Genomic DNA, 126564 nt, shown 5'->3' with positions numbered 1-126564 from the left:
TGTTCTGACCGAAGGCAACCCACATTCTGTGCCTCCTGAGGAGATAGAGAAGTTGTACGGTGAGAATTACCTTGAATAGATCTTCAACTACCAGTAGCACTTTAATATCTTCACTTCTTGTATGGTAGTGTGTTAGACACAAGAATGTCCAGCCTTGAATAAATGCGTTTGTCCAGTATATGTGCCCAGAGTTGACTTAGCAGGAGGAACCTTGATTTGGTCATAAAGGACCAGAACAAGATGAATCTCCCGGCTTTGGAGGTCAAGCAGCCATAGACTGCGGTCAACAATAAAGTCCGCAATCCCTATTTCACACAAGTGGGAAACATTGAGAGTGTACAATACCCAACCAAGTCTTGGATTTGATCGTAGTTGACTTCTTTTGAAGGTCAAAGTTACATTATACTGTCTGAGATGATGCAAAACTTCAATTAAGAATTTTAAAATTCAATGAATCACACGCACAAATGAAAATGATTTAGACTGATCAAACAGAGCATGAGACATTGTGTCAAATGGATTTCCATTTAGGGTCAATCTGTCCCATCAAATTTCTCACTGCGCAATGTACATGGATGGGTCCGCATGAATCGTCTGCAGTGAAAAGAAATATTGTGTGAAGCATAAAACTGCCAACTCCCATTATAACAAAATCCTCGAGACTGACAGTGTTCTTTCATTATATCCATATTTTGTTATAGCTGAACTGTAAAGTATATAAGATATATAAATGATAATTTTTGGACCCGCAGTTTCCTACATTGTAATGAGAATTTCATTAAAGCAATATTTATTATATCGGGAGTGCAGTGGTACATGACATTCAAGTGTGCCATTCCAATATTCAATTTCTGACTGGACTTCTTGTGTCTTTCCCCCCTCTCTCTCAGTTGCTCTCTCTCAGTTGCTCTCTCTCTCTCTCTTCTTTCTTTCCTTTTTTTTTTAATTCAATTTATACTAAGGGCGAGACAATTTAATTGATATGATCATTTATGCTTAAAAGCATTGTCTTTCAAGACTTACCAACTTTCCTTTGTACAATATCAACTCCATAACAGGTGAAAAGTTCAAGATAGAGTTGCTGCGAGACGCTGAATATCTCGAAGATAACCCACGTTTCAGGGAACGCGGTCTGACGTGGATGCGACAACACATACGCCTCCTCACGCTTAAGTGACCAATTGCCTTTGTGATCCAGTGGATGTGAGCCACTTTCATAACATCATGTGAAAATTTGCTAAATTGTGATTTTTGAATGAAGAAGAAAAGGTTTACTGATCAAATATGTTTTAAGTGCAGAACATTTTGAGTCGTTGAAATGTTCACAGAAACTTTGTGCTCCACTGAAGAAAAACAACTTGCAAATACATTTTCTTAGAAATGTAAAAATAATCCTGGCCATGAAATACACAAACAAGTGAAATTCACTTAATTCAGCCCATTATGACAAATTAATATGGTAAAAGTTTCCACTTCTGCAGTGATTCAGGAAAATTAAAAATCAAAGAAAGTATGTTAAGATTTTTTGTTGAGCATTTCCGTCATGGAACTGTCCTACTATGAACAACAATTGAAAAAAGAATACAGATGCAGAGAAAGAACAACATGAGATATGATGAATTCTGAAACATTTGCCACAACCTGATAATCTTTCTCATTTGGTTGGTGATACAGGCCAAAAAAGAAATTATGATGCCATTTTGAAGTATGTGGTAAATGGTTTACCTAGACCCTGTTGCATAAAAAGATGCACTTTTTAAACATAAGTCAGAAAATCAAACATAACTCAGCCATCAGCCAATCCAAGTTGAGTATTCGGAGGCGTATGTTTGATGTTCTGACTTTTGATCTCAACTATTATGCAATGGGAATGGGGCCCGGTTTACATTTGTTCTCAAAGAATAGCATTGCTTGTCAGTTTTGATATTCAGTGCAAAGCGTTACCTCGTTTATCAGTTGCACGAATACATGTATACATGTAGTAGTGTGTTTAGTTGTACAAATAAAGTGTCTTTATCGTGTGTATCTACAGCAATTCATGCCAAATCAACGTGGCATTGTTGATAACTGGTAAGTCCTCAAATTTGAAAGACATTCTGTTTGCTATACTGTATTAAGTGCAAAAGAAGAGATATTAATAAGCATTCAGCTTGTCTTGATTAGCATTTTGTATAGGTATTTTGTTAGATAAAGTTTGATGATTCAATTAAAGATCAGACTATCCACAAATCACATATATTTTTAGTTTTATTGATTACTGGCATTGACCATACATAGATTCATAATTTATTTCATGGATATTGAGAATCATTCCCAGTATACCAAGTAATATGTACACACCTAAGCTGGTCCATGAACTACAATACCCATGATCTGACTTTTGTAGATCATGATTTAGATTGAGATCATTACATTTTCAAAATGTTTCACCACGTGCTGATCTGAACATTTCAGTCCATCTAGCATAGTAAGATATGTAGAGTAGGGCATTTTAATTTTCTGACCACATCAGTGACTTTAGAATCCACATTGAGAATACAAGTTGGTGCAGTTGGATGTATCTAACCGGACCCCTGCTTTATGTCTCCACAAACTGGTACTGAATTTTACATAATTTTAGGCGTGGTAATTAACGGTGTGTGTGTGCGTGTGTGTGTGCGCGTTTGTGTGTCTGTGTGTGTGTGGGCATGGGAGATATGTACATTACAGTACATGTATGACAGATATAATACATGTGAAAAGGTCAATTTTATCGGTAAACGGTCCATAATAGCCTTCTCGTGCCTGTAAAGGACTCTTTCCAAATTTTTCTGGAGTGGTCGTTATGAGCAGGTTTGATTTTTCTCTTGACATCGGATCAATACCTGTGTAAAATTAGGGGCCAAAGACTTTAGCATATGAGGAAAAGACAATAAAAGAGAGAAAAAATAGTCATTAACGCATTTGTTGTCTTTTTTTATGTGGAACATGCTATTACTTTATCATAGTTCTCGTTAAATCAAATTTAGATACACACAGAAATGAATACATTGTATCATGATATGACAGCAGGATGTGTTCATAAATGTGATTATACTGTGTATCATATACATGTATGTGTAATACATGTATAACATGAGCATGCAAACCCCTGTCATAACGAATACCAATACAGCAAGAAGGTTATCCTCGCACGGATCTTTGAAATTGTTTATGGCGCAACGCACCCTTGAAAGTCAAGTTTCGCAAACGATTATCAGCCGCATTATGCGTCATACTCGGTTGGGTATATCAAAAAAATTTATGTAAAAAAAAATAAGAATAAAAAGATTAATGAAAATGTGACTGCAGCCGTTCACACCTTAAGCTAAACCAGTGATAATACCTGTATGCTGATTGTAGCAAGCTTGCATCTCAGATCGTACGCACGTTACTAACTAGTGCATGAAATGAGGCAGACGATGATATTATCAGCCGCCCGCAGTTAATGCACTTAGGCTAAACGATTTAACGCGAAATACACGTACTGTACAAGAAAAATGGGAGGGTTGTACAGTGTATGTGTTATACGTGTAGCTCGAGTGTATTCCATATCAGTATATGTATAGCAAAGATATAGGGGAGAAAGCAAAAGCATTGCACATCTCATGCAATCCTTACCTTCCTTGATAGGGTTTCAAAAGCGATAGACACATTTCACCATACTATTGGAGTCTTCCTGGACCTCTCCAAGGCCTTTGACACCATAGACCACAACATACTACTTCACAAATTATCACATTATGGTATCAGAGGAAAGGCCTTGGAGTGGTTCAGGAGTTACCTTACTAATCGAAAACAGTTTGTATTTATCAACGGACATGCATCGACTAGGCCTACACAAAATGTTAACTGTGGTGTTCCTCAAGGAAGCTTACTAGGTCCCCTTTTATTTATTCTCTATGTGAATGATATGTCAAATTCTTCAAACATCCTCTCTTTCTTATTATTTGCGGATGATACACTGTAAAAACATCGGTGTTAGATTTAACACCACGGGTGTTAAATCTAACACCGATCAAACTTCAATAGAGGACCACACCCACAGGTGTTAAAAATGCACTGTGATGGTGTTGAAAAGTGTTCACCTGACACTTCGTGGTGTTAATTTGACACTGTACCTGGTGTTATTTTGACACTGTACTGGTGTTAATTAAAAAATGACACCACATGGTGTTGATTTGATATTTGTTGGTGTTAATATCAATGGTTTAACACCCGTCCAGCTTCAATAAGAGACCACACCAGCTGGTGTTACTTTGGTGTAAATTTATTTTCACATTTTTTCAAAAATCTAGTATTTTAATTCTTGATCGTCTTGTTTGAATTAAAAATCAACAAGAAGTGCAGTTATTAAAAAACTCTTCAAAAACAGTTTGAAATTTGGAAATGACACCCGGAGGTGTTAATTTAAAACCGTAAATGAGCACCGAACATTTAACACCAGCTCGGTGTTCACTATTTAACACCGGACTTTTTGCAGTGTACCAATGTGTTTTTATCTGATTCTGATTCTGATCGATTAATTGATATTTTAAATAGTGAATTAATGAAGTTACTTCAGTGGATAAGAGCGAACAAATTATCAATAAATTTGCAAAAAACTAAGTGCATGTTGTTCAGTAATTCGCTGGAAAATTTACCGAGAAATATTTTCCTGGAAGACACGGTCATAGAAGAAGTTTCCTCCATCAAATTCTTAGGTTTGTTCCTGGACAATAAACTTACCTGGGGTCATATTGATACTGTATGTCGTGTTATTTCAAGGAATATAGGTGTTATAAACAAAGTTAAATTTTATCTTCCCCAAAATGTACTTTTTATGTTATATTCTACTTTGATACTACCTTACTTAAATTATGGGATACTCGCATGGGGAAACACTTTTTCTACTTATACAGAAAGAATATTATTATCACAGAAAAAAGCTCTTCGTATCATTTGTCACGAATCGTGGAGAAGTCATACTAATAATTTATTCCACGAAAATAATGTTTTGAAAATTCATGATCTTTATCGTTTGCAATTAGGACAATTCATGTATAAACTCACCAACCATTCTCTCCCCCTTGTGTTTGATTCCATGTTTTTTAAAGAATGAAACTGTTCATGCATATCCAACCCGTCAATCCCATGAATATCATTTGCCTTTGACTAGAACGGTTTTTGCAAAATCTTTATTCTCCTTTTCTCGACCAAAATTCTGGAATTCTCTGGATAATAATATAAAAGAAGCTTTAAGTTTTCATACATTTTCTTTAAAGTTAAAGAATTATCTAAAAACTTCGTACGCAGCATAATTCATTTTTCTTTTTTTACTTTTGATTTTCAAAGTTGTTGTTGCTTCGTTATTCTCACTACTCTTTCTTCATCAGCGAGCCCGTGCTTCTGTGCCTCCAGTGCCCTGGATATGACCCACCATTATCCTCTCCTCTCCCCTCCTCCCCCCCCCCCCCCCCCCTGTCCACCTCGGACTTACTACCTTCTTCACTACTATATCTTTCTATCCTCCTCAATTTTTTCCTTACAAGAGAGCCGCCATGTGTTTGTTAATGTGCGTCCGTAAGTGTGCTTTATCTGTGTATTACTCTTGTCTGTTTTTTTGTTTTTGTTTTTGTTTGTTTTTTGTTTGTTTTTTTTTGCTACCGCTTAGGGAAATTTGTTGTTGTTTTTTTGTGTGTTTTTTTTTTTGCATTTTTTTCTTTATGAGGGGACTGCATTCTACAAGCTCTGCTTTTTAGCAGTCCCCTCCATTTCCAGCAATATCGTTTATGCATTTACCACAGTGACGTAACAGATATCTGTATCTCTGTTGATGATTTACCTATATTTTTCTTACAGTGTTATTCTGTTCATCGCATTGTGGTACTGATTTCATGACGTCTGTGTATATGAGTGTTTCTTTGTATTTCTTATTTGTTTGTTGGAAGTGAAATAAAATCAACTTGAAAGATTCACCTTAACGGCTTTTTTAATCAATTCGCGGTTTATTATTATGTACCATCTATATTACGTGACACAATATATGTACTCTGTTCTATAGCGCCTTGAGTATCTTTATTAGGTAGAAATGAGCGCTTTATAAGAGTCTCACCATTGTTATTACCATCTCTGCTTTGTGTCACAGTGCATTAACCCTGCTCGATGTAAACCTACTCTCCGTATTCTTACAACCGTACAAACCTTCCTCTCCGCCCTCAGTTACATTTGACATCTAGTTTAACACCTCGCCATGAAGACAATTTTGGCATAAAATGTACACTATACGCTTGATGCACTGACTTGACAGATTTTGCCGCACTAAATCGCAGCGATTTCTTGTATGTAACCTGTATGCATACAACCTGCGTTTCACTCAGCCATTCAGTGTAACTTTATAAAAATTTGTTTTAACCTGTCTGGACAACTTGCCCAGCCTTATACTCTGTACTATAATAATGGATTTGATTATTGATGTCAGTTCGCTATATAATTAATGTTTAGTGTTTGATAAAGTTTATCAAACACGTAACACGCTCTCGTTTCTGGTAAATTAGAGAGAACAGCGCCCCACAGCTGAGCGTTCTGTTCAGTTTTACCCTAACTTTCCTGTATTTATTATCTTCTGTCATTTAAGTCATACTACTATTGAATACCCGCTATCTCTTTTCAGCTACGCGACTACATTGTATTTACTTACTGCAATGCTATTAAAGGCCAACCCAACACCGTACTTATAGGTTACTAGATTATAAGAAGAAGAAAATCATATAAACATATCAGAGAACGTTTCATTCATATCTGACAAAATACATAAAAGAAAATAGCGGATTTCTTACTAGCAGCATATTGGAAAGGGATGGTATAGTATTGGTTGAGGTGAGGATTCAGCTTTCAACAATTTGCGAGATATTTAGAAACCACTCTGTTATTGTGAAAGAGCACACAATTCTAAGTGGAATTTAAGTGGAGTTTTTTTTCTGGATATTTCAGCCATTTCAAGACCAATTCTCATCAAAAACACTCTGAATTCCTGTAAGAATTACATATTCTTTCATTATTGCATAAGAGGTTTCTCATTATCTCTCAAGCACACACACACACACACACACACACACACACACACACACACACACACACACACATACATGGACTCCACTAGCTATGATCAGACAAAAACTTTCCAAACCGCGCAAGGATCTGTCCGGTCCTTTAACGACTATGAGACAATCACTCCTCAACCAATCAGTTGGAAAGCTGCCAAAGACATTAGCATATGATGAAAAGACAATAAAAAAGAGAGAAAATAGTCGTTGACGCATTTGTTGTCTTTTTTTATGTGGAACGTGCTATTACTTTATCGTAGTTCTCGTTAAATCAAATTTAGATACACACAGAACTGAATACATAGTATCATGACATGACAGCAGGATGTGTTCATAAAATGTGATTATACTGTGTATCATATGTGTATAATATGAACATGTAAACCCCTGTCATTACAAATGCCAGTACAGCGAGGTTTTCCTGGCACGGATTTTTGAAATAGTCTACTGTGGAACACACCCTTGAGAGTCAAGTTTTGCAAACGATTATCAGGCGTATTATGCGTCATACTCGGGGTTTTTTTGTTGTTGGTGGTGGTGGTGGTGGGGTTTTTCAGTAAAAAAAAAAAAAGAAAGAAAAGATTGATGAAAATTTGACAGCAGCCGTCACACTTAATTCGGAATCAGCACGAATCAAGCAGAACCAGCCGGAATTAAACAACATGTAAAGATTTTCCAAATTCGTGCCACATTCGGGAGAAAAATTCAAATTCTAACAGTTTGGTAGGGAATGCAGTTCGAATACTTGGAATGGACTTCGAATTTTCCTCGAATCATTCTTGCACATTCCGAATGAATTAACTCTCGAATGCTGCTCGAATGTACTTGGAACGCTGTAGGAATATTGAGAATGCTAGGGTCAGAATATTAAGAAAGCACTTCGAATGCCGCACGAGCGCCGTTCGATTGCTGCCCGAAGTGTGATGGTCGGAAAGCGTCTCGCATGCAGTACAAACTCATTTCGAATGCGATCAGAACGTTGCAGGAATGGCTACCAAATATACTTTGAATGTTCACGAATTCAAAGAGAATGCAGCCCGAAAATTTGGAATACACTTAGAATGTACCTAGAATGCAAAACGAATGTCCCGTGTGTGTCAAGAATTCCGCCTTGATGCTCTCCGATAGCGTATAAATGATCTTGTGATCTTTGGAGGGACCCGTGGCGGTTACTATGTGCAGTCAGACCGCAACGCTCAAATCAAAACTTTCTCATACGCGCAGGTTTTTGCGCATGTCCGAGTCTCAGCACTCGAGATTTTGCGAGATAATTCAGAGACAAAGTGCATGGTCTACGAGATTCACTTATTGACGACATGAAGATCTACTAATCCGTGACTAATTGACATGGTTTGTGAATATTTGAAATAAATCACACCTTTTAATGCTTACATTATGTAAAATGAGCTTATGATACCATTATTCATATCTCTTCATTATATCGATATTTTCCAAACAACTCTGAGACAAATTATAACAAGGCTTTCTATTTATTGCCAACCCGACCCGTTCATAGGTTGAATCACCACATGAATGATAGTCAACGTTTTAGATAATTATACTTGTTATAATAGCACAGTAAGAACTGAATTGGTCCCTCGCTTAGAAAACAATAAGAATTGAAAGTCTCGTTGAGTAAAAATCATAGTGTGGCAATTTGAGATACATGAATGATCATGCGCTCCCAGGATATCATTAGATAAATTACTCAGCGATGTATACAGTGGATTAATAAGGAATAATTATCCTAATACCAAATAGAGAGCCTCAAAGAACTCATGTGCGCACACTTTATAGTGCTAGATCTTTTATTATTGATTTGTATGATATACAAATTTATTAATGCACGCTACTCTATCTAGTTGTGCAAACAAAGTTCAAGCCAAAGTTGAGCTGTCGATCAGAGTGGAGTGTTGTTCTTGTTGTTTACGTGGAGATCTTAGCTGCAGTTGCCTGAAACTGAGCGCGTATACATACATTGTGTGCGCGCACACACACACGCCATAGGGTCCTACACTGTCATCTACACACAGTGTATTACTGTTATGTAGAGTACACGTTTACTGTCATTCGCGAGGTTCGTTCCACTCTCCACTCAGAGGGAATTAACCAATCAGAAACGCGTATTCGCGGCAAATCTCGTCAAGTACTAGTATATCAGTATATCTTATATGTCATAACCTTTTAAGTGGTCGAATTTCATCAAAGTACAACTCTTCAGCTTTTTATCGATGTATAAATCATGAAGATGCGAATGTCGTTTAGATTTACAGACACTCTAGAAAATGTGGTCTCCCAGCTCATTACGTATTCATGTCCGCGAGGTCCATGCATACGCGTACGATAAATGCGAAGGCTTTTCAGGACGTTGCGGTCTGACTGTATGCGAGGAAAAGCCGAGCGACCGAACCCGAGCGAGCGGAGGGAAGGGGGGGGGGGTGTGAGAGGGGGATGTTCCCCCTCCCACGGGGAGAACTTTTTGCATTTTGATGTTGTAAATGGTGCAGTTTGATGCATGTTTTTCCGTCTTTTATCGACTTGAAACGGCCCCACTTGTTTAAGGTAGCAGGATATTTTGATGTGGATTTTTATTGAACAATTTGTCTATAAAGTGGTAGCATTTAAATAAACTTCTTGTATTAATCTATTGTTACAATTAATTTCATGAACGTTGTCTGTTAAGCAATCAAACAGAAAAGGCATGCTCACGAGGGTGTATATACAAAAGGGGTATTTCTCCTCCCACACGAAGGTGATTTTACATTTTCAGACCTGAAATTCAGCGATCTGGTGCAAACTTTTGGTGCAATACTTGTATTTTTTTCTAGCTCCCCCTCCCCCCCCCCAAAAAAAAAGTAAAAAAAATCAAGAAATAATTTGGACCTTTTTTCAGGAAAGTGTTGATAGCAAAATCACGGCATTTAGCTCTTATTACGCGTGTGCATCATCTATGTGTATGTACAAAGTCTAATGAGGTAGAGGGGGAGGGTGTGGGAGGGGGATGCCCCCTCCCACTCGACGGAGCTTTTGCGTTTTTAAAATCAAGATAAAGCGATCTGAAGAACACTTTTTGTGAGAAATTCGGGTAGTGTGATTTTTCCCCCGATTTTTTCCCTTTCTTTCTTTCTTTCTTTTTTTTTTCTTTTTTTTTCACGATCCAATGGTGATTTTTACTAGTATCAACCCGATCATCCTTGGACCATATTGCTTTGCTACAGATTGCTGTCCTCCAGCAAGACCTTCTTGAACGAGAGTGTCTAGGCCAATTACCCCCTGGGCAATTACCCCAGACCCTTCCCGTGACCCTAACCATGTACTCCTAATTTTGAACTAACCCAAACTCTAACCCTATTGAAAGCTAACCCTAATCGTAATCTTTACTCTAACCTTTTCACTCACTATCCAGTATTCAACTGGGGATACACTGTATTGTATGAGCATTTGAGCATTTGAGATATTTTGGCAGAATTTGAGATGCAGCGTTCCGATTCTCCCTCAAAATGAGATCAGATTGTTTCAAATGCTGTTCGAATCCCGTCAGAATATTTAGAATATCGTAGGAATTACAATTTAGAATGCAATCAGAGTCCAGTTAGAATACGTTTCGAATAAAAATCGATATTTCTCCACTTCGAATGCTCCTCGAATGTTTTAAGCATGCTTAAAACATTCGGGCTGGCCACAAGAATGGGCCCGAATGTTTGGAACGCACTCAGAATGTCGTTAGAATTGTTAGAATGCACTTCGAATATGCTGGAAGGCAGGAAGAATTTTCATTCCAACGGCATTCCGGCTCATTCTGCCTCTAGTGTGACGGGGGTTGATGAAACGGTGATAATACCTGTATGCTGATTGTAGCAAGCTTGCATCTCAGATCGTACGCATGTTACTAACTAGTGCATGAAATGAGGCAAGCGATGATAATACGAACAGCCGCTCAGTGTTAATGCACTTTACACGATTAAACGTGAAATACACGTGCAAGAAAGAATGGGAGGGTTGTACGTGTTAGTACGTGTTGAGTGTATTCCATCAGTAGCAAAGACAGGTGAGAAAGATTCACCTTAGCGGGTTTTTAAGCAATTAATTAGCGGTTAATATTATGTACAGTCTCTGCTGTGTGTCACAGTGCCTTAACCCTGGTCGAAATTCGTACAACTGCACAAACATTCCTTTCTGCCCTCAGTTTGGTTAGACAATCTGGTTTAACACCTCGCCATGAAGACAATTTTGGCATAAGATGTACACTGCGCTTCATGCATTGAGTTGACAGATTTTGCCGCACTAAATCGCAGCGATTTCTTTCGTGTAACCTGCATACATACAACCTGTATTTCACTTAGCCATTCAGTGTACACACTTCATGAAATTTGTTTTAACCTGGACAACTTGCCTTAACCTTATAATCTGTACTATAATAATGGATTTGATTATTGATGTCAGTTCACTGTATAATGAATGGTTAGTGTTTGATAAAGTTTATCAAACACCACGCTCTTGTTTCTTATAAGAGAACAGCGTACCCACAGCTGGGCGTTTTGTTCAGTTTTACCCTAACTTTCCTATGTAAAATCTTCTGTCATTTAAATCATACTACAATACCCGTTATCTCTTTTCAACTGCATTGTATCAACTTTACTGCAATGCAGTTTAAGAACAACCCAACACCGTACTTACAGGTTACTTGATTACAAGAAGAAGAAAATCATATCAACATCAGAGAACGTTTCATTCATATCTGACAAAATAACTAAAAGAAGATAGTGGAATTTTTACTAGCAGCATATGGAAAGGGATGGTAAAGTATTGGTTGAGTTGAGGATTCAGCTTTCAGCGATTTGCCAGATATTTAGAAACTACTCTGATATGAATTGTTAAAGAGCATACAATTTTTTAATAAAAATCGGTTTCGAAATGACTGAGATATCCAAGCACAAGATAAAACAAAGAGATCCTAATAAAAGTCGTGGCCTGTCACATGATTTGTATTATAGTAACGCCTTTTTGGATATCGCACTAGTATTCTCAGCCCATTTTTCATCAAATACTTGTAACCTGTGAGTTTATATAAGAATTAATGTTCTTTCATAATTCATGAGAGGTTTCTCGTTATCTCTCAAGCACACACACACACACACACACACACACACAAGTTGGAAACCTGCAGCATCATCTAAACTGTATCCTGTATAACACCGAAGTGACAGATCTGTATGCAATCACAATCAAATATAAGGGAGTTTACTGTGGCATTAGCACAATGCAGCTCACCCATTGCCTTATACATAAGACATCATATTGATATTATGATATTGATATTAATGATAATAGAGTGTACACATTCACAATTTTGGTTACGTGATGAAGATGTTATCCCCCAAATTCAACGGGTAGATTTATGTATTCTTCACAAAAGCAATGACAATAGAATTCGAATTTATACTGCTGCAATATGATTACACACACACAGCACACACATACACTAATACACATTATAGGATATTGGAATTTTCCACGTGTTGAACTTCAAATGTTATTATTAAAAGAAGGAGTCTCGAATACGCCATCTGTATATCCAACAACAAGGCTTTTATTCACAAAATTTTCATCAGTGTAGCGTATACTAGTACGATGATAAGTCTTTGCAAACATGAATCATAAACATATATGCATATATACGTGTGTGTGTGTGTGTGTGTGTGTGTGCGCGCGTGCGTTTAATCATGTTTGATCATTACACCAATCATTCAGTTAAAGATTTCACGTTGAATTTCACCTACGCTGGCCACTAGTGTTAATTTTCAGCGGTATTTATCTGCTCTAATTACCTCTGACTATAAGTAGAAATTCATCCTTTCAAAAGAATTGTCCATAATGAGAAAAAAACATGAATTAGGCAGACGATTGCTTGAGACGATTTTTTTTTTCTGTCTTATCGGACATCAGACCAGATTGGATATGATACCCGAATTTAGTCATTGTTGAGATCCGTTCGTCCTTGATTGATTGTTTACATTGTTCATACGGCAGATTGCTTATTTCTCGGTTTGTTCTCTAATCGTTTGTGGCTATAAGACTCTATAGAGCGCTGTGACTTAAGCGCGATTGTGAAAGCGTTGACAACGCATGGACTGTATTCGGCTTTTACCTTGTTCGCTTGCTCTGCGCAAGATCGAACATTCAAGTTAATTTCACTTGACAGCATACCGACGCTTCTCGCGTCTGCTCAAGTCGACGCTCCGCTCAAAACCTATCCTCGCTTTGACTCTGTTGTCAACGTAATAAAATGTCTGTTTAATCCATTTTTTGTTTGTATGTTATGCTGACAAATGAGGTTCCTTCACAATAGAGAATTTCTGGGCCAATTTCACCGAGCGCCACTTATTGACTTCGTTGAGTTTCCGAAGGTGACAGGCGTCAACCAAGTCATACGCGCCATGACGGTGAGTAATAGGCTCGTGTGGTATCAGATATATATAGTTCTCAATAGCAATTTTAAGGAGTGTTTGTGTGTTGCTGTTTGTTTGTTTTTTTTTCTGATTGTACTGCATGCATGCAGCTAGTTTAGGTGTTGCCGTGACTGCTAACTTCAGTGGACATTTTTTATTAGTCTATGAAATGAAATGTTGAAGCGAGAAAAAATGGTCTTCTTTTGTTCACCAAGACAATAACGTTAGATATTATGCTCAGAATGTTATCAGCTTTATCTTCCCGGTTTTCAGGAGGAACATAATCTGATATGCCTAATCATTAGATCCAACAATTTGCTTACTATGCACAAGCTTGTAATTTTCTATTATCAAAGTAATTTATGTACAAAACTGTTCAATAATATTCATGATTGATTAAGTTATCGTTTTTGTGGATTTTGTCATGTCATACCTGATGCAATTCACATTGTTGAGTGAAATTTTTATCTAGTTTTATAGCTTACGAAAACGGCAATGGGTTTTTGCGAATTCAAACCATCGGTCACTTATAAATCAATGGAAGTCCTCATCAATCGTTATTCCGTAGAAACTTGGAAGGATCAGTTATAAGAATGAGAATTTTAAGTTATATGACAGAACGTATTATATTATACAACAATGATTTCTAATTTCGAAGCAATTTCCATATAGTGTTTCACGCCCATGTGGAAGACGCAACGTATACTTACAAATCATATCTGCAGATATGATTACATCTGTTCTTTTTTATCGCATGGACGTGGAAAACAATGATATTTCGTGATACCTCCCTTTCTATGTGCGTGCTAACACAATGTCATGTCAGGAAGTTCGAAGAATATTACGGAAGAGGAGAGGACAAGGAACAGAAAGATAGATTATGAAATACATGTATGTGAGGAACTGAGAATGAAATGCGAAGGAAGGAAGAAGGGGATAAGAAAGAGAAAAAAGAATGATGGGAAATAATGGTCCTATTCCACAAAAACACGCTGAAAATACCACTTTGCTTATAAAAGGTAGGATTCTTATTTCAGGTTTGTTGCCTATTTTTTTATGGTTATTTGCCATTATTCTGAAACCATAATAAGCTTATACTTTCCATATTGCTCTATATATTTCAGGGTAAATCCCGAGCGAAATGCATACAGGCGTTCATGATCACGATGTATATGGTACTGTCGTTCTACCATGCAGGTAAGCCCGTTAAATATAGTGTTACACTATAACCACTGCAAACTAAAAATTGCATTATGTATATAATATCGCAACATCCGACTCACAACAATATACTTTTTTTTTTTTACGTCAGAGATACGCAGCAATATTACGAGAGATATTAGAACAAGCCTAAATTTTCGTACGGATCAAAGAACGGCAGTGCGTAGACTTGCCAGTAGGCGGTCTTTCATGTTTTTGTGCATGCTGTGTGTGGCGTCTTTTCAAGTCAATTTTGAATGGATTCTGTATGAGGACATTATACAATTGTATCATGATTAAGGATGTGATATCTTTGCGATCGGTGTATCTTTGAGCTGCATCATTAAAGGTTTAATCTTTATAGCACCAAAAAAAAAGAGCAATATGAACAATCCAAGAGAAAGCAAGAACTTTGAAAAGAAATATTTGTTATGTAGCACTGAGTATTTTCAAAGATAATACTATACTCACTGCTCATTATCATCCCTGTTAACTTGAACGCTGCAACAACAAATTTAGTAATTAAAAGAAAAACTAATGGATGAAGAATTGGTCGTGGAATCTTGCATATGTATATATAGTGGAGCCACTGCAAGACACACTGATGAGTTTATTAGATAATCTACTACGTTCTTAACAGTATCCGCAGCGAACATCGTGCCACACACGACATGCAGAGGCAGAGGCGTTCTCAATTACACGCTGCCAATGTGGAAGCGATGCCTTAAGGAAGTGGACGAAATGGGGAACCTGGTCCAGACCATCCCTAAACTGGTCCCAGACGACGCCATAAGTCCGTTTGTGTTGCTGCCCAGGTGCGCCAGGAGGTCGAGCGGGCTTGGGATTCCGGCTGGGGATCGCGTGTGCAGAATTCCAGGTTCGCGGTCTTATTTTCTTCTCCGGTTTTCATCGACGAGCGGCTTTTGTTTATTGTAATCATTGTCATTTTCCTTGTATTTAGTATTGTGGGGTTTTGTTTTGTTATGTTTTGTTTTGTCTTTTGGGAGTGTGTGTTGTTGTGGGTTTTTTTTTTTTTTGGGGGGGGGTGGAGGAATGTAATCTGCATTTTGTACCTGAAGGTGTTTACTTTGCTCACAATATTATATGTCACATTTTATGAATTAGATCTTTCAGGACTGTATATAGTTGATAAATAAATCTTATACAATAAACCCCATTACCCCTGAAAAACAAGTTAGCAAAAAGAAAGGAAATGCAAATGCGGTAGATTTTTTTTTTCAAAAGGGGGACATGATAATAGATTTAATAGCAACAGTGAAAATTTGGTTCAACATGACCATCGCAGATGTTAAAGGGACACTCAACGCCATATAGATAATACCTTATAGGTATATTTGCCTTTTATTCCAATGACTCGTGATCGGGCTCGAATTCGAGCCCAAAATGATTGTTGCCAGCTATGTAGGTGCAGTTGAATATGGTTTATCCAGCCATCTTGTCGGATGAAATCAATGAAAACTAACAAACGAACAAACAAAACATAATTTCGGTCCTTCTGTTGCTTTCACGAAACAGTATGGGTCGAATTTACCTGCGAATTAATAAATTTTAGATAATTATCGTTAAATCTTTACACTTTTGAAGTTTCCTTTCTGCATTCATAGATGCTTGTGGGGGTTAAAGATATACATAGATGATAGGACTATGAAAATGTCACCATCATCGCTAATCTTAATTTTGTTTAATTTTGATTTGATATTACCGTTTCGAAAAGGTACTTAGACTTTAAAGATTCCATGACTTTTTTTTTCATTTTTGTATTTGACCCGAACGAACATAATATTTTTTTTTGTTGGTAATTATCTTGTGTGCTTAATTTGAAATGGCTATGCATTCATGGAGCCAAGTGTCAATTCAAATCAGTGAGTACAAGATTTTCAAATCTATAAGACTGGCAACATCTACTCAGGCATGTTCTGCTCCTGTCTGTACATTTTGGCGTGAAAAGACAATGAGGGTTGATAGTACACCATTGAGCTCACAAAACGTGCAGAAGGCACGCATCAGACATGCGCAGAGGCTAACATGTAGTGAATTTTGAAGGCATTTCTTTAATAGACTTAAAAAAACAAACCAACAAAAAGTTTCCCTGATGACGACGTATGATTTCATATAGTGCTCATGACAACTTTTCGTAATGACTTTTTACACTTCCCTTCCCTATACATATAGATAACATCTGTATAATCATACATATTATGTATGTACTATAGATCCATTATCCTTGTGTAGAAGAATGGGTTATGTTGAATAAAATATGAAGGTTGACCGTACTAAAGATTTATGTACAATGCAATGAATGATAAATGCCTAGAAATTAAATAACCTCCGTACGATCTTCGCAACAAAACACACACACACACACACACACACACACACACACACATACACACTCATTTTACGCTAATCAGCGATATTATTGTGTATTTCATACTCTATCTTCTCTTCACCTCGATTTGTTTCTTTTTTGTCTATCTTCATTCGCTTTCCCTCTCTTTTCTCCCTCTCTTTCTCTCTCTTTCTTTCCCTCCTCCTATCAGTTGTCATTGTCATCATGGTTATTGTTTAGTGCTGGCTTGTTTTTCTTATTTCAAGGGCAATTTGTCTGAGGAAACCTTGAATATTATAGTGTATATGTGCGCACAATAGAAACAATTAAGTTGGAAGGATTTTAAGACTCTACTTCTGCTATGACTTAATTAGATTTGACCAATTTACTAACCTTTTGTGAGCCTCGTTACCTGTCCATACACAATAGATTTGTGTGCAAAAGTTGAGCACGTCTGACTCATTGGTAAAAAAGAGTTCATAGTGCTTTTTTTCCTTTCTCTTCGTTTTTGCTATTACACGTATAGCTCTCTTTGTCAGGGTTCCGTCAAAACGACTTTGATGTTTTAAGATATTTACAAGCAATGTTGTTTTTTTCCCTTTTTTGCGATCTGTCCCTTCATAAAGAACTAAGAATTCAAGTGTTATACTGTCATTCGTGTCCCCTATCTTCATATAACTGCAATAGCCCTTCATGAAATGGTTTTTACAAGTTAATGAATATCAAATAAGAACTTTAAATAAGTATAATGCGTTATGGTGCATTTTTAGCGTGCTTTTGTTGAATAAGACCATCATTTCTCATCATTCTTCCTATTTTTCTTATCCCCTACTTCCTTCCTTTTTGCACATTTATGACAAACATGTCTTGTCATTCTTTTTTTGCTAATTACTAGTATGTGAAACTGTCGTCTCACATTGTAAAGACGTACTCCAGTCCAATTGGGAGAATCATGCGAATATGCGATACGGTGGAGGCAGTCGCCATAGCGACGTTTCTATAGTCTTAAGTAGAACTGACACGACGATCATTGAAATGATATTGATTCAACCACGAATAAAGATTGTTTCGCATATTACGTTAATTCGACATGAAGTGATGAATGCATCCCCGAAATTATTAACCATCTATACGTCGTTGTTGTTGACGATGTTGTGTTTTCTTCATTCGATTTAACTGAAATGAGAGAGAAAAAAATCCCATGGACTTATTACAACGTAAAAAAAAAAAGGTAAGAGGGACGCCACCCAGAATAGTGGTGTGCGATAAGACGATACCATATCCTACTGTTCTAGAATCGTAATATTTCATTCATGTTGGAACCTTCTTCTTGAGATAAAATTATTGCATTAAAAACCACGTGGTTTCTCCACGTGTCCATGTCATATGTTAATTTCTTGACTAAACTTATTGTCCAGTACGGAGTTCCACTTCGCGCATGATAAAAAAAAAGTCGTTTGTACCAACAGGCATCTTAATTTTTAAAACCACTGAGATAAGCATCTGGGTATATAACGGGTATTCAAGTAATCCCTATAAATAGTGCTCGCCAGCACATCAACCTAACAGCAAGCCTGGTATACAAACTGATCATTCTGGTCACCATGGTCCACGCAAGTTCATCTCTTGTTCGAAAAGTTTATGAATTGTTAAGTTCATGCAAGTTGATGCATTAAGTCGGTTTGAAAACGAGTGAAGTGCCTAACCAACTGAGAAAAAAATGGGTGTGTACATGAGCCAACTCCAAACTTGCTAATTTTTTTTGTCTGCACACGCGCGCACACACACACACACATTCACACACATGCGCACATACAAACTTAACGCTTGACAATATGGGCAGTAATGGGCAGAATCCTTTCCATGCTTGCGATGCTATATACTTAGTACTCGTTACTCAAACTTCACTGGCCTTCAAGTACAAGGGGACTGATTTTTTGCCTTGAAGGTCGCATTAGAAAATCAGTAAACATCAGATACCAATGTGAAACGATAAGCGTAATCAAAGTTTGTGTCGTTATTTTTTTTTCGCTGATTAAAGTAATTTTTTCCCTACGGCATCCAAGCATGAATGTAATTACCGTAATTGGAATGTGACGAAGTGGTCGCCGACAGGGCTCATCTACCGTCCTTGTGGGGACTCGTATCCCTGTACCGCAGCGGCATTCTTGAATCACGACGATGGGGGCATATTTGTGAATACTCTACATTTTCAAGGTCTCGTTGCTCTGTTCATGTATCTTATTTCATCATTTTAAAAGATGGTAACCATTCACTTCTCAGCTCACCTGTATGTGAGCTACTGCAATTACTTTTCGTCGTCGTCAGCCATCCGTAAAAAAAGAAAGAAATGATGATAAATAAATAAATCGACCTGTACGCATCAGTACCATCACATTGTCGTATCACGACAATGGGGCACACTTTTTGATACTCTTCATTTTCACGTTCTCGTCGCTCTGTATCTTATTTCATGGTTTTATGGGTAATAATAATGTTCTTCACGTCCAGAAGGCGTACATCCAGGTCGGGGCAGCACTTATTGACGCTCTTTTAATAATCATGTGTAAAAGTTTGTTTTTATTGCTTTCTTCACAAGTTTCTTGGGAGGGGAGGGCTGGGGCAGGATCACGATCGTATAAAAAGGTTAAAACATAAAGTTCTATTGTATCTCCCTCTCTGTATATGTCTTTCTCTCTCTCTCTCTCTCTCTCTCTCTCTCTCTTTTCAGTCGAGCAATCAAAAAGTGGTGTGTGAATTATTTGATATGCCCTTGAAAAAGTAGTAGTGATACAAAATGTGTGTTACTGAGACAATTTCAGACCCTCAAAGGACACCATAGAATAGTTAAATTCAGGTTGGCTTTGTCTTCAAGGTTCGGGTGAGCACACAGCCCTCCAGGTATGTGTATCCTGAAACTTGTGACTATGTGACATTATTATTTTGTATATACAGGATCTGTGTCAGGATGAATATCATGATTTGGAAGATTTAAACGAAACGCGGGGAGTCCTTGATTCACATCATGTATTGACCCGAGTTGCATCGATTTTCCATCGTTCAGCACAATCAAAAACCATGACCAAAATAAAAACAATATAGAAAATATTCTGTCACACTACAACAATCAGTTCACAAATAACGCAAGCCAATTTCAGTTTGAACGAAAGACCATGCATGAAGATGAACATTTTATGGCTTCATGTTGATGTGACGTGACTGTAGTCATGGTAACTGAAGTGACCTGATGATAATATGAATCCCTCCTATCAGTATGAATAATATAATCCCGCTGTTTTTGTGTGGTTTTCGACACGCAATTAACATAAATTATTTGCAGCATTGTGACCACGAGTTTAGATAAAATGACAGCCACGTGAAATGTGCTTTTCTATAGCACTGTGGTGTATAGTAATAAATCTTTCGGGGGAAAAAACAATGTTGGTCTAAAAAGTAAATGCATTATCATACTTGTTCATTGTAGGAGACAACCCCATCGTTCTTTTTGGATAACACACACACACACACACACACACACACCAAACAAAAACAAGCAAACGAGCACGCCCTCCCCCATGATGGCATTTTTACTGTGTTATCACGTGTTATGTGTGTTACTGTGTTATGATGGCATAATTACTGTGTTATCACCATGTATATTGTTGTGTTTTGCACATTGTTTACAAGGTGAAAGAACTTGTTTGATTTCTGTTATAATGTCCACAAATGAGAAGTATGGAAATAAAATGAATTGAAAAAAAAAAATTGAAAAATTTATCCACAGGGCATGACCCTCTGTAACATATCTTTATACTCTCTTACCGAGAGTTCCATCCCATCCCACCCCCTAAAAAACATAAACAAGCAAATCAACCATAAAAAACAAAACGAACAATGGAAAGAGTGCTTCACAAAGGAGACAGGAGAAGGAATCGAAATGGAAGCATTTCCATGTCCCTCCCGCCCTCCTCTCACATTCTGTTTATCCCATCTGCCGTTGCCATGGCTATACAGATTGTCACGACCGCCCCTGCATCAACGGCTGGTGTGAAGAGACCATGGAGGCCTTCATCTGCCATTGTCCGCCAGACTTCACGGGAGAGCGGTGTGAAACGAGCCGTAAGTCCTCCCCTCTTTCCTGTACAGCGCAAGTGACACAAAATGATGGGTTCCATTAAGCTAATTTAAAGGATCTTTGCAAGATGTCATTAGTTTTATACGCGCGTGTGTGGGATAGCGTGGCAAGCTTTCTCCGGCTTTGTCCATGACACATCTCCTGGCAGGAACATGCAATGTAAACTTATTCAAACGAACAAATACACAAGACAAATTAAGCAACCACCAAAACACACGCATTTACTAAACGTCTGTTGGTCAATCCACAAGAGTTGCCGAAACATTCTTCATCTGTGATGAGCCAGAAGTCGTTTTTAAGGGGTCATCCCACGAGCCCGACACCCACGAGTCATACTGACCACAATCTCTACAGTGGAAAAAAAAATGTCCACGAGTCATAGAGCCTACGCGTCATGCAGCCTTTGATATGAGCTCGACATTTAGACAGATAAGGTCATTGAGTCCGACAGGAGGTAGACAAGGCCCACATGTACGACACTACAGGCAATGAGGCCCATGAATCCGACGCTAGGCAAAAAAAAAAGGCCCACGAGATCAACACTGCGTACTTTTAGCTCATGTTTAATGAGTGTCGCACTCATTAGCCTTGTTTGCCATTTGCCAATTAGTGTGGGACTCGTGGGCCTTTTTGCCAAGAGTCGGACTCGTGGGCCTTTTGCCAAGAGTCGGACTAGCGGGCCTTTTTGCCCAGTGTCGAGCTCGTGTGCTATATAACTTGTTGGATGTATGTCCCATGGGTTGTATGACTCATGGGTGTCGCATTTGTGACGTGCATCCGTCACTCGCATGTTGCCCATTATTGAAGTAGTGGTAATATTTTAGCGCACTCTGCGACCAAACATAAGTCCTGGAATGTTTATTTCTTTCGTTTGTTTTTATTGTAATCATTAGATGGTTGCTTAATTCCATCTGATGTAAGGTTAAAATCAGACGCATGTTCAAGTATGACATTTAGATTAATACAAGCAGTATAAGAATAGCATTTTCCAGTTTACATAATAGAATCAGTACTGTGCCACGCCGAGAGACAGGATAAATAAGGTTATAATCATTATCTCTATCTTTCTCCATTTCTCGTTCTGTATCTCTGATGCATTAATGTATCACGATATTGTCTTCTTCTGTAAACACCTGTCCAGTATCCTGCAGGGGGCACTGCTGGGACCCCTTCAACGCCTCTCTGCCTTGCCAGTGTAGTCCCGGATGCATCGCGACCGAGTCCTGTTGTGATGACTTCATCGCCCTCTGCACTGGAGGTTTGCCACTATTCTACAGCTGTACCATCGCTAATGATAATATGCATCCTTTGTGATGTAGCGTCGAATGTTGATAGCTACACAGTGGTTGTACATTAAGGAGTGCCATGTGTGTGGATTCCTAGTTGTTTAAAGACTCTCGATGTTTCGCACAATATTCTGTTTCGATTTAACTACAGAATTCCTTTTTTTTTTCTTTCTTTCTTTCAATTCATTTCGAGACCTCGTTATTACGAAGACATGACAGGCCTACTTCTGTGACGGTTCAGCAGTTAAATGTAGTTTTCAAACATTCTGGACGCGCAAATTGAAAGCATCTGATTATTTCCAGTGCATAATACCATCGCGTTGGCTACATGACGAGTGTATAACTAGTGCCGCCATGTCGGCATGCGTGGAAACCTATAAAATCAGCATTAGAAGCATTTTGCATCGCGGTGTCCTCACAGATCCCATGAAAAGCAATTTTGCTTTCGTTTTTCGTAAAATATAAGCGAGCTCGTGAATAAATCTCTCCAATCATACAACAGTTTATGGCATTGTCTATTTGCCGGTAGCGTATCCGGGTAATTACCCCCCGAGGTCAATTACCCCCCTGCTAAATACTGGTTAATGGTAAGGTTAGAGTAAAGATTAGGCTTAGGTTTAGGGTTAGGGGTTTGGGTTTGGGTTACGATTAGGTTCAGGATTAGGATTAGGATCAGGGCCACGGGGAGGGTCCGGGGTAATTGCCCAGGAGTAACTGCCCTAGACCCGCCGGTAGACTTTTCCGATGTTTTCATTCAGTCTCTGTTATCGGCAGCATTGAAGCTGTGGTGAATTCCGGTTTTCGTTTTGCCAGTTTGCATGTGAAACAACAGTTAATGTTTCCGAGCACCGAGCACCGTGCAGGGGAACGGCAACGGTCCGTTTTGGTTTGTTTTGAATTGTTTTGATTTAGGTGTTTTTTTTTCCTATGGTGCACCAAAATGACTCATGTCTGGTTCTATTACAGTATCACCTTTCCGCTAATAATTTTGTTTCAAATTATGTCTTCAACTGATGATTTGGTTGCTCTTGATTTTGACGTAAAAATAAAATTTTGGATGGTTTTGCACCAAATTATTAATTTTTTTGAAACAGAACCCGACGTGGTTCCTGTCGGCGCACCATAGCAAAAAAAAAAAAAAAAAAAAAAAAAAAAAAAAAAAAAAACCGGAACGTTGCCGTTACCGTGCACGATGTGCCGAGACCTTTACACACCGTCATGTAGAACGGAAAGTTTCCGTCGATTCTTGGCACCTGGAGGAGCCAATAGCAACGTTATACCATCGCTTGCTAATTTTATTTCCACAGTAGGGCCTACTACTGGGATATCATGAAGCCCTATACGTCTGCAACCAAGACGATTATGATGATGAATATACGTTTCACTACTTTTTGATCAAACCCCCTTTCCCCTCTACTGCTTGGTCATAATGTTGGTCAGGAATTTCAACGATGCTGGTGACGGAGTCGACGATGAGCCGGATCTCCCTGGTCGATTTCGTGAACTACAACGTCACAGAATACCTCATATCCAATGCAAGGGGCGTCGCGTTTGACAATATCGAGCGGAAGGTCTACTGGGCGAGTTTCGACGACAATCGTGCTTTTCGAGCCGCCGCCGATGGCTCCTCACCCGAGGCAATTACAAGTCCACGTCAGTCGCCTTTTCGTGAGTTTGAATTCTTCCAAGAATTTGGTCCATAGATTGACCATAATACCTACTTTAAAAAAAAAGAAAACAATCTTTGATGTGCTGCTGCAAAAAGACGCACACAGGCACCGCTGTCAAGTTTTGAGATGATCTCATACTTCAACAGATTCACGTTTACTCAGATGAAAAGGGTAGAATTCAATCATGCTAAAGTCACACACGGCCGGGTCACAAAACGGATTTGATCCGAGTGAAAATGAGCCGGATTAGTCCCGGAATGGAGGGTAATTTGTACTACAGTCACACACGGCCGGATTTCGAACCGGGTCCATAATGAATTAAAACCGTACCGTACCGTACCGTACCAATTTAAAAAAAAAATGAAAATAATGTATAATGCGCAACTGCTGGTCTAATTATTCTCTCTCTCTCCCCCTCTATTCTCTCCCTCCCCCCCCCCTCTCCCTCTCTCTCTCCCCATCCCTCTCTCCCTCTCTCTCTCCCTCTCTCTCTCTCTCTCTCTCTGATCATGCCAACTTCCAGAACTGATTCAAGTTGCAGTTGCCGTATCTTTGAAGAAGGTTTTCTGCGTCTACACCAGTAACAAAGGGTACATCACAGTTTTAGATACCAGTGTACCGTTTGAGGAAATCTTCATAGCTTCATCACTGGACTACCCTAGGGCGATTGCAATCGATGAAAGGGACGGGTGAGACATAGGGGCCTATTTGCAATATCAAAGGAAAGAATGTTTTGATTAAATGATCTTTAGTTGTTTGAATAGAGATATATGTTTTTTGTTTTGTTTATATATATATATATATATATATATATATATATATATATATATATATATATATATATATAATGCACTGGTGTGCGCGATCACATGAATCCGAGCCTTCGGGCGTGCGCTAACACGTGAATCCGAGCAGTCAGAATGCACGGGCGTGCGCTATCACATGAATATGAGCCTTGACGCAATTCTGCTATTACTCTGCTGTTGTTCTGGGTTGGACAAAAGTGCACTTTGGCCAATAATGCATTTATTTTGTCATACATATTGATCTAATATAGTGCATTTGAGATTATGAAAATACCTCTTCATTATACCGTGTTGTGTATTATGAAAACGTAGGCAGCAAATTACGATATAATTCATGAAACGATAATGCTTTTTGCAAAATCACACTATAAAATTTTAGGTCTATTATCATTAGGGCCTATTATTACATCATAATTCCATATCATAATATCATATAATTTCATGTTATGTCATATTCAATTTGATTTGATTTTATTATATTATAATGTAACTGTATTCATGAAAGAGCACGGTGTTAATTTATTTTGTTGTCCTCATCTCCGATAGCTTCTTCTATGTGGCTCGCCGATTCGGCATTGACCGGATGCCGCTAGGCGACTTGACACAAACTGTCTCTAAGACAGAGGTCTACCAAAACGAAGAACTCAAAAGACTGACGGGATTGAGCATTGATTTAACTGGTGAGTTAGGGGAATTGCCGTGGTAGGATTTAATTAGACTTTTGACAAGCGGTAGCCCCACATTTCGACTCCTGCACCCTCAGAAAGGAATGGGTAATATCTATGGCAGGACCCTGTGGGATATTAGTGCTTGCATTGCACTGAGAAAGTTACTCTGGCTAAATGCTACAAAAAATTGACGATCGTGTCCTATGCTAAAATTCACTGGTCTAAATAATTATGTTGTAAAGAAAACAATAGATTATTTCTGAACAATAAATTACTTGAAATGCTTTGATTTCGTAGTTGATCATTTTGTGTGCCTCTGCGTTTGTGTGTGTGCGTGCTTCTGTATGATTCAATTAATTTACTATTTTTCCGTTGTGCTTCCAACATCTCTATAAGATTGTCTTTTGCTTGAACCCTTCTTCACAAACAAAAGGTCACAATGATTTTGTTCACACAGTTTGATATGGATCAGGCATGTATTTGCTTATTTTTGCCTTACCGTTTTCAAGTGTGTGATAATTTCTTTTGAATTACATTGATTCCTTGTGAAGTTGTATTTGAACAAACAGAAAAAAAAACCAATTATGATTATGATATTGAAACTAAAACTTGATTCTGTTTTTAAAGAATAAACTACTCTAAAACATGACAGGAGGTGGGACTCGCGGTTGTCGGATTAATAACGATCCACTCATTGTACATACACAGTACATATGCCGTCATTTTAATGTCTGATTAAAAAGTTTGATTGCGAAATGAGCTAATTTTTTTTTATTGAGATATTTGCGATTAAAACTGCTCAATAACAAATAAAATACATGTAGTAAAAAAATATGGGACATCTGGGCCCTATTTCATAAAAAGGTGATATGACAGCAACTCTTGCTAGAATGGCAATTGTCATGGTAACATCAAGAATCCAGCTTCCTGATTGGCTGTTGCCATTGGAAATTGTCATTCCAGCAAGAGTTGCCATCCTAACATCTTTTATGAATAGGGGCCCTGAAATCATGAATCTAAGAATAGTCCTTGTTGTTTACATATGAGTTGTCTCTGAACATTTTTAATTTCACTCTACTTGACAATGAACTTATTCCAACATGTTTAGAAATGGCACTTACTTCCTTCTGCGGTCGAATTCTTCAGTTACCCTCAGTTCCTTCTGCCTCGTTGGTTTTGGCTCCTTCCCTTTTTATCTCTCTTTTTTTTTTCCGTTAGCTTCCCCCCCCCCCTACCCGTCTCTCTCTCCCTCGATAGGTCACTTTTCTATGATCTCATTCGTTTCATTATGCTTTTTGCCTTCGGGGGGATTTGTAGCTACACCAAGACGACTATTCTTCTGTAATTACAATGACGGCCGGACGTTCTACAAGGATGTTGTCTGGGGACCGAACGGCACGACCAGTGAAGCGGTAGAGATAACCGCGATGTTTCCTCCCGTGGCGCGTCAGGTGAACGTCGTCTTCTACAATGGTACCCTCTTCACTCTCCAGAAGAACGGGAGCGTCACAGGAGTGGGTATACTGCATGATTACCAGGGTCCGAGCCCGTTCTACACCCTCTTTTGGATCTCCAATTTCACGTCGCCGTGGGGAATGCACATCATGGACGTTATACCCTGAAGATTTGTTCTAGGGGATCTTCTTTTTTCTCCTTTTTATGTTCTATTTCTTCTAATTCTCAATTGGTAGGCCTAAATAGACAGGCAGTAGGCTCAATACACGGGCAGATGATCAGACTTGATGCCCTCTGTAATTATATCCATATTTGTTGATTTCTTTATTGATTCATGGAATAGCTGATAATTTGAAATTGAGCAAGGAGTCCAACACTTTCTTCTTTTATCAATCTTTTTTGATAAGTAAATTGTATCATTGTTCATCATTAAAATGCTTAAGTTAACTGGTCTGTGTTAAACAAACTTAGTAAGGATATGCGTTTAAATTCATTTTGGCTAATAGCCAGACTTTTTCCCCATTTCATACTTTTTTCCAAGTAAAATACTGCTCTAGTTTAGATATACATTAAAGGGATAGTACAGTATTGGTGGAGGTGAGAATCGGCCTTCTAACTTTTTGCGAGATACCAAGAAAACACTTATGATACAGTACAGAGCATACCATTTTAAGAGGGATTCAAAGTTTATTTGATGAAAATCGGGTTTGGAATGACTGAAACATCAAAAAACAAAGTAAAACAAAGCGATCGTAATAAAGTGTGGGTCCCATACTTTATTAGAATCGCTCTTTTTTGGATATCTCAGCCATTTCAAAACCAATTTTCATCAAATAAACGTTGAATTCCTCATAGAGTTACATGTTCTTTCATGTTTCATAAGAGGTTTCTCATTATCTCACCAAAAAATGTTAGAAACCTGAAATTAGGTATCAACCAAATCTATATGATCCCTTTAATCATTATTCTTTCTTTTGCCTAAAAGACCAGTGATATACCATACGTTTGTTGTGATGCATTATGGACCAAATATCTTTTCTCTTTATTTTCCGGTGGTTGGCTTTTAGGTTAGCCTGTACTCATTTGTTGTAGGTGTATATGTAAGAGCTAAAGACAAGAAAAAAATAAATGAAATAAAACCTCGTTCTCATGCTTACCTAGGCTCTTGATTAATCAGTGGATTACGTGGAGAAAAAACATACTTTCAGGTAAATTTCTCCTAAAATATTTGTTATGTGTATATAGGAAGAGAATAAGACGTCGTATCTTATTCGATTACATGCAGGCTCTGTCTTGTAGGTTAGGATAGCAAAATAATCATGTTGTTTGAGTAATGAATTAAATGCATGTAGTATAAAGGACCCTCCATGCAATAAGGATAATGTATTTCCCTGGTGCACACGGTCCAGTGAATAATGTCTGTGCCGTAACATCAACATTGTAGTGTTATCTTGATTTCGTATGTTGTTGTCCTACTATAACTAACGACATGTTTTTATGTCATTAGTATCATGGTGATAAATCTTAACAAGCCCCAATGGCATGCAGACAGTAGATTGATTTGGTGTACATAAGTTCCATTAGTATATAAGTTGTGTGTGCGTTTGTTTGTTTGTTTGTTTGTTTGTTTGTTTTTTGTTTGTTTGTTTATTTTGTCCTTTTCGAGTGATCCACGTCATACGAGCTCTGCTTTTCAGTGGATCACTCTTTTCCATTCCCATATTAACTCGTTTGCTGCAAAGTGTGCATTGTCCGGGTTTTTTTCTTTTCGTTATCATTCGTACATATTTACATCATGCTTAATCATTTTCCGTCTTTCAAATTGTTCTTAACAGCTGTATTGATATAATGTATCACCTTGTTTTATGTATTTCTTTTTATTGATGAAAATAAAGTGCCAATGGATTAAGTTAGTATGACAAAAAAATACGTACTGTGTTTTGTGCTGTGTTGATGAAATTTGAAGAAAAAAAGTTTATACTTTGCGAATCGTCTGTGAACAGGATGCTTTAATCACGAAATAATGTATCATTAACATGAAGATAATGGGTTTTTAGCTGGAAGTAAACACGACACACTTCGTTTTCACATCCGAAAATTAATAAACTTGCAGGTGCTTTTGGTGAAATATTTAACACACACACACAGACAGAGATGTGTGTGTGCATGTATGTGTGTGTGTGTATATATATACTCCTCAAAACAAGTTCTGCAATTAAAGTTTCATAATTCATATTCCTTTTATACCGACATCGTCTTCATTATAAGATGACATAATAGTATAGTAATAATAATAGTGATAATAATGATAATGATAATATCTTGTTTATCAGGGTAGCATCTTCAGTGTTGCCACTGCTCTGTCAGAGGGCCCTGCCATTATTATTACCCCAGCGTTGCCAGGTACCCATTTATACACCTGGGTCGAGAGGGACATTGTGGGTAAAAACATCTTGTCCAAGGACGTAAGCACTGGGCGGGAATCGAACTCGGGTCTTCCGATTGATGGGAGGCGGGAGTCTTATCTACTATGCCACAGCGCCCCCATGATAAAAAAAGCCTGATTAATCATTTTAAAATGACATACTACTTGCTATGATTGTGTGTTCCTGGAATGTGCAAATGAGCTAAATATAGGGGAGTCCCAACGATTGTGCTATTCTGAATATACTGTTTTAATGAAAAGGGGCCTCTTGAATAAGCAATGCTGAAATGTGAGCACTTTCAACAACTCCCATTTCCTACACGTTAGATGATTGTTTGGTCAACCTTTTGTTTCATTGCAGTCTGCAGATTATACCGCAGATAATAATCTATGGATTGAGCCTGGTGATAATCTCACAATGCATTCTGTTAAAGCAAATGCCTTCCCTGAACAAATGGGGATTTTACTGTTTGACAAAACACTTATGCTCCTTTTTACTACATTTCACATTTTGACTTTTCATCATTATTATTCAGTCATACTATGCATTCTATATCGAGGGATGCACAATGTGAACAAGTGAGTTGTCATTGTAAAGAAATTAATCAACCTTTTATGATGTCACATTTGAATGAAATGAAGTTTATTGTTATTGTATATACGTAGTTTAAATGAGCTTAATGAAAGTTTATTAGAGAAATATAATACATGAAATTCGAATCGCAGGACTTTTTTGAGGGTTTATTGATATATCCTGCCGAAGGGAATTTGATCCCATAACCAAGCGGTAGACGAAGTAATGTCATGCAAAAGAACTGATATTTCACTTCACATTAGCCATGGGACTGCTTCCGAAGGTTCGTGTGCGTTGAGCTTGAATTACTTTGCGCATAGCATAATCATCGAAATACACCGTACCAAAATAGCACAGAATAGGGCCTATAGTCCGTGGTAGTTAATCTTATAATTGACAGCGGTTATTCACGGCTCCAAGGCCAAACACCCAGGGTGTTAACCTAATTGTGGCCAATATCATGATCATCAAAACCAGTGATCCTGAAACTAGAGATTTTGATTACCTACGTATCGCTGTTGCAACTAATCGGGGATACAAAGTGTGCTGAGAGAGAAAAAAAAATAGAAGAAAAAAAAAAGAAGAAGAAGAAGAAGAAGGGAAGGAGGGGATAAATCCCACTGGGGAGAAATTTGACAGGGTCCTGTTAACAGCGCAGATTTTATCAGATTTTATCATTAAAAAAAAGTTTTTGCTTTATGTTTCACTGTTGCTGCAAGTGAGGGCTAGATTGTTGTGTTATATGTTTTCGTGAATCTGATTGCATTAGTAATAAGAATAATAACACATTACATTTGTAGTGCACTTAATACAATGTTTCTAAGTGCAAAGGGAAAAGACGAAAGGGAAAATGAAAAAGGAGAGATAACAGACAAGTCAAAATTAAATACAAGTAAGAATACTATGACATACATCAGTGTGTACCAATAAATAAACACATACAATAATTGGGTTATCAATATGGGAAAAGGTGAGTTTTAAGAAGTGCCTTGGATTCTACTAATGGGACTTGTCGTATATGAATGGGTAGATCGTCCAAAAGCTTGGGTGCAATAACCGCGAATGAGCGTTCTCCGTAGCGTGTCACACCTTTCCGGGTAGGCCTTGCGTGCGACTTGCGAAGAACAGTTTTTGCTACATGGAGGTACCCGCAGATGACCCGCACACAGGGGCGGATCCAGGAATTCTGTAAAGGGGGGGGGGGGCGTGACTATTATTTCTGGTGCCACTTCCGGGTTTCATTTCATTTTATTTCTTTTGTTTTTAACGAAAAGAAAGGGGGGCGTGCGCCGGTTGCGCCCCCCTCTGGATCCGCCACTGGCACATGACAGTACCTAGCACGTATCTTAAACGTATAGCGAAGTACCTGCGTTACAGCTGCGAAGTATACCTGCGTGGGAGTTGCCTGCGAGGTGCTGCCTCTAAAGGCCCCCTACTGGCGTTTTGCGTGGACCTCAGCATGCAATCCCGACGACTCATCCGGGAAAATTTTTGGTCATGCTCAAAACGTGGCTGCGGGTAAATCGGACTTGCGTGCGCACCTCCGGGCAAGTACGGGCGAGATTCGCGCAAGTATTGTCAGGTGCGGACCAACTGTGGGAGGTCCGGGCAGCAAAAAATTTCCCCCGCAAGTCAACCCCCAAGGCTTCCCAGGACACGGTGTGACAAGGCCTTGAGCATGCTCAAAACTCGTTCCGGGTGAGTCGCGGGGATTTGCCCGCAGAGGCACACGCAGAACACCAGTAGGAGGCCCTTAGCGGCAGCACCTCGCAGGCAACTCCCACGCAGGTACTTCGCAGCTGTAACGCAGATACTTCGCAGTCCCCGTACATCGCTCGTAGCTGAAAATGGATCAGTTTCAAAGCTCCCACGCAGGTCACACTGAATACACGCAAGTAGCAGGTAGATAGCACGCCTCTAACAGGTAAGACGCAAGTACGGAACTCGCCAACATCCTTGTCCGCCCGCAGAAAATTTCCCTAGGTGCTGGAAAATCCCTACTCGCAACAAGTCCGCGTAAAGGCCGTGTCACATCAGCCTTGCGTGCGACTTGCAAAGAACAATTTTGACCACCCGGAGGTCCCCGTAGATATCCGCACATGACAGTACCTAGCATGTATCTCAAAAGTAGTCGCCCGGAGGTGCGCACGCACATTTTTTTACCCGCAACCGTGTTTAGGTCCTGTCACACCTTTCCGGGCAAGCTACTCGGGCTTGTTACGTGTAGGGATTTTCTAGCATACCGGACATCCTGAGGGCGGAAAAGGATTTGTGCGAGTCAGCGCATGTGTCTTACTTGCTGGACGCGTTATACTTGCGAGTATACTGTGTGACCTTTGTACCAATCGCTTGGGGGCTGACAACTTAGTGAAGGAATTTCTCTAACGGAATGGCTGAAATCTCACAGAATTTTATTATCTTGGCTGCATACGGGACTGCGAAGTACCTGCGTGGGAATTGCCTGGGAAGTACTGCCGCTAAGGGTCTCCAATTATACTGGCGTTCTGCGTGGACCTCTACGGGCATTCCCGCGACTCACCCGGAAAAAAATTTGGTCATGCTCAAAACTTGGCTGCGGTTAAATCGGACTTGCGTGAGCACCTCCGGGCAACTACGCGCTAGATACTGTCAGGTGCGGACCAACTGCGGAGAGCTCCTTGGAGTAAATTTGTTTCCCCGCAAGTCAAGCCGCAGAAGTTCCCCCGTACGGTATGACAAGGCATGAATGAAAATTGCAAACATTCTTGTTCGCCCGCTGAAAATCTTCTACGTGCTGGAAACTACCTCCTCGCCACAAGCCCGCGTTATGGTGTGACACGGCCTTTACTGACAATGGGAAAGGTGCGACATGGCCTTTAGTGCGAGGTCCGGGTAACAGTTGAAGATAGGCAGTATAGCGTGGGAGCGCAGACGTCGAGATGCAGAAGAAGTTGATGCGGATCGGAGGAACATTATGATGACATAATGCACTCGTCCTCACTCCCCCACTCCCGCGCTCCCCCTCCCCCTCCCCCCCCCCCTCCACGAGCTTTACAAATCATTATGACAAAAACCTGAGATTGACGGAATGAACGGACAAAGGGAGTGATAATGCTGCATACTATGTGTCTTCTAAATTTAAGGCCCTTTGACGAAATCTGTGAAGCATTCGTATTTAGGTGACTATCCAAAATGATTGATACACTTAGTTTTGTTTCGTTGTTATTGCTTTGTTGTTGTTGTTTTTCTCGGGGAAATAGAACTTTTTTGTTATTAAAATGCGCTTCGAGGTTTACCCGACATTGCTTACGTTTTGAATCAATAGGGGTCTCTTATTAGGGCATACCCGAGACTTTCCATGCAAGCATGGTAGGCCCAAATGGGACCATCTCCAGATTCCTACTAGCATAAGGGGTTCTGCAATATTTTCAGTTCTGTTGACAAAGCATCGCTAGTGCAAGGTATGCTGCTTTTTTATCTATCACGACTTGTTTACAAATGGCACGATTTTGCTATCACCAATTTTACTGCTAAATATATTGTACAATGATAATATATTCATTTCCTTGCTTATTGCATAAACTGCAACTTCAACTTCAACTTGATGATACATGTGCTAGCAATTTATGTATAGACCCTCTATATGAAACCTAGCAAAGATCGCTCAGCAGCTCTATGATATAGCGCCACCTACTGACCCAATGCTTCCCTCCCCCACCCCCACCCCCCCCCCCCCTCCGTCTTCAGGAAATTCATAATGCAGATCCAAGGACTCCCTCAGCTGTGCAGGGAGGTGAGCCCCTGCTCTGTTGTCAGTGGTAAAATGTTTGAATCATATTTCAAATAAATGTGGTACACTGTACTACACATCATCCATGCATGCTCTATGCATGTGTGTATGCGATATGTGTACATACATGTGTGTTGGGGAATATGAGCATGTAGGCCTTTGTGTATATGGCATGTATGATCGGGGGAGGGGGCGCACCGGGCGCGCGCCCCCTTTATTTTTTCTTAAATAACAGAAATAAAAAGTAAAAAAAAAACCAACCGTTGATGGGGGGGGGGGGGACAGAAAAAAAACAGAAAGTTACGCTGAAGCCTTTTTTTTTTTTTTTGGCTTGTCAGCTGATTAAACCCGGAAGCGGCACCAGAAACATTTTTTGCGCCCCCCCCCCCTTACGGAATTCTTGGATCCGCCAGCGTATGTATAAGGCCAATGTGTGTATGTTTGTACGCACGTCTTACGGTCGTTTGTGCCTATGTGTAATCCGTTCTATATAGTAAAGATTATTGAAAAGTACAATCAACATTACACTTTATCTAATTACAGTAGGACCTCGATTATCTGGTCATCGATTATCCGGATTCTCTGTTATCCGGACGTCGACTGGCTGAGATCTATGTATTCTCAGTGCCAAATCTCGCTCAAAACAAACACACGTTAAACCATTATATGCGAATACACTACAGGCCATATTTCAATCAAAGCAGCGAACTGTAAATTCATGAGAAGATGTCAATGACTGGTGCCGTGCTTTACACTGGCACTGAGTGCACAGCAGTGGTTACCGCACAAAGCAGTATCCAACGAGTCGCAATGTCGGTCAGTATCAAGCAAACAAACAATACATAAAGGGATATATTTTACCAATATTTCGTTTCATTTCCGTAAGTATGAAATATGACAATGCCGTGCAGATATTCATAATATTAGTAAATTGGTAATAGAAAGTGTATAGGCCTACCTCTGCCATGATATGCTAGAAAGCGCTGTATTTGAGCATATCTCTCCGTATCCGGCCAAATCGATTATTCGGACGTCCGTCGGTCCCGACGTGGCCGGATATTCGAGGTCCTTATGATACTGTGCATTGATTATTGATTGATTGATTGATTGATTGATAGATAGATAGATAGATAGATAGATAGATTGATTGATTGATTGATTGAGTGAGTGAGTGAGTGAGTGAGTGAGTGAGTGATTGAGTGAGTGATTGATTGATTGATCGATCGATTGATTGATTGATTGATTGATTGATTATAGTGATAGGTTGATTGATTTATCGATTTTATTACATTGAGCAGAAGCTTTTTTAATCCATTTTTATCCATTTTAAATCCATTCTTATTAATACTATCAACTTTTTCCTCATATTATCTTTCAACACCACCGCTTTTTTCAAATACAATGGAATTAACACTGTTCAATTTTAGAATGTAGAAAATCTTATTTGATGCAAGTGAAATTCGCGCTTCCCGAAGAAGGCCCTATATCTATCTGGTTAATGATAAAAGAACCATTGCGTTCCAACGAGTTCCCCTTGCCCTCCAATCCCTCACCACCCTAATTGGACCTGACTTTCATCCTCTACCACTTCTCTTAAATATTGACAAACTTCTCGAAGAGTGCTTTTCTCTTCTTTTTTATTTATTTCATTTTTTTGAAGGCCACACCACTCACATCACATATCGCGAGACATAAACCAATATTTATCTTGCAGAGTGCGCGAGCGAGGGGGGTATTTGCAGAGTGTGGCAGGGGAAGATGAACGGTCGAGGCTGATGCGAGGCGAAAGGCACTCGTTTGTTTTACGACGCTCGGAGAGAACCGGTGAAACAGCTCTGAGCGCTTGATCCCTCGCCAGTCTCGCACTTTCCCCCGCGCAGTTCGGTCATCATCATCATCATCCCACAGGGCTAAGCAGACGACAGACTTCGCGCGAACGGGGCACAACCGAACACGGCGCGCTTTGTATTTTTGTTAAACTACCTCTCAACATTATACAAAAAAAGAACAGAAATCAACGCCCATAATGCGAGGAACAGCGTAGTGGAAATCATCTTGTAGTCCTTTGGAAGTAGTACACCTTCACACTAAATCCGATCTTTTGTCCGTCACAATACCTGTGAGTGTTATTGCTGTTTTTGAAGCACTAAGGAGAAAAATAAAATAAAACAAAAAGCAAGGTAAAAACAAACGGAGAAAGTCACGGCAGCTGCTTCAATGGTTCTCATGGTTCGTCTTTTGTGACTCAGCTCGTTTGCTGCTTTTTTTTTTCCTCTGGGATTTTTCAGTTATCCAACTTTTTACCCCAGAATTTCGTGTGGATTTTCCCGAGCTACGAGGGGACAAAATGCTGCCTGGTAATTCCTGCAGTCATAAGTACAGCAGAGCTGGGGGCTCTCAAGGGGCGTCCCTTACCCGGAGAAGCTTGGGAATACAGCTTGCATGGATGCTATTTCTGCTGCAAGTCGTGCTCGTTACCGGCCAGGTGTCGTATACTGCAGGTTACACAAGAAGCAGGACGAGGTAAGATCCGAGGCGGGTGACAAAATAATGTTATCATAGAGAGAATGTCTGATGTGTTTGCAAACAATATGTGTGAGCAATGGTCTTCTCATTTTGTTGCATTAGTACGTGCCAACTCAAGACAAGCCTGTAACGTTGGCTACACACTGATTAACAGCTATGGGCATGTGCCTCACTTTAGATCCTTGTAGTCATGACAACGAGGTATTGCTACATCATGATCACGGTATGATGTAGATGTCAATCATTCGTTGTGATGTAATTCAGACCATTGCCCCGTCAGATTGGCATCTGTTTATTGTCTCATTTTTTAATGATCGAAGATGTGATTATGTCGGACGTTGAGAAGCAATCATCTTTTTAAAGAAAAAAAAAAGAGAAAAACTGAAAAGCTCCGTCAAGTCTGTGACTTTAATCTCTTTGAGGAGAGTATGGGATTTAGGAAGATATTCATCTGATCCATACTGTCACAAGATTTTTTGCAAAAGAAACAATTTTTAGACTTTATTCATGAAACAAAAATAAACAAAAAACAAAAAGAACAAAACAAAGCAAAATGCAAATTAAACAAAATACGTATCGCAGGTACATGGAAGAATAAAAAGACGTGTCGCTGATAATGGATCAAGAGGAATCGCACTAACACGAGGAGAGGAAAGATATGGTCTCCTCGTTTCTATATCTTCTTTCTGTAATCTATACGGTTTTTTTTATTTTTTTTCTCCTTTTTTTTATTTCGTATAGGGCCTAGCTATTAAAGTGAAAAGTGAAGCAACATCATATTTTGACATTTTGACAACATATTTGTACCTTTTATTTTACATTTCTCACGTGGAACTATTCTTTCAGGGCCATCAGACTCACAATAATTACTATAACTATGCAGTATATGAGGTGCGGTAGTTCTATGATAGTTTTTGGCCAAAGAAGGTATAGAGCACATGCTATCACTCTTGTCATTCTTGCATTTTCTTTTTTTTTCTTTTTTTTTATAGTTTTGAAAACAACGTAGAATTGAAAAAGACGCTAAAGAAAAAAAACCCACAGCCGAGCACTTCCTTCCTTATGTTTGGGAGGTTGATCTTAATCTTAACACTTTTTAAAGGTTTTAAAAAGTGACCGAGGATGTTCGCTGGTCAGCAATAGGAATCTGAACTCTCGCAACTTTTCTGTAGCTATGTGTTGGCAGTTGCTTTTTAGTACATTACATAATATCCGTCGCTTTTGCACACTTTCTCCTTTGGCTGGCCTTCTCTTTTTAGGTCGACACGATGGTCATGTCTCGTTTTTAGAGATTCCAAAGAGAAAATTATCCAAGTGACAAGTGCCCTTGCGTATTGTATTTGGCGGAAAGCAAAATATCACATATTTTGACGGCGGTGCGTAATATCACGTATACGATGGAATCGACTCACAGACTGTACTCCTAAGTTGCTAGTTTTATAGTTTTATGGTTTACTGCGGATATAAAGAGTACATATTTAGAGGAATCGATGTTCCTCAAAAAAGTTACACGTAGGTTTTCTCCGATGTGTTTAATTGTGTAAATTCTCATTACAAGTTTATTTTCATTTGGATATCATGCATGATTTGGATATATCATTTGGATATGTTTCAAACTTTCAATATGTACTTATATGATCTGTTTTATATTATTTCGTTAAGATTCAGTGATCATTTATTGTGAGATAGCAAGGCAAAATGACGAGAAGGGAGAAAGGAGGGAGAAAAAAATCTCGGAATTATTTCTACACTTTAAAAAGTATCATTTTTACACTTATACACGTCACAACGCTGTTTCCCAGAGAGCAAGTCGCGTTGTTCTGTAGCTTTCTTAAAATGACAGGCCACACCAAAGTCATACCAAGAATTGACAAATTATTGAGAAAACAACTTGGATCTCCAGGATTCTGAACTCTTCGACTCCACTTCAACAAAGTCAGAAGTTCAGACATACGGACTTAACCATGAACTCTGTGTGAACTCTGGTTATTATTGCAGTCGCATGCATGTTATGTACGCAGTCTATTATATTTTGACATTTTACAGTCTGTTCACGTGCAAGTCTGTTCTTCTTGAGAGTGTATATAGCAAAGGACGGGCTTTCATTTATTTACCAGGCCTACACGGGGGGAGACTCGGAGCAGTTAGGAATGTCGGGTAAATCCCGGTGTTTTGATTGAAGAAGAGAAAGTATTCATACACACAGCTAGGAGGAAAATATGTTCGAGATATGTTCTCCGCTCAGAGGAGAGGTTTTCTGTCCAAGGAGGTACGATATAGGCCTATAACGTGTAGGCTCACCTATATAGTACCCCCTCGGAGCCTCCTTGATATTATGACCAGAGAATGAAAGAGATAATTTCTCTACCACTCCGGTTTGACCAAGGAGGTACTAGTGACTAGCTGGGCGACTCCTTGGTTAGACGAACCATGGAGCTATAGTTATCTACCTTTGAGGTGCGATATCTCCCTGAATGGAGGCGACCGTAGTGAAGGAGGTGCACTCAATCCTAAAATTAGTTTAAAGGGATGTTCACCCCTCAACAGTATAATCTGTAGATTCATTGAATGAAAAGAAAGAGATATATCAATCTGCATATTTGTATGTCATTGTAAAACTCAAATCTTGTCCGATGTGTTCATCCTTGGACAAGATTTTTTTTTTTTTTTTTGAGCTCACGTTGTCCCCCTTGATCCAAGTGTAAAAATTTGTACCTGGCAGTGTCGGGGTAGTGATAAAGGTATATGACCCTCTAGGAGAGCAGTGTTAGCATTGAAGAGGTTTTCATAGGTTAGTGATTAGACCTATTATCAGTTAGATTTGGACAATGTGTTAAAGGGTGATGAATACATGCAGTTTTTGCTGAATGTGCCGTCATCGCTAGTTAAAGAGAATAGAACAATTTATATTACAATATCGCAACGATACAAAAGGAAATGGAAAGAACATTCAAAACAATTTCATTTCTTAATGAAAAGTAACCATTCATTCGAGTTGGAATTGGACTAATAAGGTTGATTTTTTTTCCCTCTGGCATCCAAAGGGGGTAAATCAAAGTGGTCTTTTGATTTGCCAGAGGAAAAAAAAAAATATGTGGAACTTACCATTCGTTTTTATTGTTGTAGTATCATGACTTCACGAACTGTTGTAGCCTTTCGATCCAATGATAACGGCACATTGATGTAGCGAAAAGTCTAATAATATTCACATCTTTCGAATGAATCGATCGATTTTACTCAAACTTCACAACATTTCATCTTCTTGTTGTTGTTGTTGTTCTTCTTCTTTTGCAGTATTTTTTGCATTTACTGAATGTACATGATATCTGACGATAAAAAGATTTCCCCTTAATAGATTGTGCGCACATCAAATGGCATACATTTATATCCCAGATTTTTAACTTCCCTTTAACGAGCCGTACGTGTTTATTTTTTTTCAACTGATTTATAGGGTTGGTTCATATACCTACGAGTCGGTCACAGAAAACGGTGTCTTCACAGTAGGAAGAGGGTGGAAGATGATTACTTATGTATTTCCTGTACTGTCAATATGATTTACACGTCAACATTTCTTCCCGATTATCCGAGAGGATTTCCTCCCATATCAATTATTAGTATATCTAGCTCGTAAACCTTGGGTGTGACCTCTCATTCAGTGGTTTCTACCTGTGACCATATAGGCCCCTACATTACATTCCCGCCTCCTTAAAAACCTAAATGTTTTGATTGTATACAATACGGGCAAATTTCCTGAAGTTTATGATACAGATAGCATCATGCTAACCTCATGTAGGCCTATAGATAATGTGAACGTAATTTGACCGACAGACTAACTCTTTGTCTCGTGAAATTTGGTTAGAGTTCAGTCACGCAATGTGGGCACATTCATTCTATCATAAATCTCAGATTCCAATAATTTATAGATATGACTTTTTTCAGAGAGAACAGATGCATGATTATAGAACGCTTCGGGGTACCGTAAACGACGGGATGTATTCGGATCGAGGTTCTGTGTGATAAAATAACCTGAAAATGTCGTTTAAGTGGAATTCTTACCTTCACGTGCAATAACGAGAGGAAGCCAATGGCGCAGCGTGGGACGAGTGGACATAATTTTCATTTCCGTTGACATTGATGGACCCCGAGATAATCGGTCGATAGTTTTGATGGGTTAAGATAATTATATATTAACGTGTGGGATGTCATATTTCTCGCAATGAGCAGAATTGTGACGGAGACTGGTATGGGAACAGTGAAAGGACGAGAAATGGCGATCTATTTGGGGCAGTCATTTGAACACAAAATAGCCTACCTTTAATCATTCAGACATCAAATTCAAAATACTCTGTGTTTATTGAGGAAATAATTAGGTTTTGAAGTAAACACAAATGAAAACGTATAAAAAGAGAAGTTCAGGACCAAACTCCGGGGTTTCCTTTCAGTCGGTTAGAAGCTATTATCACCAAGGTAACGAGTTATTATAGGCGCTATAACACAACAATAATAGTTCCTCAACTAACTAATGGCAGTTTGACTATGAAGTCATGCAACCAGGGCCCCGTTTTATCAAAAGATAAAATCGATTTTAAATGTCCTTACCACACAGGCTGCCATAGACTTACAGTTGAAATCAACTATATAATCAATTTTAACTCTTCATAAAACAGGGCCCAGGCCTAGGTTTCCCGCTTGTCATAAAGTTTGGCATCAATCAATAGATAGAGAGACCCGGATGTTCTTTTAAAGTGCAAAGTGTGTCTGGCAAATGTTGCATGTTCTTACTTTTAAAATTTGATAGCAGTATCGATTGATGACATCATACCTTATGACAATATGCGTGACAAGCGTAGGAAGACGAGGCTTAGGTTCCGTTGTGTGATTGGATTTATTGAAATTAACCAACTATGATGCATGATTCTTTGCCATTCGTGAATGAATCATGGGAGATCACCTTTGGACCTACGGCCGCATTCCTAGCTGATGAAGAGTGTGGAATTTGCAATGTAATTGGATTGAGTGGCAAGAGCTGATCTGTAATGATGGGGAACAAACAATTTTCCCTCTTTCATGGCTCTTTGAAGAACTACAGTAGAGTATCATCAGGCGAGGATCCTTGCACGAGGTTGTTCACTGGGAACGATCGTATATGTTGTGAAATGTTGGGGGTACAGTATAAATTCGCCTACGTGTACGTGCAAACACCTACCTTCCAGGTCAGCAGACATTCGCATTAGTCATTTATCGGTTTCCCGCTCCAAATATAGAGGTTTCGTAAGAGTCGTGGCATGTGTACCTGACAGCCTTGGACTAATTAAGTGCCAGTGTGATACCCGGAAGACCCCGTGTAGCATCTGCAATAAACTCCTAATTTCTGTGCTCGCACGTTGTTGGTAGTGGCCTAATTCTGCGAGTTGTCCCAATTCCCGCCCAAGTTCAGCTGAAGAAGTCTAAGTGGAACTGTCTATATACCTAAGACGCCAAGTAGGACCTATAGCGCTATAGCCTATATTTGGTTCAAGTAGACTCCTAGGGTGAAAGTTTAATCAGAAATCAGTGTTTGGTTTTTATTTTCCAAATTAAATCCTTGGGGCGTCTACCAGTCGCCAATATGATGATTTTTCTTTCATTTGTTCTAGAATAAAGTCTGACATCATTGTGCCCACAATTCCGGAAGGTGAGGAAAAGTTTACCAATGTCCATATCCCACTTACTTTATTTGTCTTTTTCACACGAGTATTGTTAAAATGTTCAAATTCTTGTCATTGAAGCGAGTCGGGACGGAGGAACTGTTGATGATAGGAAAACGTGCACCCTCTCTCTGATATCATGGAGCTAACGTAGCTCCATGCCGATATACAGCACTTACACCACGTCTACTAGCCATTTTTCTTTACTGTTTCATTGAGCAGTATATTATCATCACATCAGGTGCCACTTTATAGGCCTACCCCAAATTGACAATGCACATGCAATACCGTATAATGCAATGATGCTACAAAAGGTCAACAGAATTAAGCATTTCCGTAATTCAGGTCGCAGTCCGTGTCGGCATTGATGATGCCCAAGATATGACCTTAGCAATAAAAGAACGGAGTTTTATTGTGAAACTTTACAGACGTATACTTTCCTATCTAACGACAATGGTGTATACCTTGATCTACTATACATTTGCCCTTTTTTTTTCGTTCGATCTCACGAATCTGAATCAAAGATCGTTCAGATATGTGGTTGATCAAAAGTTGAGCTATAACTATGCCAGTTTCTCAGTGTCGTACTGCGACCGATTGCGTTTCATTTAGTCGATATGGGTCCAACAAGGCTAATGTGTGAAACTAACTTTCGCACGGAGGGGCCCGTAGAGCTTGCAAACACCATCCGGGTCTTTAATTAAGCATTCCCGGATGTTGAAGTGCATACATCAATCAAGCTGATCATACCAACCTGAGCGCTTGAGTAACTCCAGCACGAATTTTTTTTTTTAATCATTTTGTATTTCCTAATTATCATTTCTCGCGCTTGATTTCTCCAGAGTTTTCTCTCTGATAAATAAGACGAAGTGAAATGAAATACGAAGGGGGTAGTGCAGGAGACCAGAAAGTCATATATAGCAAATTCATAATGATTTTCTCCCGCAGTGTTCAAAAGAAGTTCAACGAAAATGTGCGGTGTTGGCTTCCGTTTGATTGTCTGCCGTCTCACTCGAAGCCAGTATCGACTTTATCTGCACTATCTATCGGTGGGGGGTCTCTCTCCCCTTCTCTCAATACACACTTTTTTCACTACTCACTACACACTTTTTTTTCTCTTTTCTTTTTTTTTTTTGGATATGCTTGTTATTGTACAATGTATATAATGATGTATCCTATGTGATTTTATCAGGCACGGACCAGCTGAAGAACAGCCATTGGCTGAAGCAGGTTCCGTGCTAAAATAAAATAAACTGAACTGAACTGAACACACACACACACACACACACACACACACACACACACACGCACACACGCACACGCGCACACACGCACACGCGCACACACACACAGACACACACGCGCGCGCGCACACACACACACTCATTGTATCGCTTTATTTTGTCTCCTGCAATTTCAATACCTCACAGTTCACTGAATAATATTGTCCGTAATAGGTCTCCCTTTAAAAGTACCACTAGTTTTCAGTCCCACGTGTTCAGTGGAACTTTAAGTTGAACTTGACTGTTTGCTATCCTCGGCGTCTATTGAACCTTTGGCTCATCATGCACTCCATTACAGTTATAGATTTATCTCGAGTAGATCATTCGATTAGAATCGATTTTTGGAATTCCCCGCAGGCGACAGCGGGCAATTGCGGTCTCACCCAGTCAATCCGTCTGACACATTACCACCATGTCAAGGGCAAAACTGTCCGCAGTGATGACTTTGTTAGGAGTTCTGTTACCCTACAAACAATTAAAACAAAGAAAGAAGAGAGAGGGAGAAAAAAAGTTTTCTTCTGCCGTTTGTTAATTTTTGTTTTTGTTTTTTTCCCCCTCGATGATCGCCTTGCGGTTTAAGGCGAGTCCAGTGAATCACAATTCCCGCTCCCAAACCGTGTCATTCGGTAAATTGGCCAGGCCATCAGTGCATCTTCAGTAGACTGTTTTTAAAGCAAACATCTATCCAGACACGCGCACACACATACCACACACTCTCACCTTCACAAAATGACCACATGCACACACTGACACAGTCACACATCATCTCAAACCACACCTTCACAAGAATTTAATGAGTAATCTGTTGCACTGTTTTCGAGCCTTTGGGGAAATACTTGTTTGATTTTAAAACCTTTTGAAATAAATAATTGTACAGATAGATATCATATTCTAATTATTGTCTACGTTTTCATCTTTAGGGTGTCTTCCGCGTCAAGCATTACTAGTCTTGTGTCAAAACTGTCCCGCAGTTGTCCCTCATATCAATATCCTATTAAAAACAATACGTTTTGCCGTCTTGCTATATCATCTTGATTTGTATGTGTGAATGAACACAATGGTACGAAATTGACTTTTCCTTATTATCATAATAAAATGACTCACAAATCATATACGAAGCTTTCAAAGCGATTACTCATGCTATGCCTTATTTCGTTCTGTTATAGGCCTGTTGGGTCAGCTTGAACTGAAATTCGATAAACTCTGCTTTCTTGACGGGAACCCTGGGTAGGGGAGAAGATTTTCTGTATTTATAGACGTTTATGTGTACATTCTACTTCCATTTTGCCCTTATACTGAGTATTCCCTTCCCCACCCCACCCCCTCTCTCTCTCTCTCTCTGTGACACACACACACACACACACACACACGCACACACACACACACACGCACACACACACACACACACACGCACACACACACACACACACACGCACACACACACACACACACACACACACACACACACACGCACACACACACACATACATACATGTACCCCACTAGCTTATACAAAACCTTTCCAAACTGCGCAGTGATCCGTCCGGTCCTTTAAAGATTATGAGACAATCACTCCTCAACCAATCAGATTAACCCCCTTTCCAGCACTGCGTAATCGTTTTTGGCGGGAAAGGAGATGACTTCATAATAATGTTAAAGTGAGCAGAACTAAAGTCATCGTTGCCGAAATTCGCAGCCAGGGAATACGAATTCGTGAGCCATAATAATGATGGCAGTCAGAAAAGGGAAGATGGTTTCTTGTTAACTTTACCATCGCACGAAGATGAACGCTTTTGACATGCAATTGTTATTACTTTTATTGTTTGTGTTTGTTTGTTTGTTTGCTTGCCTGCTTGCTTGCTTGTTTCTTAAAAGTCCAATATTGTGAATTTCGAAGACTCGGCGGTAGTGAATTACAAATGACGGGTCGAAGCGAGGTGGCGAATCGATTTTGAATGGATGTTTGTTTCCATTTTCCAGCGATGGAATTGCAATGACATCAAAGTAATGGGAGTGGTCATGAGATGATAAACCTTTCAAGATGATGAACTTTATGATGAATAGGTCATGAACCCCAAACTACTTCGTTGACGATACCGCCACAGCTGATGTTAACGTCCATTCCTTTGAATGCAAATTAGCAGTCTCCGGTGGTGTCAAACCAGCAACCAAGAATCATTTTCCCCTCCTGAACATGGCGTTCACTCTGCAATTAAAACTCTGATAGTAGCAGTTTTGAACGAATGTAACCGGTCACTTCAAGATTCAAATATCCTCTAAGGCTCTGTACAGGGCCCCGTCTGGTGGATAACAACTTTTCTTTTTATCGGGATTTTGCCTTTTTGCGTTTGGTTCCGAGCCAACTACAGTGTATTTACACTATTACTGTTGGAAGACCTCAAAGTCGATCTTCATCTTAATTCATTTTCTGTAACATCTGTTTCTTTTCAAGGCTGGAGGAAAACATACATACATAACACTCATAATTATGCACGCACACACACACACATACAGAGAGAGAGAGAGAGAGAGAGAGAGAGAGAGAGACGCACGCACGCACAAGCATGTTAGAACACATGCATGCACTCATCATTATGCATTGTTGTAATCATTATGCATACTATATACACACGTCAGAACACACGAGTAACCATGGTAACAGTGAGTAATTGTGTAGGCTCACCTATCCAGTAACCACTGCCCTCCCATGAAAATGACGCCTTCAGCTTTTGGGTGTTTTGACAGCTCCCGTCATTGGGAGGAAAGCGTCCATGGAAAGTTGGCAATCGTCTGTTGACACTTTCTCCGTCATAATGATTTAAAGGATGAGGTAACGTAATTCAGAGGAAAATTGGAATCAAATCGCTTTTATCGCGTAGCTTGATATACGTCCGCTGAAAAATATCAAATTCAAATTAAAACAAAAACGACAAACACTCAAGCAAACAACCATAAAACAACAAAACAGAGAACACGTCTTCGAGTCTTCAATTATAACTTTGATAACACTTGAAAGAAAAATAAGATCGAAGTCTTTCTGTGAACTTTGATTCTCATAAATGTTTAGGTCTATATAAATGGTTTGTTAGTATGCGAAATCTCTTGATTTCATAACCCGTAACTTTCGGAAGTAGATGGCAGATTCCGCCAGGATAGCTTTCTTAAGAAAATTGTGAATATCCGTTGTTTCGTATGATACTCAAAGCTCATGGCGTCCTCCAAGCAATATGCTTTGGAGACGGTAGTTATCACATGTAAAATGTGTAATGATCTATGAAAACGGTTATAGTTCATTATTCCGAAGTTTGTTAATCAGAAAACGAAACAAGTTTGTAACTCCGAAGGTTCGTAAGTAGCTACGCACCTTCTTCTTCTTCGTTTTTTGTCATTTTCGGATTAACGAACCTTCGGGATAACGCAACATATTATGTTCGGATTAACGAACCCGATTTCATTTTTTTTTTTTTTTTTGCGATGAACGAACATCTAGTTAAAGCGAATTCCTAAGTATTGAAATAAGGAACCTTCGGAATAACTAACTTCATTTCATTTCAACGTCATGTATAAAGGTGTACAGTTTAAAGAGGCATATACAACGTACGCTTTCGCTCTTACAGAGGTAAACCTTAACAGCTCTTTATAGACTCTGGATTATCTAGTACATTCTAAACAATAATCATGTGTGTGCAGCATACTACGTTGACCAAAAAAAAAAGGAAAAAGAAAGAAATGTTCATGGGGCAGATATAAATGGAATTGCTAAATTCCGTTGGGTTGTTGACAACTGCCAAGTATATATTGTAAATGCGATATTATTGCTAAAATTGGAAGAGCTTTAAATATCGATGGTTGATTGTTGATACGTGTAAACACCTTTAACCGTTCGATTTAGTGAGCAAGGGAAGCTGGATATTATTAGGTTTTTGTCATTCATCTTTCGATGTTGTATTGCACCGTTTCGTGTGTCATTAATTATCTTTTGTAAGGAAGTGGGAGGCGATGTTTCCATATATATACGTTGCCGCAGGAATTAGGCGCATGGCATTAGTTCAAATTATTTCCAAACGGGAAGAGGTAGATATTTCCACAATTTGTCGCAGATCCCTGGCTTAAATGATATGGCAATATCTAACGGGGAGGGTGTCCGTCCTTTCTTGGAAGAACATAAAGAAAAGAAAAGACAAAGGAACGTACTTAGATTAGTGGAGTGCGAGAGGATTTTCACCTAATAATAAACAAACTTTCAAGAAGTCATCTGTTGAAAATCCACTTACTCTTCTGAGATTAAAAGATCTTTGCCCCCCCCCCCCTTCCGTAGCTTTTCACAAGTCGCATGTCTATGATCAATCAATGCAGCGAGTATGAAATAAAGGAAAAGGGGATAAACAAAGAGGATGCAAATCATGTTGTGTTAAACATGGTTTATTGATTTCCAGACATATACAGTTCGGTTGAAAACTGGCTTTTGTAGTCCGAAACATTAATTTTTTAACCGAGTTTTTAGGTCCTGCTCACTAGGGCCCCGCGACCAGGATGTCAGGAATGGAAATGGTGAATCATCTTTAGTCTTCAAGCCAAGGCAGTGTCAATACGGAGTGACCCAATTAATTTGAAGCCTATTATCGTCTCTTTATCGACGTCAATCAGCGAGGCAATGACGGCTCGTTCATTAGCCGAGGAGAGGAAAGTCAAAAAATGGCGGGATGAAAACAGGAAGTCAGTTACTGCCTTTCCTTCAACACCTCTCCCCGACAGATCACAGAATAGGATGACGAGCTATTGTAAACCGTGCTGGGTTGTTCGTGAATGTGATTGTGGAGGGAAATGTAATTTTCCATGTCGGTGTAACTTAATTCCAGCACACATTGTGTATACCTGGACACTTTTTTTCATGTCCACGAACGAGCTAACTGACTCTGGGAGGCAGAAGTTATTAAAAGTGGGGAGGGGTGTGGGGAAAGAAAGTGAAAATTACTTCGTTGACGCATCGCAATGTTCTTTTCAATTTCCATCTGTCTCAGCGTAGATGGAAATGAAATCTGACAAGTCCCTAACTCCTGGAAATTTGAATCAAATAAGATATTGTCCTAGACGTTACCAGGGGAACAACGATGACTTATTCGAAGCATCAATTTTGCCCGATGAATAACATCTGACCTGGTGGGCAATGACATGCTTTAAAGGCATAACCTGTGGCTAAGAATTGGTATTTGTTCATTGCGTCAGCGTGATCTCATTAAATAAAATAATGTAAGCGGGGGGCGAACGATCAGGAAACTCCTTGCTTAACCCTTTCGGTGTCAGGGACTTTGGATTGTCTGCATAAGGTTAGCTGTGGGGCTTTCTGCACTCAAAGTATAAGCGATGCCATGGCACAAGACATCCTGGGTTCGACTTATGCTGGGGCGCGTACACCTCTGGACGAGATGCATCAACCAGCCTTCCGTATCTCTATCCACATGGGTGTACGAACATATACGAATTTTAAGTGTATAACTGAGCATTGGTAATGGTGATAATGACAGTTCTCATCAGGACATCAGTGCAGAGGTTACTCGCGACGAATCAACGTAGCATCGTATCATCTCAATTATCTTCGTCATTTTTATGATAATAATGATAATCATCATCATCATCGTTATCATCCATGTGTTGAATCGTTGGTTGGCGTTGTTTATTTTAAGCTCTATAATGGGACATTAGAGATTATAAAATCAGTTTTATCACCGGCTTGGCAGCAATCCATTACATGTCAGTAATCTCTGATCAGTGGTAGGATGCAAAGCGCCAATCACGGAGAATCAAGGACTACTAGTTTAAAGTCGACATTGCCTATCATTCTGCCATAGGTCAAAGTCCTTGACATGATTATGAACTTCACCCCTCCTCTTTCTCGAGCCTTAAATGCTGGCAGCGTATGCCCTCTGCCTTTCTTTTTCTTTTCTTTTTTTTTTTACAACTCCTCTTTCTTTCCATCTTTACATATCTTTCCATCTATCCATCTATTCATCAGCCTCACCTGAGCCAAAGGCTCAAGTGAGCTATTGCGATCGCCCTTCGTCCGGCGTCCGACGTGCGTCGTGCGTCGTGCGTCGTCCGTCGTGCGTCGTGCGTCGTGCGTCGTGCGTAAACTTTTTACATTTTCATCTTCTTCTTGAAAACCCCAAGACCGATTTTCATCAAACTTGGCAGGTAGCATCCCTAGGGGGTTAGGAACTCAATTTGTTAAAATGGGTACCATGCCCCACCCAGGGGGCCCAACCCCCCCCCCCCCCCCAAATTAAGGAATCTGTAAAAATCTTCTTCTCTAGAACCAGAAGTGATAGAACTAAGTTAATACTATGAGTTAGTACATTGATGACTGTAGTTTCAAGTTTGTTCATGGCAGAATCAGGGGTGCCCCCCTTGGGACCCAGGGGAGGGGTTCTAATGGGGCCTAAATTGTCCATTTTCATCTTCTTCTTGAGAACCCCATGACCCATTTTCACCAAACTTGGCAGGTAGCATCCCTAGGGGGTTAGGAACTCAATTTGTTAAAATGGGCACCATACCCCACCCAGGGGGCCCCCAGGGGGCCCAAACCCCCCAAAATTAAGGAATCTGTAAAATCTTCTTCTCTAGAACCAGAAGTGATGGAGCTAAGTTAATATTATGAGTTCGTACATTAATGACTGGAGTTTCGAGTTTGTTCATAGGAGATCCAGAGGTGCCCCTCTTGGGGGCAGGGGTGGGGGGGGGGTGGTTGGGAAGGTCCAAATTGGGGCCTGAATTGTACAATTTCATCTTCTTCCTGAAAACCTCATGATAGATTTTCGTCAAACTTGGCAGGTAGCATCCCTAGGGGGTCAGGATCTCAATTTATCATAATGGGCTCCATGCCCCACCCAGACGGCCCCAGGGGGCCCCAATCCCCCCAAATTAAGGAATCTGTAAAAATTTGGGCCCTTATTGTACATTTTCATCTTCTACTTGAGAATGCCTGGTCAAATTTTGGTAGAGCTGTGAATAATTTAGATAAGTGACTGCGTGAAAGGTGAACTTGCGATACTCAGGTGAGCGCTAGACCCGCGGGTCTCTTGTTGTAGATGGATCCATCCATCTATCTTTAATCTTTCTTTCCATATATTCAGCTTTTATATGGCTACCTAGTCGGGGGGGGGGGGGTGCTGCTGAATCCTGCTTATTGAGTACTCAGTAAAGGGAGCCAGTGCCGTAAAATGGAGTCTAAATAAGGGGCTTTTTTTTTTTCAAATCATCCGCAATATATTTATGTCTGTTTTTAACTTTCTTTTCCTAATTAAGGATGTATCTATCCGACTATCGATTCATTTATCCATTTAAATGTTTACTTTTCTGTCTCTTTCCTGATACATCTACCCATCTTTTCATCCATCCATGCATTCATCTTTTGGTACCATCCATCCATCTATATCAGTCTAGATTATAATAATTCCTATCGTCATTTCTGCCCATTCCCAATTTTGTATAGGGATATCTGTCCATGTCGTTCAAGGATATCTATACATCTATCTCTCAATCGATTCTTGGGTCTCTTAACACAAGCTTGTCTTCTTCGATATCATTCTCTTTTTTATCTTTCGTGACGAAGAAACAACTGGACGGGGGTCAGTCATCATAATTAAATCAGTAGCTCTGTGAATCACTGACTGGACTAGACTAGTCTAACCAGTCGTTATTTCTCATGAGGGTGAGACTGACTAACACAAAATGAAGACATTTTTTCACTAATAGACTGGAATAAATCTTTACTTATACGCCGAGGAAGCACCGTTCATGAAGGAGAATTGCTCACTGGAAATATACTAAAAGCAGGTGGACTTAGGTGCATGAAAAGTTCAGTCCGTAGCTTAATGCCAGTGAATAACCTCAACATGCTTTCACGATCAGTTTCATGCGAGCGAAACTTAAGTCATCATCATCAACTCGAGTGACATTAAAGGGACTCATGTGATCAATGGTGAAGGGTATGTTTATTATATAGAGTATAGAAAAGTATATACAGTTCACCCATTAAAGGGAACGTAAACCCAAAGAGCAATGTGGGTTGAGTGAAAGCAGTAACATTAATAAAACACATCAGTGAAAGTTTGAGGAAAATCGGGCAATCGATGCAAAAGTTATGAATTTTTAAAGTTTTGGTGTAGGAACTGCTAAGAAGACTACTAGAGGTTATGATGTATGAGTGGACTACAATATAAAGAAAATATAAAGGGAATTTGGAAAAAATTCATTTTTCATTAAAATTACACATTCCATCAACTTGATACTGACATATATGTTAGGGGTAGCAATTATTTTCCCTGCTTTCTGGAAGCGGTTTGTCTAGTACTCTTTTATTTTGCTAGAAAAGTTAATTTTTGTGGAATTCCCTTTATATTTTCTTTATATTGTTGTCCACTCATACGTCATAGCCTCTAGTAGTTAAGTCTCCTCATCCAGCGGTTCCAACACCAAAATTTAAAAAATTAATAACTTTTGCATCGATCGTCCGATTTTTCTCAAACTTTCACTGATGTGTTCTACTAATGTTAATGCTTTTACTCAATCCCCATTGCTCTTTGGGTTTGCATTCCCTTTAATAGATAGAGTTAGATGTAGATGGATAGATTGGGTAAGAAAAACGGATGGGGGGGGGGGAGAGAATATAAATTAGTTACAGTCTTATAGGTTGTTCTCTTTTTTCCTATTTTGCATAATAGTTCAATGCTCGACCCACATGTGCCCATGGGTGGAGTGCGAGCGCAATTAGGGGAAACTCAAACCGCGTGAGGCACACTATGATTTTAACCACATCTCAGTGGGTTTGGTTTATAATTAGCCCTCGCAGCAAAAACTGCAGAGTTCAAATGGAAAGCACCCAAAACAGAGCTACAATGTATTTTTGGTTAAGAAAACTATGAATTGGTTATAATTATTGTTCGTCATCTCATGCAGCACGAAATAACCGCATGCCCCAAACACTCTGATCTGCTTAGAGATAGCGTTCATGCTGGCACAAAAATCGACATTGTATAGGGGGCGTTAGTACCTTAGGCTATCTGTGCGAGTTATAGGCTGTGAGAATGTGTGTGCATGCGTGACTTTTTTTATCCTTCCTTTATTTTCCGTCAAGATGAGAATAATACCCCATTTGTTCGAAATCATTTCAACATGTTTCATCTTGCACTATCCATTAAAGAAGAAAAAAAAAGTGTTATTGCATGTGAATCTCATTCTGTTGTCGCAAAATCCTGATGAATTCATCGAACACCGATTTTCTGATCCGGTATCGTCATTTTCCAGACTCTGAGCTTTGCAGGGAGATATAAGTTATCCCACTGTATTTCCTAAACCTATATCACAGAAACGAAGAAAAAAAAAATGAAGGCGACCATTAAAGGTCGGATCCAACGAGGTGTAGATAACATCATTCGTTGTCATGATATCCAAGTTAAACATGATTTGTAATGATGTAACAATGAAGGTTGGTAAAGGTGTGATGTCATAGTGGGAGCTTTGGCAAATGTTGTTCTTATATGAAAACAAATGCCAATTTGCGTAAAGGTTATTCCTTACGTATAGAAACATGCGAAATCTATATTACACAAATGTTATTTTCAAACGCAAACAGAGGAAAACTGACCAGAACTGAATATAATTTAGTATTGGAAAATTGAGCAAAGAAAATAGGATTCCATCGGGATTCGAATGCGAGACCGCCGGATTGCCAGCCCGGTGCTCTACCGACTGAGCTATGGAAAGCCCTAGTTGAGTGTTTGTCCCAGAAACCCCAAATTCTCAATGCTCGGATGGTCAGAAGCTATAGCAGTGTTTGTGTGTGACACACACGCACACACTTAAACCTGGCATAAGCCCGAAGGATAATTCAACTTCGGGATAAATGCGAGGGATCACTGAAGTGATGCAGCTTTTTGAGTATGTAACAAATGCAAACAGAGGAAAACTAACCAGAAATGAATATGATTTATTATTGGAAAAATGAGCATAGAAAATGGAATCCCATTTTCTTTGCTCATTTTTCCAATGATAAATTTTATTTTCGTCATTTTAGTGTAAAACTCTCAAAGTTTATTTGATAAAAAAGATACTGTCACACGTAGGCTACTGCAGTACAATAAAGCTCGAGCTTGGAATCGTTATTTTTATTTTTTTTATTTTTTTTATGCCGAGATCTATCCAGTGCAGGATTGGCAATTTTCCCTCATGTGGAGACTGCGAGGATGGTTTCTTCACTTTGACAACCACGAGGATCTCTCTCTTATTTCAAAACAATGATACTGACCTTCCTTCCGACGCCATGCACTTTCTCGTCTCGATGTTGACATACGTCCTTGTAGGAAGTGGGGTAGATATATATATATATATATATATATATATATATATATATATCATGCATACATATATTCGCATGCAGCAAAATCGCTTAGTGTTACAGCATGACCCATTTTGGGGTAGCATATGATATGTTCGGTATTACATCCGTACAGGAGATCCCTATAATTCGGAGCTAACGGTTTGACCGATATTTTGCAGTCGAGTCCATATTTTCCAGTACATGTTATTTTAAAAGAAAAAAAAAAAGAGGGGGAAGAAAGACCGTGACATAAACTTTCATCTCACACGGCACTGTGGGGGGGGGGGGGGGGAGGCTGGAACAAAATGCAAATTGAACATACTCGGGGGAGAACGTAGTCTCCTATTACTCTAGTATCAAACCAACACTTTATTTCAAAGTAATAACTTTTACATAGGTCATTCTAGTAATAGGGAGGTTACTAAGTGTGACCATGCATTAGACAGCCAAAAAAAAAAAAATAAGGCTCCAGATTTTAAATGTAGGTCACATGTTGGAAGACGAGATTCTCGTCTTTAAAATGAATGTTTCTAACCAACTGAAATAAGTGGTAAAATATCTATGTGTTATCTTATGCACACTGTCATGTGTTTTGTGGGTTCGAAAAATTGTTTCGAGAGTAAACCATCTACAGTTATAGATCACTGAGAAAAATAGGGATATGTCTTTTATATATTTTAGGCTTTATTGCGAAATTTTTATACGGTGATCCTTTGTGATACAACTGACCTATATTATATGCATCACATGTGATAACTTGGAACATTTTTAATCACTGCTCCCAATGTTAAACAGTACCTTTAAAGTATGTAGTATATGTATGACAGGGAGAGCGAGAGACAGACAGACCGACAGACAAACAGAGCAAAAAGAAGATGAAGAGGCAGACGAAGAAGAAGGAGAAATAGAGAAGAAAATACGACCTTCTTCTTTATCGTTTTTTGCTGTCCTTTGTCGCGAAGATAGAAAGGTGATGATAATTAATTTTGACGCCTGTTGTCAGTCAGTGATTGGATTACCCCCTTCCACTCGGAAGCCCCGGAGATAGAGCCTGTAGTAGAGGGAAGGGGGAGATCAAAGTACTTCTTCTCCTTCTTGAAACGCATTGTAAATAGGGCGGGATGTGCTGCAGCCAGGAAGGGGATAGGGTTATATAGGGAAACTGTTGGCCCCTCCCTCAATAGCAATAACATGGTGTTTCGAAGTGAGATTTCACCCTACGTTAAACTTTTCTTTGACAGAGAGAATAAATCAAACAACGGAATTGCTAAAGGCTTTTATTAAAATCTATAAGTCTAAAATCTAAAGGGACTTCTAACGTGAGTTCTGCTGTAGATCTTATAGTCCATTCCAACATGGTTTGAAAATGCATTTTGCTCATGCAAGACTTCCATAGTATGCTGTAAAAATGATGAACTTGAATTGACTTCCAACATGGAGTGGTTAAATTTTGCGTCCTCAGTGGTCCTTCTCGGGCAAGTCTGGAATCCACAGTGCACGCGATGAGGGATTCACAAAGATTTATGCGACTTTTTACAGATAATTTGAGGTGCGCAGAAATCTCCCTAAGATGATAACATCCTTTTGGGTCCAAAGGTGTTTATGATCAATATCCATTTCCTTCCGTTGTTTGCAGTGACTTGACAGGCCCTGGTCCAAACTGCTTCGCGTATACTTTCCGTTGACATCATGCCAGTTTGTTCATTGCTTTTCTGGCGTCGGCAGATTGTCTAGTGGTTAAAAACATGATAAACATATTCAGATCTGCTTGCAGTTAAGATCCACCGTCTCATCTATTCCCGTTTCCGCAACCTTTGCCCAATTGTCCCTCTGATCAGTGATTGAATGTTCACCATGAATCGTCCTCCTTATCGGGGATTTTCAACAGGTCTTTTCCGGTGACATGGTGAGGCACGGCGACGCCGGAGACTGTTCAACATTTCCCTATTCCATCAGATACTGCTCGACTCGCTTCCCCCGGCCATCTCCCCTCGGGAGAGGGTTCCGGGTTGACGAGTGTTCAAGGCTACGCCTCCCTCCTTCGCCAGTCACATTCACGAAGTAAAGCTTGTCTCCTTCTCCCCCTCCCCTCCCCCCCCCCCAGTTCCTTCCCCCCCCCCCATCACACACTAAACCTTGAGGGGGGAACAGGAGCTTGAAGTTCATGTTGAAACGTCATGATGAACACTCCTTTTGAGGTGCCTACACAACCCTAATTCAGACATTCGACCGACTTGAATGCCAAGGCGTTCAATACTCCTGGAACAGGCCATTCAACACTCGTTGATTCAAACGGAGCGACAGCTTGGCAATGAACATTGATGAAAATCAACGCTGACCAAGCAGCAACCAAAGCGAAGTCCATTTGCCTGGATGTCAGCCACGCCTAACGTCTCCCAGGACCTGATAGTGATAATGAAGTCTTTGGAACCCTGGATACACATACGCCTGTGGCGATGAACCTCATATGAACTTTGACGTTACAATTTGATTGCACAACTGCACAACTGCATTTCGTTGTAGAGAGGTCTTTGGCCTGAAAGTAACATATTTTGAAGATGTCGTCAGTGGAAGTGTTATTTGCAAGACGGGGGCAGCTGGACAAGATTATGTTGCATTGACCCGGAAACGTGTCCGAGAGAAACACCGTCTTCAAACTCCTTCCATCTGCACACGATAATGGTACGAGGTAACATCATACTTTTGTGAAAGTGTTGATGTGTATCAGTTTGACAAGGCAGCATTGAAGAGGCTCTTCCGACTCCTCTTGGGACTTCTTTCTGATTCAGTCAGACTTGTCACGCAAACCATGACCGCTGATCTTAACACAAAACAAAACAGACAAAACAAAATTAAACTTTTTAGCTAAAACTAAATAACATGGATCCTGGACGAATTCTTTAGATTATATTATCTACCTTCTGTTCTGTTCCTCCTTCTCGTCCCTTGGAATCGCCGCGTTCCTGCAACGTCCTGAGCTAGACCGCAGAAACCAAACAATTTACTGATCTCTTTAACCTGCTCAATCCCGTTCAGTTCAATGACATTTATTTCCAGCAGACTAGATACATAAAAGTACAAAATATAATCCGATCAATTTGAACATGCTAAGGTCAAAATCTCCTTTGCTGGAAGATGGCTGAAGTCTTTCGTTGCAAAATGCCGCACATTCCTTGGTCAAGACGTCTGAATGTGGATTTCTCTTTTCCTGTCTAATGAAGGTGACAAAGAAGTCGTTTCATCAGATACCTTATGAGATGACCTATCGCCAATAGGGGAACCCCCACTCGGTCCATTTCTCTCTCTTTCTTGGGTCTTGATACGAACTATAAGCTTCTCTTAGGCCAACTGGCTCTGGTAGGATGACTTCGGCACGGCAGAGAGTTGTGTATAGGCCTACACGTACCATCTTCCTGTTTATATGAAGTTGTTTTTATCAAGTAGGCCTACACATTTATACCATCACATCACTAATGTGAAAGCTTTAAAGCACACATACACCCACACGCACACACACCCCGGCACGTATAATTCATAAATGTATTATGTAAATCGGCATGGATAAAGTTTTTCGAGAAGCAAGGTGTATGGGATTTTTTATTTTATTTATATGATTTATTGATTTCAGCTATTGACATACAAAAATAAATCATTTCTAATTATGGTATACGAATTCTTCAAAGAGTGGGCCTTTTCTCACGGCTTTTCCCGCACTTGCCCAACCAATCCTCCAAACCAATCAACATACAAAACAAAACAGAACAAAGCACAACATAGAAACTCACGTGACTTTATGAGATTTTATGCTAGAGCTTCATTCGCGCGAGTTTCCCTTTAAATCATTATTTATATGGCCTACTGCACGACATTACACCTCCAACCCTCACTGCTTACAGGTCAACAATTATTTTACTATCATTGACTGTTTGTGGTTTTGATTTGTCTTGTTTCGTGTTAATGTGGCTATATTAATTTATGTTGTCATTAGTGATTGATCAGTGTTGTCATTGAAACAGACGCCTTCTAAGGCGAAGATAATGAGTGATAAAGTGGAGATGGAGTAGCTGTGTAATACTTTCTAAAAATGTCTGGTCTTCCCCATTATTGAGGGCTTGATCTGTTAAAGTTATCATGAGAAGATTCTCCGATGAGGAACACAACTGTACAGCGTTTATTTATAGCGAAGATTTGCTAGTTTCATGTAAGTAAATTACCGTCGTTTACTGGCCGTGATTGTACAGTGCCCCCTTGCCTGTCCGCTTGCCTCGCCAGCCATATCCGCAGAGGAAACCCAACGCGCCTGCAGGGCGGGCCGCTCTGTGACCCTAGAGTCATGAGTGTTTACATCTCACCACCGTCAATAAGAGGGTTCATGCATCGATCAGAGAAGAGATAAATCGTTTCTTTCCTTTTTTTTTTAATTTATGTTTTATTGAAAAATTATACAGAATCACACTATTTACAACAATTAACTTGATTAGAATAACACAATCACTGAACAATGTAGAGAAATAGTAAAAAAGAACAAAAAAGGCAGAACATTAAGTTACCATATACAAATCAGATCTTGTTCAAGAGCTTTACTTTGTTAAACTCACTTTGTTAAACTCACTTTGTTTGTTCTTTTATATGATTCTTGTCACTGAAGAAAGAGTGATGTATGCCATGTTATTTTTTATTGTCTAAAAACGGAATAAATTTGAATTTGAATTTGAATTTGAAGAGCTTCATGAAGGCAAGCCATCGAGGATTGAACTATTATGTGAATCGATTAAAGCGTCTTCAACAGTTTATATTACACTGTATATAATGCAATGACTCTTATATTTTTTTTTTCTGTCCTCAGCCATGACAGGAATGATGTTACGTCACAGACATAGAAATCATCAGACACTACAATCGGGGTATTTTAGAGTATTTTAGAGGTGTTTTTTTTTAAAATAATACTTTGGAAAAAAATAAACAGTACATTACGTGCTGCGAAATTTGTAAGTGACACCAGATTTTTTTCAAAAAATGTCAAAAATTTTTGTCGTCTTAAGTGCTTCTTTCATCTAAAAAGTATCACATCTTATAGTCTATAGAGTTTGGCGATTATTCTTCTGTAAGATTGAACCAGCATGATATTTGACCGTATTCTCTAAGATTGATCAAGCATGATATCGACCGTCTCTTCAAGTCACCAGCATTGTTGGCCAGAAATATGATTCTTAATGGTTAAGCATGGTTCTAATAAAATTCCTCGCTTTAAGCTGAGTCCAAACTGTCAAAACGTATTACTGTCTACGAAGTTCAAGACCTGGAAATTACAATTATTTTTTTTTTGTGCAAACAAGGTGGCATCAGTCTAGAGGAGGTGTAAGGAGTTGATTCGCACCCTGAAGAGCTACTATTCATAGAACCACTATCATCATTATCATCCAGAGGATTTCCTACAAGACTGTAAGGAGCGATGCCCCGAAATAGAGGTGGTTACTGAGTATATGAGAACGATTAGTCCCTGCCCCCATGGCACTTTCCTAAATCATTTCAGGAAGAAATTTGATTGAATCAAATTCAATCAATCACGACAGTTTGTCTCCGAACAACTTGTGAAAGTAATTTTGCCAGGAATATGCGAATCGCGAGCTTACGTTAACCCCCCCCCCCTTTTTTTTTTTTTTTTGTTTAGGGGTGGGGTGATAAGGGAAATAATGAGGAGGGAGAGGAGGGGTAAACCTCCTAGAGCAATGGTGATTCAGTGTATGCCTTGGCTTGCTCACTGCTTGGCTCTGAGCCCATTGTGCTTGGTGGTTTAAGGATTCTTTTTAATGATTTATCCTTTACAGTCGTTTGTGAGCATCATGGCAAATTAGAGTCCCTTTCTAAATTTATTTAGGAATAATTTTACCAAACACATACTTTAATTGTATCATCCTCAAGATTATCTAGTTTTGTCTGGTTTATTTGTCTTGTGCCTACAGTAAATTGCAATTCATGCCAGCGTCGGTGCGCTTTCTAAAATCACAGTGATCATGGACAGGTATAGGTGACCATGTCATTGGAGTAACCGGTGTACGTGTCCTCGTCTTGCGGTATTTTTTCCGCAAAGCCGTTAATGATAAAACTTACCAGGGCTCGGGTGAAGGAAATGAGAACGTCTGCCAAAGTAATTCATTACAACATAGCAGAAATACAGAATGGTCGTCTGTTGACTTCTTTTTCGTTGATAAAAATATTCAGCTTTTGATCAATGAGCGAAACAAGTCATTGATGTCTGGCTAGCTCAGAGACTGCAAGGATGCACAGAACAACAAACAATCTTCAGTAGCTTTAAACGTCGTTTAGATTACAACTCCTTTTCAATCACAGATAATAAATTTCTCTTAATTTGTCCTGGAAGGTATAAGCACATTAGGATGAAAGGTATCGAAGTCGTCGGTACGATAGGACTAATGATAATATGATAAGAAGACGGATATAGCCAAGACTACACATCGTAAAAGATGAAGTGTATGAAAGCATGAAGGAATGCATCAGTTATCATACTTTTATCAACGGAGTCTAATTGCACGTTTCACGCCGATGGCGCCCATTCAAGGCATTCATATTGGCACGGAATTTACGCCGGCCATTTGATGCAATATCTGGGTTAGTAGTGACTCCATGCTTGTGTATATGTTTTGGTTCTAGGTTACCCAAACGCTATAATAATCGTTTACGTCACTTCTTGTTTACTAGTGTGTTTTCATACGTTTCTCAGTTTTCCCCGTCACGTCTAATTTTGTACCCTCAATTAGAACCCTTAAGATTTCAAAGCAAGTTCTAGTACTCGGACAACAGGCTCCTGTCATTGTCTCCTTTTCTGTTCCACATAAGATGATTCATATACTTTGAATGGAATGGAATTAAATTAAGTATTAAAGGTGTCTGACTTGAACGTCTCGTACGTCTCACTAAAAAGAAAAAAGAATAGACCGATAGACTATTCATTTTTTTTTCCGATGAGATGCATGACACGTTTACGTTTTTTGAGAAACATAATTAACTAAAACATGAAGTCTGGCTTGAGGCTCTGCATTTCTGGCTTAGCAATAATATGCGTCTGCATGGCATTCTATTGGGTGAAGCGATGGTGCATTGGCAGCTCAATCTGGCAAACTGGTAAATAGAAATGTAGCGAGAATTATGGTGTTAGATTCAAGAAAACACTGTATTCGTCAAGCTATACAGCTTACAGGTAGGTAATCTTCTTTACACCTCCATTGCTCAGACACTATCGTAAGCTTTTGTTGGCTATTAGGTCCCCCACCGGCTCGCTCGTAATGTACGGACTCGGCAGAGAGACACGGTGATTGTTAATGTTTTTATTTTCTTTCATTTTCGGTTAAACGGGAAGAGCATGGAACACTCTAGGCACCTAAACTTCCTTTCACAGTCAGTTTGTGTTTGAGTGTCTGGATGGTTTTGACATTTTGATTAAGGTCTTCAAGATTTGTTTATTTACAAACACTGTTGGCTTAATGCATTCTCGTCAGGCCCCCATGTTTTGATCGAAGCACCAACTGACTTTGACAAAGAAGTAAACGCGGATGATACTGGAGTATGTCAAATCGCCATCAGCTTTATCCCAGTGTGTACATTCTTTTTCTTTTCCACGTCACGATTAACTTCCCGAGTCCATTAGTCTCAGCAGCCTCAAAAAGTAGGTCAAATACAAAAGTGACCCTTGGGTTGGAGTTCGCCGACGTTTGACAGATTTAAAACGTGATTCAAATGTTATTGTCGCAGTTATGTTGATGAAAGATATGAAAAGTGTTTACTTTCAGCTAATACGCAATTACACAGGCCACAGCTAAATGCACAGCTACATACTGTAGATTTGGCGTAAAGATCTATGAATAGAATAGACATCGCGTCATTTATATCTGTTGCATACAATCTAATTATGCAAATCTCGTATGGACCCGTAAATTTTTATAGAACAGCGTCATCCTTCTCTATCTTTACTGTAGATTATTTTGAAAGTTTGATAGTTGAAATTTCATACTTTCTAAGATAGATCATGTTTTTACCATGTTACTTGCGCTATAGTTTTAGGATAGCTTTTATAGTAGAAGACAGATTTGTGAGATATCTGCTGTAGATATTAAGTGGATTTGAATCGCAAAGAAAAACTGAATTGGGCCGCCGTTTGATGCCATAATATCTGCATAGACCTTGATTACATTTCGTGCAAATGCACAATGTCAGACTTGGGTTATAATTGACTTTGCTTCATTTCAAACGTTATTGTCTAGTATTCTAGAGGGCCCTGATGTTTAAATAGCCCAGAGGAAAACAAACGACTTTTTCTTTGTCCATGTCTGTGTGTGTGTGTGTGTGTGTGTGTGTGTGTGTGTGTGTGTACGTTTATGTTAATGTTTGTGTTTATGACATTTTTTTTAACATAGAAAAATAGATTGACAAGTAGTGACCTCTACCGTCAAGCTTGAAAAAGCATTCTGCAAACTTTTTAACGTTCTTAACAGAAAAAAAAAATGGGGAAAATAGGAAAAAAAGAGAGAGAGGAAAAGGAGAGGCATATTATTTATAACCACAGGAGACGGGACGATGACGAATGTTGATTTATCGTCACATCGCCATTATCTGACCGCTCTTGTCACGTGATTGCGGCCCATAGCGCCTGACCTGAAATTGACCTTTAACCCCGCGGTGTTTGTCAGCACAATCGAGTATACCCCTGGCAGCTCTTATAGCTGAGATACAGTGCCCGCATCAGCTGACCTGTTTCAAGCTGTTATCTCCAAAAACGTGGTGCGTCGCATAATTGGTTTGATTTATGTGACAGATCCCAACTTTCTCTTTCTTCCTTTCATATAGAAGTTATCTGAAAATGAATGGCTTTGAGGAATGAAGTCAAGTGAAACAAACGTCAAATCCGAGACACGCGTTGATACAGGATGATATCAACTTTCCACTTCATTTCGACACACTTTCTTGGATTGTAACTTTCTTCTCCTCCCTGCCCCCCCCCCCCCCCCCCCGATCTCTCTCTCTCTCTCTCTCTCTCTCTCTCGATCTCTTTCGTACCATCCCCTGATAATATAAGCACATCATGAAGATATTGAGTTTATTATAACCACGATATGTTAAACTGACCGCAGACCCAACTTGGTGGTAATTTTACAGACATGGACACAAGTCAGTGCCACAGGTCACCCGTCCTGGCAGATGATATGGGCCAGGGGGAGATAATTGTAACATGGAACTACTAAACAGTAGCTCCTTAATTGTAAATCGACCAAATCCAAAATACTCGAAAGTAATTGATTGATCATTTCCAGTGCTTGGAAAACCTTGCACTGCTCATCTTCTGTTTCTATTTGAAATATCTTAATAGATGCATGAATACATACACACAAAAATTAGAAAGAAGAGTGATTCACTAAAAAAAAAACTAGATACATCTTTATTTATTGTAGCCTATTTCAAAATACAATGATTTTCCTCTCTTTTGCTCTTTTTCACTTTTCTAAAGTAGTTTACTTTTAAAAAGTATTAGTCATTTTAATAATACAGTGTGAAAGATTGCTTCTCTTTCTTATAATGATTTCTGTACAGGGCCTTGAATTTCGAGATCTCAACTGGGATGAAAAACAGTTTAGATAGCTGTCATCATTAATCATCATGTTCATAATCGCTGTCATCAATACAAATACTATCATGAAGATCAACATTATCATTCTTGTCGATTTCTGTTCTTGAACGTTTTTTTTTTTCCATTCAGATTTGTTCTTATACCTCTCTCTCATTTTATTCAGGTTATATACTTATTCCTATATGTTTGTTGCGTTTTCGAGCTCACCCACTTTCTCTTTCCGCGTTTTTGTTTGTCCAAGTTTTGGTATGGATTGCTGATGATTTTTTTTTTTTCTGTTTTGCCATTCTGAAATATTCCTCCCAGAAGCTTTTACTGCCAAAGTACGGCCATTAATACGTCATCAATGCATGGACTGGTTACTGTTGAAGCGGACTCATTGGAGCGCGAAAGATGGGTGTCGTTTTGCACAGACAGGAATACGACTCGTCAGGGACTAGACTCATGGGTCGCGCACTGTTCATTCTTAATCTAATAACGATACGGGGATTTTTCGGGTCCATAGAGACTTATTGACATTGACTGTACACGATATCTAATCATCTTGAAGCAAACTTGATCGGGCCATAAAGTCTCAAAATGAGGGCGTCATGGGAACGAGGAAAGAAAAAGGGAAAAAACAGTTCTATGAATATTTGGAGTGGGCTTATTCTGTATACCCCGAAGAAGTGTCAGCTTTTAATGTATATGTCATTGGTAAATCTGTTTCGTTGGTTCCGACTCCCTGATTCTGATGTTCTGATTTAGGTCCGGGTACTCAAGAGTAAATCAAGATTAACTTAAAGAGAACGTTTGCAAGACGGAGCATGACTATTGTTACGAACATTGATATTACTAAATATTTCTCTGAGAAGTAATTCGTTGTGAAAGTTTTTCTTTCGCGGATGCACATTGATGTCAATCCGCTTTAGGCGAGAAATATGCAAGGTTTGTTGTTTTTTTTTACAAGATGAAGGGACTACCTAAAGTGATTTTCCCGCCACATGGAATTCTCCCGCTTTCTTAGGTGTTTCGAGTTGCTAACCGTTCTCCAGTGTGCAGATGTGGCAGCTTATATACGATGCAACGGCTTAGCACTGTTATGGCTCAATTTAAGGATTGTCGAGCTATGCTGACTCGAAGTACTAATGCTATTTTTTACAGATCAAGAGACACGCAGGCATGTAAAAGAATAGGAAAAAAAAGCTCTGTCAGATGTTTCCAAGTTTCCTAAATGGTTTACTCTAACACAATAACACTATCATTGGTTAAAACACTTTCTTCACTTTTCGAAGCGATAAACAATCGTTTTCAACAGCAGCTTCTTTTCATGCACTTTCACTTGATATTACATAAGCCTACACTGGAAGCATGTCGAACCATGGAGCTACTATTAGTAGCTCCATGGTCGAACCACGCAGCTCACATTGCGTTCTTTTGAATGGAAATACTGTTAAACAATGCCTAGGGGGAGCTATTGTGCATATTCGTAATACAACACACATTTTAAAACAATAAGTTGTCCCAGGCAGTCAGTGGACTTTCAAGGTAAGGTTCATTTCAAGGAAATAACAGAAAGATCGTCTGCGGCTTGAGCTAGCGACAATGTGTCTGTGCTTGTCAGGAACTATCTCGTAGTAAACAAACTAATTTTTCCCCTCGTAATCATCAAACGTTAATAACATTAACAGATCACGCATACGTATACTGATGCAAGCCCGCCGTTTTATGGCGTAATAAACCATGCGTGCAAAACAAAAGGTAATGAGAGTCCAGTGTCACGCAAAACCAACAAAAACATACTTGAAACCACGGTCTGTATTTTCTTACTGAAAGTGATGTGGGGAAACAGGGAGAAGAGGGGCATCACTCCAGAATAAAATCCCAAAAGCCCAGGGATCGAAAGTACCCTGACACTGACATTGCCAAACACGTTTTTAGTTATTTTCTTTATAAATAAGTTAAGTGTGCCGGCGTGCTGTCTCCTTAACGTGGGATTCGGAATCCTTCATAACATTTCTTTTTCTCTTTTTCTTTCTTTCTTTCTTTCTTTCTTTTTTTTTTTTGGGGGGGGGGGGGGTAAGAGATGGGGTAGTTTCAGCATTCCTACTTCGAAGTGGTAATGCACACGTTCCTCATGAGTCATGTCCTGCACATTGTCACAAACTTTCTCCATGCTATTCTCAGTGAGTTCACGTGAAGAAAATATCGTCATGGGATTCTGATGGGGGAAAGAAAATGTTCACTGCTCACTTATTATCAGAGGATATTGCGGGTGCCCTATTATTGCTTTCAAAAAAAAAATGTCTTACAGCACTCTTTCTCCTGTGGTACACTTTCACCCATGGTTCCGAGCACTTCGAAGAGGTCAGATCATGGCATTTGTACATTCTTTTGCCTGCTTCTTTTGTTTTTGTTTTTGTTTTTGTTTTTTGTTCTATTCTTTTTGGGGGGGATTGGTGGGGATTGTCGGCTCACGATGAAGCTCTTTTCTCGGCTTTCTAGTTTTTTTTACACATCGAGCGAGTCCTGTTCGAACGCCTCGTCAACTTTCCTTCAACTCCACCTCAAAGAGGTCCTCGCTAGGCGGCGACGTCGTTTGAGGAGCGGGGAGAGGCATTCCCCAGGTACCGTGCTGCGCGCGGGCGATTCATTCATGTTTTCATCAACCCATTAAAGCACGCTTTCTAAGCCGGGCTCGCATATTTAAAGGTGCAGTGTCAAACCATTTTTTCTCTTTTTTTCGTAAGGATTAAAAAATTAATACATAAAAAACTAGAAACAAACATCTGTATGATGCTGCTTGGAATAATTCATTCAGGTTAAAGGCTTTGACGAGCCTTCAATAGTACCGTAAATGATCTAAATATATACTTTGCAAGAAAACACAATAGCAATGTTTCAATAAACACATAGAGAGTACAGAGTAGTCAGAGAGGTTGTCTGAAGAGAATTTAAAACATGCGCAAATATAAAAAGGAAAATAAAGAACGGTCAAGAGTCATATGAATTACAGGAAATCATAGAGAAATGAGCAAATAGGTAAACTATCAGATGAACATTTATAGATAATTATCGTATGAATATTTAAAAAAAATCGAGTACAAAGTGCAAACAAATTCAAGGAGTTTTGATCTTGCGTATTTATCGAAAATAGAACCTTCAATCACACCTCATAGAAAGACCAGATTAAATGATCATTGAAAATGCTAAGAGGCATGTGAGGAACACTTAACGCGGGGCGCACTAATTCATGTTGGCTAATATCTGGCTTCTTCTTGGTAACGGGGAAAATGAGAACCGTTTGGATAAGATTGTAGACGATTAGTTTGATTACATTCAATGAATTGCCGATGTTTTTTCAATTTCATCGCTGTTGAGACCAACACCATCGACCTTTGAACATTTTTTTATCTTAACAAAAGGCTCACGGGTAATGTGCAGATTTTTCATTTCGGCAACATTTTAGAGATTATAATCGCCAACCTGCAGGCAATCCATTCTGTAACCATCTGCATGGTTATAATCCAGTCAAAATTATAATAGTTGAAAACGTGTAACTTAGCACGAGATTCTTAGATGATTCGAGACTCGAGATTGAGTTGTGATATTCATGTGACTCACTGACCATATAACAGAGTGTATAACTTTTGATACGTTTTTATGTTTTCATTGTTGTAGGCCAGAAAGCCCATACTCTTCAAGTCGAAATTTATATCAAATCTGTAATTGCTGTAAACACATAGGATTCGTGGGCAGATATGGCGAAATAAGTTCTTCATTCCTTTCATTTCATTTCATTTCATTTTCGACGAAAGTAAACAATATGGTATTTGCATAAAAACGAAGTAAAGTACAACGTGACTTCTGCATATGCAAATGAGTTTCAAATCCCTTTAAACTAGAAGTGAAAAAAAAATAACAATGTTATAAGCAACCAAAATTCACAGATAAGCTGAGTTCGCTAGTACTTGTGATGCTCTGAAGGTAATATCGGAATCTATGCACTAGTAATTGTTTGTTTGTTGAATATTTACTTGTTTATTTCTGTATCAAGTAACTTAATGCGACTGGAGGGGGGGGGGGAGTATGATTTATCTTGCAAGTAGCCACGTCTGCAACTGTGCTATTTCAGTTTCGAATATTGATATTTCTTTTGGTGAGTGTTCATGAGCGTCCTCATAATCATTTCACATAGATCTTATCTTTAATCCGTTTTTTCCTCAAGTCAGTCCCATAGGATATTTAATGCATAAAGCCACAAGTTGCTCTTTAACACATCAGGGAAGAGTTTTGGAGTGACGGAGAGTGATGCCATCTCCCAGTAGAATCACTGTGTGAATAGCGCACAATGGCCATTTTTCATCCCTTTTCCCCGGAATCATTCCGTCATACTATCCATATTTATGCCCCACCCAAGAAGTCTCATAGGAGAATGTAGTTCTGAAGATTTGTTTAGGTTTTGTGTTTTTTTTTTTTCATTAGTGTTTCTTCACGAAAGATATTCTTAGTTGACTATAGGGAACAGTCAGATACAAAAGACAGAACTAAATAGTTCGTTTTTTCAGCATTGCAATTGCGTTTCTCGGCCGGTGTGAAGACAGTATCAGACTTCGATTTAGCATACTACACCCGCGCATCATGAGGACCAATTAACATCAACACTCATTGCCAACATATTTTGTTCGTCGAAAGTTCTGTTTTTGTTCTTCCAATCTTCATACCCCCCCCCCCCCCCCCCACCCCACCACCCAACTTGCTCGTGTTTTGTTTCGACGCCCACCTACATTGGGCTAGATTTTTCCGCCAACGTTTCCGGCACAGCTTATGAGTCTGTATAAGGTTTTAAAAAAGTCGAGATGCAGACTCAGATAACTTGTTTCCAGCCGGGACTATCATGAAAAAAAAAATAGAAAAAAACAAAAACCTTTCGATATTTAGTCATCGATATGCTTAATCTGGTTAGCGGGCAAATCTTCAGTCCGCGCTCGTTCCCTAAGCTGGCTGGCTGGCTGAAAGCGAAGTTTTGAAATCGGCGCGATTTATCCCCGAGGATCCCGCCTCCTCCCCGCTCTTTTTTTTTTTTTTTTTTATTCCTGTCTCGTCTGGTATTGGATGCAATGTCATTGCCGGTCTGCCGCAAAGTCTTTTGAGTGGATGATCTCCGATAGGGAGCGATGATCAATGTTTGCTATTAGGGGACACAACAGCCCCAAACCCTGGAAGAACTCACTCTCTAACTGCTGTCTGAGAAGGCTGGGTTGACATTTTGGCTTTTCCCTAGAGTGGGGACTGACTTCCGATGCCTTGCCTGACGTCACACGACACCGTGTATGAATTCATAGTATACACTGTTTACCTTTGTCGTTGCCTGGACGAGCGGAACCTTAAAGTACAATGCCACTACAGGGTCAAAATAATTATAAAATGAGTAGAATTGTAGAATTTTCATTCAAATCACGCATACGTAAGAAAGTTTGCAAGTATTATACTTGTTTTCACTGTTGTTTTGATGTATCTGTTATGATATGTCTGTATCCTTAGTATGGACCCTATGGAGCTTTGTCAGTCTGGCAGCAGCGTCATGTCTACACTTCATTTCATTTTCGTCTTGTTATGATGACGCAATTATTGTCGAATTTTTAGCACTCAGCAGGGACTGTACGTGAATGTGGGCACTGAACATCTTTGTAAATGCGAAATATGAAATATATAGGCCTCGAGATACAAGTTGCGTTTATCATGTATCTTTCATCGTAATAGACTTTCCTACAATCCTTAAGGTGATAGAGCGCCCCCATGATAACAAATAATGATAGATACAAGAATTTACTCTGAATGTGAAAAGACTCGTGTCAAGCGATCCGGCACCAGATTGTTATCGATTGAGTTTGATATCAGCTCTTGCGCATTACCTTATGGCACGGGGAGGTTGGACATTTGCAAACAAATTTACCAAGTGCGTAAATTACATGTAGTTGATGTTATGTACGAGAGCATACTCTATATTATGAAAGAATGCCGCTGTCCTGATTATCACGTATAAATCGAGGACGCGCTAAGCTAATTGGACGAAATTATGCCAAATTTGTTGATAAGGTCCACTGAAAATGTCTGTATCACGATTGCATGTCCATGGCAACAGATTAATATCAAAGCAACAAACCAAACAAGAATAGCCCCAGCTTCACTTACATTTTTCAGTTTTCGTAGAGTGTCTTATTTGATTATTTTTGACATTTAATAAAAGCGATAATAAAGTCTATAGCCCACATTCGCTCGAAGTTACACAGATTTCCAGCTTAAACTTCGTGGCACCGATGAAAATAACTTGCATTCTCGAGAGACATCTCTTCCTCTTGTGAGCGTCCTGTTTCGCAGACAACCGTTTTCTGCTCTCAGTTGCGGGATTCAAAAGGTCATGCATAATATAAAAGCGCCAGACTGCTCTCTGTGTACCTGACAAAATTTATGCAGATTTCTGGGACCCTTGATGAACGAATCTTGCAAGGGAATTGAGTTCTTGAAACAGCGTTTTTCTCCACCTCAAAAACCTCGCCTACGCAAGGCGTAGCGTAGCCTCTTCCCCGTGCCGTTCTGCTCGTGTGGAGCCCCAAATGGCATCAGCTTGCCTGATTTCCCTCTTCGGCGGTCATGTGGTTCCAAAAATGAATGACTCAAGGATCGCTGTCAAACTAAGCTTATATAACACTATGAGCTTGAAGTGTTCAAAGACTATTCCCAGCAGATCTGGGGCCTATATACCGAAGGAAACGAAAAATGTTCAGAGGGTCTGTTTAGATGAGACGCCGAACTTTTGACGCCCTAGATAGTTCGCCCTATTAAGTACTGCAGCTTATTAAACTGCAGTGCATTTTCGTCTTCAATTTGACTCTGATGAATATAAATGAAGTAAAAAAAATGAAATAGCTGAAGCTTCATCAAATCAGTACACACTGTAAAATCACGGAACTTTACTACACGCGTTTGTCATTTCAATGTCCGTATAGAACAGCAATGTTTGTCGCACAAAAAGAATGGAAATTTGATGAGATGATAATGGAACCAATATCACTGTTTTGTAAGAATATTTGTATAAATCCTTTTACTTTTCTCCGGCATATTTCCGTCTATCATTATGGATCTTTTCCCCATTTTGTTTATTTGATTGCTCTTTCCATCAAAGGCAGATTATAACATATAGTGGAATTGAACGATGCTAAAAGATGAACTACGTCTCATGAAGCATATCGTGATTATGTCCAGTAGGGCAGTACTTTACGTCACTTATTTTACCGATACGAAGTCACGGGCAATTTAGCTCGCCGGTTTGAAGAAAGGCGCCATAATCGTGTATAGATAATTGACAGTATAGGCCCTTATATCACATGGCACTCTCTGTCTATTTGTTCAGGCATTCAATCAATATCTCACAGATGTATTGCGTAACCATTATCTTCAAAAAAAATCTTATCTCTAGAGTAAGATGGATCTCGACAGTTGTCGCAACCCGGACAGGAAGAGAGAAAAGGATACTAATGAGGCTACGAAGATGATTTCATGTTATGCCATCTTGCCACACAGTAGCAATTACTCCTCACAGACATCTGTCTGTGGAGAGACATCCGCTCATCTTGAGATTTAGCGGTGAAGATGACTGTTGAATACGGTATAAATGTTCTGCCAAAGATCAATTAATATTCCTTCTTCCGAAGTAAATTGTGACTATGTGTTAATACCTGAAGTTACGACAAAATTGTTTAGTATTTTTAACTGTGTATTCATTCATTTCCCGCAATAAGGTGGATAGCTCTTTCAGCAAAAGTGATTTTCCAAGGGGTCCACTAGACATACATATCAAAATCCACATAAAACAACAGCTATAAATGTACAATAAGTCCTACAAGAGCAAACCATTGTAACGGATATTTGCAACATAATGCATCTAGACATATGCAAGTCTTTTGAAATCTTTAAATCAATGGAGGGAATATCGTGAATATTTTGAATTATTTTCTGCCAGTTTGTTTCTTATTTGAACCTATACTTGCGCTTTGGTAACTCGATAGGTTGAGGACATTCTAAACGTTCTGCCCCTCGATTTAAATGTCTGTCTTCTCTGTCATGTATTTCGGTCAATAAGGTTTGAAAAACTGAAAAATTGTATGAAATGTTTTTACTGAGCATTGGTATCAACGTGAATGGATTCTTGGAATTCGATGCATCAATCGGCGCTGCAAAACGAGAAACAATCCTTCTTTTCTTCGTCACAAATTTAGGATTTTGTTTTCTTTCTTTCCCCTTTTCTGATGAAATAGCTGTTGTCATTGAAGTTGCTCTATTTGTATTCTTTTTTCGACGCTGAACATCAAATGTACAGAGTGATCGCTCTACGAGCGTTGTTTGACCCTGAGAATGAAGTCGAGTTTCCAAAACACCTTTCTCGAGATGACCAAGAGCCAGATGCCGGAAGTCTCCATCTCCCTTGACCATCGTGGAGGAGGAGGACAGCATCACTAGTGTCTCCTCCCCGCCTGATAATTGTTTTCAAACATGCCCCTCTGGATCGTCCGGAATTCGAGCAATGGTGAAGGCGTGAGTAACTAGTGTACACATCAGCTCTCGGAGACTGAAGACCCGAGATACCACATCAGTGAGATGATGCGACGCAGATCTCTACGGTCCTGCGCTGAAGTTGTTACTTTCAAGTGGCTCTCTGGCCCGTAGGCATTTTTATGCGAGCTCGATTGAAGACGACGCGCTATTAACGACGCCACAGAGCTGAAAGTCGTCAAAGATAGCAACATTTTCTTCTTTTGTTTTTGTGTGTTCTTACACATGTATCTGTCTTTTCTCATTTCTAAAAGCGCTTAGAGACTTGAATTTAATTTGCGCTCTATAAAAATGGTTTATTATTATCATTATTATTATCATTAAGCCCCTATATTTTTTTCCTTCATTGTTGGTCATGTTTGTGCTAGCGTCATTAGTAATGTGTGTTCCCGATTAAGAATTCTTCTTTATCATGGGGGAGGGGGGTTACACCAAGATAAAGCTTTCTTTTAAAAGGAATCCAGTGACGTTCACCTGGATGACAGCACTTTACTTTGTGATGAAAGTGTTTCGTGCACTGGTGATGCTAGCCTCAGATACATCCGTGTTAAAAGGTATAATGACCTCCCTGATATACGTTACCATATTTTCCTCTTGATAACTTCTCTATGGTTCCACTTCCTTTCCGTCACTCTCTCCGCTACTCTCCCCATCCTGACTTTCTCCCTCAATCCCTCACTCCCCTTCCCCTGGCCTACACATCCTTTATCTTATCTCTCAACTTTTGGAAGTTCATCTCATATCATATTTTGTCCAAAATAAATCTCCTTCTCTCGTTCTCCTTATAGTGAGTAAGCCTTTCCATGTGCTTCTTCTCTCCCGGAATCTTCGTTCCATTAGATCGCTTGAGGTGCAGGACGACCATCCCGAGTTGAGATTCTGACCCAGATTGCCCGCCGCCTCCCAATGAATGACAGCCGCCCAAATGGGATGCGAAAGCACGGCGTTAAAATTCCATCGATACAAACCTCAAGATGTACCAATCTCTCCCGAGACGAGTGATCAAGCAGTCATAATAGTCGGGGTGGTTGTAACCTTTTAGGGATTAAGAAGATTTCACTTCAGACTCCCGTTGGGTTTCTGCCGTCTGGAAGTATTTCGGATGGGCGATATTTTGGTCCCTACACATTTATTTACATAGCATCTGACGAGTTATCTTCAGAATACTCAAATCCTGATTGAAAAATTATTGCACTTTCCGTTTTCAGGGGTTTGCATGATCTCGATGATGACAAACAGGACTCAAGATTGTGTGGGTGTAGATCTCATATGTATTGACTAAAGAAACGTGTCAACCGTTCAACTGTTGTTTGAGGTATTTTAGAGATTACTCATAGCGGCAACTAATCAACATGCTGACCTCATGACATCGTATGCAAATGAGTTATAAGTGCTGCTGAGAACTACGGTAGATTGAGAAGAATTGGCCTCAATGTTCCGTTGTGCAGCAAGCATGTCGAGTTCATATCAGGGAGGCCACTCAATGAACACATCACGCGTTATTAGATGAAGCGTGAGGAAGTCGCGATTATTGGATTCATTACGTCTGTGGAGACCGGTATTTAGAGCAATGCGATTTACAATGATTATCGTTCCGTAGCAGGTGTAGGCTACGCGATATACCGATGCGTGAGATTCTGCAGGCAGCAAATCGCACTCTTCGTCTTTTCGCTGCTCCTTTCACTCTGTCATTCAATTTAACTGAAATGCTGTATCAGAGCAGCCACATCACGTCCGACAGGAGGGAGCAGGAGGACGAGGAGTGCAGCTCAATTAACGTCTTTCCTGAAAACGGTTTACTCGAACTCTTGGTTTCCAACTCTTTGGCAAAATTCTATCAACAAGAAAAGAAGAGGGGAAAAAAGATTCATTTAAAGGCTGATCACTCTCTCTGCTTCTTGTCAGCACCTAATTACAAATCTCGCGAAAATGACGTTAAGTACTGTAGCTTTGTTGCTATTGTCAGACACTTCGGCAAGAGTAGTCGATATCGAACCATGAATGTTGCACTTATTCATTTAAATGTACACATCTGCACATTTAGCACTGAATAAAATGCCTGCACAATGCCACAAATTTAGAGATAGGACAGATAGAGAGTCGAGAACAGCACAATGCAGTACTATAAGTAGGCCTAGTCTTGTTATTATGGTGTTCTAGTGCCAGATGAAGTGGTCACAGAATCATATTCTAAATGTATATTATGCACTCTTCGTACAATGTATTATTTTTCCATTGTTGACATATGCTCAGAATTGCTACATTGCTTTGCAATGGCAATGACAGTTGCAATGACAATAAGTGTTTACATTGTTATGTCACTCTTGTTGAAGGGTAACAAAATGGAACCTTTACCAATCAAGAAAGTACTCAGAGAAATGTGCATTTATCAAATCATTTACAATACTTCAGTGTGTTAATAATTCCTTTGTTTCTTTTCATCCCATAAGCACTGTCGACATGTGGCAAGAGTTCACCCTTTGCAAGTGCATGTATGGGATTTGACAAATCTATAGCCCAGTCTGAGCTGAAGCAACTTTCGTTATGACTGTATGGAAGGTAGTTTATACCAAAATGATGATGATAATTGTACATGTGTTATGGCCTCATCAGCCGTCCATAATTTTGTGCTCTTTGTTGCTGGAGTCCTTTAAGCCCCCGTCCACTTCCGACACGTGAAATAATATAGATTTCACGGTCTCGCCGGTCAGCCGCAGCAAGTTCAAAGGGGAGATCTATCGTCCTACCGAGGATTACAAATAATTGACCAATCATTGGATGGACTTTGTCGGAACAGGTCTGTAAATCCTCATCGGGTCAGAGAGATGATTAGATTTTGAGAGATTTCGCTACTTGATAGGGGCCAAGTTTCGTAGGTTTAAGCGGGGAGGAAAGATTGGGGATTTTAACATTCATAAGGCATGCGACCGATATGGGAGAACGAAATTAAATTTGGTTCCGTTTCTCTCAGCTTTCAATGCTCTAACACGTGTAAGATTAGTCCTTGGGGTCATTATCAGCGTTTCATGCTGAGTATCTACCGACTGTGTCAAGGAACTCCCATTGGAAGCAAATTGGACGAGACTGTTCCTGCCGGTGTTAATCATACATCCTCTCAAAAAATTACTGCGAGCATGAATGAATGTTTCTATTTAATGTTCGGGAAACCCTGGCGTAAGAGGGAGAGCACACTCAACTTCAATTTCGTCCTTAACTATACAACAACTGAAACATGTTACCGTCATCTGTCTATTCCGTATCATTGGCCCTCTAGAGCCGAATATGATTTATATTTGCTTTTGTTTACATTACCATCAATTCTTACACAAAATTCCTCTAACTTCCAGGTATAAAGATTACTCTTGACATGAACACAGGGAACAAACAAAAGCATGAGATCAGTGAAAGCTTTAGAGCAATAAGACACATTTTCTTTCCCTTTTTTTCCAAGGGAGAAGTGATCTTCGTATAGTATAACATTGTAATGATGCCCACTATGTTTTGAATGCAAAGGGAGTATGAAGTTGATGGCGATGAGGCCCTGGTTTGTCATCCTCTCGAAATGTCTTTCTTCACTATTCTGCGCAAGGGATATCAGTAGCTACTTCGACTTCCTGTACTGCTGGCATTCAAATCGTCGCAGAGGTCTTAAGACCCTGCCTGTTATCCAACTTTGGTCAAATTTTCGTTTTGTGTTGCTTGACCTCACCAACAGGTCGCTTGAAACAAATCTCTCCCTCCCTTTCTAGATTTTGCATAGATAGTACTAGCCATCATTTTCAAGGCTTCTCGATCTTCCTTTATATGTTGATGTACTAATCCAGCCTATAATCGCCGCTCAAACCACTCACACGGGAATCACCGAAAATTACAGTGTTCCTTTAGAGTCGCTTTGATCTTGTGATCCAGTTGCCCTATCATTATGATCAAATGTTTTCGTCATGATGATAACGACATGAATGAAATTGTGGCCTGTCTACTTCGTTGAGAGAGGTATAAGAGGTCCTGTCACATTGAATTTATCTATTGCCGACGGGCTCATGAGGCCATAATTATTTGGTCACAGGAACAGAGATCAGAGTCTGTCCTGTCGCTACGAAGTATCACATCTGGGCAGCATTTCACCAAACTTGTCAGGCACTGACAACAGTTAGCTGCTGAAAAACTACTGAAATTCTGGCATCTGATTGGCTGAAAGCAAAGTTTTCAGTGAAATTACTTACAAAAAAAAAATGTGATGAAATCCCCCCTGGAGCAGAACGCATCGCTGATTCTATCCATGTACTAGTTCAAGTATACTTATGAACTCTTTTTAAGTCTATGCATGGGTTGTAGCTCCATGGGCTATGTAAGGGATCGCCGGTGATCCAGAGATACACGTGGGCAGATTATTAGAGCTCACAGTTGCCCAATGAGTCAATGAACCTGTGTCAGGAAAGAGTACGTTTCCTGCATCACCATGTGACTGCGACTAAATCCAGGCTAGCAAAAATGCGCTCCCGAGGTATTATGATAGTCGTATTTCCCAGCAGCCGCCTGTACCCTTTTCAATTTCAGCGTCAGATGGCACTTCTGTTCATTTTTTTTAAGTTTGTTTATTGAAGGCAGGCGTTAGTGTTGTCAACATTCTCGTACACGATGACAGAGGTATTAAAGATGATGGAGTTGGAAGGGTTAGATCAACCAGATACACCAAAGTTCATTTGCATTACTGCGATTCAATGATGATTGCCCAACATAAATAATCAGCAACTAATGTATGCAGCCACGATTACAACAACTGCAATCGAATACAATAGGGAGCAAACATTGATTGAATTTCTCATTGCAAATTAGGTTCTCAATTCGAGAAAATCCTTAGAATGGAACACTTTGCATTTACGAACAAGCGCACAGGCAGATATTTCGATATTTCTTGGATGAACGTTACATGTTAACAAGAAGCATAACAATAGATGTTCTCATAGCCGTCTCTGCATGCTCAACACCCAATAGAATCAACACGTCTTTAGAATGGACTCTTGCGTGATTTCGTCTCACCTCCCTGTTTGAAAGTAGAGAAATGGTGTTCAAATCGTCTTGACGGTGTAAACAAGGAGTGAGAAAGGGCATGAAGGGTGCTTATAGCGCTCATTCCCTGTAGTTATTACTTGAATTAGGTCATTATAGATTCATAAAACACGTGTAAAAGGTGAAACCTATTAGAGCTAACCTTGTACACGTCGAAACGACGCACAGAGCACGTAAAGGTGTTCCTTCAAAACATCTACGAGAACCTTCAAAAGGAAGCAATCCTTCCTGTCCTCTTCATTTAGTTTAGGCAAGAAGTAATTATCACACAAGATTTAATCGCAGTACAACCTGTTTGATGTACTGTACACAAACCATGAGAGAATGAACTTCAGGTACCTGTTTCATAAAGAGTTGTGATTGATCTTACGATCGATTTATTGAGCGTATAAGCTCAATCTTGAGCGTAAGTCCTGCTTCATAAAGACATTTACGCTTGATTTCAAGAAAATTAAGCGTAAGTTTTAGCAGATTGAGCGTTACTTGCGATCACTCGCAAAGTTGTTTACGAAACGCAATTTGCGATTGATTGTAACTTGCTCTCAATCTTCATTGTAACAGGCCCCTGATCTTTAATATATACCAAAGATGACGAAGTTACAGCAAAAGCCACACGAATGGAGACGCAGCTGTCGACTTCCCATACAATGTAGGCCTTATACGCAATCTCTGTGTCATCCCATTTAATGATTGATTACTACCAAAATATGGATTTTACGTGATCACACGTTTGTGCAACAGTATCCTTATTGCATGAGGTTTATGCTTTTTAGGGTAATTGTGGAATAAACAACAATTTTTTTACTCCTTTCGGGAGGTTTTATTCTATGATCTAATAAAAACAATCAATACGCAGAGTAAAAGGTATCGACTTCGGGAGTATAAAGACATCACAGCCAGGATTGTTATGATTGTGGGACAGGTATAGGGATAGAGAGAGAGAGGGAACGTTGGCTTCACATGTTTGTTGACGTGCCTTCTCCTTATGATATAGAGTGTCAAAAGTTAAAGAAGACAGCGATATTTGACCTATTTCAATGCATCTTGCATTACATGAAGGGAAAGTAGTACAGGTGCCTTTGTGCCTCTAAATCGGGATATCAATGACAGAGGATTATCTCAGGGTATTTGTGTTTTTCAAAACAGACGACAAATTTGTGTAATCTTCAGTTCGGTGGAATTTGTTTTCAAGTATGCGTTAGGATGGGTGGCCAATGAAATATGATTTGCATCGTGCGTCGGCCCCTTTCGTCCCCGGGTCTTATTTGCGCCTCCTATCAAAGAAAATAACTGAGGGGTTTGGGACGATGGCGACGGGAAGTACAGCGAAACGAAAGACCAGCATAATAAACTTGGAACTTGGTCCTTCCAGGTATGGACATACTTCGTATGCTTTTCAAGTTTTTATCCTCCAAAGGTAGTGAAGGAAGAGTTGGAGACTGAAATGGAAACACGCTTGAATAAATAAATGTTTGGTAGCAGTGGGGCTATTGGCTGCCCCTTGTTCTGCTTCTGGTTGTAATTGGAGGCGGTCAGTGATAATATTATTCGAAGCGGGGTGACCTCCGCGTCGGTTCTTCCTACAAACCCCGCGAGCGATGGAACGTCAAAATGTTTGTCAAACTTCAATCTCTACAGAGGGCAACAAAGCACGATTCCGCCATAAAGAGGATGACATGTTTCGGAACATGTTGATGGTGGTTCTCTGTAAATGGCTACTCAGCAATTACCACAACAGAATCTAAACATATGCCTATATCAATAAAGTTGTGCTATCGATAGAGGGTTCCGGAATTTGTTTATAGACATTTGAGTAAGTAATAAATTTACATAAGCCTATAAATCTGCTGTGAATTATGGTGGATTTGATGGTTAACCCACAATTCAGCAAAAACTCGTTGAATACAGTAATATGTACACGCTGGAGGCTACAGACACGGATTTTGGTATGTGGGACAGTCTAATATGAATGGGGGTTTGTTTACATTTCGTGTTGACGAAATATGAGAAATTTCTGAAAGAGAAGACTCGAAGCAAGTTTTCCAGATGTTTCTTGTCCGCTTCTACGGCATGACGTCTGTACTTGCACACTGAAAGATGGATTTTTTAATAGTATTGAAGAGCTGTCATACAAGTGGCTCAGGCGCCATCAGGCTTAAACCAGAAGACCACAAAAAATATCAATCCTTAGCTCCCCGGTTCGAGCTCCCTGGCAGCTGCAATTTTGCGTTGGGCCAGACACCCTGTTGCCTGGACTTCAAACCATTTTCTCCTAAACAATGTGAAAAATCGTTTTGCGATAAGAACACAATGTAGGCTATTACTATCAACACGTTTATCAATAGCCATCTGCACGGTTTTCATAATCACTATCATTATTCATGCATACACGTCAATCGAAGAGCTCAAGGATAAAAGTCATCTGTATTTGTTACAATGTCTAACGCCATGTAATCATTTTCAGCAAAGTACGTGGAATTTCAGAAAGGTATTTTGAATGTAAACAGATTGACATGAGCAATAATGATCAGAATATGAGATGGAAACAAATTAGGATGCACAATTTCATGAACGCTTCTTAGTTTTATATCAAAAGCTGATAAGCAAGTGTTGTTGTCTTTGGCTCTTTCTAGAGATGGCATGCATCACTTTGAATTGAATTGAAATTGAAATCAAGGATAAAACGTGCTTCAATCTGTTGTAGCTCCATGCTCCCATGTTACCGATATTTCCATGGCGCACAACATGTGTGTGCATTTATTATACAGGGCTGTGTAGGCCCTAATGTTGACAAATCTTTGAAACTTCTCGTCTATTGAAACTTCATAAACAGCATTTCCTTGCCTCGTGTTAAGGCACTGACCTGCCTCAATACTTGAGTGCCCTAATAGTGCTTACACAGAACTTTACCATGTCGTCTGCCGAAGTATACGCATTGCATGATGGGTCAGGAGTAAATCTAAGCTCTCTATCGAGGTGTTGACTGGAGCTTCCGTGCATCGATCGCCTAGAGAGGGTTTTGAGATCACCTGTTGCCTTGCTGATTACCCATCCTTCAACCCTGTGACCATTTAGGATCTTGTCGACTTGCTGCTGCGTTCCCGCGCTTTTACTCCAGAAGTATGTTGCTGAGGTTTGCGCATGAGTGTAGGAATGCCATTCTCCATCAAATCTCAAGAATCAGCAATCACTTAGCGTGTAATATACGGCATTTCTGTTATGTCACATGAGCTCATACATTTTCCAGAATAGCCTGTAGAAGGCATTCGTCGTAGAAAGTTATCAAGAGATTGAAACTCAAATCCATATAGCTTTTATTTTTATTTCTACACATATTCTTTTATGGTTGGGCATTGACTGCCAGCAGTATTATATATCTTGTATATTAACTTGGAATAGCGATGAAATATGAGTCTATCTGGCCTCAAGAAACTGGGATTTAGCGAGCTTATTTCTGTACAAAGAGCCGTTTGTCCGTGAAAATTACTCTGCATACCGTCTATGAGATGAGGATTTGCTTTGTATATTTTGCAAGCACTAAAAGCGAAAGTCGTGTACAGCGTTCTGTTTGGGTAGACACGATCAGTTATTTCACCCCATACATTGAATTCATCGCGCGAGTTATGAATCATATCATGCAGCAGTCTGCACAAAAGCTGCACTGCAAAGTCACTCGATGTATACGTCTGTTAGCAATGAGGAAAATCCACCTGCCGCCACGATGTAGGTAAAGACTATGAAGGACTCTGGCATTTATTTGATCCGCACTTTTTCCAGATCAGTGCATGGGATTATGGGGATTTGGCCGGACGAACGTGGTTTGTATTACAAGTACTATCCAGATCATAACCAGATGTTAAAAAAAACCTATATTTGTATCCCCTATACATATAAATGGCTGAGATGATATCTCGTGGGACTGCTAAAAAAATGACGAGTGTCTGTAAACAGCGTTATCAAAGCATGGTGCCTTTACGAGTAAAACTGGAAATGAAAGATCATGTCCGTGTCATATACCTTCAGAAATGAAACGCTTTAATTATGGTTGTGGTCAAGGTACGGTAAAATATTGTAACGCTAATTATACTGTCCTATCTAACAAAACTAGTCATCTTTCCTGTGAGTAACCATCCTTGTAGTTTTCATCTAACCTAAATCAATGACTGTGGTCGTGTTTTGTGTACAATACAAATGAAACAGTGTAACTGCACAGTATGCGCCCTTACCTCTTCATGAAAGTTTTTCTGTCGTCGTGACTTTTTAATCATGATGTCTAATTTGATGAAACTTAAAGAACTTGTTGTTTCCATTCCACTCTCCTGGCTTTCTACAAATCTATTTTAATTCTGTAACTCATACGTCGACATGACTATGTTATCTAAACTCGTTATATGATGTCATGATCAGGCACAGGAAAAATGAAATTGATATTTCAGCTAAGTTGAGAGAATTTCAGGTATACCTCCATCTAGTTCAATGGGAAAGTTTCAAACACTTTGTACTTTTTTATATTCATGCCAAAATGTCAGCATTGGCCTTTATGTTGAAACTCACTCAGTATCTAAGGTAATTTCATTTAAAGAGAGTAAAATCGAGGAGAATAGAAAGCAAACGTGTTGTTGAAATAAGACAGGAATGAGAAAGTAATGTAATAATGTGATGTTCAGAAAGTTTTGCCGAGATCGTTGATATCGGTCACTTAAAGAAATTGGACGATGTGATGATATCATCATCTAAGGTCGCCTAAATTTTTTATATAGCAATAGAGAGTCGTGAGGTGACCATTCGAAATCATAATAAACAGGCGACTTCCGTGATAAAGAAGTCCCCGAGACCGACTTTTATTGTCTGTTTAGTTGTTGTTGTTGTTGTTGTTGTTGTCATCGTTTTTTGTCGTTGTTGTTTTTTTATCGTTTTTATCGAAATTCCGTTGTAGCCGAACGAAAAAGTGTATAAACATTATAAAGATGATAATTTTGGGACCTGTATTTTTACTTCGTTGTATCCGTAATTTCCCTATAACCATATAATCCGTAGAATATACTGTAATGCTTCTCAGGTGGGCTCTATGCTGCTTATCAAGTTTTCCCTTTAAATTGGTAAAGAAGTCGAAGGGTCAGTGAAAGAGATGAACCGCCTCTAAAGAGGGATTGGTTTCTCCTGGCCTTATCATGAGACGAGGTCTTGATCACTTGATGCCTGGAATAATGACTTCCGGCTAGAGGCAAGGGGCAACACGGGAATGCGCTGTCCGAAGGTCGGGATTGGTTGATAGAGAGAAACAGGTGTATGGAGAGAAAAGAGAAATATATAAACATAAATGGATACGGAAAGATAGATTGATAAAGGGAGAGAAACATTGGAGAAAGAGAGAGATATGGAGTGCAACTATGTTTTGTTATGTCTTTGCTTTCACATTTTTCAAGGGGAAAGGGAGGGGAGGATAATCACAGTCATAACTCCAGATATGAACATGATTTTTTTCATACTCTATAAACATTTGGGAAGGGCGTTTCTGATAATTGGTACTTTGAAGGACGCTGGATGGGGAGAAAAATGAGTGTATTGTCGAGAAGGAAAAAGAACGTGCTGGAACACCGTCCCAAATCAAGCTAGGGACTAATGATGATTAGACCTATATTCTTGAGAAAAGCGAAATGAAGTACTGTATATGTAATTGTAGTGTAATGTGAATCGGCACATTTCGCATTCACAAATCGTCATGACACAAATATCAAATCTTGATATTTCTGGGGGGGGGGGGGTTTCTAGCCATTTTGTCGCTAGAATGAGAAGGAAAAAATTGTTACTTGCCGCACAGTATTTAGTCATTGTTGAACAAAAATGTTTTCTCCTGTTTCTTATGATAATCATATTTTGCCTGTTTTTGTTTTTCCGCCTCTCTGCTGTTATTGTTTACCAGTTATGGATAGACCTATTCACCACCATGCATATGTACTTTTTACACTTCAATTAAAAAAAGAAAGAAGTTTGCTTATTTTATCTTCCTGTATATGGTACTTATACATACGTTTGTCAATTCAGATCTACCTTGCACATATCTAATCATGTTGGTTTCTTTGCTTTTCATTGCAGAACTGGGAATTGGTGCGAATTTAAGCGAACGAAACAGGTCACGTGTAACGTTCGCAATGGAACAGAAATGTATATACAACGTTCAATATCTCCATGGTGTAATTATCAACTTCGTACTCTTTATGGCCAAATTCAGCAAAAGGACTGTACTAAATCTTCATATCGGTAAGTTCAAACTCAGTTGTATTAATTATTGTAAACAAATCAAAGTTTTTCTTCATGGATGTCTGGAAAGTGCAACTTCTGTATTCGTTTAGTCATGGTCTATCTGCTTGGACCAATAGTGGCACCTCTATATCTTTCACGCCAAAGTATCCCTACCTCCAGGCTCTGTGGGTTGCCACCGCTTTCTATGAATGAGTGTCTGTTCATTTGCAGACATGATATCCTAAAACCATACGTGAAATACATAAACTATTACTTATGGAGCTCGGTGGAATCATTTCTGGCGTTCTAGACTGTAATAGTATCTGAGATTGAGAGGCCCTGCATGCATGGGTTCTTGAACAACAAAGATATTCGGAGTTCGAACCCTGTCCCAGGAATACATGCTTTGACATGATGATCCACCTGACACTGCCTGACGTCCCTCTTTACTCAGGTAGGCTTATATCTTGACATAGAAAACGGCAATGCTGGGAAAATCATAATGGCTGCACCTTATGAGAGTGATAGCGCTGAACAGGGCTACTCTGTGTACGATAAAAAATAAGTAATTCCCTGTCAGCTCTGCCTGTAATGGAATGGAAAAAAAGTAATTCCCTGTAATGGAATGGAAAAAAAGAAATTCTCTGTAATGGAATGAAAAAAAAAGGTAATTCCCTGTAATGTAATGGAAACAAAAGTAATTCCCTGTAATGGAATGGGAATGTATCTGTCTCGACCATGATCATCACCCGGGAGCCTATTTGCTGCAAGCCATGAAACAAGAGGCGCTCCAAGTTCACTCCTGACCCGCTGAGACTCCACACCGATGCTAACGGTTCAGTCTGAAGGCTCGCTATTCCTATAAGGTTCGTTAATCTGAATATGGAATAAAACTCGTTATTCCAAAGATTTGTTGATACGAAAACGAAATAGGGTTCGTGATTCCGAAGGTCTGTTAATACGCACTGTCTTTACATTGCCGGATTAACGAAGCTTCGGAGCAACAACCCTATTGTTGAAAAAAAAAATGGAATTGAATCGAAATTTCATGATTGGATTAACGAACTTTCGGATTAACAAACCTTATTTCATTATCGGATTAACGAACCATTAGACTAACGAACTTTATTTCATTTTCAGAATTACGAACCTTGGGAATAACGAGCCTTCGGGATAACGAGACGAATGTTCGGATAAACGAACCCTTTTTCGTTTTCGGATTTACGAACCTCTGGTTATAGTGAATTTGTGTGTTTCGGAATAACGAACATCAGCCCTCGCATAGTCCTGACTGCATGACAAGCTACAGTATGTGAAGGCAAAAAAACCCAACCAAACAAACAAACAAACCAATAATAAAGGAACACTCGGAACAAAGTCGACCCCCCCCCCTTTTTTTTTTTAAAGAGCAACTCCTTCATTACTGAACTGCTTTATATGGGCATATGAAAGTTCCCTCGAACAAATGGGATATTTGAAGCAGGTGTTCCCGCCAATCTTCTCATATGCTATCATACAGCAGACGGCGCGCGACCTGCAAGTCAGCGTTGCCAGGTCCCAACAGAGCAAAATCACCAAAAGGCTTGTAAAAAATCACCAAAAGCCATCAAAAATCACCAAATTTGGAAAAGCGTAGGTAAAGCTTCAATTTCAAGACAAAATTATATCAATAAACCTTTATCAAACACTGCGCCAGTCTCGGTGCAATTTTCGGTGCACCGTAGTCACACACACTAAGTGCAAAATGTGTACGATGTGTATGGATATTTGACTATGAGTGTTTGTGTGTGTCGCTGTGACCAAAAAAAAAGGGGGGGGGCACATGTTATGTTTCTGCAGGAAATAAGGGGAAAACTTTGGGCAAAATGCATTTTCGTTTTCAATTAGTGTGATTATTTTTCATGGGTCTAAAAATCACCAAAAAGTTACCAAAAATCACCAAATTTTGATTTGGTTACCAGGCTAAAATTTTGTCACCAAACAACTTCAAAAATCACCAAATTTCACCCTTTTTGGTTCCCGAAATCACCATCTGGCAACACTGCTGCAAGTGTCAGACGACAAGGTAACATAAATCTGTCCCACACCTTACCTGAATCGATAGGTCGATCAGGTGATCGACGGCCTAACCTTTCTGAGTGACCCCTTTATCGCGGGGCGTAGAGCGAGGACGCCTTCCAAGCAACAGGTGCACCAGGGGATGGCGGCTTTTCCTCCTGGCTCAAATCTCTCCCCTGTTGTCTGCAACCTCATACCTTGAATGAGATAATTGACAGTCTGTATTTTGAGACAGATTTGTGTTCCTTATTTGATATTATACAATTATTAAAATTGATCGAGTCATAATTTCACGAGTATCATCCAGTTTGTTTTAGTCATGTTTGTCGTGAAAAAAAAAAGACATGTTGTGATGAAAAGATGACAACGGAATGAACTTTTAAATAGGCTGCAAGATTAAAGAAACAGGTACATTGAAATTAAACTAAAACATTCCATTTAAAGTTCAAGAAAAAGGTTTTAACCGATTTTCTCAAAGTTTTCTCTGCATTTGAATAAGCCCCATTAATGCTGCTGCACATTGGTTTTTTAATTTTGGTGACTAAAAACACAGTTGACCTAATTCAGGCAAGATGAGTGTTGACAAGTTGTCTCCCCGGTCGCCAAGCAGGCATTTACACCCTAAGCCTGTTATTTGTTTTGTTTCGCCGCCCTCTGCTTTTATTATGCTGCCATAATCACAAAATGTCGTATGGTTAAGAATGATTCATATGTTTTTCGCTGACGCCTCAAATGATTCGTCAATCGTCATCCTAACAGCGCGGAAGGAACATGCTGAAGAGGGGTGCTGCAAGACGAAGGCAGCGAAATGTCAACAACGCACACGGGTGTCACAGCGCGCGCGCAGCATCAGCCTAGCAGGTTTTCCGTGGAGACAAATTAATCGGATATTCCCGCCGTATGATGCATCTATGAAAGAGTACAGGAGACTGGATTGAGTGGAGAACGGGATTTTTATTGTGATTGACGCTTGCCGGATCGAATACTAAACAAAAGCGGAGATGGTCAATGAAAGAAAATATTTTAATGTTTGTTTTCGGGCCGACGTTTTAAGCTTACACCTTCGACCTTACCTGAATCGGGTCTGCCATAATTAAGAATGATAGTTCCTTGATGGAAAACGTGAGAAGAGAATTTTGCGGGTGTGATTTTTGGCACTATGCCAAGTGTTTTAAAAGTAGGAGGCTTCATGTGTGCCTGTGCATACCAATTACATATCGACGGGTGTCATAATGCAAACAGCTTCCGGAATTGAGCAACGAGATTTGTCTAAAATGATGGGCATCCCTGCGTCGGAGGCGTTAGGTAGAAAAAGACGTCATTGACGTCCAATGTGAGGAGCCGAAAATCTCGGCCTGCTTTTCGTGGGTCCTTGCACTTCCTGAACATATTTCACACTTAGTCATCCTTTATTGTGACAGTTATGTACGCAAGTACGATGCTGTCATTTTTTTCAATGCGTCTTATTCTCAAACCGAGTTGTCCATGTATTTCGTCATTATTAACATTAGCATTAAGCATTGATATCCCCAATTGTTGACTAAATTGCTGTGAAATGCATGACAATTTGATTTTCCACTAAATGACTGGGGTGGGGGTTTAGGGATGAACTTGCCTTTATAACAGTGTCATTGCAAGCTCTTTGCTAGACCTCAAACGTGGCGCAGGTTTTCCCAAATGAAGGCTACAACTGGTAAACCGAACAGCGCCAGGTTGACATACTTTTGGCTGCACCACTAATTGTCGTCATTTTGTCCAATTTGCAATTCATAACTTAAATAACCGGAATATTGTAACCAAAATAACAAAGAGACTTAGGTATCACAAGAATGCCTAACTTCTCTTCCCATTGGTACTATGAACTTTTATGGTTTTTATGTAATTATCACAAAGCAAAGTGTAATCATCAGGTCGTCATTTTAAGCGGTCAAACGGTGAAAACAACTTTGACCCAGAAAACCAAGGCTGAGCGGTCGGCGGAGAAGGCGATGGTGTCCTGAAGTGACCCATCGCTGGTGGAAAAAAAAAAATCAAGACAACTTGCACCGGTCGTCTCTCACGACGCAGCCAAAGTGGACGCGGTTTGTTTACTTTTCGCAAAACGTGCGGGAAATACCGTTTATTTATTCGTAATTTCACAGCGTCTGGTGATCCCTCTTACGGACAGCGAATAGTTCCTACGTCATTCTTCCCCGCCCCGACCCCTTTCTTTGTCGCCAGTAATATTTTCATCCTATTGTGTTGATCTGTTTTCCTTCAGCTCAATGATATGGTATTCGTTCTCTAGAAGGAGCTGTTCCTCAATCAGAAAAAAAAATCCTTGTTAATTTCTGTTTTGCTTAATAAAAAGATAAGAGAGAGATTATAGTAATATTAAAGTTTCAGGAAGGGCAGCAGTCAGTGGGGAATGGATCCCATGCAACCCAACAAACTTCACCTTGCTCAACTTCGACACCCTCTTCGTTTGTCCATCCCACCCTCCCGATCACCAGTCTGATTATTTTGACACCGAATACGGCTGGATTGACCACCGCCTAGTGAGCTGTGAACTGACATAGATACGACGTAAAAACACGGGAGCCTGTCCGCTTCGCCCATTCATTCATCTGCAAAAATATTCGCGGTTTACTCATTTGCCGAAGAAAAACAAAAAAGCCCTTTCTCACACGCCATAGAATGTTCTGTAAGTCATCAAAAATGGGCTAGATAATAACCGCGGATATCAAGAGCACTGATATGGAATACAAAATCCACAAATGTTAGCAAGAAAATTGGCCCTATGAAAAATCAATTTGGATATCTTGAACGCAGTCAAAACTATTTATAAGTAAACATGTGACTATAACTGGACAGCTGTAAAAGAAAAAAAAAAGTATAGCTGCTTAGCAGGCGTCTTAAAACGCCCTCACACAGCTTCTCGATCTTTAGTAGATATCTGGACATGAAATTGTGACGTCACCTACAAAGTAAACTTCATTCAAGTCAAGCCAAGTTTGTCAATCAAACCACTTGTTTGTTTCTTCGCTTGTTTTTGTTAGATCTTTTTTTGATATTTCTATATTTATTTCTTAGTTATATCTGCTCAAGATAATGTATTATATCAGTGATATGCCGATCTTCATCTACAAAGTGAAAATGAATCTTAATTTTGTAAATTTGAGCTCTTTGCATAATTATGACATCACAGTCATGTGAGGTATATATGCGCCTTGATTCTGGTCCCAAGAATATTAAGTTTTATGACATACTATCCAACATTCATGTAGCTATTGATCTCACTACACCGTATATATACGAAATTTTCTCTCTAATAGAACTTCCTGAACAGACGATGCGCGATTGTTTTTTTACAATCATATCTGCTCCTTGTGACTCAGATGTATAAACAGCTATTATGCACATGTAAACAGCAAAAACTTTCCTAAATAGAGTTTTCACTAGTTACTTGGAAAATTTTGATAATAGTCTGGCGAGTTGTTCAGTACACATATTCAAGTGCTAAACAATATGAACCAACCTTTGCTTTGATGATATTAGTTCAGAATATACCCCTGTTTTGTCTCATACTCATTGCACTTGATCTCTTCTTCTTTTTTTTTCATTTTTATGAAGTCCGACGTGCGGTATCAAGACCATCATAAAAGACACCATGTGCCTTGACATCGGCTCCTGAACTTTCTGCCTCAAAACATTCCGACACCTGTTGAGAAATCATGTTTTCGAAATCGAATTATGGAAAACTGTTCAGCCTTGAAATTTTCTACGTAAGGAGACGTTTACGGATAAGCCTCATTTTTTTTTTCCTCTTGTAGGGGCGTGAACTTTTTTCCTTCTTTCTCCAGGCCTCTTTGCGTATAAGCTACCAGGCGTTTGAAAGGAAAGAAAATATAAAGAGAAAAGTGCAGAGGCTCGTCGGAGGAAAAAAAATAGAATGATGATAATACACCCTGGATTATAGGTTGTCATGCCTCACGTGACTGGATTATGTTGATTGCAATGTCCTGCCGGGTTACAATAGGCTTTAAAGTCTGGCTTCTTTCTCTCGAGAACATGGAGTTTAACCAACTTTAAATATAGAAAATTGGATCCAGTTTTGTCCTCAAACGTTTCTTTTTTGTATCAGCGGATAAATGAAAATATGATGATATAAATTATTTTCCCATTGCAATACTGAGCAACAATAATATAGATGAATAAAACTTAATGGCTGTAAAATGGCATAGTGAATAGAATTGTAGAGGGTTACCCTGACACTGCGCAAGTTGTTCATGCCACCGACCGCAGCTGCTTATTCTTGCCCAGCAACACATGTTGAAACAAAAATGTATGACTTAAAACAGTGATATCCAACCACCAAAATGCAAATCTGATTTGAGAGCATTGTCCCCATGACTACATTCTAAACCTCGAAACAGTTGTTTCGAAAAGTATCAAGAGGTACTGATAGCTTATGAACCGAACTATTCGTATCGGAGGACGTTAAAAGGCCGACTCGCCTAAAACTTGCTATAAGTTGTGATTTAACACACGATCATAACACACGAATCAACCTTAAAGCCTGCATAACCATTTGTTTTATTCACAGGAAGATGTTGCTGGGCTTTTTTTTTTCTTTCCTTCAAAAGGTTTTATACCCCTGACATATGTTGTTGTAGACTATATGCAGACATTGACACAAATGGCTTGCCTGTAGGACAAAAAAGGGGGCAAAAATATTTCTTACAGAGATAAAGAAAGGATCGTGTGTGTGCTTTTTTTTTTCAAGTGACACGCCCCTCCGTTTCGACCAGTCAGTAGTTAGTATGCTCGTAATATGAGAGACTCAAGCTGTGTGCCTAGAATGAAATGTGTATTTTTGTGATTACCGACAAATCGTCGTCCCGCGGCGACGTGTCAGCCCGGTAGCTATCCTGTTACTGGACCCTATCGACTCGGGTGGCGAGCCGTCAACGCCTTGAACTGAAGGGACCATTAAAGGAAGAGATGCAGACAATTGTATTCGAAAAAAGACAAGTGCACACATAAAGGGAGTGTGCATGATGACTCTTTGCATGAAAATAATTTAATTTAACCATATAGCTATAGACGCATTATCAAACCCTAAAACAAACAAACATACAGACAGACAAAAAGTACTATACTGTATATATGGGTACATTTTGGCGTTGCTGTGGCCCCACGTTTGCTCTGTTTATACTTGAAATGGTCTAGCATCTGTTGATGAACTTTCACCCTTTTTGCTGTTTAGGCATTTCCCTATATTTTCGATGACGACTGGCATAGTTACGGTATTAGGGCGGAAAGAGCATAAACGAATTCAAATAGGGAATTCGCTCCCACACGTTTCAGCTACATTATAGCCATATTAAGCTGGGGAGGAGAGGATGGGAACTGTAGTTACTTGGAGAGGTAGATTTGAGCGAAATCCTCACTTCCAGCAAAGAGAATAATCTGCAGTTTATTTCCACTGCATACCCAAAACGTGTGCACTGCACCCAATTCTACTTTTTAAAGAAGTACTAAGGAATCGTACAGAGGTTTCCGGGTTTTGCAAATAGACTGTAGGATTTATAGGTTCGTGTTGTACCGACAACAAAAACAGTAGCACCACAACCGTAATTGAGTGATTATATATTTTTCTCCGATGCATGCATTTCTTTGACTTTTTCTTTTTAATTCTTTGTATGGACAAAAGTGAATCTTAAACTATTGCATGCCTTGATTTGTGAACGCATGATTTATTTCATGCAGGTGTTTGCTTTTAATCGTGACCGTGTCAAAGTGATGGAAAAGAGTGAAGGGAATCTTGGACAATGAGATGTGGGACGGCTTATTTACAGGAGTTAGATTAGAACTCTGCATGTTTGTATCAGAGAAGTCTCCCCGACCATTACTCCAGAAGGTATAGGTATTGTATTTATCAGAATACCTTCGTCTGTTATATCCAAAAGTGGATTTGGGCATAAAGCTAAGAAATTGTTCAAAGTTCACCGTCACTATTCGTCATACAAACACATCAAGTGGACATGTCAAATCGAGTGTATGGAGGGGAGACAGAGATGTATTTTCGTAGGAAGCCCTATACTTTCACACTACAGCCCCTTCTTATTCTGTTTCTGCAGTTTTGGCAGATGGCGGATCAGGGTTGGAGAAACATGATAGGCCTAAGTCTTGTAATTTGAATCTTTTATTGAGGAATGCAATTATGTCATCTCTAAACTAATATAAGGATTTGTAGTGATATATCAATCTTTTTTATATGTATATATATATATTTTTTTATTGTTGTTCCATATTCCACATTTCAACAAATACATAAAACATAAACATCACAATACAAAAGCCTGGATGAATTGTCAATAAAAATAAATAAATAAAAAAAAGACAATAAAACATGTGAAATATGAGGAATCTACATAGAAGCATCGCTTGTAGGGTGTAGATTCCCAGATGCGGATGTGAGATTATTTCTTACTTGGTATATGTAATTAAAGGAATGACAATTTGTGAATTGGAGAAATATAAACGCCGAAAAGTAAAAAGAAAAAGAAAAAACAAAGAAAACAATGTCCACGGCACAAGACTTCTTGAGAGTTGCGTGATCACCCGAGCGAGGTACAAGTCAGATGCAGTGTACAATAGCAGAGATACCAAATGCGTACAAAGGAAGTTCAGGAGATAATACAGAAATCACGAACGTGGCACATGTTACATAATCGATAATGTCAGTAATGTGAAGTATGAACAGAGAATGTCGAGGAGGATTGAAGAATAGCTGTAGATATAAATTCAGAAAAACTATAGTTTATGCTTAAATGAATAAAGAGACTGAGATTGGATTATTTCTCTATCCAACTCATTCCAAAATTTAGGTCCTGTAGTGGATATTGTTTTTAAAGCAGATACGGTCCGTACAGGAGAAAGATGAAAAGAATCTTTTTGTCTAGTAGGGTAAAAATGAACTTCAGTATTTTTGACAAACATCGAAGAAATGGTGGACCGACTCGGCGGTGAGAGGGTGAATTTGAGACAAGCAACAACTACAAAACTATGGTGTTCGATTTTTTGTTTCAAGATTGCCTTACCATCTACCTACAAAACTATAATGAATTAAACATGTAAGTATCTCAAAATTACTACTATGAGCCCTATCATCGTGCTCACAATTCTGAATTTTGTTGATTATCGATTGAACTTTTTATTTCTCAACATATACAACTCGATGGTGGTTATAGGCCTTACTGTTTGTACTTGCTGGTACTCTTCCTTAAAATCAGGGTGTTTTTTTTTAAATCAATATTTTCTTCCAAAATCATTGTAAACGTAGCAAAAGTCATTCAGGCTCAACCACCTCGAAGACTTTACGACAGCTCTGAGAATTCTTGACGTAGCACTCGTGCGCTATTTTTTCTTCATCTCGGGTCACGGCAATGCCACTCAAGTAACCCCGCCAACTGATGCGAAATGACACGCGTGGGACCATAGGTGATCTCCGACTATTAGTTGGGCATATATATGTAATGTCGTGCCATGTCATTGGCAATTAATGTGCTTCTGTCTCGGTAAAAGGACACCGAAATGTATTTCAAAGAGTCCCCCTGGGTCTCTTCATACTACATATAGATAATGTATACATTGACTACAGACAGATAGAGGTCATTCGGTTCATTTATAAGGCCCATTCTCGAGGGTAATTTGATGTGTGTTAGTATAATAATGGAACTTCAAACACGTACGAAGCCCCTTGGTATAATAGCTTAAGTCGGTTTTGTTTTCAAGCGCGAGGGGTTGGGTGGACTTACTGACGATATCAATCTAAACATCAACAAAACAACTAACAAAGAAAAAAATGGTGAAACTGCATCTGCCCACCCATTATGAAGGACAGTTATAAAACTGAAACATAAAAAATCAATAATGTAATTCAACCCGTCACCCCAACCCCCCCCCCCCCATCCTGACACAGAGTATAACGCTGCACGAGATTCGCTCTATTCAGTGAAATTTCCTTTAACCTACTCTTCTTCCCTGACAATTGAATGAAAGCTGAAATTGTAGACAATTATATCCATGCATGCCATAGATTTATTCATATCCCCATGTTGTTTGTTTCACAATAACGTGTTAATCAGGGATGTAACGGGAAACGGAGTCTCATTTGTGTGTGTGTGTGTGTGTGTGTGTGTGTGTGTGTGTGTGTGTGTATGATTAATTCCCGGGATTAATTGAACCTGATTCTTGGAGCAGCTGGCGAATTCTCGAGAGATCTCGCATCATCGTGTGTATGAAATAGAAGTACTCCATAGTTTAATCTCACGTTTTATGCTCGAAAGGTCGACAAAAATGTTGCCTAATTTTGATAAACCATCGGTACAAGATATTGGCGACAAAGTTGTCACCTGGCTGTACAATCTGCAGTAATGATAAGGGCAAACCTATGCTGATGTACCTGTATTACAAGGCCTCCTGGCTTTAAGTGATGTTTATAATGAAATATCATACCCTTTCCGTCTTTAGAATAACGTGTATTTGGCTCCGAATAAGAATCAAAGTTATGAATGAGACCTTCCTCAATTATGCTATATTCTCCATGGAACAGTGGAATCCTTCGAACAAAGTTTAAGCAAATTTTGAATGAGCTTGCTCTAAAATGTACTGTTACATACGTATGTGTTATGAAGCAGACTTTGATATTCATAGTACGTTTACATCTACCGTAGATTACTATAGTGTGTAGAACGGATAATTATTATTCTTTTTATAGTTTAATGTGAGCTAATGCACTCAATCACACAACTGTGGTGATAACATTGCCAGTTTTCTCTCACAGAAATACACCCTGCATTCTGTTTCTTTTTCTCTATATATTAATAAATAATTACATATATATATATATATATATATATATATATACATGTATATACATATATGCATATATCCCCCCCCCCCTCTCTCTCTCTCTCTCTCTCCCCTCTTCTCTAGGGTTGTGGGAATAGACTTTATAGGCCTCAAGCCGATACTGTGCTATCTGTAAATGAAAATAACGGCAGAAACAGAAGAGAGTGTCTGTCCCAAGATTTGGGATGACTGATACGAAACATTTTTGCAAGGTGGCTCTGCACTGTCTAGGTCGTTGGGGATTGGAAGCGACAAATCCCACCCATGCACCCTTGATGAATATTATACTATAAAACAAAAATTGTAGTAAATCCTCTGGGAATCTTTTCTGTCGGATATTCCGTTTTGATGTGGTTCATGAAAGGAATATGGATGTCTTCTAAGGACAAATACAGATAGAACCTAACCCCACTTCTTCCAGCTTACAAGTTGAATGAAGGAAACGTCAGATAATACCTGACTGAAAGAAATAGGAAGCGGAGATAGAAAACAAATCAATCTCAGACATTGAGAGCATTGCTAGATGAAAAAAAACAACAACTAAAACTGACATAAAAGCAACCCATTAACTGTTAAGGCATTGATTGATCGATAGTTGTTCCTTTTCCTCCGATAGCGATCGTCGAGTCAGGCGGATCAGTAGCAGCGCCTAGGGAGTTGGAATCACGAACACAAAATCCCGCGAAACGCATCGAATTGGCTATCACCGATGACACTTCACGACTTGTAGGAATGTTTGAATCACATGGGAATATGGCGGCATATAGAAGAGGGGGAGTGGTTGAGGGTAGAAAACAGGGAATGAGGGAGGGTGGGTTTTTAGGAGTAACCTTGATGAGTTTGTGGTTTGAGCTTGACCTTCAAATGACTTTCTCGAAGGGAGGGATTTCCTCATATGCTGTCGCACCCGTGTATGAAATCATCTTTGCATGCCTTGAGGGCGAATGATGCGCAGAACACTTCGCCAGATGACGTTTTACACCGCAAGGATTAGAGCCATTGGCATACACACATACATACACGTGCGTAGGTCTCAGTAGACACGGGTACAGAGACACACACACACACACACACACACACACACACACACACAAACCACGGGTGATTATGTCGGTGTCTGTTGAGTCAATTTCTTGTAACTCACACCCTACTGTATAAAAAACACATTCACGATCGCTCTTGTCCACATCATAACCAAAATAACAATGCTGAAAGTCAATACGCGATTCTCTGTCTCGTCATTTTTCTGTTTTGTATGTTAATGTGTAATGTTGCGGCTGTTTCAATGTTTTTACTGATTTCAAACTTTTCTATAATTCCACACACTATCTGCCGTCACACTGGCAAAACTTCGCGATCTTAAAGATCGCGATTTTAACTTCGAGATCTTTTGTCAGTGTGTCCGCGGCTGATGTCTCACTGTGATTCGAGAATATAATGATACAGAAAATTAATGAAATCAGTACCAAATATTGAAAATAGATAAAAAGTGGCCAAGTTTTAAAAAAGTAGATGGTTAAAAAAGCAGCCTCTCTTCTAGCGCCATCCATGAATACATTAAGTCTTCGATGTCATTCACCTGAGGGAAAAAAATATATATATAAGGAAAGAAAGTGATGCCTGTAAAAACGTGCAGGTAAGAAGACCAATACACGAGTTTGCCTTGAATTACATATACATTTGTATTGTATATCATATAATAATTATATATTATATATTATCACGTCATGTATTTGATATAATTCATCTGTATCAAAATAATGACGTGTATGTTGGAATGATGTAGCTCTTCCTCCCTTCCTAACGACCCAGTGAGGGCGCTATCATATTGATAACGATTGCGCACAAGTCTATCTGCACGGATGGGTTTCTAATGGGCGTCGGCTGTTGAGCAATGATGAGCGTATCGAGACCAATTGGGTGCGCCGCAAAGATGGCAGTTGCCACATCATGGATGTGTGTCATAACAATATGAGTCGTGACTTTTCCCAGGCTACTACATGGGACTTCGCACTTGAGAGCGTTGTGTGCTTACTTTTGAGGCAAAACTGTTTTAAACAAGGTACTAGTAACTTCTTATCACCTATCAAATTCAATTATCTGAAGTTTAATGAAGATGATTATGACCTTTCTTTTTTTCGTTTCATCTAAGTTACACCTGAGTCAACGAATAAGGTGCTAGTCAAGGCTACATGTATTATTAAAATCAGTTGCTCGTTGTGGCAAACACTAAGACTTTCTTGTTTAAAAGATAGAAAGAGAGAGAAGAAAGAAAGAAGGAAAAAGAAGAAAGAATGCAGCGAACCGTTTGTCAACGGAATCACGGATATTCACTGGTTAGATCCTCCTCTTGGAGGGTAGTATGAATTGAAGTGAGCATGTTATCCGGAATGCATCTCAAAACAGTGAAAGGGAGATGGTATCCTCCTTTAACGGTGATGATGGCATGTGAAGTAACCAGCCTCTCTCCCTCCATAGATAATAGATGACGGACGAGAAGTCAACACGGGCCAGCGGCAGTCACACCCCATGCGAGAGCGAATAAATCACGGCTTGACGGGACGGAGTGGTATTCCATTCCGCTCGTGTGTTACTGCCTCCTTCTCAGACGCACCCTCCTTTATACACTTCCACGCTTAGTTTGCTCATGGAGCTACTAATGATGTTTAGTAGCACCGTGGTTTGCTGTTGGCCTTTACCTTCTCCCATAGAAGTATGCAGAGCGAAATTCAGAGTGCAAATGCTCCCCATTGTTAAAGTTGACGGCACCGAACAGAGCATATGAAATCAAGCAAAGAGAACGATAAATTGTCGTGAAAAGAAACTTATGGTCTTTTCGTTTCCACGCCCGTGATTAATTCTTCGTAAAGAGACTTCTTTCATTTATTTATTTATTTATTTATCTATTTATTTATTCATTGCAATTCTTTATCCAGAGTAGCCTGATCAGCATGAAATATATAAACAGTATAGAATATTACATTTCAAAACAATATAAAGTAATCACACACATCAAGTATTTAAATAAAATAATATCATACAATCATACAGATTTAAAATAGACTAGCTGCCGGTCTTCCTCAGGGCTCTGTTTTCGTGAAAATCCATGAAACATGAACAACAACATCAACAACGGTAACAACACCAACAATAAGAAAACAATTTGTTTAAAAATAGATAATTGTGGCAGATTAGCAACGGGAGACATAATACAGTCAGATATAAAAATGAAGTGAACGCACATGTACAAATATCTGGAAATACGATAAAACAAAATAACATCTAGAAAGAGTACACATTACTCATATCCATTTCATGAGGATGAAAGGAGAGGATGAAGCAAAAGGGAACAATATAAAAAGAATTGAATGATAAATTGTATCAAATTACGCGTTAAAAAGCGCTAATACACGTACAATGTTTTCTCCCTCTCTCACTCCATATATCACGAATAATATATCCTGTATATAAAAATTGTATACAATAAAGATAGGCTCCCACAGGTTTCGAGTATGAGTAGTGTGTACTATATGACTTATCTTCAGATGATAAATTTCTATGATTAATTCGGTCCATTTTCTCACTCGATCTTCATCACCATGTCACCTCCTTTCTCTTGATTTTCCCAATCAGCCTTTTTATATTCCCCTTTCTCGCCTTCGTCTCCTTCTGCTCCTTCTGCTTTTTCTTCTCCTCCTCCTTCTCATTTTCCCTTCTTTTCTTCGTCTTCCTCGACATCGTCTTCTCTGTTTTCTCAATCATAGTCATCAACCTTCTCATCCGATATATCAAACAATGTGTGATCATTCAAATAGTTCGTTTAACTTTTGTGTTCTGTTTGTGTATCTTACAGGGTAATGTTCCGACCAAAGTACACAGTAGCCTACAGAACAATAGAAACAACAGAAAGGAGATGTTGTCCCGGCTTTTTCGGTGATGACTGCAGTAAAGGTAAGTTCTTTCTTTCATTTGATACTTATTCTCTTACATGTTAATGCTGTTATTATAAAGAAACAAATGTCTAAGTCTGTTAATTTCTTTACAAGGAAAAATGGAAGAGAAGTGACATTATTGTGTGGCACTTCATTTACTTTGAAAAATGAATAGTGTGTGTATACCGCATTAGTGACGTCATAATCACATGACTAATTCTTGCAAGTGTTTCTATCTTTAAAACCGCTGCTTGCTTTCACAATAAAAGCCTCTTAAGTTAATAGCTCTTGTAGAGTAAGTTTTTAAAGTCATTCTCCCTCCTCACCCCCTCACCCTCATTTCTCTTGAAGAAATACTAAAAAAAACATGAAGAAGTCTAGCTTTTTATCCCGACGGCAAAACGTGACTAAACTACTGTCAAACTTTATCATATCTAATCACTCCGCCCCCCTTTTTTTATCAAAGTGTCCTTGGCACCTACCAGTCGTGAATTACCGATCTCTTTTGTTTCCTATTATTTCTATTCATTTGTTCATTTGTCTTGTGTTTCCCCTTTCGTTCTGCCACATCACCATGCCCATCACTATCTATTTCATCTGTCGAGCGTGCCCCTATTCTCAGTCTTTCATTGTCATGCCAACATGACACATCACGCCTTCCCTACACTCCTAAATTCCCGAACATACAAGTGTGATAACGTTTGGTATTTAACACTTTTTTCGTCATTTTCCCTCTATTGATGAAGTGTCCTTTTCTGTGCGCTCATCAGAACATTTTGGATTGTTCCCTTATATCCTGTATAAAATGAGTATGGTGTAATCAGACACACGCACCAAATTTGTAGATAGGATATGATTACCCTGCCCGAATGTTTTTCCGCAATGATTAATGATTTAAAAAATGGTATATAAGTTGATGGTGGATAGATAGATAGATAGATAGATAGATAGATAGATAGATAGATAGATAGATAGATAGATAGATAGATAGATAACTTGGTAGATTGATGGTGAAAATACACCACATTGATGGAAAAACGGATGGTTGAATTGATGGATGACATACATTTCTCAGGAGAGCTATCACTAAAGCTGCGAAGAAATGGAGGAGAAGTATTCTGTTCAGTGAAAGAGCATGGATCTCACGCAGTCATGCTGGAACACTTTTATAAATGTTTTCTCTCGTTCATTTGAGGATACCGGCCGCCGTCTTACCCGGGTGACAAGTGCCGCTTGATGCAAGGCAGGAGTACTCGTATCAAAATACCTCACCCTAAGGAAAAGAGACAGATAATGCAGCTATCAAAACAGATTCCCTTCTTTAAAAATGGAGCATCATAAGATGATGAGCATTTACGCTGTTTTCGTTGCCTCTTGAGTATTTAACGAGGTGTCAAAATTGGCACCCCATTTGGTGAGACTTTGTCTCCACCAACCAAATCCAACGATGGCGCGAAATGTAGCTTGAAGGGGGAAACGCCATTCTTTTAAAGGTCTTTGACCGTCATGTATGTCACTTGATATCAATTACAATACATCTGCGTTCATCTGAAATAATAAATAACAGAGCCAAACATATCCTAGATTTCAGTTTGAGGAGAAATAATATGTCATGTAGGAAAAGTGACAACCTCGTCATCCATCGGTCAATGTGCGGGTTTTTTTTCTTATGTTAATGGGGACACTCGCTGAGACCTTTCGTCTCTGATGATACTGTAGTGGGCCGGACTCTAGACTTTTCTTGAGTTCGATTCCCGGCCGATTCCAATGTTCTTTCACAGAACATTTTACCCAAGATATCCCACTGAACAAACACACGATTACACAGTGTGGTTTCTGTCAAAATGTCCCAATTTCACATAATTGATAGGCCCTTTATGAAACTGAGACATTTTCACATAAAGAACACTATATAATCGTTTGTTTGTTCCATCTAGCTAACCCAGATGAAAAAATCTGCAAATGGTACTGAGTAATGGTGGGTTTGAAAAAACGGGCAGGCCCAATAACGCTGGAGAGGCAATCTTGGGTAAATCAGACCATTATAGTGATAATTATAATCACTTTTAATGCGATAGTGATATAAATGAGACTTTTAAGATATTAAAGATACTGAAGATGTTTAAGTCAATCAATCGATTTACACAAACACCCAAGTACCAAGTTTGCGTACTTCTCCCTCGGGCTGTTTGTGCTCAATATTGGAAACCAGAATGTCGGTCAAGCAATACTCTGTAGATTGGAAAGAATGTCACTACAGTCAGCTGAGTCTGAAAGGTCAAAACACTGGGGTGTTTTTTGGCACTACATTTTGAAGCCTTGTTCATTCGTCAATATCTTTTAACACAAACCCAACGAGAATTGGCAAGCCTGAGTCACGACCTCATTAAGCGGCTTCCTCGCCAGGGACGAGCTAAAGCCGATGTCTTTAAACAGGTGACGGCACGTTACGTCTCTATATCAAGTTTTGTTTTCCATCACCTCGAGAGTACACGCCGGTCAAATGAACAATGAGGCAACATGTATTGTTTGTTATACGGTTCTGAATTGATAAACACTTTATCATTGTCATTTGTAAATGTGTCTTTTTAGGCTCTTTTCCTGATCACTATGATGAGCTTGCTTCCAAAAGGCGCTAAATCCATCATTTTTTCACTGGATTTAGCGCCTTTTGGAAGCAAGCTCTTCATATTATACTTACCCATGTGCGCATCCCCTTTATACTGTTTCAAGAGAAGTGAGAATGATATGAAATACAGGAAAGAATGATTTTTAGTCACGTTGATACTCGTCCCTGACAGGCGTTTATCGTTGTGGCGGCGATATTCCTGAAGCAAAAGCCTACTAGTAGGCCATATGGTATGATCAGACTCTATGATCAGACTCACACACATGGACATCCCTGATCCTCTCTAAATACAACAAGGCACTGATGTACAAACCGAGCTTTCTCGTGCACTCGTATAAGCTGAGACGGACGAAAGTAAAATGCTGAACAGCCATAATCATCATGACTTCATGTGCCGCAAATTGCCGTTCTGCGCGTGGATCGAATGACGAATGTTAGTATGGCATTTACGTAGTATACGATCACCTTAAAACACTGGCTTTTATCCACATTTTGATACCATACAACGATTAATGTACACGTCGATCATTTATCTTTCTCCCCTTCTCTTGTTTTTGCATTTCAGCTTGTATGAACTGCTCAACGTTAAACGATTTACAACAAAAAGTAAACGCGTTGGTGAGTAAACATTTTCATTCTCCATTCATTCCATCACTAATCTGGTCTTTATTGAATCATTTCAAATCGAATGCACATTGTTCCACCAAGCAGGCGGATGCTGCTGGTGTCCTTTCCAGGAGTTTATAATCTCAAAAGAGCCCCTGTAGAGAAGCCATCATCATTGGACGGTCATTTTATTACCAGTCAGTGCAGTTACTCTCATAAATACAAAGTTTAATGATGCGGGTGTTTTGCAATGACCTCATGAGTAGCATGCTGACGTCATAAACAGTTTTTTTTTTAATGACATGCAATGTTAAAGGCTTATCGTGACTTACAGCGAGATACAATTTGCCCTGGATATTGGAATGTCCAGAAGCTCCAGCAAAACTCATGAAATAATGCATTGAGATGATTTTCTGTAGGCCCTATAAGAATAGCTTGTATTGTGGTTTAACTCAGGCGAGATTCCCTTAACTGATTTGATGTTATAGAGACATTATTGAAATAGGTGTGAAATGATGTAGCTATATACCTATCATTGAGAGAGCGTGTCTTTTCGAGACTTTTTTTAATATCATGTATAGTGATCGATTTGGAGTAATTACTACAAACGTAATTAAAAAAAAATGCACTGACATGGGTAGATGATAATCATTGTGTATAGTCCGCAAAGTGACCCTGCAGTTTCCCGTTTAAAGTGGTATCTTTGTTTTCGCATGGATGGATTCGCAAAATACGTCAGCCGCCTAAAGACTTTGCTGGCAGGCAACTAAGGCCATTGCCATTTGAGACGAAAACATAGGGATTCCACCTGCAGAGCTAAGTAGATATTATTTAGCCCCTGAAGACCAGGGAGGATTTGGCTGTCGAAGTCATCATCCTGTCATCATCAAATTGGCAACTCTGAATCTCACTTAGATGGGACTGGCTAAAGTCATTGACTCCACACAAAATCAGAAAGAACACACACACATACACACAAACGCGCGCAAAACGTGTTGCCAATTTCAGACTCAGTTATAAATTTCGGAATCAACTTGGGCTTTTTTTTTATTCTGCGTGCGGAGCAAGCAACTATTTAGTGCCTATTGACATCAAAAGGTTTAAGTGAGAAATGTTTTGGTGGTGTTTTGACTCCATTTTATAAAACAATCAGAATTGGTTATTTAAACGGAAATATAAGGAAGTGATACAGCATCAAATCACAAAAACGGGTTTCCTAGACTTCAAGGGTCAATTAAGTTCAAAGCGTAAAGAGTAACGTTCTCTGCGACCAAAATGTTCGTCCAACAATCCTCTTGTTGGAGTATCAGCCAGAGATAGACACTTTGTCTAGAAAGCCCTGAAGACAAATGGGTATGATAAACACAGATATCTTTATACTACACGCCTTATTTGTAGTCTTCATAATCGTCTGCACCGCAGATTTACTTTCCTTTGACATTCAGAGATTGCTATGATGGTCCCGAACATCCCAGTAATGGTGGGCTTGTCAATTTGATTTAGACCTCGGCGCCCACCCCGCTCGAGACAAAGGAGCAGACAATACACACAAGGAGACTCGTCTGACAAAGACAACATTTTTTCCCCTCTTTTTTGCCGCCGAAAACATGTCACTTCTGACAGCACGTCCATTTAGCGGTTATCACCAAATCGATAATTTGTTAGATTAAGCTCAACGACTTTGACTTCTTGCAGCGTGCCCTATCGCTTTATGGCTTACAACACCCCTGCCCTGGGAGTTCTTGCGCTGAATACAGCGTGACAAATGCAACAGTCTCCAGGACTGAAAACTGTCATTTTGCAAGGTCACGTGCCTAGCCTGTATTCGTCACCCTGTCAAGATTGCAGGGTATGCCGACATTCATAAGACATGACGGCATACACAGCATAGGTCCATGCATATATTGTCGCCTTGCTTAATTTCGTTGTCCTAACAGACATGTCAATCCACCTGAAAATGTACGTGCCGTGACATACTGTATGCGATTAGAATGTATTGTCGCCCGCGGGCATGATATAAAAAACAAAGAGATAATAATTTCCCCGACGACGACATGGTTTTGTGTCTTGAATTATTCATTGTCTATGTTGACCCAATCACGTCCAATACTGGTGAAAATTGTAGCATTAGTTGAGAAAAGCAAAGTAGCCCACGGTGAAGTCTACTTTCGTTATAGTTTGTTATGTTTGTGTAATCCATCACAACAAATTTCAGAAAATACATTCCTGTTGTTTGACATCGTGTTTTCCTTTTTTCTTTGTTTTTAACAACTATTCATCAAAAGCATATTGATTGCTAATACTGATTCTTACATCTTAGCTGAAAACACAATCTGTGCAGTCCCACCCGGTGTAACATAGGAGAGTCCCAGAGCTGAGTTCCCCCCAGTTTGGAGTCGACGTTCACCCCATATTGCTGACTTCCCTCTCCCCGCCATTACACCATTGTTCAGTGCATACAGATTCTGTGCAGTGGCGGATCCAGGGAGGACTGCAACCGGCGCACTCCCCCCCCCCCCTTTATTTTTTGGTTGAAACAAAAGAAATATAAAAAAATTGGGGGAGGGGGGCGTGCGCCCCCCTTTAATTTTGTAAACGCGCCCCCTCTTTACGGAATTCCTGGATCCGCCCCTGTCTGTGTCAGACAGCTGTGCAGTAATCAGTGCGAGGCAATGACAAACAACAACAACAACAACAACAACTTGGAAATGTCGATAATGATAGCCAACAAAAAGCGAACACTCAGTACGTCAGACGCATTACTGGCAACATTGAATAAGCGACAGTGTGTTGCTTTATACTAGTAACCATGGATACCGTATGAATATCCCAGACGACATCACGCCTTCACAATATTCATGTTACATGATCTGACATCCCTAAGGGTGTATCATGCACATCCCGTATAGTAACGTCATAATGTCAGAGTATCCTCAATCATCAGACATCATTTCCCAGCAGTGAAGATGCCCGTCCTCCCACCCCGACCTGTTCCCTGCTAAGGTTGCCCTGGGCCCCATTTCATAAAACTTGGTATCAATAACAAGTTACGATAGTTGTTCTAAGCTACCGAAATCCTTGCATCTGATTGGCTGAGGGCAATTTTTTTTTCATAGAAATGTGCCAGTTGTTACTGATAACAAGTTTCATGAAATGGGACCCTGGTCTTTAGGTCGATCGCCGCTTGTTCGAAGATGATACATTCTCCCCAACCCCCATCGTCCCTCCCTTCAATGCTTCGGTTTTGTTGTTTTATCGTTTTCCTTTAAGCAGCTAGCAGTTTAACACCATGTGAAATTATTCACAGAAAAAAAAACGAGAAAAAAGAAATGTAGTCAATAGATAAGTATATATATTTCCACACATACATACACGCAGTGACATCCACTAATGACTAGGCACGTGACTATAGTCTTCAAAACCTGTTTACAAGTTATAAGTATATGTGTTTTGAAGCATGAAGTGAAAATCTTGGGACTTTGAACCGCAGTCAAGATGTTTATGAGCATCATGTTCAATGAGGTTGGATGTGAGTCAGGGATGCAATTCTCTAGAGATTACAAACAGGAACAGAGAAAAAAACAGCAACGTTGACACCAGGTGAAGCCGGTGTTTTGATGTCTTGTGACTGCTGTCGATTACATTCCGTTTCTACTTGGTTGTGTTGTCATGTTTCGTTGCATCGTCAGTCGCATTGTTTCTCGAGAAGGCAGTTGAATCGGCATATACGCAGATAACAATAGATAATCAGCACCGTCTCTTCAACTTCTGGTGATCACAAAGACAATGTTGACAGATCCGGGGCAACGCCCAATATGTATAACAAAATTCTCGGTAAAGAGAAGTAAACGAGTCATTGTCGAAAATAATTAAGATACACAGACATATCTTTAAAAGATCTCCAGAAAAAAAAGAAAACGATTAATGGCAAAGCTACAATAACACCTGTTTCCTCTGTCCTTTTCTCTCTCTGTTAATATAGATGAGCCATTCTCGAGGAGTAGTTTCGCCGATGAATGATATCAGTTCTGTCAGCTTCAACGGACACACGCCTTCCGTACGAGGTCCCCAGGGCCCAAGGGGGCCATCTGGTCCTCGGGGAATGCCCGGTGAACGCGGCGAGCCTGGCCTTCCGGGACCTCCTGGACCAAGCGGCCCAAAGGGTGATGCCGGTGCCACGGGTGCTGCGGGCCCACCAGGTCCACAAGGGGTCCCAGGGCTGGCAGGACCACAGGGCCCACCCGGACCTCCATCACCAGGTGGGAATCTTCTTACTTGTGAATTTCTCTGAAAAAAAGGTCGTTACCGTTGTCATACCTGAAAGCCCGTAATAGACTCACGGTACACCCCTCATATCACATCATAATTGCAGCTGATGGTTTGGCCTTGTGCTATTTGCTATGTCTTATTGAACATTAACCCAAAGCATCATTTTGTAGTTGATTTAGTTACATAACCTGCTTCCTCACTATGGCATTGCCAGCTCAATTCTTATTTCTTGTGCATGAATAAAATGTTTCAGACTGACCGACTGCACATTCTCGGAAGAATTTCTGTTTTACTTTTTGTCATGTTTTGTGTCTGACATCAGAACATCACGCCCTTCACTGCTTAGTTCATGAGCAGATGTCGCAGTAACAGGGAATCCATGATATTTATTTTCTTCTGCACAGGTATCGTCGGACCACCCGGTCCGCCTGGCCCGCCGGGCACAGCCGATCCTAACAGTATGCTAGTCACGGTGAGTGAACAGATCATGAATGATCAACTAGAAGCAAATGTCGTCGTAAATTTTAGGTTTTAGAAGCAGTCACATGATAGGATCATTCTTCACTCGAGAGCCCCTGCTAACCCTACCGGTAAAATCCATTTGTCAGTGGTGATGGTGGTGATGGTGGTAAGAGTGACAGTGACAATGAAGTGCTTGTGATGATGCCATGATGGTTGTGATGGACCAGTGGTGCACTGCAAAAAGTCGGGTGTTAAATAGTGAACACCGAGCTGGTGTTAAATTTTCGGTGCTCATTTATGGTGTTAAATTAACACCTCCGGGTGTCATTTCCAAATTTTAAACTGTTTTTTGAAGAGTTTCTTAGTAGTTGCACTTCTTGTTGATTTTTAATTGAAACAAGACGATCAAGAATTTTACATTAAAATACTAGATTTTTTAAAAATGTGAAAATAAATTTACACCAAAGTAACACCAGCTGGTGTGGTCTCTTATTGAAGCTGGACGGGTGTTAAACCATTGATATTAACACCAACAAATATCAAATCAACACCATGTGGTGTCATTTTTGAATTAACACCAGTACAGTGTAAAAATAACACCAGGTACAGTGTCAAATTAACACCACGAAGTGTCAGGTGAACACTTTTCAACACCATCACAGTGCATTTTTAACACCTGTGGGTGTGGTCCTCTATTGAAGTTTGATCGGTGTTAGATTTAACACCACGGGTGTTAAATCTAACACCGATGTTTTTACAGTGTGGATAGTAAGAATGGTGGTGGTGATGGTGGTGGTGGTGGAGTGTCGTAGGTTGCGATGGTGGTGATTGTGATCATGAGGGCACCGACCCTTTGTGGAGGTAGTAATACCAATGGGGACATTGGTAGTGATGGTGGTAGTAGTAGTGATGGTGATAACGGTCATGATCATGGTTGTAGTGATGCAAATAGCGATTTTGTCTTTATGACGGAATGATGGTTCTTGTGGTGGTGATAATGGTAATAATGCTGCCACTTCGAGTGGTGGTGACGATTATGGTGACGACGATGATAGTTGCAATGGTTGGTAGTGGTAGCGGTTGTGGTGTTTGTCGATGACGAAGGATGGAGTGGCAGTGGGGATGTATGGAGAGAATGACGATGGTGATGATGATGGTGATGGTGATGGTGATGGTGATGGTGATGGTGATGGTGATGGTTGTGGCGCTGGTGATGTCAGTGATGTAAGGTCTTATGTTGGGTCTGATGGAAGTGATGAGGGTTAAAGGTGATGATGAGATGGTGGTTGTTATGGTGACGGTTGATTGTGAGATGCTGTTAATGGTGATGGCGATTTTAATGACGAAGGTAAAGAAGGTGGAAGAAGTGACTCAAGGGGATCGATCAGCCAGTGTCCTTATCACCCAAGTTACATTCGATATCAAGATTTGTTTTGTTTTGTTTGTTTTTTTCAAGCATGGTCATAAATCTGTCAAACATGAGCATGAATCATCGTCAGCTGTCTTCCTTCGTACAAAAAAAAAAAACAAATCCTGAAGTCACGGTTAACATAAGTGCTTTTAGTGTATATATGGCCTCCTCGTGATTATCGTATCTTTTGCCCCATCCCACCCCGTCCCCTCAACCCCTCACTCCATAGCTTGTTACAGAGATGTCACTACGCAGTTATAACGATAAAAGTTCATGATCAAACACCCTAGCATTTAATTGCTAGCTGATGTCAGCTAGATCTTACACGCTGAAGCAACATCCTTCATCGTGACAGACGGGGAGGTTCCCAGCGAAGCCTCGTCGAGTGTTCGTTCGGTCAGTGGCCGCGGAGCAATGCACGGTGACGACAACATTGTCGACAGCCAGCGCATGCCTGTTTTCATTCCCCTCGGGATTCAGATCTAGCTACACTTTCATAAGTGGGTGAAAGAGCACACGGGTCGAAAAATAGACACATTCAGGGAGAGACAGACAGGCAGACATTCAGTCAAAGAAGAGAATGAAAACAACAAAACTTGCACACAATGAAGTATCACAAAAAGACAGACAGATAGAAAGAAGTCATTAAGGGGGGGGGGGTATGTCAATATATGGGAAGAGGCTAGGGCAGTAAGAGAGATGAATGTTCGATCGTTAAAGAAATGTACTTGGCGTTTTTATAAAGTCGAAGTTTATGATAGATTATAATAGAGAACGGACCTTCGTTGTAGGTACATAGAGGGTAAGCGAGGGAAACGAGAGCTGTGCTAAAAAGACTAAAGAAAAAGCATGGGAGGTAAATGACGAGAAAGAAGGCGGGACAAAATACCAACACCTGTGTGACACAAAAAACGGGAGATAGGAAGAGGAAACATCGACGTGATTAAATACAAAACAAAGTGAGAGAGAAAGAAGAAACAAACTTGGAGATAATCAGATGATGTCACAAATTGTCTAAGGAGCATTGTAATAACAATGACAGTGCAGGATTACTAAACGCTTCCCGTTGAGTTGTCCCGGAAATAAATAGATATTTAGCGCAGATAGTGAGATTGCAATAATAGAACTGACACCATGGATACAAATGATGACAAATGCTCATACAAAACACCTTCTGACAGGCAAACCGAAAAATGGCATAACTGTTTGATTATTTAACATTAGAAGAAAGAAAGCCCCATGGAGAAGCAATATATTCTGTTTTTCAAGAATAGCATGAACCACCTGATGAGAATTATAAATGAATCAATGTTATAACATCTGCCTCGTTTCCTCGATGGATGTTGCTCGGGAATTGATTGCTCAGTATATTTTGATAAGAGTTAACGTGCGTCAAAGTCTTATAGTTTCTATTCCCTCCCTGAGGTATCCAACGTCAATTCGTCACTTCATTAACGTTTTCTTGCCATCGCCCACTCGCCTCCTCTCTTTCCAGAGATGGAAAAAAGTGGAAAATGACTCGATTGTTGCTGTAAGCATTATATGTTGTCAACAAAGAAAATATAATTGAAGACTTACCAAGTCGGCGCCAAGCCATCATGACAAGCAAAACAGAAAGGAATGACATCAAGTGGCTAAATTTCATAAGGACAAAGAGGGGAGTTGCGATGGGGGAGGGGGGACTGAATGAACGAGACAGGGTGGATAGGGATCGAAGTGGGAGAGGGGATATAAGGCTAGATGGCATTCACCTCGGGGCTGCGTCGATGTTTGTTCGGCGGATCGCTGTTAATTCGCAGGGCGACACTGACCGCGACCCTCTATGACAGTTCAGGTACCGTCAAGTGTCGTCCATTTTTCTACACGTCATCCATCGACCTTTCGCCCCCTTTCGAGATGCAAACTGCAACAAAAAAAAAGGGAAAAATGTGTTTGCAAGACACAACTGGTCCCCTCACTCCATCCAATGACTCAACAACGAGGATGGTCAAGCTTCATACACTTTGTGGGGAAAACAACAAAATAGATGACTCATGATACTTGATAAACAACAAACCTGGATATCACGCCTACCCGTCAGAAGTTTCCCCGGGGTTGTGTTGTACTCGAAAATGACTGACACCCTTCAGGTCAGCTTATACATTTAGCCTTAAATCTTATCATGCAACATAACCGTCCACCATGATTTTAAAGTTATCCCCTCAAAACTCTGAAGCGACGGAAATATGTTTATATTTTTCTCTCACATACCTGCCGACTAGATCTAGAAAGTGTAACTAGAGCACCAATTAATTAGGGGCGTGATGGCCTTCAGTCCAGGCCATTTGATGCAACTCATGCCCCTCATAGGATGTAACAAATAAGCACAATTATGTTGTCCTAATTGCTTGGGACCTTAGGTATGCCTTTTAGACATTTATTCCCATTTTGACATTAACGGCTTGATTTGCCGCATGGCGTTAAATAGGTCGTGGATTGCCCACGGTGTACTGTAAATATGAGAATAGTGACAAAGCAGGTTGATCGCTCGTTACAGTGAAACTGTAACTTAAACTACAGTATGGTGCGCATGAAAACTGTAGGCCTATAGTGCGATGTCACTCTATGGACTGCTGCTCTCCATGCAGGTCACGTGGTCTTAAGAGTCAACCTATTTTTGCCCTTCTGCAAATGTAGAACATGAACTCTAACAATGACGATTTTTAAAAAAAAGCCCAGGTGTGAAAAAAAAAAGAACCGACATCCCAGCGATAGTCCTAAGTTTTCAAGATGGACTATATGGCGTTTATCATGATAAACCCAGAGAAAGCACAGTTCATCTTTGTTTCCCCTTAGTCATGTGAGTCTTACAGCACAATTGTCATTATTTTGGTGACATCATGTAGAAATCGCCATTGGTATAGAAAGACGGAAAACAGTTCTTTGCAGAGTCTGTAACTAACCACATCATAGACCCTAGAGATAACAGATATTCCACTCTTTTGTTAACGGCCATGTTTTTACGTCGATAATATAAAAGGTATCAACTTTAATCGTTTTAGAATGTGACCCATCTCATTCGAAAACCCCTAGAATGAAAGGCATCCACTATCAGCGGAAGGTGATTACGCTTTTACGTATGATGATTTTCTGGTGTCGAATGCAAATTGTACAGTCAAGAGAGAAAGTTTGTTGGAATTTGCAACACCATGAACGCAGAGATTTGTACCTTTAATGCCAAGCGTATGTGGGTGAATGAGAGTACTTTCATGTTTCTTCTGTTTTGACGTGATAGCCCCGCCGTCAAAACACTTGCCCACGTCTGTTAGTTAGGACGGGGTGGGGTCGGGGAGGACGGCGGTGCGAAGACTCACTGCAGTCTGCGCGTGTCAGGAGTCATTAATAACAAACGCGATGGCAGAAGTGTTTACTTCCGTTTTTGGCAGCAATGTAAGGCACATAGGAAATCATGGAATTCATGTGTTGCGACTGTGGCATCGGCTGTTTCTTTTTCCTTTTTTTAAAGCACAAGATGTGACTCTCTGTGGCTAAGAACAATATTACATTCATCTTACTCTTTGTCTTGTTTTTGCCGCAAAGTTGTTATTGCAGTGAGTGCGTAATTTTTTATAGTGAGGAAGTCATATATAGAACGAATGCTTAAGTATATCAACCACCCAAAACATTTTGAGGAGATTAACCCCGTTTGCAAATTGGAAGTTGATATTTCAGAAGAGCGTCTGTGGAAGCTCATTGTCAGAATTTCAATCTTTCCCTCGGTTGTGTCACCACAGCAGGCGGCGAAAATCATAATTTGGGCCATTTGCTTATGGAGCTCTGCATGCCAAAGACTTAATCCTTTCAATGTGTTTTGAGTGTCAATCATTGTCAATTAGCACAGAAAGCTGTCCAAAGTCCAAGCCACAGAAAGGGTTTACTTTTTGGGAATTACAATAATCATATCGGAGGCACCTGATTATGTGGGGAATTAGATGATTTCGGTCCCTCATCCAATCGTCCTGTCTTCAAATATCAACAAAATTATATCGATGAATTCATGAGAAGACAAAGGAGTGTTTACTAGTGAAGAGGAAGACCCCTTATTGATGAGCGACAAAGCATTGATATTAAGGATATTTTAAATTGTTCATGGACAGAACGAATGGTGGGTATTACCCAGGCCATGGACCCAAGCAAAGTCACACCAGGAAGGTGGGATCCACCTCCTTGGTCACACTCACATGAATGCGGCAGCCATATCGTGATGGTGACTAGAGACTATGTCAATATGACTCACCGATATTCAACAGCTCGAGACGTTCCTGATATTTTTTTTTTATTAGTGCACTTTTGCTTGAAATGTTACTGAGCAATAAGAAATATTGTGTTCAATGCTCACCGTGTCAATGAATATATGACTTTTTTCTCTTTGAAACAACAAACAAACAAACAAACAAACAAACAAACAAACAAACAAACAAACAAACAGAATGAATAATTTCAACTGTTATTACAAGTGTTATCTTTAAAAAAAAAATTCCAGCGAATGCGTTGTACGTCGTAATCAATATGTGATGCATTACGATAGTTTTTGTATCAGTTATTCTAAGGCAGGTTTAAAGAACACAACGGATGTCAGTCGCTACAAAATGCTGCTTCAAACCCCTGGACTTGAAGTCTAATTGTGCCAAGGGAAGATGGGATAAATCTAAATTTTTGCGGTAAAACTGAAGGAATTAGTCGAGCTTGTATCCACCCATCCTCGTGACGCGGCACACTACGCTCTAATATTCTCGTCGTCTTCTCTATCTCACCGTCCCACTTCTTACATACGCTGATCGTCGGGTGGAATTTCTTCTGAAATACGCCTGGATTTGCGGAATATTTTGTATCTAAATACAGTCAGACGAGAGAGGAATTCCTTCTCAAAATACGCGCCAACACTCTGGGCTTTCGGCCTCCGTATCCTCAAAGATAACGGGTGCTTACTGCCGTGATCCCGCGCCACATTTCTTTGATTTCGTTGGGCTTTGGGGACGCTTTTCGGAGATTCCGAAGCACTCTAACTTGTTTGAGTCCATGAGAAGCGTCAGTTCGAATGCTAGACTGTGCACAGTGAGTGAATGGAAGACTTTGGGCACTTAAGAAGAAATAAGATCAACTTGGTCTGTTTTCACAGCCAAAGCACAGCTGGAGAGTGCAGCAAGTGTGCGAGTGTGACACTAACTGTCTGTATGCAATGTCTTTTTGCAATTAACCTTGGAAGTTTGAAACCGAACACTGAACTAATTTTATTATTTTTAAGACAATTAAAGTTCTTCAGGAAAAATTGTTCCTTCAAGATAGCAACTCAAAAGAGCAAGATCAGACACTAAAATCTGTCCGTACATACGCTGAAGCCAGTCACCAATCGTATGTGTATTATACCGATTTTTCTTTGTATGAATAGCACAAACAATAAAATATTGAGAAATAGTTATTTCAAAATGTATCATTCATGAAGAATACCGGCACGCGTAATTTGTTTTTGTTGTTGTTGTCGTCGTTTTTTTTTAATCATGGATAGGTTTTAAGGATACATACGAAAAAGACAAAATATAACATCAAAGGTTTTCACTCCTAGTTGCACTGGCGCGGAATCATTAAAGTAGGCCTACTAATTTTCGTTCGTAGAATTTCGTTTTAGGGCTTTAAAATTGTTCCAACACTGCACTGCTATGTTGACGGAGATATGAGCCAGAAGTTGAGCGGTAATTTTACCACATTGTGTGTGTGTGTGTGTGTGTGTGTGAGTGTGCGTTTGTGTATGGTGCTGTTGTTGTATATCTTGTGTATGTGTGTGTGGGGGGGTGAGATTTAAAAGACATTCTCACTGTCCAAACGACTATTCGAGGCATTTTCAACAGTCGGGAACCTGGGAATTGAAACAGAAACATATGGACAGGATGTTGAGTGGCATTGATGAAAGTTTATAGGTGACGCACTGCGACTGTTTTAAAGGAAACCAAACCCAAAGAGAATTGTGGATTGAGTGAAAGCAGCAACATTAGTAGAACACATCAGTGAAAGGAAAATCGGACAATCGATTCAAAAGTTATGAATTTTTACAATTTCAATGTTGGAGACTACTTGAGTTTACGGCATCATAATATTATGTGGACAACGTCGTAAAGAGTTATAAAGAAAATTAAAAATATTTTCGCTTTCCATCATAATAAAAGAGCACTTGACTAACCGTTTTCAGAAAGCAGGGGGAATAATTACTATATACCCTTCACTCATGTCAGTGTCGAGTTGATGGAATGTGTAATTTTCATGAAAAAAAAATGAATTTTTGTGGAATTCCCATTATATTTTCTTTAAATTGTTGTCCACGCATGACGTCATGAACTCTAGAAGTCTCTTCATCCAGCGGTTCCAACACCAAAACTTTAAAGATCTTTAACTTTTGCATCGATTATCCGTTTTTCCTCAAACTTTCACTGATGTGTTCTACTAATGTTGCTGCTTTCACTCAATCCACATTTCTCTTTGGATTTTGGTTTCCTTTAAAGTGAAATGCCTCACCATGTTATAGTTACAAACTGACTTCAATTAACAAAGTTTTAATGTAAATTCAAACAAACAAACAAAATAAGAATGTTCGATTTTTCATCACAATCTGATCTACAATAAGACACTTATAGGCCCGAATTCACGAAGGTGGTACAATCTTTGTCCATGGTTTAAACCATGGACAAAGACTGTAGTTTTGTATGGGGCGCAAAGTGTCGCATGGCCTATTTCGTTACGAAATCAGTCATTTCGTCGACGAAATGTTAACAGGTTCTTTGATATGCTTGTTTCCACCGACTTGAGATGGTTGATATTGGTATAGCAACCATTATGCAAATTGGATGAGGTGATGTCGGCATTGATGTGCATATAATTCTATACGAGATTTGCTTTTTGAGGTCCCCTGTAATCAAACAGAAAGAAAATATCACACATCTTTCAAAACACTTTCGAAACGCTAAAGAAAAAGTATTCGGTGAGTATAGGTTTATAGAGTATAGATTCATTTGCGTCTCACTCGAGAAGCCAGAAATGCATTTGAAATAAAGCATCCCGTGCTCCCATCCCTACATTCTCTACATTGTAACTCCTCTTCAATTTGGGTTTGTTTATATTGTCCTTAGTTTTGATCATTACCGATATTTTGATAATCTTCTAGTTGGCGAGAGTAGCGAGTGCGAGTAGCGAGTGCGAGTAGCGAAAAGTCAACTTTTTGAATTCGACCCGTATAGGCTTCATCACCCGTATATCAGCTGGTGCATGTTTGTATGACTAAATGTAGGCCTATCTGCTTTACCGGGAATTCTCCCTATTCTTTACGAAAAGTGAAGCAGATTCTTTTACATGCATAATATAGGGTGTGACTCTCCTACACATGGGACCTATAAAGGCATGTAGGGCTTTAAGTCTCATCCTAAAAACTTGGCAAAGAGGATGATGTGTTTGCCAAGTGGCACTACTGCAGGGGCTGGGACTCGAATCGGTGACCTCGTATGATGATGCATGCATGAAAACCCGTTGACCTTATCCGCGTGGTCTTAAAACAACTCAAGCCCTTTTTCACTTGTGTTTCTTAACCCCGTACTTACTCTGACCCAGGACTATCAATACAACTCCCATGCAAAGTATTGGAATCAGGTCTTTCTTACATGATCAGTCATCACACAGTTCTCGCTTTGGAAGCAACGGTGAGAGAGGACAACGTGATGAGAGCAAAGTGACTGAAGCTGCGAGGAATTATGATCTTCCTTCAAATTTATACCACTCTTTGGGATTTTCTGCTTCCCTGGAGTATGAAAATGAAATGATGGATGGGGAAGTAATATTTCCGTCGTCAGGGTCTTGAATTTCCCTCCATCAAGAAGGAAAAAAAAATCCTGCCCTGCTATTTTACTAATATTTGTAGACATGAAATGAAAGAAGAACACCAGTCCTAAATAGATGGACATGACGGTGTCTCACCCCGCTAGTCTCGGGCGATGTATTCACTGAAATTCTTCTCGGTCGTGAGCACATGCGACTTGTAAACATTCGGTTTTAGTGTATAATGTCACGCCGTTGGTTGGTTAAAAAAGAAGGATAAACAAAAAACAAACAAAAAACCGTTTCTAGGATATTTACGACGCCGTTCCATTTCCTGGATTTTGTGAGGGTCAATAAATTCTTAAAACGAATGGGATAGTCGCAAAAACAGGGCGAAATGCAGACAGCAATTTTGAGCTACACTTTTATTAAGCGCCCTTTTTGTATGATTATCTTCTTTTTTTTCCACTTCTTTTCCTCTCTTCCATTATATTAATTCTGGGTAGTTGTTTTTTTATTTTCCCCTTGTAATTTGGCGGTTTTTGTGGGGTTTCCTTCTATGTTTTCCATTTTCCCCTTCACTGTTTATATTCAATCTTTACCTACTGCTAACTCTTCTTTCTGTCCTGTTTCTTCTTACTCCTTCACATCTCTTGTTTTCCCTTCTCTTTCACCTATTTCATACTTCTTCTCCATGGTCATCATCATTCTCTTCTTCTACTTCTTCTTTTCCTTCTCTATTTTTGCTCTGGTCCCCCAGTCTGTTCCTTTTGCCTCTTATGTTCCTCCCCCCCCCCCCCCCCTCCTCCCTCTTCTTCTCACTTATGTTCCTTTCGTTATAAATCTCTGTGTCATTCCATTCATGGCCACTCTGACATGCGAACCACGTTTAGGGTAGCCTTTTGCCAAGGCGCTCTCGCTCTATGGTGGAGAGCGAATCGGGGCGAACGAAGCGAGCCCAGCCGAGCCTGACAGCTTTTCTGTTTTAGCCATCATACAGCGAGAGGGTCTTGTCAAAAGGCTATGTTTAGGCCAACTTGCCTGCAAGAGAGAATATGATATATTGTTATAGGTCTGTTATACTGCTTGATCTTAAAGTCCCATAAAATCAGACATCTCGTAAATGATTTGCTTCCAGCGTTGGCCTTCAGAGAGGGAGAAAATCGGATTGAAGGGGGTTCATAATGTCGACCGAGTCTTGGCATTCCATATCCTCAGGAAACGGATCATGCAAGAACACAACTTCGTAATCTATGCGTGCCAGTGCCATAAAGTCTGAGGACAGTATGCGAAAAGATTGCCATCATAATCATATCCTCAGAACTTCAGATGAACGTTAACTCTCCGTAAATTCCAAAATACTATGCAGTCCAACCAGTGAACATGTAATCACTCCACATCGGTTGAGATGACAATTTTGGATGACTGAAAACAAGCATGACTTGACAGCAATTTCCATTATTATGTCTCACTAAATTCTGCAGTCCGCATAACCAGGGAGGTGAGCAACTCCCTGGCATAACGGACCTTATGAAAAACATACAACTGAATGAAAACAGGCCTCTATTTCTATATTCCAAGCGTGACAATCAGTGTTTCCGTGCGTACGGCCCTTACATTACTTTGTTTTGTTTCGTTTTGTGTCAACTGCTCGTCAAGTGAAACTTCTATCAAAATGTGCGTGATAGTATATACACTCACCGGCGTTGGATATACCACTCATATTCCATAAAGGGACTTATATAATACCTTTCTTGCATTCTTGATATGAAACTTCACCATGATATATTTGAATATGTCCTCGATGAAAATAAAATGCGTTTTAGAAGCTCAAATCTAAACTTTACAATTTGGTCAAATCAACTCCAAGATATTGGGGACACACAATTATACAGTAGGCCTACTTTTTTAAGGCATGTCATTGATTGTGGTGTATAGTGCTGTGTGATCAACTAAAAAGACACAATCATTATCAGACAAGATGTTAAGTGAAATTCAACATGCCCCAAGTTCTGATTAAAATTGATCTGTCATTCAGCTTCGAAGCATCATGACGCGGTGCAGGCTGAGTTCTTTTGCCGTCCAATCTTGTCGATTGCAAACAGAAATGGCTGTTTGTCTTATGGCTATGGATATGCCGTTTTCCTAAAATATCCTAGCATATGCAGTAATGAGACTTGAGTGTAATAGTGTTTGATTTAAGATTAAAATTGCCATCCCATTTTGCCATGTTTCTTTCCCCACTAGCTAGTAACTGCTCTTTCTGCTCAGGTAAGTTAGGAATTTTTTGAAAGCGTGCCTCGGACCGTGAGTGATAAATCTCTAATGAGCTGTCATCCCCAGTGACATTTTCGTCCAGCCATTACGCTAAACTTTAGTCACGTGCCGAAAGAAATACTCTCATTTAACGTTGGATAAATTCATACTGAGTGACAGCAGTTACATTGTATACCATAATTATCCCTCATTCTCCTTGTCTCTTTGATCTTCGTGTCTGGCAGGCAACAGAACTCCAGGGTCTTCTGCTTGAACTGGCTCAGCTCAAGGACCGCGTCGATATGCTGGACCAGCTGATCAGAATTAATCAAGGTGCCAATTTACTGCTCGCAAAGAGCGATGACGATTACACACAGTTGTTCCTCTTTCTCCTTCATCATCTTTTGCTGCTTTTTCGTCTTTGTTTTGTTTTGCTTTTCTTCTTTTTTATGCTTTTCCTCCTCCTCCTCTTCCTTCTGCTTCTTCTGCTCCTCTTTTTTTCTGTTAAATGTATAGATCAATTTGTATCATAGGCCTTGTATCATAGGCCTAATGTACATCAAAGTTTGCATTATGAGGGCAAAAACATTTGTTTGGGGGACCTTAAAAGACTATAGCATAAATTTGCATAGCGGAAGATGTTTTAACGAGCTAGTAGGCACTATATCATTTTCCAGAGACATTTGTTATTGATCGATAGCAGTTGTGATTCAGTGGATAGGACCAAGGGCTATCGGTCATGAGGTCCCTGGTTCGAACCCCTTGGCTGCAGCGGTTTGTGCCTCTGGACAAGGCACTTTACCCTCATTGCCAAGTACTCCGGAGGGGACTTGAAGATATAGCCATCTCTCCCGTGGTTGCTTTATTTATAGCATTCACTGCTTCCTGGTCAGTGGCCATGTAAAACAAATGATAATTCAAAGCAGTTCAAAATCGACTCAATTAATGACTTTAATGTATGATGACAGTGGCTACGTACTGCATACAACAACTATGCATGCCTCTTGGTTAAGACTAGGGAGCTTTTGATTTGCGACGCGAACGGTAAGAAAACGGTTGTGTTGACCGTTCCCCGCTCTCCCTGCGTCGTGTTGCAAAGTAGCTTTAGATTTCGCGAAGACGCAGCGGAACAGTTTTTTTTTCCTCTTACGTCCGCGTTAGCTAAAGCTCCCTTGTATTCAATGATGACTGTAATTTAGTGATGCGTTGCCATGGTAGCCATTTCATCTCCAACTTTCATTGGTACCATTGGTACCACTGACCCTCCCCCCCCCCCCGTAAAAAAAAGATATTTTGTCCCTATAATGATACTTATAATGGCTACCTCGGTAGGAGCAGTAGGACTGGGTTATCTTGCCAACTATAATCATTCTATTTCTTACTTCTCATCAATCTGGGCATGATCTAGAATCGGTTCTTTACTAGAATGAAGGAAAAATAGCTTGAAAACTGTTCTCTGTCTTCAATCACCAGGAGGAGGTGACGGTTCCGAGCCCGACTCCTTCTTCCCGATGTCTGTGGATTCCAGCGCCGCACAGCCAACTCTACAACCAGACATATCCAACAGGGCGGGAAATGGCGATGCCGGTATTCCGGGGCCCAACGTCGACGGAAGCGCCTCGCCGCCAGGCACTCCTGATGGCAACACCATGGAAGAAGACGCATCGGGGGCGGGGCCGGTGGGCGCGGCCCCTGTGACCGGCTTCCCACCTGTGCCCTCCGTCATCCTTAGAGGTGACGGTCTGCTACCCACCGACGTCCTCGCTGCAGGAGGAGCACCAGTCGACATGCCATTCAACGCTCAAATAGAAGCAGCCCTCCAAGGGCCCGAACAAACAGAATTCGACCCGCTCGCAGGCGTTCGTCCCGAGGCTAAGGCTACGCAGAAGAAAAGGAATGTGTGATGAAGGTGACGATGACGACTATGATAACATTGATACTTATGATGATGATGATGATGATGACGATGATGACTGTGGTGTCTTGGTCCTTTTCCCCCATTTGAACCTTGCTTCTTCCGAGCTTAATAATTTGATCCTGCCTTGTGTCAGTAACTGTGTTACGAACTTACGATTTGTGGTATCTATGTCCATTAACGAATGAGAAACTAAGGTGCACTTTTTTTTCACTTCACGAGAATTATGTACCCAAACTAGTTGTAGAAAGCTGCAGAAGATAGCAATGACGTGGGCAAATCTGCTTGCCTGCACAACAAGCGTATGATACTAGGGAGCCATTTTTTAGCGGAAGAGATATTACCGGTATTGTCGAAAAATAATGGTGTCCAGATATGTCAAGTTGTTAACGTGAGTTCCGCTAGATGGTTTAGATTGCCTAGATGTCTTTATGTAAATTGCGTTTTTGCTAGCTCCTATAGCAGACATTAAGTTGTGTGTGCGTAAATATTCAAATCAAATATGAATGACTGTTATGAATGAATATATAAAGGGATGATCTCGAAAAATGGAAGAAATGGAAGGCTAAATGCATTGATGAGTTTATGGATAAGGAACCATGGACACTAATCAATTAAGAAAAATACACTGGAGGTAGGTAAACGTGCCTTAGCTCTGTACTACATACCTATGCAATTAAAGTTTCCAAATTCTGTGCAAATTTTGAAGTGTTAATTCGATTTCAAAATGTAATTTGAGCTCGCCCATTTTCCAACAGAAGGTAGCAGTGTCCTGTATTTGTATTTTATGTTATTTCTACCTTACTAAAACTTGGAATGGCGAAACCTAGTTCGAGTCAATATGTTATGTCAGTGATATCCTTCATAGTTTAAGTCAACATATTGCTGAATATACCGGTAATCGTGCGTGTGTGTGTGTGTGTGTGTGTGTGTTCTGTTTGACATTATGTCATATTATTCAGGCATATTGACGCTCATCAGACCAAAAAATCGGGTTCCCAAACATTTGTGATTGGTCAACTTCTCACGTTGAAATTGTCAGGCAAAATTGTGGCGCTGATCATCCCGAGGTATATTGACTATTGTGTCAGAACCTCGTGTGTCTTTGTCAGTCGTAGACACGTTGTCGTCTGCGTCGGTCTGTGTGCTTATCTAATTATTTGCAAAGTAGATGAAAGGCTGCACTGACCATACTTCGATCACTTTTTGTATTCGCTTCTCCTCTACGAACTTCGATCTCAAATAGAGAAGATGTAAATCATTATGGGTATCTAATACGAACGGTGTTTACCATTATTAATGCTCATAGAACGATGTTTTGACGTTACAATATGATTGTTGTGGTATTTATATACACGAACGAGTTAGATAGCAATGTAGGCAACGTTGGTCTGTCACTTTTTTCCGTCTTTTGTGTGTAAATACGATCATACGGTGGATGGTAGCGTGCGTGAGATCACGGTTACGATTCACAGGCTTCATGCTATAATTATTTTGTTGTACATTTGTAAATGCTTCCTATCTCTATCTATTGTGCGTGTGTTTCTTATTTATTTCAACAAACGATCGAGAAGAACAGCGGAGCAGATTTTGAACCTGTATATTGTTAGTTTTATCTACTGGAAGATTTGAAGGCCAGCCTTCACTGTTTATGATATTTGACTGTAAGAAAGATGGTTGTAGGCAAGTTTTGAATATAGAGTGTGAGTAGGTCAGATAATAATAATTATGGTCTGTACTTACGCTTATCGATGGTTGGGAATGATTAAAAATAAACTTTATTTTGACCAAAATGGAGATACATGGTTGTGTCATATTATTTCCCTGTGCTGTAGCTGCAGTAAGTTCACAACACCATGTGCGGAAGAGTGACTGCTTGATCTTCCCTTTAAACCTCGTATAATCATTAGCGTTTTGTGAGGTTATCAAGTTCTGAAATTGGGCATGATACTGCTGAAATGTAAATGTGTTGTCATGTGCACTATAATGAAAAAAAGGACATTATGTAATGCCTATAAGGAAGGGCATTTTACTGCTTCCAAAATTAGCATGAAGAACCAATTTAAAGTTGATATTTCTTGGTCATATATATCCTTTATTTTCCTGATCAAATACTAGTGTCCTCTCACTCCATTGGCTAGCACAATACAGTGTACTTCAAAATAAAGTTAAGCCGTTCTGGACGGGAATCTGGTGGCGTATTAAGTCTAAGGGCATTTCAGAATTCAGTATGGAACGGGTTAATGCTGACTGACAGAGGAGACGGGGTTTAAAGAGCAATCTTTGTCAAGTTTCCGGGTCTTCGAGAATCGAGACACGGTTATTGTTGGCATTTTATTGTTATTCATGAAATAATGTAACTTTAATATCTTAGAGTTAAAAAGGAGACACTCATCTCAGCCGCACCTGTGTTAAAGTGACAGATAATTTACTGACGAGTTCCTTTGCTTCGCATGAAAAAAGGAATCAGTCGAGAAAATACCCAACCCAGATTAATTAATCGACGGTAACGGTTATTTCTGTGACACAAAACGTTGCTGCTGACAGACGTGCGTGGTGTGAGCACAGTACATATTAAAACCTTTATGGGGCAATTTAAGAGATGTATTCCGCAGGATAGAAATAGAGATAAAATTACCCTCGTGACAGCTCAACCTTAAAGGGATGGTACAGTATTGGTTGATGTGAGAATTCAGCTTTAAACATTTTTTGCGATAAACTTTTTGCGAAATACGTAGAAACCACTTCATGAAATCATGAAAGAGCATACAATTCTTTCAGGAATTCAAAGCTTAATTGATGAAAATCGATTTTGAAATGGCTGAAATATCAACAACAAAAAAAGACCGAAACAAAGCGATCCTAATAAAAGGTGGATCCCACCTTTTATTAGGATCGCTTTGTTTTAAATATCTCGGACATTTCAAAACCAATTTTCATCCAATAAACTTTGAATTCCTCTTAGAATTGTATGCTCTTGCCTTTATTTCATAAGAGGTTTCTCATTATCCCAAGAATCATCATCAAAAACGTTGGAAACTTGAAGCCCCATCTCAACGGTAACTACCATTCCTTTAAAATATCGTCTTCACCGTCCGGGTGAAGCTGTCGCTTGTCAAGGGCAGCTTTCATCTTCCCTTGATGCTGAAGTTATAGTGCTGTAGGAATTATTTGAAACACCAATTCGCTGTTTCAATCCGTGATGAAGTTGACTTTATTTGATATATTGGACACTGTGTGGCATTTCACTTTCACTGTCATCGCCCTTGCATGATTTCATCATTATCATCGTATTTCATGACTATCATGTTACCTTGTTTCGGCATTATTATTATCATCATCATAATTTGGGTGGGGGAGGTTTACTTTACACCATTTAATCGCGTTCCCTTGCTACAGTGTAGATATGGTCATAACATTACGATATACTAGACACACACGATCAACAACTGTGTCGCGCTGTTGCTGGAGAGGCTTGTCACGGTCAGTTAGTCGGGTTTCCTCACGACAGATTAGTACTATACAAGCTATTCTCTTCTCTTGAAAGGCCACTACGCTTTCTATAAACGACAGACACGTTTATCGCAAGATATGTTTCATCTTCAGCAGTGAGAGACAGCTTCATAACATGCACTCGTTCTCTTAAAGATTATGAACGGTTAACATTCGCTCGTGATGTGATTCAGATCGTAGCGCGCGTTGACGGACGGAAGGCATAAAGCGACCCGTGAGGATCGGAGAACCCCCCTCCCCCGGGAGGGCGGGGAAAGTTCGAGCGGTCCCTCGATCGTCGTCTGCCACGCGCTGTGACTGTTAGCCTCACTTTCAGGCTGCTACCTACATTCTCACCTCGGTGACAGTCTTCATTCCCCTACCGTTCACACATTTACATTTTACAGTTTTAAACACCTACTGATTTTCATTGAGGACCTACCGCGTTTACCATGACCGAGCTTTAGACATCCAGTACTTACGATGCATTTATTCATAGGCGGGTTCAATTCGATAATCATTTTAATGTACTTCTTCAAGGGTCTGTAACTGAAACCATTTGACCTACTAGTTCTGTTCCATTATGAATATATCAACAGCACATGAAGTCCAGTTTGTTGCCAGTGTCAACTTAAGCATTGAAAAGGCTTTCAGGTGGTAAGGAAAACTCGTCCATCATTCAGATATTCACGAAATGTGAGTATGACAACGTGGTCTACTGGAGACAAGAGAGCAATGACTTCGAGAATATTTTAAAGTCCTGTAGTCTGGTTAGTAACAATTTCCTTTAAACTTCACCAATGCATCAAGTTTGATTGAATTATGGTCAGAACTCCTTGAATTACTCCATATCACCGGAGATTTTAGAATACATAATGCAATACTCATCCTTGATTCAAACATCAGACCCAGAATCATGTGCATATAATGAGAAAGAGAGAGAGAGAGAGAGAGATGTAGATACAGATAGATAGATAGATCGATTGATAGATACACATACAGATAGATAGGTAGATAGATATATAGATAAATATCAGATAGATAGATAGATAGATAGATATATAATAGATAGATATACAGATAGATAGATAGATAGATAGATAGATAGATAGATAGATAGATAGATTGATAGATAGATAGATAGATAGATAGATAGATAGATAGATAGATTGATAGATGCAGACAAACAGACAAACAGACAGATATAGATGCTTTAAGACGACAAAGCAGAGAAATAATTTGGGGAGAAGACAGAGAAATTAGACAAGCCTTCCTGGTAGGAGAGTCGAAATCCGATGTCACAAAATTGTCTTTAGAAGAGAAGGTTACGGAAAGCAATCGGTCTCCATTCTCGTTTCATCAAACACAGACGAGTTCCTACACCGTACCGCCTGTTGTCGGAAAGAGGGCGCCTTTTGGTCAATTCGACATCAATATCCTGAATTCGTTTGACGAGTCGACCACGAATGTTCCGATTGAAAACAGCAGTTTCATGTTTCGACGTCTGTCCACTATCCCTACTTTGGCATCCTTCTCCCCCCTGGCCTCCCCCCCCCCCCCTTCCTTCCCTCCCTCCCCAGCACAACACCACACGAAACGAAAATAGCACGAAGTGTGGCTTTGATGACCAAATAACTGAGTCGTATATACGACCATGCAGTCTGTCTGAGTCCGGTATATCAGGATTTATTTTGCTAGGATTTAAAGCGCATCGTAAAAGTAAACAGACTTTAAACAGTTTTTCTGCCTCCTCTGTGCTCGATCACAACATGAAACATCAATACCCGTGGCGTGACACCGTGAAGGCTGCCGACATTCAAACATCGACATCATGAAGGTTCCTCACTAAGAGTATACTATCGCTTCATCAGGGAGATTATGAGTTCTATGCGTCTCATCAGGCGATAAATGAATTCCAAATCAGGGAGGTTTTTATTATCATTCCTCAGTATCAGAATGTAGAGAGAAAAGTCATCTTCTCAGAAAATCTGGAAAAGAACGTGGATATTTTGCAGCTCCGGCATTAGTTATAAAATAATGTGGGGGCTGCGACTCTCGTAATGTAGGCAGGCTATACTGTATGCGATACGCTCTCTGAGATGTCCGCTATGACTAACTTAATCAACTTTCCCGAGTGGTTGTTCTCAAGCCAAGTCTAGTTTGTACTTGATGTGAAGCCCCTTAAAAACGCGGTTACTGCAGTGCATCGGCAAAGGTAACGGATGTATGAAACAAACTTGTAGTACATTATAGTAACAACAACGAGCAGGATAAACGTTCGTGCAGTCTACCTCGCCTATAATAGTGTAAAAGTCAAATCCCAAGAAACAGGTGAAAGTCTTAACTGACTTGCACAAGAGAATTATAGAATATGTTTCTAACCACGGGGGCATGTTCTTTCTTTGAGTTAGCATTTTCTTTATTTATTTTTTTACTTTTGCAAGGTCGGCATAGGCGAGGCCAATTGTAATATCATTTCAATTATTATGGTCATGGTAAAACATTATGGTAGCTATGGTGATAGTGGTCACTGTCAAAGTTGGGGAAGTTTGCAGAGTGAACATAAGTTGTTTCATAATCATTACAACAGAAATAATAACAATAATATTAATAATAACAATAATAATAATAATAACAATAATAATTATAATGATAATAATAATAAATACTAATGTAATAAATACTAATGATATTATTATTATTATTATTATTATTATTATTACTACTACTACTACTATTATTATTATTATCATTATTATTATTATCATCAGTAGCAGCAGCAGCATCAGCATCATCAGAATCATCAATATCATAAGCAATATGTATAACCATCACTGTTGCTGTCACAATTGATATTTTCCTAATTGTCACCATGTTTTAAGATAAAAAGTGTGGCAGTAGTAGTGTTGGTAGTATACAGTAGCAGCACCACTAATAAAAACAGTAACTGCTTGATCATAAATCAGATATAAGCTAAACATCACCATAATACCAGTACTCACCACAGTATGAAACCAACACTGATAGCTAAACAGTAACAGAATGTAAACTTGTAGATAGTTCTTCTTTATTGCATTTTTTCTCAAGATGCATACATAGTGGTACTCCATCTTACCAACTACCAAACCAAAAACAGTCTCAAAAGAGTTTCTGAACACTATACTGACTCCCTGCACTGTTACTTCGCCAAAGTAACATAAATAATACACATCCTCAAACATTGGATGTAGACGAGTGTATCAGTGTGTACAAATATGTGCTTAAATGTTCAACACTCGCAGACACAAACACACACACAAACATACCCACACACAGACATACACACAGACATGCACACATCAATACTCCATGATATCATGAGTGAGCATGAAATATGTATCTTCCAAAAGATAACACCGTACATCTTTTTACAATCGATATGCATATAATTCAAACTAAGGAATGCATCAGCAATTATACTCAACCTGAAAACAACTCCAGATATACAAACTATG

General features: G+C 39.6%; 2 protein-coding genes across 2 annotated transcripts in view; both read left to right on the top strand.

The window, feature by feature from the left end:
* Positions 1-1177, top strand: part of LOC139736703 (probable thiopurine S-methyltransferase) — an 8490-nt gene extending 7313 nt beyond the window's left edge. Inside the window, exons 8-9 of the mRNA XM_071647451.1 lie at positions 15-59; positions 1059-1177. Coding sequence (XP_071503552.1) covers positions 15-59; positions 1059-1177 — 164 coding nt within the window. The remainder of the gene's footprint in view (positions 1-14; positions 60-1058) is intronic.
* A 34588-nt stretch (positions 1178-35765) lies between these two features.
* LOC139736686 (uncharacterized) lies at positions 35766-119567 on the top strand. Its single transcript, XM_071647434.1, has 8 exons — positions 35766-36413; positions 83160-83324; positions 98116-98213; positions 101389-101441; positions 105412-105688; positions 106103-106170; positions 117909-117996; positions 119137-119567. The coding sequence occupies exons 1-8, from the start codon at positions 36238-36240 to the stop codon at positions 119565-119567; spliced, it is 1356 nt and encodes a 451-aa protein (XP_071503535.1). The 5' UTR covers positions 35766-36237.
* Positions 119568-126564: the final 6997 nt, after the last annotated feature.

The sequence above is a fragment of the Diadema antillarum genome, unplaced genomic scaffold (genome assembly GCF_040938485.1).
Source record: "Diadema antillarum isolate AM-2024a unplaced genomic scaffold, OU_Dant_1.0 seq00000662_RagTag, whole genome shotgun sequence".
Taxonomy (NCBI): Eukaryota; Metazoa; Echinodermata; class Echinoidea; order Diadematoida; family Diadematidae; genus Diadema; species Diadema antillarum.
Note: the sequence above shows the minus strand (reverse complement) of the source record. Positions and strands in the feature narration are given on the sequence as shown.

What these genes read in the sequence shown, in the direction of transcription:
- LOC139736686 (XM_071647434.1), top strand. Translation starts at nt 36,238, where the DNA reads ATGCTGCCTGGTAATTCCTGCAGTCATAAGTACAGCAGAGCTGGGGGC. An exon ending in TACACAAGAAGCAGGACGAG is followed by an intron (nt 36,414 to 83,159) that starts GTAAGATCCGAG and finishes TTTTCATTGCAG; the next exon opens with AACTGGGAATTGGTGCGAAT. An exon ending in AACAAAAAGTAAACGCGTTG is followed by an intron (nt 101,442 to 105,411) that starts GTGAGTAAACAT and finishes CTGTTAATATAG; the next exon opens with ATGAGCCATTCTCGAGGAGT.